This window comes from Podarcis pityusensis, assembly GCF_964106645.2.
Source record: "Podarcis pityusensis genome assembly, chromosome: 14".
NCBI classification, from domain to species: Eukaryota; Metazoa; Chordata; class Lepidosauria; order Squamata; family Lacertidae; genus Podarcis; species Podarcis pityusensis.
The window spans coordinates 52,844,888-52,989,066 of record NC_138039.1 but is presented as its reverse complement, the minus strand read 5'-3'; the positions used below and the strand labels follow the sequence as shown (position 1 = coordinate 52,989,066).

The following is a 144,179-nucleotide window of genomic DNA, read 5'->3' as shown; positions in this document are numbered from 1 at the left end:
AATGTAACACTGGAAAAGAAAGATATTGTAAACTGCCCTATGATCCTTGGATCCTTGGATAAATAAAATTAAAATTAAATATAAAATAAATAGGAAAATAAAATAAAAGTAACATACAAAACCATTTGCTTACCTTTAGTATAAAATGGTAGAATTTCGAAAGGACTTTGCCATATGTTAGTTGTAGGTGCATAGCTTGGTTCTAAAGTGGTGCATCCATTATTTTCAGGTCCCCCTTTAAAAATAAGATAGTTGAACTTTCCATCTTAAAAATCCCTTGACATAACTTTGTAGGATAGGATTGAAAACTCATCTGAGTCTTTCCCCCTTTTCCCCTTACAGGCTCCCCATATGCCGTTTCCAGCCGCAATGACATAGATGGGAATGAAGTTGTGTATTCACTCGCGATGAGTCCTGGTGTGAACCCAGATAGTCTCTATTCTTTACCAGAGAGCAAATCCGATCCTGGAATGCAACCTGGAGAGAATGTGCAAGCAATTTATGCAGTGCCAAAGAAAGAGAGATATTGAGTAGAGCCATGGATCGAATGTTAGCTACAGATGTGGAAATTCTGGCTTGATGTCTATGTCCACACTAACTATAAAGCCAGTGGCCATGGACGAGTGTCCTTGATCTCTCAGCTTCAGTCAGGAATAGGCCATAAACAGTCTTGGCTTCCCCCAGAGAATTCGGGTTGCTAGGAGATCCCTGTTTTGGCCCACAGAGCTACAGTTTCAGAGTTCCCTGTGAAGAGGAATTGATTGTTAAACCACTCTGGAAATTGTAGCTCCAGAGGCGTAATAGGGGGATCTCATAACAGGGTTGCCATAAATCGGACACAAAAGGTTTTTGAGCTTTTTCGGGGAAAGTTGTTGAGCTTTGGAAGATTGCCCACAGAAAGTTGGCAACCCTATCATAACAGCACTCAGTGCCCTTAATGAACTACAGCTCCCAGAATTCTTGGGGGTGAAGCCAAGACTGTTTAAAGTGGTATCATAGTGCTTTTAATGTATGGTGTGCATGCATGCCTCCCTCAAGAACCTGTGGCCTTCCAGATGTGGACCCACCCTTCCCTTACACCCTGCTTGGGGGCTGAATAGGATTTTTTTCGTAAGCCCCCAGTTGGCCTGGGGACTCACTCCTCTTTTTTTGCTGACGCCATTCTGCTGGGAGTCCTGTTTTTGGATTGGTGTTCTGGACTGGTTTAGTTGGCTTTCATTTTGGGCAGGAAAGACAAGTTAAGATCTGGTGGGGCAAATACCTGAGGCATGATTGGGTTAAGGGCACTCTTTGCCACCCTACACTGCCTTGACGTTGGGTCCTTTGGGATGTCCTTTGGCCTTGGCAAGTGCCTGGGCGTGAACTCCAGCCCGGTGGTGCCACAGTGCGCTTGTCAGGTTCACATGCCCATGGGGACAGCATCTTAGGGGTGGGCAGGGCCAGAGGTGGATGTGGTTGAGGCAATTGTTGTGACTCTTCCCTTTATAGAACAGGCTGCTTACCAGCCATGCAAAAGTCAGAGGTTTCTGCTTACACCCCCATCTAGGCAAGCAACAGGCGTTGTTCCAAGAAGTGTGTCAAAGAGAGATCTTTCCCAGTCTGCATCTGTATTGGAACTGTTTTAAATATGTTTTTATTATTTTTATTACTTTGTTGCTTGGTGTTTTCTACCTTGAATGCCTTCAGGAGGAAGGATGGGATATAAATTTAATGAACAAATAAAATTTAAATAAATAAATAAAGCAAGTAAGTTGAGTTTGATTACCATCAGCATCAGGGTTCTGGGACACATTTCAGCCTGGCAAAAGCACTCAAGGAGGGGATGGAGCAGAGCTGGAGAGGGTCTGGTCTGGGAGAGGAGGGGCAGCCTGGGAAGGGTTTGGGAGGCCACACAGGGCTCATCCACACACCTGCTGCTGCTGCTAGTCCCATGCCTGCAAAACATGGGCCCAAGCAGCAGTGTAGCTAGCTGGTCAGGTGCCCGGGGTGGCACACATGCGCTGCAGCCGGAGGTGGAATGAGCCGCCCACGGGGGCAGGGCGAGTCTCAGCCGTAGGGTGGCTGAGGCGGTGGGCAGGCGCAAGCCCCACGGTGTGGCACCCAGTGCCCCCCGCCTCACCTAGCTACCCCTGTGCCTTCATGATCACCTAAGTGTGGACCTCCAAACATTCCCAGAGCCCTCCCCGCATTGCTCTTGCTCCCTCCCATAGGAGCCAGGGAGAGGAATGCAGCCCGCTTATGGAGAGGGGAAGAAATGGGTGGGTTTCTGGCTTATTGCAGAGATTAAAAAGTCACTTTTTAGGGCAACGAGCCTCCAAAGGCGGCTTCCACCTTGCAGTCATAAAACCCAGAGCAACCCAGACCCACCAAACGTATTAACTCATTCCCACACCGCCCCCGACAATACCAGAAAAGCAGCCCTCATGGAAACCCGTCCCAAGCAGTCTCAGCCCATTTCAACCCAATCAAGCCTTGGAAGGTTTTCCAGGCGGCTGAAACCTGGCAGGAAGATCCCTGCCGCCCCTCCTGGCTCCGGGGGCAGCCTCGCTCTCTGCCCGGCTGGCCGCGCAGGGACTCTCCTGGTTCCTGCGGAGAGAAGCAGTTTTCCTCCGCAGAGACTTACTGTGCCAAAGTGAGCAGGCGAGGGAGACGGAGAGGAGGAGGCAGCTTAGGCAGATTCATGGAGGAGAGGGCAGTCAAAGGCTACTAGCCATAAAGGCTGTGCTCTGCCTGCAAAGTTGGAGACAGGAATGCTTCTGGTTTCTGGAAATCACGCGAGGGGAGAGTGCGCCTGCAGTGGCGTAGGAAGGGGCGTGCGGTGGGTGCCGGGGCTATTTTTTGTCACCCTCCTCACTGATGACACCTGGGGTGGCCTGCACCCCCCTTCCTAGCCACTGGGTCCAAGTGGTTTTCCGCTTGTCCCGCCACTTTCCCAGGGAAAACCCACTCTTCAGCCCCAAAGAGCAGGTTTCCCTGGGTGAAAGCGGTGGGACAAGCAGAGGTTTGGATCGGCCAATAGAGAGGCTGGAGGGGGGGGGGAGTGCATTTGGTCCCCAGGATTGAGGTTCCCTAGGTTTTGCCTTATATTTGCAGAAGTTCGTTATGCAATTATACAGAAGCATAATTTTTGCCTGAAGATTGCTATTTCCCCTCCCAGTAGTAGGAAAAGCTGTGAAAGCAAAGGGATAACAGTTCACCTCTAACAAGAACATCAGTGGCAAAATCCTCCTATAAGGCTCCATTTCACAGCTTCTGCTAGTTCTTTTTCACAAGCTGTATTCTGCCTGAAGGCTAAAGAACATTTTTCAGAGAAACAAACCCTGATTTCTTTATTACTCATTTGGATAATATACTGACATGATTTTTAAAAAAGGAATGCTTCTTCAAAGCAACTATCCAAAAGGCTACCTGGAGATGGCGAGGTGGATTTTATTTCTGGACCACTAGATGCCACCCTCACTCTTGCTAGAAAGCTAAGCTTTCCTTTCCCATAGGAATAATATTCTGATTTCTGCACATCTGGAAATCCCAGGTGCTCCTCTCCCCTGCCAAGGGGTATTGGACCATTTCCCTCCTGCTGCCCTTGCAATATTCCTGAGGTGTGCTCCTCCCTCTGGGGCTTCAGGGCAATAGTGGCCAGGAGGGGAAGGACTAAGCACCCACCTTGCTCACCGCGTCTCCCCTGCAAATCCTTCTTGTAATTTTGAAGTGAAATGCACCTGGCATAGATGTCAACTGGATGTCAAACATTTGATTCTGGCATTGGGGAAGCTTTGTAAAAGTGTTTAATCACCTCCCCGCAGGCCAATCCTGTGCATTTTTACCAGTCAGTGCACTGCCTCAGGTCTGCAAGCAATCCTGCGTTCCTCTGCTTGAGAGTGAGCAGTTCCTTCTGTCTAACCATGCATTTACCTTTATTGACATTGCAACCCTAACCATGTCTGCTCAGAAGTACAATATTATGGTAATTCAGTGGCACTTAATTCCAGTTAAGTGGGGTTAGGTAAGAGGGGCTCTTCAAGCTTACCTGGCAGTAAGTCCCCTTGGCTTACTTCTCAATAAATATGCATAGGATTGTGCTGTGAATGTGTTAAGAGTACAGTGGTACCTTGGGTTACAGATGCTTCAGGTTACAAAGGCTTCAGGTTACAGACTCCGCTAACCCAGAAATAGTACCTCAGGTTAAAAACTTTGCTTCAGGATGAGAACAGAAATTGTGCTCCGGCGGCGTGGCAGCAGCAGGAGGCCCCATTAGCTAAAGTGGTGCTTCAGGTTAAGAACAGTTTCAGGTTAAGAACAGACCTCCAGAACGAGGTACCACTGTAATAATATTCCACATTCATATAACTCTGAATATTCAGTGTTTCACATACATTATCTTATAGTAATGTATCTACTGCATAATGGATTTGTGTGTGCATTTATATATGCAGTTGTTTTATGGATATTTTTATTGTATTGTGAAATCATTTCAAGATGCTTCATTGGAAATGCTTCATAAATAAAATAAAATACTACCACAGCTGCTGCTACTACTAATTCTTTCAGCAGAGTATTACAGCCTCCTCATTGGGGGTGGGGGTGGGGTGGGGCTGAGAGTCTTCTGCTTGCATAAGATCAAGAGGTGAGTTAATGGAAGAGGCAGGATTTGAATGGATAACTTCTTGGTCTGCAGCTCTTTTTCTTAGCCACTGCTGCACCAGCTAGAGCAGGCCAGGCCTCTTTCATCAAGGTGGAGTACCCCTTAGGTGGCTTTGACAATAAGTACATTTTAAAAATGTAAAGGCTGTATCCAATGTAAAGCTCCCGTAAGTCACTTAGTGGCATTCTTCTTGCGGAACATTGTTGCATGTTGCAAAATGCAAGTACAGTGGTGGTTGTTGTTGTTTAGTCGTTTAGTCGTGTCCGACTCCTCGTGACCCCATGGACCAGAGCATGCCAGGCACTCCTGTCTTCCACTGCCTCCCGCAGTTTGGTCAGACTCATGTTTGTAGCTTTGAGAACGCTGTCTAACCATCTTGTCCTCTGTCGTCCCCTTCTTCTTGTGCCCTCAATCTTTCCCAACATCAGGGTCTTTTCCAGGGAGTCTTCTCTTCTCATGAGGTGGCCAAAGTATTGGAGCCTCAGCTTCACGATCTGTCCTTCCAGTGAGCACTCAGGGCTGATTTCCTCAAGAATGGATACGTTTGATCTTCTTTCAGTCCATGGGACTCTCAAGAGTCTCCTCCAGCACCACAGTTCAAAAGCATCAATTCTTCGGCGATCAGCCTTCTTTATGGTCCATACAGTGGTACCTCAGGTTAAGTACTTTATTCGTTCTGGAGGTCTGTACTTAACCTGAAACTGATCTTGACCTGAAGCACCACTTTAGCTAATAGGGCCTCCTGCTGCCGCTGCGCCACCGGAGCACGATTTCTGTTCTTATCCTGAAGCAAAGTTCTTAACCTGAAGCACTATTTCTGGGTTAGCGGTGTCTGTAACCTGAAGGGTATGTAACCTGAGGTACCACTGTACATTACCAAAAATGAGAATCAGCTGCTACGTGACAAGCTTTCACTAAGGCAGCTGTTGTGTTGGCTTCCCTTTTAGTTATTAAATATAACTTCTTATACATGCTTTTTTCTTGGCTTCCCTTTTAGAGCAACCTTTAAACTCTGCCAGGTGTTGGTGCAATGGGGCTCTTGGACTATCATAGAATCACAGAATCGTAGAGTTGGAAGGGACCCCAAGGGTCATCTAGTCCAACTCCCTGAAATGCAGGTATCTCAACTAAAGCATCCATGAGAGATGGCCACCCAAACTCTGCCTAAAAATCGCCCATGCAGAAGAGTAGCGGTCAGGGAATGCGCCATACAGTCTTAAGCAAAGTGAGGAAAGTTAAAAGGCCAGTGTGCTGTATGTGTCAAACAAGGAGCTGGCGGACCACAGTTCAATCCCCACTCGGCTATGAAGCCCATGGAGTGATGCTGTGCCAGTCACTGACATGAGGACACAGAACGCTGCTTTGTATGGCTCAGGCCACTGGTCCACATGGCTCAGTATTGACAACACTGGCTGGCAGCCGTTCTCCAGGTTTTCAGACAGGGAAGCCTCCTAGCCCTACCTGGAGATGTCCTTGGGGATGGAACCCAGGACTTGGTGTGGGCAAAGCAAGTGCTCTCCTGCTGAGAACCACGTGCACTTCTCTGAGCTCCTCAAGAGAAAGGCAAGATATGAAATGCAATGGAAATAAATATATAAAGCAAACTTTTGACTGGTTGACATAGCTAAGAAATCTGTCAATTTCAGTTTCTTTCTGTTTCACATTTTCCCATTTGCCTTATTTGCACATCATTGTATTTTTCTTTTTAAAAATCCTCATGACAATTTGCCAGCAGTTTCGTACACAATTAAAATATGCACATTTTTGTATCCAGTTGTGCCTAAGATACACATTTTTTTAGGCAAGAAATTCTCCTAATATAAGACACTCTTGTCTGTTTTGATTCAAATATACATATTTCTCCCTTATATATGCATCTTTGAACATATTGTTGGGTTGGAGAATTGCACTGCAAAATTAATAGAAGTACAGGCTCATGGAACCAAAGAATTATAGAGTTGGAAAGGGCCACAAGGGTCATCTAGCCCAACCCCCTGCAATGCAGGAATCTTTTGCCCAATGTGCGGATTAAACCTATGACCCTGAGATTTAGAGTTTCATGCTCTACCAACTGAGCTACCCCTCATAATATGCAAGTGTTTGTATGCAATTCCGCCTTTAAATGTGAACCGAATCAAATCTCTCCCTCATGCCCAGAGAAGGAAGGCTCAGAGCCAGGGGACTGGTGGTGGGACACCAGCGAGAGGGCAGAGGGAGAAGAGTGGAAGGAGCTGTTGGAGGCTGAAGGGGCAACAGGATTTGGTGAGCAAGGAGAGCCTGTGACAGAGAGCAGTTCTGACTCAGAGGCTGAAGCAGAGGTGGGGGTGGGGCAAAGGCTGCAGAAGAATACAGATTGTCCTACTGTGACAAGCTCCCCTCCCCACTTGTCTCCAAGGACGCACAGAGTGATGCACAGAGTGGAACAGAGATTGGAGATGCCCCGTTGCAGTTTGAGACTGCTTGGGAAACTTCTGGCAAAGTAGGCGGCTTGGAGGTGGGTGAAGGTGGGGAACCTCAGTCCTGACAACTGCTCTACTGGGGCAAAACTTGCTGGGATGTATTGCTGAGTTGTATGCCGTTTCTTTGAATAAAGAGTTAGCTTCTCTGAGAAACTCTTGTTTCTTGCTTGCTGACCTGCGTCTTATATATTTGCAGTTGTAAAAGCAGGACAATGGCTCAACCCCTGACATCTCCGATTAAATAGAAACAGGTAGGAGATGCCACTCGCAGTCAGAGCAGAGAAGCCGAGGCTGCAGAGGCCTTCTGGATGTTGCTGAACTACAACTCCCACCAGCCAAATGTTCCCCATGCCTGACATAGATAAATAGTTTGACCAAGTACAAAGCAGCTTGGAAATAATATCTTCTTGCACCTTGCAGCCAATTTGTTCAAAGTCTCTTTGGCCTTACAATGCAGCCATTTCTGAGGAACCAAGAACTCTCAGAGCTTGCATACAGTTCACTGCCAATGACTCAGACACATCAATATCAATGGCAAGAGGTGCTTCTGCTTCACAGGCAGCTGCTATCCACTCCTCCCCAAAGCAAGACGGAACTGTTAATTAAAAGAAAAAGAAACAAAATCAAACCTCCTTGATATTTCAAGTTGGTCTGCTGCATGCTGTAAGTGTTTCCTGTCCGCTACATTTTCCTCTTACAAGAGAGAGCAAACCTGCTGGCTGCTCCCTTTCTTCCTGACACCCTGAAGCCACAGCTGACACAGACAGCATCAAATGCAGGCACTCAGGGGTGCCAAGTATGAGATTGCTCTGTAACCATCACATCTTAAAGAAAAATGTATCCATGGTTTTTAGATCCGAAAGCTCTGATCCAGCGTGCATCATTAATTCAAGGAATCTATTCAAAACCATCCCTAGGAGCCAAAAAATAATCTCACTAGATGCTTTTAACACAACACTTTGTCTCCAGCAGTGGTCATTCAGATGCTTTCTGATGAATATGTATTTTCAGACCTGAAAATTGTGATTCAATGTGCATCAATGTTTCCATGAGTTAAAGAAAGTACCAGGGGCATCATCTCACTCTCAGGATTGTGGGTGCCCACCACCTGCATGTAGTGTGTGTGATGTCACACACACAGCGTGCAATGTTGCATCGCATTTTGGGAGGGGGCTCCTCTTCCTCCTCCTTCTGCAGTCAGTCAGGCACCTTTTCTGGCTGTGGAGGGCAGAGCTGAACTGCTTCTCTCTCGGAGGCAGCACCACAGAGGCTGGCTGGCTGCATCTCTCTGGCTTTCCTCATTGACTTTGTGGGTGCCCAGCTCCCACAATTATATTATTGTGAGTGCCCATGTACCCAGGGCCCCCTGGAGTTGGCTCCTATGGAATGTACCTTTCACACCAACAGTATCTCCAAGGGGAGGGTTTTATACAACCAGGGCACCACCCCAGTGACCAACCAGTGGTCAACCAGCTGCGTGCCAGCAAACAAGACCCAAGCATAAGAGAAGGTTCCCTTCCTGTGGTTTCCAGCAACTAGTGTTCAGAAGCATTGCTGCCTCCACCATTCGAACATAGCCAGTGTGGCTAGTTAGCATCCATAGCCTTATCCTCCATGAATTTGTCTAGTCCCCTTTTAAAGTTGTCTAGCTTGGTACCCACCACAGCCTCCTGCAGGAGGGAGTTCCATAGTTTAACTACGCACTGCATGATGCACTTCCCTTTAATCTGATATCGTGCCCTAGGTGGGGTGTCAGCTGGAAGTGAAGAGAGCTACATCTAAGCAAGGTGAGCTGACACCACCCACTGACGGGCAGGATATGCCCTGCAAGTGCTTAAAGTGACTTCTTGCCCTTCCTCCCGTTTCCCCCAAAAGGCTTCCACTGCCAGATATCAGAACAACAATGTTTCTATTTAAATCAATGGGACTGGAAAGTGCATCATTTTGGCTACAGCATGTGCAGTGAGATTAATTGACTGAATAGAATGGGCTCCTCAAAACCAAATGCATTGGAATCTGGAGCAAAAGAGCCACAGACAATCCACTTCCAAATTAAAGAATTGCAAATGCAGAATAATCAATAAAACATCATTGATGCATGAATTATAGGCTGGCCATGAACACTTTTTTGTTGTTGTTTAAAAATTAAAGTACTTATATGGATCACTATCCCTGCTGGCTGCAGTAGATTAATTCTCTTTAATGCATTTTGTTATCTTTCAGTTTTAATGGCTATTGAACTTAGATTGGCAAGGCTTTTAAGCAGCACGAGCCTTACATTTTTTATTCTGCAGAGCTCCAGAGTCTGGTTCAAGGGACAGGAGGACATGAAACCTGAGGCTGCTGGCTTGGAGAGCCATACAACAAAATTCAAGGAAGTGTGAATTTCAAAGGATGGCAGTATGTTGATTCTTACACTGTTTCAGAAAGTGTGAATTAGCTGGGCTCAACTTTAAATGCAAACTGAATTGAATTTCTCCCTCACTTCTACTCCCAGGATTGTCGTCCTGTGTCTGAGTGCATGAGAACCTAAGAAGAGCCTTTAGCTGGATCAGGCCAATGGCCCATCTAATCCAGCATCCTGTTCCCACAGTGGCCAACCAGATGCCCCCAAGGGAAACTGGCAAGGAAGGCCTGAGCACAAGAGCAGAGGCAGCCACTGAGGTCAGCAGCCATCCATAGCCCTCTCCTGCTTTGGCCCTGAGAACAGGAAACAAAAATGATGGAACCAAAGGTTATTCAACCAAGTAATGTCTAAAAAGGGAGGGACACATACTGGCGTAAAATGTGCATAGAAAAATGCACATTTTTTTGTCTGGAAAATCACAGACAAAAATGTGTTACATTAAGGAAATATATTAGACAAGATTGCATAGAAAAATGTGTATATTAGGAGAGCATCATACTAAAATGCTGATGAATTTTCATGATGATTTTTTTTAAAGAAAAAGAAATTGTAAACTGATGTGACAATGTGGAAAATGGAACTTCAGTTTGGCAAAAGGGGAAACTGAGAAAGAAACGAAATGGACAGGTTTACCATCCCTGCTCGAAAGGGAAGTTATGCTGAGAAACGGACGTGCTTCTAAAGAAGGATAACAACAGGAGGACTCAAAGAAGGAACTTTTGGAAACTCAAGGCAGTAGAAAAATAAGATGATTGGACCCCACTGAACTTGAAGCATGGGAAGCCCCAACAAAAATGTATAATTTGGCAAAATATTTGGACCTTATGATATATATTTGTATAATTTGGAATATTTAATGTGATTTGATTGGATTGTTAAAATGGAAAACTTAATAAAAATTATTATATAAAAAAGAGAGAAATGGACGTGCTTCTGGTCAACTCAGAGGAAGACCAGGCAGTTCTGAGGCCCCCAGGGCTTTGCTAGCAGAATGCTAATCTAATCAGCGGAAGAAAATATAACTACAGGTATCTGACAATGATACATTGGAAAAGCACGGACGTTGATGCACCTCCAAATGCTTGAATTATCTCTTGCTTCTAGACTAATTAAAAGTATCACACTGAGCCCTTGACTCCTGCTTGACAGAGGAGGCTGGCAGCGCTTTGTGACACGGCAAGGGGGAGAGTCTAGGAGGCAGATCGTGAGCTACCTTCATTCTCTGTTGCCTGTGCCTGCTGAGTCTGTGCCTACATTGTCTCTTGTATTTCTTGCCTTTTGAAGATCCCCAGTTAAAATGTTGATGGTCTAAGTTGCTACAGTTGGCACCGTCAGCAGGCGGCTTCTTGCCCCAGTCCTTGGAAAGCAGGAGTGGGAAATGGCTATATGTAAAAAGGAAAGAGTCACAGTCATTTTTCCTGCCCACTTTGTCTGTGGCTCCACTGGAATGTCACCCCCAAAGTGTTGTGCCAGGGATATGTGACCCTTGGGCTGAAAAACGACCTTCAGCTCTGCTTGCAGGTCTGCCAGCTGGAAGTGGAAGCATCATTCAAAAAGAGCAGCAGAGCTGTCTTGATTTTCTGGAAGCTGGACTCCACTGTTGGGTTTTTTAAAAACTGACTTTCAGTCTAAATATGGTGTTCAGCCTGTGGATGTTCGGCTTGGATGAACAACCGGTAAATAACAATAGATGCAAAGCTGGAAAGAACCAGGTGAACACAAAATGTCACACTAGGGGGCAGCACTGAACCATGGATTCTTCCTTCACCTCCTGCTGCTTGTTGAGCGTCTTGTAGTTTTGGTTTGCAGGATCACAGATGGAAATATTAGAAGTATATCTCACAGCTACGGCATAATAATCTTCAACATTGTGTGATGCAGATGATGAAAGCACCTGTGTGTCTCTAGGGGCTGGCTCAATCTTCCTCCTGATTCAGGTATTTTTCTTTCCCCAAACTGTGTTTATGTGCCCCTCTCTCCCTCCCTCCCTCTCCAGACACATATACAAGAGGAAATATGATATAATTCAACTCCAATCACACAGTTTCAGATGAAAGTATCTGAAAGGCTGTAGTCATGCCAAGGACAAATTTTCCTTTTCGGCCTTTTAAAGACTACATTGCAAAACACCCTTAGAAACTTAGGGAGCTGCCTTATAGTGAGTGAGACCAACGGTCATAGGAGCCAGCCCTGCCAGTGGCCTGCCTAGCTCATTACTGCACACAATGGCAGGCAGTGGCTCTGCAGGGTTGCAGACCAGGGGACTCTCTAAGCCTTACCTGCAGAGGCCAGTAACCAGGTCTGTCACCTTCTGCATGCCAAGAAGTTGCCCACCCCTGGGCTACAACCCTTTCCCTTAAAAAAAGTCAAATGTGACCAGAGTGATGGAGGTTACTTCTACCTTGTCCAAGTAGGCATCTTCCTTCCTTCCTTCCTTCCTTCCTTCCTTCCTTCCTTCCTTCCTTCCTTCCTTATGCAACTGAACAAAATGGGATCTGCTGTCTAGTTTGGGGCTGAATATGCAGCTTTCCCCCCTTCAAACCCACATGGGAGTTCAGTGCATAAAAAGCAGTCAATACAATCCTTCTTGGGAATTTTTTCGTTTATCCAGAAGGATTATATCCACAATGGTATGCTGAAAGTGAGCAAAAAACACGAGAGGAATTGTATTGTCATACTACAGGGCAGTTATTGGACTACAGCTCCCACCCCCCGACTCTTGGCAATAGGAACTTGGGCTGATGGAACTTTAGGGCTGCAAAGGTTGAAGGATGACATCCTATACAAACTTGCCTGGGGCCTAGAATCATAGAATCATAGAATCATAGAGTTGGAAGAGACCACAAGGGCTATCGAGTCCAACCCCCTGCCAAACACATTCATCGAGTCCAACCCCCGGCCAAACACATTCAGACGTTCTTCTGGCTTACACTGTGCATAGGCTTACAGTGGAGCCTCCTTTCTTCTCTTTGTGCATGCCTTTGAAGGGAAGAGTGGGTCAACAGTGACCTGTGTTTGCTGATGGGGTCAGATTCAGGGAGTTGGACGGCGCCTTGTAAGCCATCTACCCCAAAGACATGTTCAACACAGGAAATCCAGAATCAGGGCATTGGGGAAGTACAGATATGCTGGGTGGGATGCTTGCACTCTGAATGCTATACGTAGGGCTGCCTCTGAAGATGGTTTGGAAAATTCAGCTTGTGCAGAATTTGGCAGCCAGATTGCTCATTGGGGCAAGCCAGTTTGGGCATATTACACTGATCCTGGTCTGACTGCACTGGCTACCAATTAGTTTCTGGGCCCAATTCCAAGTGATGGTTTTAATGTATAAAGCTTTAAATGTCTCAGGACTGCAATACCTCAAGGACAGCCTCCCTGCATATGAACCCTGCAAGCATCTTCTGAGGCCATGCTTTGTGTGCCTCCTCATTGAAAGGTCCAGAGGCTGGCAACATGAGAACGGGGCCTTTTCTGCAGTGACTCCCCATCTGTGGAATGCTCTCTCTCTGGCAGCTTCTTTACATATCTTTACATGGCAGGCAAAAACGTTTCTCTATAACCAGGCCTTTGGTTGATTGACATTCCACAGCCTTTAAAAAAATATGTGTGTGTGTAGGGAGGTTATTTGTTTTTCGTTTTATTATGCATTTTGTGTTCTCATTTTGTATTTTTATGTTGTGAACACTGGGCATGCTGTCTGCGGCTAATGGGAATTGGGAGTCCAGCCACATCATCGAGCATCCTATGACTACTTGTTCCATAAAAGAACTCACCGTAATGCAATCTCAATTACACCATGAAAATTAACTCTCAGCTCTTGATCAACTGATTCTAAATTTTGGCAAACTCTGTACTAAGAAAGAAAAACCCAGGGAAGTTGCAGCCTCATTAAGGAGATGGGAATAGCAAAATGACCTAGCAGTCTCAATTATTTTGGTTAGTCTTTCAGACACCCAATTGGTTCACACTAACATATGTGACACAACTACTGAGATTATTACAAATTTACTAAAGGCTTTTGGATTGACAAGCAAGCTTTCATATTGTGCTTGGATGAGAGATTTGTTTAAATTAAAGTTTGAACGCAAGAAACTGTTAACAACCACATGACAGAGTTCCTAGCCATCACTGAGAAGCTGGAACTTGCAGATTTTAAACTGGATGGTGGACTGAAAGTTTGCTACTTTTTGGGGTCACTAGGATAAAAATGAGAGATATTTGCCACTCTCTTGGATGGTGAAGCACAGTTAAACCTAACGGATGTAATTGGCCATCTGGGAGAGGAGTGTGCAGAGAGAAGAGAAATCTCTCCAGCCAGGAATGGAAAACCCAGTGATTCCAGCTATGTGTTGTGATCTTAGAGGAGAACCAAGGCTCCATCCAAAAGAGTTGCTGTTTCTGAAGTAACAAAGAGGGACACATATTCAAGTTTTGTGAAGCCCCCAAACCAGCAAAATCCCTTTCATTTAAGCCCCAAATCAAAATAATGGGAACAACAACAAGAAGAGGAGTTTGGATTTGATATCCCGCTTTATCACTCAAAGCGGCTCACATTCTCCTTTCCCTTTCTCCCCCACAACAAACACTCTGTGAGGTGAGTGAGGCTGAGAGACTTCAGAGAAGTGTGACTGGCCCAAGGTCACCCAGCAGTTGCATGTGAAGGTGCAGAGACGCGAACCCGGTTCCCCAGATTACGAGTCTACCTCTCTTAACCACTACTCCACACTGGCTCTCAACAACGAACAAGAAAGCAATTTTCTTTTGCATGAGAAGAATCTAAATATAAACAATTGTGATGCAAAATCAAACAAATGCTTCAGTAATTCTGGATGTTCTTTGCATATGAGTTATGATGAAGATTTCTTTGGAGGCGTTGTCAGTATTACCCCATCAGTGGATGACAGTATTCAAATTGCAAATGGTGAAACCATAAAGAAATGTGGAATAGGTTCAGGAACCTAAACTGCAAACTTAGCCATCAGTCAAAAGAGAACCATGTGAAACAGGTCCTGTATGTCCCACAATTGAATTGCAACATGATCAGTGTGTCCACCTTGGACAGAAAAAGTATTCATATACAGTTTGGAAATGGTAAATGCCAAATAACCAAAGGTGGCAAATTGTATGCTGAAGCATATTTGATTAATGGTATCCATAGTCTTTCAGAACTCGAGACTGCAAACGTGGCACACATGTGCCATAAGCAAGGAGCAGACTTCCCTCAAACTCTGGCACAGAAAGTTTGGTCACATAGACATCAAAGCCATGGCGGAACTGCAATGCAATGAGCTTGCAACAGGAAGGTAAACCAAAATGCACCAGTCACAACCAAGTGTGTAAGTTGCTTCACTGAGAAGAGTGTTTAGCCTTTCCCCCGTTTGTGTACTGAACAGTGAAGCACCAGAGTGACACACGTAGCCTACCCTGCTGTACACTTAATGTTCCCTCCCTAGGGAAGAATAGAATCATAGAGTTGAAAGAGACCACAAGGGCCATCGAGTCCAACCCCCTGCCAAGCAGGAAACACCATCAGAGCACTCCTGACATGTGGTTGTCAAGCCTCTGCTTAAAGACCTCCAAAGAAGGAGACTCCACCACACTCCTTGGCAGCAAATTCCACTGTCGAACAGCTCTTACTGTCAGGAAGTTCTTCCTAATGTTTAGGTGGAATCTTCTTTCTTGTACTTTGGATCCATTGCTCCGTGTCCGCTTCTCTGGAGCAGCAGAAAACAACCTTTCTCCCTCCTCTATGTGACATCCTTTTATATATTTGAACATGGCTATCATATCACTCCTTAACCTCCTCTTCTCCAGGCTAAACATGCCCAGCTCCCTTAGCCATTCCTCATAAGGCATCGTTTCCAGGCCTTTGACCATTTTGGTTGCCCTCCTCTGGACACGTTCCAGTTTGTCAGTGTCCTTCTTGAACTGTGGTGCCCAGAACTGGACACAGTACTCCAGGTGAGGTCTGACCAGAGCAGAATACAGTGGCACTATTACTTCCCTTGATCTAGATGCTATACTCCATACTAATAAGTCCATACTAATTTTTCTGGATGCTTTCTCAAGGGACAGTGTTGTATACGTTCTAAAGGAGAAAAGTGAAACAGTACAGATGTTCGGAAATTACATGACCATGGTGAGCATCATCACCACCACCATCATCATCATCTTCAAATATTACGGTCATAGACCAGCATAAGTAGGGTTGGGTACAATTATTTAGAATCTGTAAAATGTTTTGGAAAGCTAAAAAGTATTTAAGACAGAAGGTACTGTATATATAAAAGACTATAAGAATCTAAAAAGAAACTAAAAGAATCTAAAAGAAGGGTTAGGAGCATTAAACGGATGTAGAAGAACATAAAAGATTAGTATATAAAAGACTATAACTATCAATTTAGAGAGCACTCTGATGTGAGTGTTCATTAAGTCTAGTTTGTGGCACAGGTCATCATCCGACAAATTTTGAGCACTGGCAACATGGTATGTTGTAGCAGGGTTGGTATCTGAAAGCAGCAGGGAGGTATAGAATTGTCCTGTGCGCCCTGGTTCCTTATGGAGCAGTGGGGAGAGGAGGCTGATACAAATGTCTCTATAATACAGGCACTGGAGAAGCACATGCTCTATTGTCCAGAGTCACAGAGGCATTGTCTCTCTGAGAAAGCAATCTTCCTATATCAACCTTCAATGACAGCCGAGGGGAGGGCGTGACCTCGTGCCAGGGTAAAAGTCCTCCGGCGCTAAGGGACTTCGAGTTTAGTTCGATATGCCATGGGGGAGGCAGAGTACCTGGTGGATTCATTGGCAATAAAAGTTGGGGTCCTAGCTAGATCCAATTGGCGCTCTGTGTCTGCTACATGCTGTTTAATGAATGCTTTGGTCTGATTGTATCCCACGCTGAGTAGAAGACCCAGGGATGAGATTTTAGTTGCCACTGCCTGTTTCCATGTGGGCTGAAAATCACCACTTGGCAAGGCCAAGGGGAAATAAAGATAGTTTGAGCCAGAAATAAAGATAGTTTGAGAGTATGGTCACCCACCCTCTAGCCAGTTGGGTTGAAATAAGCGACAGACGAATGGCAAGGTGTCATACGGGAGGCATCTCTCGAGCAAGTCTCGGAGAGTCCCTTTTATTGAATATTACAGCATTTGCCACTTATGTGCTTATTGCTGATTGGTTAACACAAGTACAAAGCAAAGGTTACATTAATCACAACAGAGTAAAGGTTGGGAAAGGGAGCACAGAACTAGACAGGCATGAGACCTCCTAATTAAATTATAACTAGTGATTGATTATCAAGACTTAAACGATTACTAATGATTTATTTTGCATGACATGAAAGAACATAACAATCGCGTTCCGTAGATGTGGTCAACTATGCATTAAGAACAGGTCAGAGTATAATGTTTTCATGAACTCAATATGAACTGAACATTCTAGGGTGATGAGGGAATGTAGAACGGTTTGTGCAGCATGTGCAGAAGAAAAGCTTAGAAGCAAGACTTCTCATCATGCCACAGTCATGTGCAGAAGCAAAGCTTCCCTTCACTAGCCTCCACTTTTGTGAAGCCTGTCTCTAGTCTCAGAGTGGCATTAGAGATACATTTTGGGACTTGAAGGGCTGATCTTAGAAATTTGGATTGTACAAGTTCTAGTGGTGCAAAATTGGAGAAGGGGCCCAACTGGGTACCATAGAGAAGTTGTGCTATTGGCTTGGCTTCAGATAGTTTGAGTGCTGCAGGTATATAGTGACCACCTCTTGTTTTTTAAAAAATTAAGGATTGCAGATGAGCTTCTCTGAGCAATTTCAGTAACATAGTCCCCATGGGCTTTCCTACTGTTGGCAGAATGAAGCACTACCCCCAGGTGTTTGAAACAGAAGACCTGCTCAATCTTGTGGCCATCTATGCTCCATGAGCGGCTCATAAGCCTTTTAGTAAATGCCATGATTTTAGTTTTCTGATAGTTGAGTTCTAGCTGGTCCTCCTTGCAATACTGTGTTAGTGCTCTCAATGCTCTTTTGAGGCCAATAGGTGTTCTTGAAAGTATTGCTGCATCATCTGCATAGAGCAGAACAGAGATGTGTCTTCCAGCAAGTTTTGGGGAGTGAAAGTTTGTGTTATGGGGGTGACCCACTATGGAGTTGATGTAGAAATTGAATCAGGTTGGGGCCAGTATGCAGCCTTCTTGACACCTTTCTCAGTTTCAACAGCATTGGTGAGATGGCTCCGGGGGTTACAGCTTACTTTGTGAGGTCCCTTCATTTAACATACAAATTAAATGGAATAGATGTTGATCTATTGAGGTGGCCTCCAGTTTTTTCCACAGTTTAGCTCTGGGTATGGAATCAAATGCTGCTTTGAAATCTATAAAAGCAGCACAAAGGAAGGTTGTATTACGAGAGGAGTACTTCTCAATGAGATGATGGAGTACTAGGCACTGGTCAATAGTGGATTGACCTTCCCTAAAGCCAGCTTGCTTCTCTGCAAGTATATTTCATTGTTCCATCCAGTCGTGGAATTTCCACTGAAGGTGTCTTGTGCAAAGTTTTCCAATTACGTTGAGGAGACTAATCGGTCTGTAGTTTGCAGGATCATCCTCCCCCCCCCCCTTTTTATATATTGGGGCAATGATTGCAAGCCCCCAGTCCTTGGGGACTCGGCCATGGGTGTCAATGTAGGTGAAGAGTGAGGCCAGAATAGAGGCCTATAAGTCCATATTGTTTTTAATGGCCTCTGGCAGGATTAGGTCTTCCCCTGGGACCTTCCCCAGTCTTAGCTAAGCTACCAGGTTCTTAATCTCTGTCACCGTCACTGGTGCCCACATAGGCAGATTCTCTATAGTTTGACTAGAGCCTCCATTTTTAGCAAAGGTGTCTGAGTAGAGTTCCTGAAAGGCATGGTGAGCATGTTTCAGAGGAAATGGATAACTTTTGTGTCAGGGACTGGATTGAGGAGGAATGATGGGAACCCACCCCCCTTTTCCTGAACCTTCCCAAGGACAGGAGGACTGTATTGATTTCAAACAGTGGTTTGCAGAAAGGCATAGTCCAGAGGGGAAAAGCTGGGATATACTGGGTGAGGAACAGCTAGAAGAGGAAACACCAGGTGAGAGACAGCTGGCAGATTCAGTGTCCTTGGACAGTATTCCTGACCCCCCTTCGTCTAAGACTAGACAGGCTTTGAGAGTGATCGAACAGAGAGCTCAGCGGCAACAAGTTCAGATTAACTGATGTAGGAGTGGTATAGATTAATATGGATGGAGGGGGTGAACCTTTACTGGGAGCAACACCATTTCTAGGGAGCTATGCATGTTGGGATTTCATTCCTCCATTGCTGGATGTGTGATTGTTTTCATCACATGTCTGTGTTGACATTCCATACCGTTGGAGTCATGAGAATGGAAGTTCAGTTACATTGTTCCATTATGTTGTACTATTGCTGGTCCCATCACCTCCTGGCAAATATAAGGGGAAGAAATGGAGGCAGTGAGAGATTTTACTTTCCTGGGCTCCATGATCACTGCAGATGGTGACAGCAGCCACGAAATTAAAAGACGCCTGCTCCTTGGGAGAAAGACAGCATCTTAAAAAGTAGAGACATCACCTTGCCAACAAAGGTCCGTATAGTTAAAGCCATGGTTTTCCCGGTAGTGATGTATGGAAGTGAGAGCTGGACCATAAAGAAGGCTGATCGCTGAAGAATTGATGCTTTTGAATTATGGTGCTGGAGGAGACTCTTGAGAGTCCCATGGACTGAAAGAAGATCAAACGCATCCATTCTTAAGGAAATTAGCCCTGAGTGCTCACTGGAAGGACAGATTGTGAAGCTGAGGCTCCAGTACTTTGGCCACCTCATGAGAAGAGAAGACTCCCTGGAAAAGACCCTGATGTTGGGAAAGATTGAGGGCACAAGGAGAAGGGGACGACAGAGGACGAGATGGTTGGACAGTGTTCTCGAAGCCACAAACATGAGTCTGACCAAACTGCGGGAGGCAGTGGAAGACAGAAGTGCCTGGCGTGCTCTAGTCCATGGGGTCACGAAGAGTCGGACATGACTAAACGACTAAACAACAACAACAACAACATTGCTTTTAGTCTGCTCTCTCTCAGAGAAAAGGAAGAGAGAAGATCCATGTTCTTTTGTTCTGTAACACTTGTATATAATAAAGTAGCTTAGATTCCACACCTCAAATGCCTAGTTTCTGCTTGGACTCTGCTATCAGATTGTGTGCCTATATCCTCGGGTATATGTTGCAGAAGCGCATCGGGAAAGAAGAGTGATGAATCATCCCGAAGGTTGCTTGTGGGGGAGAATGCAGCTGCCTGGCATTTTCCAAGTTGGTTCAGAAGCCCAGCGTGGCTTATACATACCAACAATGCATTCCTTTTTGTCTCGCTGTGATTATTAAAGAAACTAACTGGTAAGAACGTTCCTTTCATTTGATCTGCTTATTTACTGCCACCAGGGGAGGGATCCTATTCTCCGAAGACTGACGTTTAGTCAGTGACAATGGAGGTGAGTTTACATCAAGCCACATGAAAACCCTCCTGGAAGAGGAAGGGATGACATAGAATCATAGAATCATAGAAGATATAGAATCATAGACTTACACACATGAGTGTTAGTCACATCCCACAAGAAAACTCAATTGATGAGAGAAAGTTTAGAACCCTTCTGGAGATGCCCAGATGCATGCTGAATGTCTCTGATCTCTCCCCCCCCCCCCACACGTGTACATGTGTGTGTGTTTGTGTGTGTGTGTGTAATGGAGTAGACCCTGCAGCATATTTCCAGAACAGGCTGCTCACCAAGAGAACTACATGCACACCTTTTGAACTCTGGTATGGAAGAGGGGCACATATATGTATTTGGCACATGGGTGTTGCCAGGATTTTTGTGGGGGGCGGGGAGCCAAAGTTCTTGCCTTTTTTTTTTTTAAGAAAGAAATCAAAGTTGTTGAGCTTTGCCATGGAAGAGTGGCACATATGCGTATTTGACTTTGGCAGTGTTGCCAATCAACTTGAACTGCCAGCCAAGAGCAATCTAAAACTAACAAGTTACATGGATGCTGTCTGAGTCAGAGACTCTAAGGATTACAAATCAACAGTTGGGTTTCTCTTAGGAAATGGTCCTATTTCCTAGGCTAGTTATAAACAAGGATGACTAGTTTTTCTTCCATAAAGTGCTTACTAATGATATTGTTAGCATGAGCACTTTCAGCAAAACGATTAAAATGAAACTAACCCTCGGTGTACGAGGAAATTGGAACAATACTAAAGTGGAAGAGAAAAGACCAGCCCAGTTTACTGTTAGTCTAACATCCATCTGGATCCTGAGTTGGCAAATCTGTTGATGCAGCTTTCTATCTTAATAGGATGGTTTTCTGATTTTTCATTCCAAGAGATTCCTTTGCAGAACAATGCTGGTTGGCTGACTGAGCATCTTCACAGCAGGGGGAGGACAGCTTCTTCAGTCCAAGGACTGCATTCTCTCTTGGGAAAGCTCCCAGGGGCCACAAGCCAGTAGCAGGCAGGGCCAGAGGCAAAAGTGAGGGGAGGAGTGGGCTGCTGGACTGCATTTCAGCCATGCAAAAGCCAGATGTTTCTGTTGGACCTTCTTCGCCAACCGAGTTTGTGCAGTGACTGGGGCAAGGGAATAAAAACTTGCCTGCAATATCTTTGCTTATCTTTATTTTTAAATAATAATCAAACAGCTGGAAAACACCCCTTCTCACTACCTTTCCTCAACAGTATTCTATAACCGCACACTACACCACTTGATCAACAAATACAGTTTTCAAATCAATTACCCTATCACATCGCTGCTTGGTGCAGTAAGTAAACTCCCCCTGCTAATTAGTTAAATTGTTAAGATACCTCAGGTGTGCTGAACTGTCAAAAGCTCACAGATTTGCTGCCATGCAGGTTATACTTACAAACACAAACCTCTGAGTAGAACCATTGACCACATTAATATTAAAAAAATCCCCCAACAACCCCCTGCTGGTTAATGATGCGTAGCAGAGACATCTAGCATTTTCCTTGTGTTCAAACACAACTACTTTATCGTTAAACATTTATTTTCAAACTCCAAACGTATATTTTTAAGGTTTGGTCTACTAGTGAAGAACCATCTGCAGTCCTGTCAATTTTTTGACTTTCCCAAACTTTTCACATCAAAATGCTTTGGTATTCTTTCACATTCTTACAAGAAAATAACAACTCATCAAGGTAAACAGCCAATTTTACAATAGAATTAGCATTTTGTTTGGTAAGCACACAATTATCAGCTTTCCCTTGCGCAAACCCGAATTCATTCAAGGTTTGTTTCAAGGTTTTGTGCCAATTCCTGCTGCTTTGACGCAGGCCATAAAGAGACTTGTTTAACTTACAAACAAGATTTACACCCCCTCCCCTAGATTTTCAGGAGCCATTGATGAGGGGAGGGGTATATAAGACTAGCAGTTCCCTCTGGCTGTTTGCTACAGCAACACACTACCCACCTAACTGTGCTTCGGCTTCCTGACTCCTGGTTTCCTGATTCGTGGACTCTTGGCTTCCTGACCCCTGGATTGCTGCTTCCTGACCTCTACCCTGGTCCCGATGTACCAAGCTGGGACTCTGACTGCCTGTAACTCGGACCGTGACACACAGGTGCAGCTTTTACACCATCTGGAATCTTCATGTACATATTTTTATACAAAACGGTATTAGGATAAGCTGTAGAAATGTTACATGATACACATTACATTTATTCTTAACAACATCCAGTGTCATTAGCTTTATACTTTCATATTTCACACTCTAAGAAAACACATTTTTATAATCAATGCCTTCCACTTACTGGCATCCTCTCGCTACTAATCTAGCCTTATAACTCATTTTATTCTTATCATTAAGCTTTACTTTGAACACCCATCTTTATTCAATGACATGCATATCAGGTGTTGGTTTCACAAAAAAATATTTGGTATATTTTTACCACATATCTGGGTTTTCTGGTCCACAAGTGTTTGCCAGAATCGGGACCCTCAAGTGTTTCTGGTAATGATCCTACCAGATCACAATGAAACCTTTCAAAGGGCTCAGCAACCTCTCTTGACTTCATGAGGCTGTGGTTCTGCGAAGAATGCCTGTGGCTCGGGCCAATTTCCTTGCTGCTGTTGTTCCGACAGCTTCCACGCCTGAGTGGATCTGTGTCCCTTTTGCTACCTGGAGGAGGTCTCCTTACTTTTTGCTCTGCATTCAGAAGCAATATGTCCCACTCTGTCACAAGCAAAACATGTCTTATTGGTCCTTAAAGCAACAACATCCCCATAGTTTTCTGTACTGCCATTCTGCTCCCTTGGGACTGGCATTACCAAGGCGTCCCACCTGTCCATTTCCACCATCAACTTTGCAGTCACACCTTCTATATTCAGCTGATCAGGAGGGACCAAAGCAAGCTGGTTTGTGACTGCATCATACTCTTCATTTAACGAGCAGAGAATTATAAAGCAAAATTGATTAACAGGAATCACAATGTCTCTCCTTAAAAGTTCCATCCTGAGCTCTTGTAGATGCCTCAGATGAGCTGCAAGGTTGTCGCGGGGGTGCAGCTTTGCATGATAAAGCTGCTGGAAGAACGCCAAGGCAGATGCGGACTCCTTTCTTAAATGGACCCCAGCCAAACACTCCCACATGTCTTTAGTCGACGTTTTATCTCTTATATACACGACTTGTTGATCGGACACTGCTAGATTGGCACTGCCTTGGGTTTGTTATTTCCCCATGTCCATTCTGGGGTGACTGATTGAGGAGGTGAATCCTGGGTGTAACCAAAAAGGTCCTTGGAGTCAAGTAATACTCTCATTCTAAAGGACCAAAGGCTATAATTACCATCCATCAATTGGGGAAAGGTAAGCACTGTCTTTACACCATCAACCATTCTGGATATTTTTCCAGCTTCTCTCCGACCGGCAAACAGCTCAGCTCTGCAGCCCTTTCAGCAAGCAGTCCATATGCCCATGCGCTGCCTCTGGGCCCATAACCAGATGTTGGACCTTCTTTGCCAACTGAGTTTGTGTAGCAACTGGGGTGATGGAATAAAAACTTGCCCGCAATATCTTTGCTTATCTTTATTTTTAAATAATAATCAAACAGCTGGAAAACACCCCTTCTCACCACCTTTCCTCAACAGTATCCTATAACAGCACACACTACACCACTTGATCAACTTAAATACAGTTTTCAAATAATCAATTACCCTATCACATCGCTGCATTTGGTGCCGTAGGTAAACTCCCCCTGATAATTAGTTAAATTGTTAAGATACCTCAGGTGTGCTGAATTGCCAAAAGCTCACAGATGTCCTGCCATGCAGGTTATAATTACAAGCACAGACCTCTGAGTAGAACCATTGACCTCATTAATATCAAAAAAACACCCAACAGTTTCTACTCCTACACACACACCAGCAAGCTAGAGGCATCATCACATTCCAGGGATACATTGCTGCCAGAGAAAAGTCCTTGAAGGACTGGTGAGGAGCTGCCATGATAGAGGGCCTGATAGAGAGTCCCACTCCATGAGAACAAAGCTAGAGAGAAGAGGAAACAAGATGTACTGCTCAATGATAATAGTAAGACTTGAATTCTCTAACAACAAAGCCTCAGAAAGCTCCTCATTTACTATTTTTCTTAGAGTCTGGGGACTCAGGTCTAAATATATGCATTTTTAAAAGGTACACCATGACTCTTATTCAGAATTAGGTATGACAGTTGATAAATTGCAATGCTTAATTTATTGTATTATTCAATGCAGAACTATTTACTTCCTGCCACATACAGAAACACTATGTTTGTGTGCATATATACAGAGAGAGAGAAAGAAAGAAAGAAAGAAAGAAAGAGAAAGAAAGAAAGAAATCTGGATAGAGATACCCACGCTCACAAGGAAATCTAAAACCAAGGCTATGAAAAGTGCATTCATAATCTACTTGTCTGCAATTACTTAAGAAGCTACACTGGGGGAGAGGAAAATAGTCAGCAGCCCCAAACAGAAATCTCAAGTAATGCCACCAGTATTACAGTGAATGTGTGTGTTTACATTTCAATTTGTTTTCCGGCTAAAAGCATGTAAGAACCATTTGAATCCTTTTTCCCAATCCGTCTTCAGATTGTTTGCTCAGCAAGTTCCAAACTGCCTTCAAGTAGAACTGGACTCAAGTTGCCCAAATTCTGTAGCTTTTGTTTTAGCTTTTTAAAAGGGCAGTGGCAATTACATCAAAACATCTCATTATAACATTGCAAGGCAGTTTACAGAACAAAATCAATATCACACAGGCAGGAAGATCCTAAAAGAGTCAACATTAGAGATGGCCAAACTTTCCAGTAAGGCTAATGCTAAAAACCTGTGCTTGGGAAGCCCTCAGAATTAAGCATGCTTTAACCATATGGTGGAACCACTAGAAGATTCAGGACACATAAAAGGATGTCCTTCTTCATGCAATGTAGTTGAACAATGGAACTCACTCCCACAGGAGGTAGTGATGGCCACTAAAATGAATGGCTTTAAAAGAGGATTAGGCAAATTCATGGAGGAGGAGAGGGCTTTGGATGCTACAAGCCAGGATGGCTGCTCTCTGCCTTCACAACTGGAGGCTGCAAGGCTTCTGCATGCCAGTTGCTGGGAATCATGGGGCGGGGAAGAGCTCTTGCGCTCCAATCCTGCTTGCAGGTTTCCCACCAGCATTTGATTGGCCACTCTGAGAACAAGATGCTGGACTCGATGGGCCATGGGTCTGATCAGGCTCTTATGCTCCTGTAGATGCCTGATGCATCTCAGTGGGAACTGCTGTAGCAGCTTCCAAAGCATCAATTCTCTTTAATCTAAGGATTGTCTCACACAAGCATTTTGCAAGCACATCATTAAATAACACTCTAGAAACCATCCTCAGAGAAAGGTTGTGTTTATTCAAATATGACAACTTGGAGGGTTTGCAAACTGTAGATCAACCTGATTAACTAATCAAAATATAGTCTGGGCAGGGAAGTTCCCTAAGACAGAAAGGACCAACTCCTCACTGGGCAGATTTCCAGGCTCATCCTGTGGCCCCACAGCAAAGGTTTGGGAGGGCTTCTCCCTTCTCACAAAAAGCACCTTGACCAGTGCACCAGCTCCACCAGTTTGGCATTCACTCTCATGTGCTTGCTGAGCCCAAAGGGCACCCCAAGGCCCTGCAAACTGAAGCTGGCATTGGATGACCCAGGAGTGCCCTCAACCCAATATTGCCTCAGGTATTTACAGCAGATCTTAAAATTCTCTTTCTGGTCTGGCCAAAAGCCAATTAAATCAATCAGAATGCCACTCCAGGGGTCATGGACTGGCTGGGCACAGAAGAGTGGTAGGAGGCACCAGTTGGGGAGCCCCCTAGGGAACCTGCAGGGGAAGAAGGCTCAGAGTTGGTGATGGAACAATGAGTGGTCAGAGGGAGAAGAGGGAGCAGACTGGGAGGAGGAAGTGTCAGAAGCAGAAGAGGTGACAGGGTTTAGTGAACAGGAAGAGGCTCTGGCAGAGCACAGTTCAGGCTCCAAGGCAGAAGTAGGGGCTTTAGAGGGGTGGAGCCTGAAGACAGAGAGGCAGGTGGCTGAAGAAGCCAGGAAGTCTCTCCCTCCTGCTGAGAGCAGCTCCCCTCCCCCCTGGTCTCATACAACTCACCGAGAAATGAAACAGGCAGAGCAGAGGGCGTGTGTATGCAGACGCAGCCTGAGTGTGTGGGGGAGACCCTGGAGAGGGGGAGTCCTAGTGGGCACTGGGAAGGCAGGGATCTTCTGTTCTCACAACTGCTTCATCAGGGCAAGACCTCCTCAAAAGAGTTGCTGAGACCGCTAGGCTGGAGCTGTGGTTTGTTTCCTTGGATAAAGAGTTAATTTCACAGGCCTCAGTTGATTTATTGTTTTGTTGCTGACATGCCTGACTCCAGCCCTGACACCAGGATAGAAACTCCCCAAAGTATGAAGCAAGTGCAAAAGGGGAGTCCCAGGGTCAATCAGCTCCCCCCCAATTCCTACTCACCCCTGAAACAGTCAGTTGGAAAAAAACCCCCAAAACCCAGCCACAATGCTGGTAGATCTTGTTCTCTGGTGATCACTAGTAGCCGAGTGAGATTGAAAATGATGGCAGTTCTGCGTTCAGGATGCTCACTATCTGTGTTATCTGACAAAATCCGTATATTCCATGTTGCAAAGTTCAATTGTCTTTTATGACTGCTAGGTGGTGACCCCACTGGGCGCGGTAATCCAGTCAGGGAAAAAGGGAGGCAGACTATGTTTAGGGCACCTATTCTAGCTCCTCCCCTTTTTTGGGGTGAGCAGAGTTGATCCTAAAAAAGGTTGCTCAGTCGTGGATACAGCTGCTGAGCTGCTCAACTGCCTCGTTCTTTGAGTCGGAACGACTAAATCTGTATGCACCGCCCATGTGCTGGTTCATGACTAGGGCTTCCAGATTTCACAATCCTGCCCCCATTACCATTTGCCGAATGCCATGGGACTTTTTGGGTTTGGGATGGGTTTTTGGAAGATGCCTGTTTTGTTTATGTGTGTAGATCAGTGCACGCTTGTAGGGATGATTGCGGAGTGGGGAGTGGGGTCCGGAGGGAGCACACTTGCCACCCGCAGGCAGCCTCAGCCTGCCTGCATGCGTGACCTTGGGGTGTGGAGCACACACACCCCTCACAGACAAAGCCACGGCTGTCTGTACATCGTTGCCTCTGTCTAACCTTTTGCGGTCTCAGTAGTCTGTGGTGTCTTGTCTGTAACCTTTGTCTCTGAGACCTTTCGTGTCCTTTGTCATACACTGTGCAAGGGGAAAATGACGCAGTGGAAACAGGTGCCAAAATAACTTTGTACCACCCCACGATCTCGGGACCAGAAGATATGTAAAGGTCACAGCCCAAAATGTATCTGCCTGGTTTGCATATTTGTCTCAATAAAAGGAGGCTCCACAGGGCTGACTGGCAGCTCGCATGCAGCCCACCTGTGCGCAGTGTTCCAATGGCATGAGTAGTCACAACAAACAGGTAGATTCCTATCGGCTGCAGCCTTCATCCACCTTCACAGCCGTTGTAACATACTGCTTGTTATTATCTGCCTATTCTGCCATGGAGGACTTCTTGGATCATTCTTTGTCTAGTTCCTTCCCCTTGACCTTACCGCCTTGGGTGACCCTGCTGGGGGTGCGAGATTCCTGACGGCTTTGCTCACAAGGGTCATAGGAACGTGCAAGCCCACTCACCATGACATGGTGATGATCCAGTGACTGAGTATTAGATCTAAGGCCTTTCTTGCATAGGCACCCTGCCTGTGGAACTCCATTCCTTGGCCACCTCACTACTGAGTTGACCAATGTGCTTTTATGTAGAAATATGAGCTGGGGCTTCTGGAAGGAGATTGGGTTTTGGCTGCACTGTGTGTATGTGTGTGTTACTTTCATATTAAGTAGACAATAGTTGTATACAGGGAGCAGCTGTGTCCTTTTTGTGGAGGTTTATGAGTGCAGCTTGCAAAGAACTTTCTGATAGTAAGAGCTTTTCAACATGGAACAAACTACCTCCGAAGGTAGTCTGTTCTTTACTGAAAGTTTGCAGACAAACCAACAGAAGTTGGATTGTCATCTTCCAGGGATTCTCTAGCTGTGATTCCTGTATTGCAGGGGTTGGATGAGATGAGCTTTGAGGTCCCTTCCAAATCTACAATTCTATGGTTCTGTCTGTCAGGTTATGAGCATCCCCCAGCAGACTTTAGTTCTCACTTGCTTTCCAGTTCCCTTTAATGGACCCAGTTGTCAGAGAGCAGTTTTACTGGTTGGATCAATAAAATTATGCTTAATTTCTTTGTATGGATGGATGTAGAGCTAATGTCTACTATGACTTTGGACCAAGACTTCAAAACCACCCATAACAGCCAGAGAAGCTGTAGCAACTTTGCTCTGACATCACAGTAGAGCAGGGAACCCTCGGAATGCACATGTTTATATTGCCGCATTATGAAATTGCATCCATCTCCCTTTCCATAGGGTTTTTCATGGGAGGAATTCCAGTGCAGAAGGCTGAGTATATTAAAGAAAACAACTCCGTATGTTCAAGATTTCACATCTGCCTTTGGCGTGTGTGTGTGTGTGCACGCGCATTTAGCCAGCTCAATCCAAAGTAGCATATTCAGTCGATGTTCATATCTTTCTTTTCCCCCTGCACACTAATTACTTGGAATTTGTGATTGAAAGATGGCAGCCTAATTGTTTGTTTCCCTTGGAAATGTGGCTTTCCTGTATGTTGTGGTTTAGTGAACTGTGAAATATCCTGCTGATACTAATCTGTATAAATAAAAGATTCATAAGGCTCTTTGACAAATGGAACTCCCTGCTTGCAAGTCTGCTCTTGACAGACACTTTAAGTAAGATCTACGTTTTTGTATCTCTCTCTCTCTCTCGTGTGTGCGTGCGTGTGCTTGTGCACATATGTGTGTGTGAGATCCCACGCTTGAGGTCATTACCTATCAAACACTCATGAGAACTGACATTTCACAGACAAATGACACTATCCCATTGGGTTATTTGATATTAATATTAAATGAAAATGTTTCAGTGTCTCTTCAAAATGCTTGGAACAATAACAGTCATCCTCTGGTTACAACAGAACCATATGTGCTCCACAATTTTGCATGAAGACAGGTAAAAGACAGAAAATTGCTTTGGGAAATAGAAGGCAGTGTCCTGAGAATTTCAGCTCCCCTTTTTTTAAAAATAGGATTTTGGTCCCTGGTGCCTGAAAAAGCAGAGGCAGTAACAGGGGGCAACACAACAGAAGTTTATAAAACTGCATGTGGGGTAAAGAAATGTGTGTGTGTGTGTGTGTGTGTGTGTGTGTGTGTGTGTCTATCCCTTGCCTCCCATTAATGCTAGAAGCCCAGGTCATCCAATGGAATAAAATGGCAGTTGATTCAGGAAAGTCAAAAGTTCTTTCCTGAATTGAAGTCCTTCTTCACACAACTCAGTGAATTTATGGAATTATCTGACATGAGATATGAGGCATAGATGGCTTAAAAGAGGGATTTGACAGATTCGTGGATAATTAGGCTGCCCCTGGTTCCTAGCCATGTCAGAGGCAGCCTGTCTCTCTGAATACTGGTTGCTGAGGAACTACAGAGAGCAGGGGTAATCAGGAATACCCTTCTCACAGGTGCTCCTGAGCTGCCCCATCAATCTGCTATGAGCAGTGCTTGGGCAATGATCTTGGCTCAATCAGGAATCCTGGAAGGCTCTCAGTGTGCAAAAAAAAAAAATATCACTGTTAATTGGATACTGTCCAAATATTACCCAGTGAGCTTCATGGTGGACTGATGATTTACTAGAACCAGGTCCTAGTAAAACACTTAAACCGCTATACCACACAGTCTCTCTCTCTCTCTCTCTCTCTCTCTCTCTCCTAGGAGATTTTTAAAAGAAGTCTCTGGTGCTGAAAGGATAGCAAGGTTGACACCATGTAGGGTTCTCTGAGAAACTAATTCCACAAATGGGACACCATACCACAGCAAGAAGGTTACCTGATCATTACCTGCTTGCTCCACCTTGGGGGAGAGCCTCTAAAGATGATCTCAGTGCATGAGTGGGGTGGTTCAGATAACTTGTTTAAATAGCTTGCTTTTAAGAAACTCATAACTGAAGAAATGCTGACAAAATAAACTGGGCTTCATATGGTTCATTATTTAAGAGTAATTAAATGAACCGAGAAAGAAATGTTTGTGGAGTTCAAAAAGTTAGTATTACAGGGACTTCCGGGTTGGCGCCATCGCCGAATGGCGGACTCCCTCCGAGCTCCGGAGGGAGCCTGCTCGGCAGGGGCTGGGTCCTACCGCACCGGCGATGCGGGGACCCTTAAAAACCACGGCCACGAGGGTCGTGGACATGGAGACTCGGCTGGCACCGCTAGCGCCCTCCCGACTCGTGAAGGAGCCTTTTTAAAGGCTACGGATCGGGTGCCGGGGAGAAGCGTGGTGCTTTGAGTCCTCTGCTATCCCTGCCGAGCGCAGCCGCATGCCATCCGGCGGAGAGCGCTGACTTCTTCTATTGAAAATTCGGACTTTTAGACAACAACCCGTGAGTAATTTGGAAACTGGGTTTAAAAGGAGGAAAAAAAGAATTTCTTTTTGAATTGGATACGAGCGGGGGGGGATCCAAAAAGGAAGTCAGTCCCCCCCCCTATTGTAAACCTTTCAAGACAAGGACGGGGAAACCAAGGTCCAAAAAGATTTGTATTGCTGATAAAAACTAAGAATTCCACGATGGGGAATCATAAGAACTGTGCTGGAGGATGAACTGAGGGAGAAGAAACGTAACCCCCCCCCCCTGGGAACCGGGGTGATTGAAGAGAGAGCCTGGTGAAAAGAGTCGGAGATTTTGACAGCTGTCAAAGTAGCTGTCAAAGTCGGAAAGCAGAGAGGATTTTATTATGAGAACTTTGCTGGCTAAATTTGTTACAATTTGCTACAACTTGTTAAAACTTGGATACAAAATGGCGAAAACATGGATAACAATCGGACTTTTGGACTAGAGAAGACAAAGTTATAACAATCCCCCTAGAGGAGTTTCGGGACATTACAAAGATGGTCGTAAGTGAAAAAAACACCATTGGAATTTTACAGGACTGGTTATCTTCTGGGAAAGCTGCGAAACGGAAATAATATTTTGTCTACAGGGTGTTCAGCTAAAGGAGACAATAGAATTTTCTATTGAAGAAAGGAAGGGACTGAACGCAAGTTTTTGTTCCTGAATAACAATAATCCCTGCAGACTTACTAAGCTTCTGAATTAGAACGTTTCAGCAGCGGAACAAGAGGAAACTGGACTACAATTTGGAAAGAACAATGGGGGGAGCTTTATTAAAGATCTGAAGTTAAGTGTTCTAAAAATAATTATGAAAGGGAAAAAAAAAAAAAAAAAACCAGCAAGGAGTTGGGGGAAATAGGTGATTTATGGATTGTAAGAATCCCAGGCGGATAACATGGTTTGGTGGTCAGGGGGAAATTAAACCGGGGACAGGGGGGGAGAACTAAAATCCAAAGGCTTGTTAACTTCTTTTTTTGAACTGGCTTTGTCTCATCTATTATACTCTTTATTTCTTATTTCTGATACTTTTATTATGTGGGGTGTTTTTATTATTAAAAAAAGGGAAATTGTGGAATGAAAATGGGGTGGGCCCTGGGAAAGAAATTTTTTGTGTTTTATTAAGGGTATTGATGTGGAGTGTAGAAATTTTAAATTCGAATAATGGTTTAAACAAATTAAGTTTTTAATTAGAACTGAGAGCTTGTGGAGCCAACAATATGAAAAAGGAATATGGTAGGGGTGGGGGAAGGGGGGAGTCCCAGAAAGTGGATATATGAAAATAAGGCTATGAACGTATTTTAATTCTTGCTTTCTGTATTTTCTTTTTTTTTGAAAATCTTAATAAATATTATTTAAAAAAAAAAAACAAAAAGTTAGTATTACAACTGGGGAAGCAGCATGGAAATGAAGCCAATATTCGTATTGTCATAGCCCACAACTCAAATAATGCATTGTTAAAGTGACCTTTCTTAAGTGAGACATTACTAGCAAAGCTCACATATTAGAGAATATAGAGGTAGCACTAGGACTCATGGACATCCCATGATGCTGGATGTTGAAAGATTTATGGCACAGTAAAGAAAGTCCTTCACACAGCACATGGTTCCACTATGGAATTCACTCCCACAAGAGACAGTGAGGGCCACAAACCTGGGTGGTTTTGAAAGAGGATTAGACAGATTCATGGAGGAAAAGGCTAGCAGTGACCTGCTAACTCTGATGGCTAAGTTTGAACTGTACTGCTGGAGGCAGGATGCTTCTGCAGGCCAATTGGTGGATATAGCAGGGAGAAGAGATGGTTGTTTCACTCTGGTCCTGCTTGGGATTTTGCCATTGTGGCATCTGGTTGGCCCCTGTGAGAACAGGATGCCATTGGCCTCATCCAGTAGCCTCTTTGGATGTTCTTATGACCTTAAAGGTAAAGGTAAAGGTACCCCTGCCTGTACGGGCCAGTCGTGTCCGACTCTAGGGTTGTGCGCTCATCTCACTTAAGAGGCCGGGAGCCAGCGCCGTCCGCAGACACTTCCGGGTCACGTGGCCAGCGTGACGAAGCTGCTCTGGCAAGCCAGCACCAGCACAGCACACGGAACGCCGTTTACCTTCCCGCTATAAAGCGGTACCTATTTATCTTAAGGGTGCTTTCGAACTGCTAGGTGGGCAGGAGCTGGGACCGAATGATGGGAGCTCACCCCGCCGCAGGGATTCGAACCGCCGACCATACGATCAGCAAGTCCTAGGCACTGAGGTTTTACCCACAGCGCCACCCGCGTCCCTTCTTATGACCTTAGAGTTTGTTAAATGTAGTCATCAGGAGGCCTCTTAGCCAATCCACATCTTCTTGACTTCTTCCAGTCTCCTGTGGGAAATGTTTAGAAAGATAATCAATTGGGGAAGATCTTTGGGTTTTTTTTGTCAGAAAGCTCCTTAATAATTCATAGAAAACTTTTGACTTTTTTTTTTTTGCTTCCAACAGTTACCACTATTGTTTTTTAAAAACCTTGCATGCTATACCATGTTACCTTGTAAATATTGTTTGATCTTTCTAAGCAAGCAATATTTTTCTTAATACCTTTCAAAGTAATTTGAATAATGCTTAATGTCTGTGCAATACCTGTCATGACCCATAGGAAAATCCAGGTGTATATCACATTCTGATGAATTTTATTAATGAAATTTATACACTGCTTGATTGTAAAAAAGCAGTTTACAAAAACACAAAACAATAAAATTATCAGTTAAAACAACTCTTTAAAACACTCAAAAGAGAAAATCAGCAATAAACTTAAAACAAATTAGAACATACATCAGGGTTTTTTTTAGCAGGCACTGCAAAGGGTAGAGTGAAGATGCCTGTCTGGTGTTAAGAGACAGGGATGGTGGGATGTTTTAGAACATATGTGAGTAGTCTTTAGAGACATTTTTTTCCTGAAGAACTCAAGTAGCCTACAGACTGAATGCCCAGAAGCAGATTTTAATGAGGTGAATGGATCTTATTATTTGTATGTTTCAAACAGATGTTATACATGCATATAGTTTTATTGTCCCCCCCCCCAAGTTTTTAGCGAGTCTTGTTTTTAATCAGTAAGCCACCTTGAGTCCCATCAGAGGAAAAGGTTGGGCATAAATAAATAAATAATTATAACCTTACCACCAAGTAAGTGAGCATCTTGAGTAGCTACTCTAACAAAAACTTCACCTGTCTATTTGTGGAGCCTGCATGTCAAAGGACACAATAAACTCTTTCCTTTGAAGAAAAGAAAAGTTGCAGATTTATATTGTCAACATGGTTATAATGAAGTAGCCAGCGGGTGTTGAGTCCCAGATACGTACGTTCAGGATTGCAGCCTTAAAGTGTCCGTGTGAGTGACAATTTAATTTTGAATTTATTTTATAGCAGATCTTTACATCGTGCAGCACACCGCACCGAGAGCGCCTCCGAGGCTGTGAGAAGCTCCTCTCCATGGCTACGAAGCTGCCTCCGCGCAGCTCTGACAACCGGATCCTCGATGGCCATTTACGTTTACTCGGAAGCCGCTGTCACATTAACGGGACTCCAGATGGGCGTGCGATCGGATCTCAGGCTGAAAAGGAATGCGCCGAAGTTCTGCCAGTCTCCCTTGCACGCTGGCTCGGGAGGAAGCCCTAAACACATCCAACGGCTTCCTCCCCGCAGCCCCCCGCCCGGGAAGCGTGCGCCTGCCATGTGTGCCTGGCTCCGCTCTAGGTTGGGACCGACCGAGGTGGGCAGGCAGGCAGGCAGGCAAACGCCGCTGCGGAAGCGCCACCAACTCTCCCAGGCAGACTCTGGAGCGGGAAGGGACTGAGCCGGAGCCAAGCCAGAAGGGACCAGAGGTGGGTTGATGGCTGAGAAGGAGGGAGGGACGAGAGAGAAGGAGGCGGGGGCCAGCCTGGGCGCTCCCCCTATAAAGGCGGCTCTGCCCGGGCTGGGGTGCTGAATTCTTGCCTGTCGCTGCTGCAGGATCAGCCTCCTTCTGGCAACGGATGGTCCTCGCCGGTGGATCTACTCGCAAGGAGGGATACCCGTCACGTGGGGAGAGGAGGGGGTGGTCGCGGAGGAAAGAAAGCAGGGCCAGGCGATTGGCATTCCGGCGCCGCGGCTGAGCCGGCAGCTGGCGGAGGAGAGAAGCGGAGATCAGCCCCGAGAGGAGGAGCCTCCATCTAGCCCGGCGCCGCCAGCGCGGGGCTCCACGGCCCGCCGCCTGCCAGGCATCCCCGAGCTTCCCGCCGGCCGCCTGCCCTTCCTCGCGCGGAAGCGCCGCCGCTTCCAGACCGCGGGAGACCCAGCTTGGGCTGCCGGGGCTGCGAGAGACGAGACCCGCCGCCGCCGCCGCCGCCGCCGCCGCCGCCGCCCCGGATCCCGGGATGGGGACCCGGGAGCTGTCCGTGGTACTGATCCTCGCCGGGGGACTCGTGCACGGTGAGCCGCTGCCTCCGAGCGAGGAGCCGTCCTTGGTGCTGAAGGAGAGTTTGCTGGGGTGGCTTAGGAGTGTCCGACCAGGACTTTTGGTCTGGACCGCACACGTCTCACAGGCATTGCTCGCCTCCGCCCCCCCCCCCACATCGCCAAACACATGCATTCTGTCTTAGTTTGGATGATCTAGTCTGGATAGAGAGGAAGTTTCCTCTGAGCTTGTGGGAGCATTTCCACCTCCTGATATTTCCCCTGCATATTGGTATTTGTGTGGCTTCCAGAGAAGAGGGCGTACTTTGATGATATTTATGTTATTTATGTATGGTGTGTATTTTAAGACCCTTAGAGCCTGCCTTTTAATAGGGTTTTTGGTGTGGAGAACCCCTCCCTCCCTGAAAAACCTCCATAGTAATGATGTAAGTAATATGCTAAAGTAAAGAAAGAATCACAAAAAGAATATACTAGCCAAACAAGGAGAAAGTATGGATTGCTTTCAGCATGCATGATTTTGGACCTGCTCTGCATGTCTCTCTGGATAAAGCCTGGAATTGGCTCACCTGATCATTGCAGGGTATCAGGAAGGTGCTCAAGATAATGGGCACCAGCAGGTAAGGTGAAAGATTTGTATTATCAACTCCTAATTCAGCTTGAAGATCATTAGGAGCTTGAGAACATGAGAGCTTAAAAGGACAAGAGTCTTTTGGCACTTTAAAGAACAACACATTTATGATGCCATAAACTTCCATGGACGAGTCCACCTTGTCAGGCTATCTTTATTGCAATTATAGCATTTATATCCCAGCCTTTCCTCCAAGGAGCTCAATATGGTGTACATGGTTCTTCCTCCTCCTGAATCCCCACATCAACCCTGCAAGGTAGGTTAGGCTGAGAGGAGCAATGACTGACCAAGGCCCCTCAATGAACTTTTGACTGAATGGTTGGAACCCTGGTCTCCCAGGTCTTAGGCCAATACTTTAACTGCTTCACCACACATGGCATTAAGTGTATATAAGTGTACACAAGCCCAAGGTGTACAAATCTTGGCTTCATCAAATAGATACAAGGCCTGAATTCCAGTACTTGAGAGTAAAGTTCTGCTGAATTCAGTGGGACTTAGTTATTTCCACACAGGTTATAGTTGTACTGTGAAGCTGAAAAACTAACTTAAGAGGAAGCCTGATTGAACTTGATAGGCGTTACTTCTGAGTAGACATACAAAAGATTGCACTGTTAGTGCAACTGTGTGAAAATGAATTAGGAAGACTAATTCCCTTTTTAAAAAGTATCCTTCAAAAGTTGAATTTCCACAAAGATACAGTTGGTCCATTCTTAGCATTTCTGTGAAGTTTAACATAAATGATATGTATTATTAGAATAATAGATTCATAGAATTATAGAGCTGAAAGGAACCATGAGGTCATCTAGTCCAGCCCCCTGCAATGCAGGAATCTTTTTGTCCAATGTGGGGCTTGAACCCAGAACCCTGAGATTAGGAGTCTCATGCTCTATCAACTGAGCTATGTTCATTTATATGGTTGTGTGTATGTGTGTGTGTTTGGTGAAACTATATAAAGACACCAATACTTCAAGAGGAAACTTTGAAAATGTGGACATTAAAAAGAAAAAAGAAAAAAGAATGCTGAAAAGTTTGCCAGTTTTCAAATTTGTGTGAATCTTCATTTCAGTTCCTATCCTCACAGCAGCTTTTGATGCTCCTGCTTAAGTGTACAATTTTTTAAAAAGGTGAGCACATGAAGTGTTCTGGGAAAGGATTCTCCCGCCAGATAACCAGTGACCAAGCAGCGCACCCAACCCCCTAAATAACAGCAGGACGGTTGTGGGGAATCCTCACTCTCCCTGTCTAAATTATTCATACACCCATTTGGGACCAAATCAACCTTCCTCATTGAAATGTTTCAATTTTGACTCAAAGCCCTTGAATGAGGGTCTAATTCTGACATGATATTTCCACATATGCAGATCCTTATCAAAATGCATGCATTTGTGTGTACATGGTTATGCTAGTGTGCATTTGTGACATGTGCAGGTGAGTTGATGTGGGATTGATGTTGTTATTTTCTATAATAGCCCCATCAATGAATATGACATTTGGTGGAAGTCATAAAATCAAATACAATCTGAATTTCAGAAGCAGAGGGAAATAATTAAGGGAAGGAGGAAGGATGGGGAAGAGAAGGAGATGGAGATACAAGAACAGCAGCACTTTCTAACATATGCATTGGGATGACAAATAAAATGTGTGGTCCCTCATATTTTCCCTCCCCATCCCCTTTTCCTTTTGTGTCATGCCCTTAGAGTGTAAGCTTGTGGGCAAGAACAGTCTTACTTTAATTGATCATATCTAATCTGCTCTGAGAGGTTTTTCAGCAGAGGAGTACAAGGCTCTAAATAAATAAACAAACATTACAAAATGCATAAGTCAATGCATAAACAGGAACACAATGTGAGGAATGACACCAGTTTGCCAAAGCTATCTTCTTAAGTAGAGAAATGTCAAACTGGTGAAAAGGCTAGTATCCAATGGTAGCCAAAAACCCCGAGCAGAGAGAGATCCGTTGCATCATTGGCCTTCATTTAAGCTACCAGTGACAAGGAATGTTTGTACTTACAGCAAGCTGTGCTTTAGGGCTTCTTATAAATGCCAATCCCCCCAGTGGGCTTGCTCTAAGCGCAATTTTTTCTAACCAATCAGCTTTGAGCAGATATTGGTCATGCTATGGAGGTCCCAGTGAGAAACTCAATAGCAATCCCAGTGGGCTTGTTATCATAGTTGATCAGCTGATTGGCACTTCCAGCAAGCCTGCTTTGGGCAAGCATTAGCTGAGCTACAAAGTTTTCATTGGGAACTCTATAGCACAGCAGATCAAGTTTTTGGCTCTTCTAGCAAGGCTGCTTTGGGCAGGCATCAGCTGTGCTATGAAGTTCCCAGTTCCAGCCTGTTTGCAGTTGCCTCCAGCCAGCTGACTGGCACTGACTGCAAGCATTCCTTGCCAAGGAACAGTTGGGAACATTATAAGAAAATAGAAAGGGCCTGCTAGATCAGGCCAATGTCCCATCGAGTCCAGCATCCTCTTCTCACAGTGGCCAACCAGATGCCCCAGTGGGAAACCCACAAGCAGAACCTGAGCACAAGAGCAGCTCTCCTCTCCTGTGGTTGCCAGGAACAGCTATTCAGAAGCCTTGCTGCCTCCAGCTGTGGGGGTAGAGCAGGGCCATCATGGTGAGTATCCAATTCTCCTCTAAAGCCATCCAAGTTGGTGGCCATCACTGCCTCCTGTGGGAGAGAGTTCCATGGTTTAACTATGTACTGTGTGAATAAGTACTTGCTTTTATTTGTCCTGAACATTTTTCCTCAGAAGCCACATCACCACCTGATGCACACTTGATGACACATATGAAGTCAGGTGTGAGGGGCAAGTAGGTGTGCTTTTGGGGGAAATTGACTTATTGGCCAAATTTGGAGCCCCACCACGCCCAATTTAGCCTGTGGGGTGGATGTTCCCCACTTCTTCTGCAAGGGAAGTAATCAGGAGGAGTGTCTCCCACTGTTCAGAGGATGTACATGGAGAAAGCACTTGAGAAGAGATGGCTATGTTGTTTGGACACCGAAACTTCTTCTCACAACTGTAATCCTGTACAGACACAATGCATGCTAATAACCTTCACTTGGTCCAAATGCAGTGTCCAGGTTACTGGCAGCGGTTGCATTCAGAACTCTTATAACCCCCATTTAAAAACTGCTGCATTGGCTGCCAGTTGGTTTCCAGGCCCAATTTAAGGTGCTCATGCTAGTGCTTACAGCCCAAAGTCACTTGGGCCCCAAATACCTGAAAGGTTGCCTCCTTCCCTAGAGGTCTTCTTGGGTGCAGAGATCATCAGAGGGACCTCTTGGCAGAAGTGCTCTTTTTGCTGGTAATTCCCAAATTATCTCTGGCTGAAGGCATACTTTGTGTTCCCTGGTCATCCCCACTGGACCTCAGTGGTGTAGTTGAGCTTGTAATATATTCTTGGCTGCAGGAATAAGAAATCTCTCTCTCTCTCTCTCTCTCTCTCTCTCTCTCTGTGTGTGTGTGTGTCTACATCTATGGTTGGAGTCTTCTTCATCTTTTTAAAGCCACGGCATCTCATCCAACCCTCATCCTTGATACAACTCTCAATTAAATGAAGCTTTGCGCCTTTCCAAAGATGCCTGATTTAGAAGGGCCAAGGAAGTGATCTGGTCCTAGTCGAATCTCTCTCTCTCTCTCTCTCTCGCTCTCGCTCTCTCTCTGCTTTGAACTAAAGCAAAATTAAAAGTCCACATCCAGATTCTGCACCAAGAAAAGAAGAATTCTGCAATCAAGATGAATGATTAAAACTGAGCAAAGTTGCATATTTCTTTCATTTTTTTGATAATCAGATTTTTTACTACTTTGGGAAAACTGCCAAGATCAGGCGAAGAGACAGAGACGGGGCACTGCTCCAAAGATGACTAGTGAGCTTTGGAACTGAGCAGGGATTTGAATTCAAGTCTCCCTATTCATTTTAATCACTATACCACACTGTGTCTTATTACTCTCACAGGGTAGATGCCAGGCTAGACTGAGAAGCAGTGGATTGCCTAAGGCAGTCTTTGCCAACCCTGGCAGCCTCCATTTGTTTTGCCTGCACTGGGGCTGATGGGAATTGTGGTTCAAAACACCATGGTGGAAGCGCACCTGACATTACCTACAGAGTGCTTTGTGGAGTTGAAATTTAAATGGAGCCTTTCTGGCTCAAGGGTTGCACTCTGAGCTCTTGCCTGTCACCAGATCTCAGTAAGATTTTTCAGTAGCATGACAGTTTAGCTGTTTGGCTCTACCCACTGCTGATTTGAGCAGAGTTTTGAACCTGTCAATGACATTGAGTTGACAGTGAGATTTTTGTAAACTCTTCTCTATTTGCCTCTGTTTCTCCAGTGTCCCTGCAGGGAGAGTACCAGAGGAAACTCTACAAGGAACTCCTGAAGAATTACAACCCTTTGGAAAGGCCTGTGGCCAATGACTCCCAGCCGCTCACTGTCTCCTTCAGCCTCAGCCTCAGGCAAATCATGGATGTGGTAAGTCTTTTCATTTGTATAATCCAGATCTCAGTGACTGATAAGGTCTTATGTAGTAGCAGGTTCACTGGCAAACACTGGAACCAATTCCAGGGGGCCGCGGGTGCTTTGGCATCCACAATAATACATTTGTGGGACTGGGGCCACACAAAGTCAATGGGCAAAATTGAAGCCCTTCATTGCAGGGTTGAGATATTACCTGCAATGCAACTGGTCAGTTAGTTAAGTATTTTTATGTATTTACTTGATTTAGTTGCCCCCCGCCCACTGGCTACACCCATGCCATCTTATGAAATGCATTGGGCCGTAATAAATTGTCCATTGTACACCTTTAGAGTAAGATTACCAGATTTTTTTTCAAAGAATCCGGGGACACTTTTTAAAAAAAAAAAGAGAGGAAAAAAGTTATTTTAAATTACTTTTTTTAAAAAAAGAAGTAATATCTTATCTTCTGTGGTCTCCTCTGTCGCGTGGCCTTCCTCTGGGCCCCGGCCTGCTGTCTTGGAGTACTAGCCACCGTGGAGTAGGCTTGGGTCGGGCTTGGGCTCAGCCACATGTCCTTGCCCTCCCGGTGCTCTCCTATCTCTCCTCCTCAGCGGCGGAAGTGGTGCGGCGAGGTCTGGGCTCTCCTCTTTTTTCTCCTTCCTCTTTCTCTCTCTTCCTTCTCCTTCTCCTCTCCTCCTTCTCCCTGCATCAGCTCTGGGGTTTTCCTGACCCTGGAGCACCGCTTGGCAGTCGGCCGGGTGCTCTCGCTCCCGGCTTGATTTGGGTCGGGGGGGTCAGCGGTTCCCCTAGTTGACACCCCAGGCACCCCCAGTTTGCCCTCGGCAGTGGTGGCAGCAGCGGCAGTCTCAGCAGCCCAGAGCCAGCCTGGTAGTGCAGTTGGCTCTGGCTGGCTTCAGGGGCTGCTCACTGCCGTGGCGCCCACCATTTTGCCTCGCTGGAAGTCTCCATATGATGTGTCTTGTGCTGTTGAACCAATCACAACATTCATTCCCTACTAATAAATCTACAACACTTAAAATATAAATCCGGGTACATTAAATGAAATCTGGGGACGGATTTTGTCCGGGGACAGATTTGTAAATCTGGGGACTGTCCCCGGGAAACAGGGACATCTGGTAACCATACTTTAGAGGCCTCCTCTCTCCTCCATTTCTGGTTTATGACTTTAAAGAAGACTGTTAAAACGTTGCATTTCCGTCCTCTGGCTTCTGCTCTATATATTCCATAGCAAATACTCTTGTGCTTTAATAGCAAGGCAATAAATTTTCTTCCAGTAGCACCTTTAAGACCAACTAAGTTAGTTCTTGGTATGAGCTTTCGTGTGCAAGCACACTTCTTCAGATACACTGAAACAGAAGTTGCCAGATCCTTCTATATAGTGAGAAGGTGGGGAGGGGTATTACTCAGAAGGGTGGTGGGAATGGGAGATTGGCAGATAGCTGGGATGAGCCTGCTGACGACTCTTAACGACTGTAATGGGTCTTACAGGAAAAGGCAAGGGGTGAGAAGGTGAGAAATGGCTTAGTCATGTATAATGGGATAAGAATCCAATGTCTTTGTTCAAACCAGGTTTCTCCATGGTTTTAAGTTTGGTAATGAGTTGCAATTCAGCAGCTTCTCTTTCCAGTCTATTTCTGAAATTCCTTTGTAGTAAAACAGCTACTTTGAGATCTTGTATAGAATGTCCTGGGAGATTAAAGTGTTCTCCTACTGGTTTCTCTGTTTTGTGATTCTTGATGTCAGATTTATGTCCATTTATTCTTTGGCGTAAGGTTTGGCCTGTTTGTCCAATATAGAGAGCTGAAGGACACTGTTGGCATTTGATGCCATACACAATGTTAGATGATGAGCAATTGAATAGTCCCGAGATGGTATGTGTGATGTTGTTGGGGCCAGTAATGGTGTTGTCCGGGTGTATGTGGCAGCAAAGTTGGCATCTGGGTTTATTGCAGGCTCTGGTGCCAGTGTCCGTGTTAAGTCTGGTTGTAGTATTATTGTGGGTTAGGAGTTGTTTAAGATTGGGTGGCTGTCTGTAGGCAATGAAAGGTCTTCCTCCCAGAGCTTGAGAAAGAGAACTGTCATTGTCCAGGAGAGGTTGTAGATCTCTGATGATGCGTTGTACTGTTTTAACTTGGGAGCTGTATGTGATGACTAGAGGTGTTCTGTTATTTTCTTTTTTGGGTCTGTCTTGCAGCAAGTTCTCTCTGGGTATAAGTCTGGCTCTGTTGATCTGTTGTCTAACTTCATCTGCTGGGTATTTTAGTTCTGAAAAGGTTTGCTGTAGATCTCTTAGGTGAGAGTCTCTGTCTGTAGGATTGGAACAGATGCGGCTGTAACGTAGTGCCTGGCTATATACAATGGACTGTTTGGTATGTTTGGGATGGTAGCTAGAGGCATTTAGATATGTTTGTCGGTCAGTTGGTTTACGGTATAAGGTGGTGTCCATGCGCCCATCCTGTATTTTTATAGTAGTGTCCAAAAAATGTATTTCTTGCATGAATCAATCTATGCAAGAAATACATTTTTTGGACACTACTATAAAAACACAGGATGGGCGCATGGACACCACCTTATACCATAAACCAACTGACCGACAAACATATCTAAATGCCTCTAGCTACCATCCCAAACATACCAAACAGTCCATTGTATATAGCCAGGCACTACATTACAGCCGCATCTGTTCCAATCCTACAGACAGAGACTCTCACCTAAGAGATCTACAGCAAACCTTTTCAGAACTAAAATACCCAGCAGATGAAGTTAGACAACAGATCAACAGAGCCAGACTTATACCCAGAGAGAACTTGCTGCAAGACAGACCCAAAAAAGAAAATAACAGAACACCTCTAGTCATCACATACAGCTCCCAAGTTAAAACAGTACAACGCATCATCAGAGATCTACAACCTCTCCTGGACAATGACAGTTCTCTTTCTCAAGCTCTGGGAGGAAGACCTTTCATTGCCTACAGACAGCCACCCAATCTTAAACAACTCCTAACCCACAATAATACTACAACCAGACTTAACACGGACACTGGCACCAGAGCCTGCAATAAACCCAGATGCCAACTTTGCTGCCACATACACCCGGACAACACCATTACTGGCCCCAACAACATCACACATACCATCTCGGGACTATTCAATTGCTCATCATCTAACATTGTGTATGGCATCAAATGCCAACAGTGTCCTTCAGCTCTCTATATTGGACAAACAGGCCAAACCTTACGCCAAAGAATAAATGGACATAAATCTGACATCAAGAATCACAAAACAGAGAAACCAGTAGGAGAACACTTTAATCTCCCAGGACATTCTATACAAGATCTCAAAGTAGCTGTTTTACTACAAAGGAATTTCAGAAATAGACTGGAAAGAGAAGCTGCTGAATTGCAACTCATTACCAAACTTAAAACCATGGAGAAACCTGGTTTGAACAAAGACATTGGATTCTTATCCCATTATACATGACTAAGCCATTTCTCACCTTCTCACCCCTTGCCTTTTCCTGTAAGACCCATTACAGTCGTTAAGAGTCGTCAGCAGGCTCATCCCAGCTATCTGCCAATCTCCCATTCCCACCACCCTTCTGAGTAATACCCCTCCCCACCTTCTCACTATATAGAAGGATCTGGCAACTTCTGTTTCAGTGTATCTGAAGAAGTGTGCTTGCACACGAAAGCTCATACCAAGAACTAACTTAGTTGGTCTTAAAGGTGCTACTGGAAGGATTTTTTTTATTTTGACTACGGCAGACCAACACGGCTACCTATCTGTAAATAAATTTTCTGTTATTTATAGGATGGATTAAGCTATTTTGCTCCTTTAAGTAGAATATTTTGTGGGTGGGGGGAACAATCTAAGAAAAATGATTAGAGTTATGTAACTGTTTTTGTTGTCTAAAGCTGTGAAATTGTTTTTTCAGACACTTTGGGGAAAAACACTCCTGAAGTTTTTCCTCCCGGTGTGACACTAATAGAAATTCTGCAGTTGATCTGCTTGATATGTGAATGACCAACAGGCAAGGGCAACGTCTGGTGATTCCTTATTCCTGGGTATATCAGACATAGGATTGCAAAATTTAACAATAGCCACAGTAGATGGAAATCAAGGGCAGGTTGTCAGCTGATTAGGATAACACTCTGCACCCACATATTTATCTGGAGAATTTTTATTCAACCACCATTCCATTGTCAAAATAATGCTCAATTTGGCTCACATCATATTTAAACCCCCTGAAAGGCACCTAAGTTTCATGATGTACTTCATAAAATCCATTAACAATGGCATCTTTTGCATACTAAATTGAGCAGGTGGCGAAGCATCAGGGATGCAGGAAGCTGTGGTCCTCCAGATGTCAGACTCCAACTCCCATCAGCCCCACAAGCATGACCAATGACTAGGGATGATGGGACCAATAGTTCAACATCTTCCCCATCCCAGCCATGCACAGGGGTAGTAACAGATACATTTAAAAAAGTGCCACAGGGTTCTGTATTGGGCCCGTTGTTGTTTAACGTCTTTATAAACAACTTAGGTGAAGGGATTGAGGGAATGCTCATCAAATTTGCAGATGGCACCAAACTGGAAGGGGTAGCTAACGCCACAGAAGACAGAATAAGGATACAAAATGACCGTAACAGATTGGAGAACTAGGCACAAGCTAACAAAATGAATTTCAATAGGGACAAATGTAAGGTTCTGCACTTAGGCAGGAAGAACCAGATGCACAAATATAAGATGGGAGACAGTTGGCTTGCTAGCAGTACATGTGAAAAGGATCTAGGGGTCTTAGTGAACCACAAGCTGGAACATGAGTCAACAGTGTGGTGAAGCAGCAGCAGCAGCAAAACAAACAAACAAACAAACAAACAAACAAACAAACAAACAAGCAAGCAAGCACTAATGCTATTCTAGGCTGCATCAGATCAAGGGAAGTAATAGTCTCACTCTATTCTGCCTTGGTCAGACCACATCTGGAATACTGTGCCCAATTCTGTGCACCACAGTTTAAGAAGGATGTTAACAAGCTGTAATGTGTGCAGAGTAACGAAATCAAGAGGATCAATTGTCTGGAAACTAAGCCTTATGAGGAAAGGTTGAAGGAGCCGTGTATGTTTAGCCTGGAAGATATGATTGCTACCTTACAATATCTCAAGGGCTGTCACGTGGAAGATGGAGCAAGATTTTTTTTTTTTTAATGCTCTGGTGGGTGGGACTTGAACCAATGGCTTCAAGTTACCAGAAAGGAGATTCTGACTAAACATCAGGAAGAACTTTCTGGTGGTAAGAGCTGTTTGACAGTGGAATTCTCGCCCTTGGGAGGTTGTGGACTCTCTTTTCCTGGAGGTTTTTAAGCAGAGGTTGGCTGGCCATCTATCATGGATGCTTCAGTTGATATTCCTGCATTGCAAGGGGCAGGACTAGACGACCTTTAGGATCCTTTCAAAGTCTTCAATTCTATGATTCTAAAGACAAGTTTTAGGAATAAATTGAAGTGGAATGTAGCAGTCCCCAATAATTCAGCATTTAAGACCCCCCAAAGTAGAATCCACTGCTAGCCATAAGAGAGATCCTCCATTTGAGGATCTCTCCCTCATTACAGTCGATCAGGTATATGAAGACGAGCAGCAAAGTCAGTCCTCAGGGAATGTGCAGGTGACCTTGGAACGGACAGCTCACGGAAGAACCCCGACCAGACCTAAGAGGAGGCGTGTAGTGGTGATAGGGGATTCCCTACTGAGGGGAACAGAAGCAGTGATCTGTGGGCCTGACAAGATGTCTCGGGAAGTGTGCTGTCTCCCCGGGGCTAAGATCCAAGATGTAACTGAACGACTGCAAGGAATCATAAAACACCCTGACAAATACCCCTTCCTCTTGGTTCATGTGGGAACCAATGACACTGCAAGCAATAGCCTCCAGAAGATCAAAAGAGACTACGAGGCTCTGGGCAGGAAATTGAAGCAATTAAATGCACAAATTCTCATCTCATCTGTCCTCCCAGTTGAACGACGTGGCCCAGGGAGAGAGGGAAAAATAGTGGAAGTGAACAGCTGGCTTTGCAAATGGTGTAAACAGGAACGGTTTGGATTCTTAGATCACGGACTGCAGTTTCTTGAAGATGGACTTCTGGCAAGCGATGGGCTGCACCTCACAACGGTTGGGAGGAATGTTTTTGCCAAAAATCTCAGAAACCTCATCAGGAGGGCTTTAAACTGACTAATGTGGGGGAGGGAGACAGTGCTCCTGAAGGTAGGAGTCTATCAATTGATGAAGATGATCATCCAAATGTCATAGACCAAACGGAGCAAACAGCATGCAGACCTAGTGGTGGGAGGAAAAAATCCTTAAATAAGAGACACGGGGGAATGATTAATGGACTTCAGTGTCTGTACACTAATGCGCAAAGCATGGGAAATAAACAAGATGAGTTTGAGCTCTTGGTACAGCAAACTAAATATGACATAATAGGCATCACTGAAACCTGGTGGGATAAGTCCCACGATTGGAATGTAACAATGGAGGGATACAATCTATTTCAGAGAAACAGACCAGACAAGAAAGGAGGAGGAGTGGCGTTATATGTCAGGAATGTGTATACCTGTGAAGAGATCCAAGATTTAGAACCTCAAAGCCAAAGTGAGAGCATTTGGGTCAAAATTAAGGGAGAGAAGAATAACAGTGACCTCATTGTGGGAGTTTACTATAGAATCCCGAGCCAAACGGAGGACATAGATGATGCCTTCCTGGAACAGATGGCCAAGCATGCAAAAGGAAGGGAGATAGTAGTAATGGGGGACTTACCCGGATATTTGTTGGATGTCAAACTCAGCCAAGAGCATAAGGTCAAACAGATTCCTCACTGGCCTTGCAGACAACTTCATTGTCCAGAAAGTGGGAGAAGCAACAAGAGGAACAGCCATTTTAGATCTGGTCCTAACCAATGTTGATGACCTGGTTAGTGGGGTAGAAGTGGAAGGATCATTAGGCGCGAGTGATCATGCTCTTCTGAAGTTTACTATACAGCGGAAAGGAGCAGCCAAGCATACTAGGACTCAATTTCTTGACTTTAAGAAAGCCGACTTCATAAAACTTAGGGAAGTGCTGGGTGAGATCCCATGGACAGTAATACTAAAAGGAAAGGGAGTTCATGATGGCTGGGAGTTTGTTAAGAGGGAGATAGTAAAAGCACAACTTCAGGCAATACCACGGAAACATGGAAGGTGCCTAAAGAAGCCAGGGTGGCTATCTAAAGAACTTTTAACTGAGTTAAGATTAAAAAAGCATGTGTACAAAAAAATGGAAAAGGGGGGAAACCACCAAAGAGGAATTCAAACAAATAGCCAGCACGTGTAGACACAAAGTCAGAAAAGCTAAAGCACAGAATGAACTCAGGCTTGCTAGAGAGGTTAAAAGCAACAAAAAAGGCTTTTATGGGTATGTTCGTAGCAAAAGGAAGAACAAAGAAACAGTGGGGTCACTCAGAGGAGAAGATGGTGAAATGCACACAGGGAACACAGAAAGGGCTGAACTCCTCAATGCCTTCTTTGCCTCAGTCTTCTCCGATAAAGAAAACAATGCCTGACCTGAAGAATTTGGAGCAAATGATTCAGCAGAGGAAACACAGCCCAGAATAACTAAGGAGATAGTACAAGAATACTTGGCTAGTCTAGATGTATTGAAGTCTCCAGGGCCAGATGAACTGCATCCAAGAGTATTAAAAGAACTGGCAGATGTGATCTCAGAACCACTGGCAGTCATCTTTGAGAATTCCTGGAGAACAGGCGAAGTCCCGGCAGACTGGAGGAGGGCAAATGTTGTCCCTATTTTCAAAAAGGGGAAAAGAGAGGACCCAAATAATTACCGCCCAGTCAGTCTGACATCAATACCAGGGAAGATTCTGGAGCAGATCATTAAGCAAACAGTCTGTGAGCACCTAGAAAGGAATGCTGTGATCACCAATAGTCAGCATGGATTTCTGAAAAAAAGTCATGTCAGACTAACCTGATCTCGTTTTTTGACAGAATTACAAGCCTGGTAGATGAAGGGAACGCAGTGGATGTAGCCTACCTTGATTTCAGCAAGGCATTTGACAAGATGCCCCATGATATTCTTGTAAAGAAGCTGGTAAAATGCGGTCTTGACTATGCTACCACTCAGTGGATTTGTAACTGGCTGACTGACCGAACCCAAAGGGTGCTCATCAATGGTTCCTCTTCATTCTGGAGAAGAGTGACTAGTGGGGTGCCACAGGGTTCTGTCTTATTCAACATCTTTATCAACGACTTGGATGATGGACTCAAGGGCATCCTGATCAAATTTGCAGATGACACCAAACTGGGAGGGGTGGCTAACACCCCAGAGGACAGGATCACACTTCAAAACGACCTTGACAGATTAGAGAACTGGGCCAAAACAAACAAGATGAATTTTAACAGGGAGAAATGTAAAGTATTGCACTTGGGCAAAAAAAAATGAGAGGCACAAATACAAGATGGGTGACACCTGGCTTGAGAGCAGTACATGTGAAAAGGATCTAGGAGTCTTGGTTGACCACAAACTTGACATGAGCCAACAGTGTGACGCGGCAGCTAAAAAAGCCAATGCAATTCTGGGCCGCATCAATAGGAGTATAGCATCTAGATCAAGGGAAGTAATAGTGCCACTGTATTCTGCTCTGGTCAGACCTCACCTGGAGTACTGTGTCCAGTTCTGGGCACCACAGTTCAAGAAGGACACTGACAAACTGGAACGTGTTCAGAGGAGGGCAACCAAAATGGTCAAAGGCCTGGAAACGATGCCTTATGAGGAACGGCTAAGGGAGCTGGGCATGTTTAGCCTGGAGAAGAGGAGGTTAAGGGGTGATATGATAGCCATGTTCAAATATATAAAAGGATGTCACATAGAGGAGGGAGAAAGGTTGTTTTCTGCTGCTCCAGAGAAGCGGACACGGAGCAATGGATCCAAACTACAAGAAAGAAGATTCCACCTAAACATTAGGAAGAACTTCCTGACAGTAAGAGCTGTTCGACCGTGGAATTTGCTGCCAAGGAGTGTGGTGGAGTCTCCTTCTTTGGAGGTCTTTAAGCAGAGGCTTGACAACCATATGTCAGGAGTGCTCTGATGGTGTTTCCTGCTTGGCAGGGGGTTGGACTCGATGGCCCTTGTGGTCTCTTCCAACTCTATGATTCTATGATTCTATGATTCTATAAACTTCCCAATTACTTTTTCTCTCTGCTTTGCCTACTTAGAAGGAATCATTGACTAGATTACTTGAGGTATTGCATGCCTCCTCTGACATGGATCCTGCTCCATTGCTCATCTGGTTCTCTCATAGCAAATGCCCTTTGGCCTTCTCATTCCTTCATCCCCTTGCTTGTTAATTCACAGCTGGATGTGCCAGGCATTCACATGGATGAGAATGGCTTCTGTGGGGAAAATGCCCCTCTTCAAAAGGAGAAGAAAATATGGGGAAGCAAACCGTTGCTAAAGTAGCAGGCACATTTGGCAGTGGAACCCAGAAGATATATAAGCTGCTTATCAAAACTCTGCAGCCTCTCCTACTTACAGTAGCCTTAGGAGAAGCTCATCAAATCAACATTGTTCTTTTAATTGTTTGAGTTTTGTAAGCAGATTGGAGTGGGGGGGACCTATCCTTCCTATCCACCATTCTATTTTGAGATTTTTCCCTTGTGAAACCTCAAGCCTCCTCTTGCCACCACACCAGGATGACGACTCAAGACAATGAAATGTAGGTATTTTATTAAAATTTAACAACTTGAGGACCTGCAAAACAAAATTGATTAGCCAAATTCAATCAATGTAACCAAATCAAATTTGTGCAGGTAGTTTTTAATAGATGGGGGTAATTCAACCCACATCACCTGTGCAAGTTAAGAGCTACAGTTGGGGTATATGAGCCCACCAGGCACATCATGTCTCCCTTGGCCAACATTCACCCCATGTGTCCGCCTGGTCAGAGGGCACCCCTCCCCAGCACCTGGGGAGCAACAGCAACTAAGAGATACCCACACCCCAACACTACCTCAGGTAGGAGATTAATCTTTCCTAGTCTACATGGCAATTAGTTTGGAGGATGTAAACAAGAGAAGACCCAAAGCTGGTCAGGATCTCCCCTCCCTTAAATCCACTACTCAGCCCCTTGGAAACAGACAACTTGCCTTAAGGTCCACACTGCAAAATGGGTGTCAAATTAAGAAGAAGATAGAGTACAGGTGGAGCAGGCTTAAATCCCCTGCCCTGCCTCTCCCCATTCGGCAAAATTGCCATCAGGCAATAACTGTCTCCATCTTGTCTTGTCATCTTCCAGGAGAGGATGGGTGCGGAAAATTTGCACCCTCCAATGGTGGAATGGCATTCTTAGGAGGCAAGTTGAGATTTATCAGTTTTGTTGTTGTTTTTAAAATTCAAACATATTTCTAACTAATGGTCCATCCCAAGCAGTTAAATATTCTACAGGCACAGCTTTTTATAAAACATTATCAATACAATTTGGAATAAAGGCACTTTCCCCCTCATCCCTCATGGGAAGGATCACAGGGTTGTTTTATTCTGGAATGAAATTTATCAGGAGTTATCAAAGAATACTAAACACACACTCAAATTTATTCCCAGTTTTCCCTACTAAATATGTGGATGTGTACTTTGAAGGTATTTTGCCAAAAGGAACTTTTGACATGGATGCTGCCAGGAATTCTGTAGCACAGCAGTGTAAGCCATTTTATAAACTTGTCTATATCCTTATGCTATAAAAATACCTGGAATTTGGTTATTGCAGAAAAAAGTAACACATAAGTTACTGGCCTCTAAGGGACAGGAAGATCCTGTTCAATTGCATTCAGTATGGGGAGGTTTTTAGTTCATATAGTGTTCAGATTTGCAGGTATCTCTCTCCGTGCCACCTAGAGAAATATGGTTGTCATTATTTTAGGTTGGATGTTTAGGTTTTGCACACCCCGCCTTTAGTTGGATGTATTATTGAGTTTTTTTTATTGTTTACCTGCCCCTGAGGTTCTATAATAATTGGAAAACTTATAAATATATATATAAGAATAATAATACTAATACAAAAACTTGCATTCGAGATACAACTTAGACTTGATATAGCAGAAGACCCAAGACAAGGGTCACCCATGAGGTTTTTCCTTGGTTTTGCTAATTTGCAGCTCACGTGGCTAGGGCTGGCCCTGTCATTAGGCTGAGTGAGGCAGGGGCCTCAAGTGGCAGATGCTAGGGATTGTGGCAGGAGCCTAATTCAGCCTTACTTCACATGGACTAGCCTGCTCTGTGCTCCTTAAGGTGCCACACAGGGTGCTGTTGCTCACCTGCCCTCAGAAGGCCAAACATGTCCTGATGGTTCCTGAGAGGGGATCTCCGCGCAGTGTGGGTACAGTGGCAGTGCCAGTCCAATGCTCCTGCTGCCACACCTGCACCATGCTGAGGTTGCTGTACCTCCCCTTCTCCCTCTCCAGAACTGGCAGTGATGTTCAGCATTGGTACTCAGAAAGCCATTCATGTGAAGAGAACATATTTTGTGCCACCCAGCTGATGGAGAGGTTTCTGGGCACCATTGTCATTTGTTTACCCCACCCCCTTAATCCAGAATAAAAAGCACTGGGATATGAAAAAATAAGAATAATAAGAATAATTTTATTATTTATACCATGCCCATCTGGCTGGGTTGCTCCAGCCTCTCTGGGTAGCTTCCAACACATATAAAATCATAAAACCAAATCATGTTGCAATATTTGGGACTTTTTAGTTTAGAGGAAAAGGCAAGTAAGAGGCAATATGCTAGAAGTTTATAAAATTATGCAAGGCATAAAGAAAGTGGATATAGAAAAAGTTTCTCTCTCATGACACTAGAACTTGGGGATATCCAATGAGGCTAAAGGTTGGAAGATTCAGGATAGATGGAAGAAAGTATTTTTTCACGCAGTACATAGTTAAACTGTGGAACTCCCGTGGGAGGCAGTGCTGGCCACTAACCTGGGTGGCTACAGAAGTGGAAAGGGCAAATTCATGGCAGAGAGGGCTATCACAAGCTACGAACCACGACGTCAATGGCTCTGCCTCCAGGGTTGCAGGTAGTAATGCTTTGAATGCCACTTGTTGGAAAGCACGCAAGGGAAGGGTGCCTCTGTGCTCAAATCCTGCCTGCCCCCCGCCCCCCAGGGATCAGGCCACTGAGAGAACAGGAGGCTGAGCTAGATGGGCCACTGAGCTCTTTTTATTGAGAAATAACACAATAGTCTTAAATGGTCATCTTTGAAAAGCATTCGTAAATTGTATATGTCACTTTAATTGGAAATGTTTGAAGCAGAAACAAATGGAGCATTCCTTTTTAAAGAAAACACACACACCCTTTCAATCTGATTATAATTATTCCATGTATCAAGATTTCATCCTAACAGAAACACGTGACCTTTAAAACAGGTTACAACCACTCCATGTATCAAAGTTTCATCTCACTTCCTTCCTTAACAGCATAAAATTCTTGGTCAACAAATCACCTGTTTTATGCAAAATATTGATCCCTGAGAATTTTACAGCTTCTTGATCCATGTAAAAATAATAATTGCAAAACTTCACAGAGCTGGCTTCATCACCTGAATCATATTTCACCCATTATTACTGTATTTTCAGTATGTATCAGCTAAGCAGGTACTGCTGCATAATTCTTGGCTGGTAATTTTAAAACCCCATAAAGTAAGTAAACGTGTTGTAACCGAGGGGTTGGCATTTGCATATCTGATCCTTAAGCCTTTTATGCTCTGGCTCCTTTATTAGAACCACCTTTCATTCAGCATCATGTTTTGCACATCTGATTGACTCTTGTGGGAAACAGGACAGTAGATGGGATGCATTCCTGGCTGGATCCAGCAGGACTCCTTTTCTATCCTTCTTAGCCTTAAGACAGGAATGGGCCCTCCATGCATCAAGGAAGAATACCTTGAGCACTGCTTCTCTATCCCCTCCCACCCCCGTCTGTGAAAGACGAGGAAGCTGTGCAGTGCTTGGCTCTGGACAGGGGCAGGATATGTAGGACTCAGAGTGTTGTAGCCAATGTGAGGGAGTGGTCAGGCCAGGGTGTATAACTCCCACCCCAAATCACTTTGCTCTTTGCAATTTGAGCTCTGCTTCTGGCCTTCTGCCCAGGTTACAAGGCAAGGTTACTTGGTCCTGAAAAGGTCCAGGAGGGTGGCTGGCTTTGGGTGTCTCCCAAATTAGCCACTGGGGGTGGGGTGGATGGAGCTCTTTCTTGTTGCTGCTCACCTTACACCAGGGGCAGGGAACCCTTTTCAGCCCAAGGGCCACATTCCCTTCTGGACAACCTTCTGGGGGCCACAGGCCATTGGTGGGCAGCACCAGAGACAAAACTAGGCAGAGCAAGAGTGGCATATTTAGCCTCTGCCCACAGGCCTCTTACTGCATGTGCTTGCACACCTCTCTATGCTCGCCAGCATCCGAGGACTCTGCTTGAATGGAGTTTAAATGGTTGTCACTTGCTCTGGGACCTCATGGATTATTTTATTATTTCAAATAATAAAATAAAACAATAAGGATGCATTCCAGCCTATTAAAAACTCTCATCTGCAGTGCAAGGCAGGGCTGGGGAGTCGTGGGGCTTGGGAGGGAGCTTAGCTCAGGAAGTCTGAAGGGCTTGACTAAGAGGCCTGGAGGGCTGCCTTTGGCCAGTGGGCCGAGGTTCCACCTCCCTCTGCCTTCATACTGTATGTTTAAGGGGGATTAGAGATTAATGATGGGGGGGACTAAATAGACAAGGGCCTTGACCACAACTGGCAGGCATTTCTTGTTCACTGAGGCAAAGCAGTTTGAGCATCTCACACGGATCCTGGCTCAACAGCACTGCTGCCAATTAGTTTCTGGGCCCAATTCAAAGTGCTAGTTTTGACCTATAAAGCTTTAAATGGCTCAGGACTGCATACTTGAAGGACCACCTCTCCCCATATGAGCCAACCCAGCCCTGAGATCATCCTCCAAGGGCCTTCCTTGTGTTCCCCCTCCATGAGAGGTCTGGAGGGTGGCAACACGAGAGCAGGGCCTTTTCCTATGGTGGATCTATGTCCTTTTAAATGTGTTTGTGAAGGGGTGGTATTTATTGGTTTGTTTTGTGCTTGTTTTTATTATGTATTTTGGGTTTTTATTTTGTATTTTTATGCTGTGAACAACCCTGAGATCTTTTGGTAAAGGGCAGTATAAGTAAGTAAGTAAGGACGCGGGTGGCGCTGTGGTCTAAACCACTGAGCCTAAGGCTTGCCGATCAGAAGGTTGGTGGTTCAAATCCCCGCGATGTGGTGAGCTCCCGTTGCTTGGTTCCTACTCCTGCCAACCTAGCAGTTCAAAAGCACGTCAAAGTGCAAGTAGATAAATAGGTACCACTCCGGCAGGAAGGTAAACGGCGTTTCCGTGCTCTGCTCTGGTTTGCCAGAAGCGGCTTAGTCATGCTGGCCACATAACCTGGAAGCTGTACGCCACCTCCCTTGGCCAGTAAAGCGAGATGAGCGCCGCAACCCCAGAGTCAGCCACGACTGGGTCTAATGGTCAGGGGTCACCTTAACTTTAAGTAAGTAAGTCAATAAAAGAATAGATTGTGAGGAACTAAGTTGCAGTTAAGTCACTGATGAACACTCAAAAGCAGAATGGTGAGCAGGGAGTCCCCAAGTCTCTTATCTAGGGTTTGAGACTTGGAGGCAGGGAAAGGGACCCACAGCCAGAGTTTTGGGGCTAGTGTGTGTGAGCTCTGTGAGGCATCCTTCAACCCAGCCAGAAGAAGGGGAGCCAGATGGGACAGAAGCAGTTAGTATATTGCTTTCAGCTCAGAATGGCGTCAGACTTGCAGAGGTGACTCCTGTTTTGGGTAGGTTCCCACACAATGTTTGAACAGGAGTAGAGGAGCATAGAAAGATGCCTTAGACCAAATCAGATTCACGGCCTATCTAACTCAGTATTGTCAGTGCTGAGTGGCAGCAGATATCCAGAGTTTGAGACTGCAGACACATCAGAACCTACCTGGAAATGCCAGAGACTGAACCCAGGAGCTTTTTAATGCAAACCAGGTGCTCTGCCACTGACTGATTGCCTTTTCCAAATCATTGCATATCTCCATGCTTTGTAAATATAATTGTGTTCCTAGTTTGTCTTATAGCAAGTGCCTCACCTCTTTATTAAGAGTGTAGGTGCAAATACCAGATTCCAGGGGTAAAAACAAATTATTATTATTTATTAAATTTGTATACTGCCCCATACCTGCAGGTCTCAGGGAGGTTACAACATGAAATCACAATATAAAAACAGAAAATACATAATAAAAAAACAAACAATCCAATAACCTGCCCCCGCCCCAACATATTTTCAAATCAGCCAAAGACCTGGTTGCAGAGGTGTTTTTCCTGATACCCTAAAATATATAATGAAGGTGCCAGGTGAATCTCCCTGGAGAGAGCATTCCACAAATGAGGAGCCCCTGAAGAAAAGGCCTGTTCTCATGTTGCCACCCTGTGGACCTCTTGTGGAGGAGACACATGAAGAAGGGCCTCCGAGGATGATCTCAAGGTCCAGTACATATGAAAAAGAAAGGTTGGGCAAGTGCTTTCACACCCCACTCAAGCATTTTGAGAAACATCTGGCTGGTCAATGTAGCAAGTAGGATGTTGGAACAAGTGACTCTTCAGTTTTATCCTGCAAGCAACTTCCTGTGCCCTTGAAAAGGCCCACTTCTTCCTTTGTACTTAGGCCTGGGTTTCATTGACCCCTTATAAAATTGTCAGTGACCATTACGCAAAAACCTAGAAATGCAAAAGAAAAAAGTCAAGAAATATAAATATATAATAAACATTTATTAATAGTCAATTGCCATTATGACAAATCATAAAATGTAAATCCAACCAACCAACCAACCAACCAACCAACAAACAAACAAACAGGGATTTTGTTGTTTTGTGGAATCAACTTGTTAAACATAGATACATCAGTGACAAGGCTGATGTACCTGTAAATGTCCATGCCTTTCATTTCTGAGGCTCATAGTTTATTTTATTTTTTACATTTTTTACATTTACATTTTTTACATTTACATTTATTTTTTACAACCTAGTAAACTCCTTTCTCACTTCTTTTTGACACCTAGGATTTTATTCCCGCCCTGTGCGGTCCCATCAACCCCAGCAGGGTTAATGACGACCACTTTGGGAAATCCTGCCTGTACTGCAAATGAAGCCAACAGAAACTGGATCACTCTGGCAGGAGGATCTTAAATGTGGTCAGTGTAACTGAGGACACAATTCCCTCCAGTAGCTCATCAGAGCTATTCAAAATGTAAAAAATTAGGTGGACATTGTGAATCAATTACTTTGATTGTTTTTTTAATGTGATAAAGCTGACTTTGTTAGCAAAGGGGCTATTTTCACAATTTCTAAATAATTATTTCTGTTGCTAATAATCCTTAATGGTAAAGGTATGACCTGCAGCAAATCTGCAAATGATCAGGCTACAAAGTTCTCTAGTTGTACATTTCCTAAGCAGGTACAGAGGCACATTGTACAGATTGTACATGACTGATTGCCATAGGCTGCTGGGGCCAGATCATAAAACTTCCCCATTTAACACTAGAACTCTTACTAAAACAACAGAATCAGCAAATCCACATGCCATGGAATAGTTATGGTCACCATTAAGCAGCTAATGCTTAACAGAATTACTGCTCTGTGTGTAATTTTTATGCCTCGGGCATGCATGGTTCAAGTGTCCCTTGCTCATGTCAGTTCCGTTTTATATAAGTTTTTTGGGGGGATTAAATATATCCAATTGCAAAGGAATAGCAGAGTGGGCTACCACATCAGAAACTAAGTGGAGGGCAGCTGCTAATTAGCATGCAACATTTACACATTATTTCCATGTATGGGGTGAGTTGCAATCTGGACATTGCTGGGGAGTAAGACCTTTCCCAGTGACCTTCAACTGATAGTAATTGTGGCAAACAAGGCAGAGGAGGAGGAGAGCTGTCCCCTTGTAAACTGGGTAGGGGAAAAAAAACATTTATGACTGTTTTGATTTAGGAAAAAGACAGGGGGCTATAGACAGAAGCTTCTAAAATGGCACATGTGGTGGACGTGAGTGGGGATAAGTTTTGTTCTCTCTCTCAGCTCATGAGAACTCAAGGTCACCAGACGAAATTGGTCCTCCCTAGATTCAGTACAGAGAAAAAAAGGACTCCTTTGCACAACGTGCCATTAACTTGTGGAGCTTGTTTCCACAATTTGTAGCAATGATGGCCACTGGCTTAGATGGATTTAAAAGGGACTTGGACAACTTCACGGAGGAGAAGTCTTTTGGCGGCAGCCTGAGTTTCCATGTTCAGATGCAGTGTGTCATTGAATACTCATTTTTGGGAAGCAACAGTGGGCAGAGTTGGAGCCTTTGTGTCCCACTAGAAAATAAGTGGAACAGAAATCTAAAACAAAAGGGATCCCTTATGGTCCAGTGTCCAGACTCACAAATCTTAGCATTGGATTAAGAGGGATCTGTGGACCCTAAGACATAGACATACACGCATTCCCCCCACCTTAGGATGCAGCCACTGGGGAGCCTTTTGCATCAATGACAAGGGAGACAACCCCCACATTTAGTATTACTATGCTTCCTCTAGCTTCTGCCTCCTAAATGACTTCCTGCCTACATAATCCCCTTCATCCCCAATTGCACCACCATGACATTTCCAGATATGTCAGATCTATTTCCACAACCAAAGTGTTTCTCCCATAAATGGGGACACTACTGCAGGAATACTGTTAGCATTACAATTGTAATTTTAACTGTTTGAACTTTTGGTACGGTTCTGCTCAATGCTTAGCTCCCCCTGCTCTGGACACTCTGTTCTCTTGCATGCCAGCCTCTGTCCAGAGTCCTGAAGTTACCTGCGCCACTTGAAACTTCTGACTGATGCTGTAGACTCACTGCTAGTTCCTGACTGTTTTATAGGGATGGAGGAGAATTTCATTCAAGCCACATTTAAAATGAACTAAGCTAATTTGCAATTTCCAATCCTATTTGCAAATCAGAACACAGTATTGATCAGATTACTCATATAATACTCATATAATATAATTTGCAGTGCTGTTTCAGGTTTGTTTTCAAGTTTCTAAAATGCATATATAAATGTATATATTCTACAGTGTAAATGTATTTTAGGAGACTGCATAGAGAAACATGCACAATACATATTGTAGATGGAAATGACATGCGAAATGTGTCTATTCAGAAAAATTCATACAAAAATGTGACCTTTTAAAGGAAATATCAACAATTTAAATGTGAAAGTACAATGTTTTTCTAAAAAAACTGCAGAAAACGGGGTAGGTTGAGCTCTGCATTCCTATCATGAAACAGGAGTCTGGACAATTTCTAAAGTTCTGTCTTTGCCGCTGGGAAGTTTTTCTTCTGTGGGCTTTGACACTAAACAAGAAAAGATCTAACCTAAAGTGGGTTTTTTAAAACAACAACAACAACAGGATGGTGGTAATATTTTTCGAGGCAGGCATGTATGGAGGAGTTTCCTCTGTGAAAATGACTCTCAGTTCTTCTTTTCTTACTGCATTTTTAGTGGATGTTCCTTCTGACAAAGTGATCGATCAGCTTCCTTAACACTCTGGACAAATGCACTGCAGGACATGTTTATCTCCAGAGCAGCTTAACAATCTTTTTATAGGTTTGTTCTTTGCGTAGAACTGTTTTCTAGCGTTACTTAGCTCTGAAGCCTCAGGAAGATTCCCAGGGAATCTTCCATCATGCTGTCTGAGAACAAAATCCTTGTTCAGATTGATGAGATAATTGCGCTGCTAAAAGGCACCAGTTAAATGTAGCCCAAGCAGGTAATGGAAGGATGATGAATGGAGGGCAGGCAAACAATCACTGACTGACAGAACAGGGATGCTGCCTCCTGGATTTGCTTTTCTGGGCATGCAGCCACCTTTGGTTAGCTGTGCAAGATTTGATGGCTCTTGTCCAGGTACTTAAAAGATCTGAGGTCACAGATCCATGATACAAATTTGCATGAGATATACATGCAAATTTAGGCTGACTTTCAGAGGGGGAGAAGCCAAACTCTCAGGGGTTAATTAGACTCTGGGCAGTTTAAGTTGTCAGGTGGGTGGGATCTCACTGGCACTGTATTTTGCAGGGCACCCAGCTGCCCTGTAAGCAAATTAAATAAATACCTAAATAATAATAAAATAGTTAGGTTTAAAAAGGAAAGAAAGAAAATGGGGGAGAGGCAGGAGATCTGGGACCCAATACAAAGGTTTTGGAGTAGAGTCCCCTTGGGTTGTGTGCCCAGAAATGTCTTACCACTCTGAAAGCTAAAACTGTCGACAGAGCTGTGTGTATTATTATTGCTATTAAAAGTAAAAAGGTAAAAGGTAAAGGATGGTTTACCTTTTGGTTAAGTCCAGTCAGATTTGACTATGGGGTATGTTGCTCATCTCCACTTTCTGGCCAAGGAAGCCGGCGTTTGTCCACAGACAGCCTTCCGGGTCATGTGGTCAGCGTGACTAAACTGCTTCTGATGCAACAGGACACTGTGACGGAAACCAGAGTGCACAGAAATGGCATTTATCGTCCAGCCACAGCAGCATCTATTTATCTACTTGCACTGGTGTGCTTTTGAACTGCTAGGTTGGCAGAAGCTGGGACAGAGCAATGGGAGCTCACCCCATCGTGGGGATTCAAACTGCTGAGCATATGATTGGCAAGCCCAAGTGGTTTAGACCACAGCACCACCTGCCACCCTCAATTAGTGTTATAAAACATGTTTAAAGTCTATACAATTTTGTAAGCACTGTACAGGAATTATAAAGAAAGAGAGTCTGGAGGTTTGCAGTCTAATAAAATATGACACAAAAGGAAAAAGGGATGTGAAGAGAAAAGGAAAAAGAGCAAACTTAGCAGAGGACTCTTAGTTACACTTAGAACTCCATGAGAGGGGGGTCTTGTCCAACCCAGGACCTCCAGACACACTGCCCAGGCTTGTGCCTTCGGGAGGTCACTTTGCTGCTGCTAATGCAGCAGTTTGACTTCACCCCCCCCCAAGGTTCACTCCATTGTCTCTTGAGGCAGACAAATGCCAGCAATGGATGGCTCCCATTTTAAAACTTACCAGTATGTTTCTAAGCATCATTAAAAGTACTAGTTAAGACCTACCATATATCAGCAGTGGGGAACCTCCAACCCACAGACCTAATTCAGCCCACCAAGCCTCCTGCCAGGTCTATGGTTAAGCCACACCCACCTGCTGTAAACATGACATCACTCTTGATGTCACATTTTATGTTAGATGTGGAGCAGGTAAAGACACAACTGAGCCAAAAGTGAGGTTTGAAAGCAAAAAACAATCAGTGGATCCTTAGAGTTTCTGAGCACAGTGCTATGCAAGCCCTGACCATCAGCTGACCTTTCACTGGTGAAAATCTTTTCAATCAGGTCTTTGCCCCCAAAGCTGACATTACAGCCATTGTAAATATGTTGCCCATCCTGCTCCATAGTAGCAGGAGATCGCAGGAGGACACCGAGTTCCTTGAGGTCAATCAGCAGCTTGCAGGTGTATATAAGGACTCCATTTCAGCTAGCTGCTGACTGGAACAACTTTAGAGCTCTGTGTTCCTGGAGCGCTGTCTGAACCCCACCGAAACCACATCTTTCATTACACCCCTGTTGGACCTTGCCTTGCATTTCCACACCACAGAACAGGAAACAAATCATGCTTTGATATGCTCCGTGCTCACTCTGGATGCACACAAACACACAGATATATGTCATGTACACCATCCATCTTCACATCTGCAAGAGCAAGACTTATGTATGAAGCACACCATGCTCTTTACAGGAGTCTTCTCAACTTGGTACCCTCAAGATGTTGTAGACTGCAACTTCCACCATACCTGACCATTGACCATGATAAGTGCAGCTGATGGGAGTTGTAGTTAGCAGCATCTGGAAGGAACAAGGCTGTGAAGGGCTGCTTTATATAGTATTATACATGCACATCTGCTTTGCAAAACATTCTTTGCAACTTCTAAAAAATGTTATTAATACCCATACACTTATAGTTATTTGAAACTTCCTGACTTCAAAATGAAAATATGAGTTTAGCTTTCAATACTAACTTTCAATTTATGTGTGGAAGCGCAAATATAGTTTCCACAGATACTGCCTTACTATTTTTTTTACCTAATAAGCAAGATAATTTGCCTTGCAGCAGTAAAAAAGATACATTAGTATGTAGCAGATCAAACCTTTTTTATTTGTTTAAAATGTATAAACTATGGTCTTCGAGAGAATGTGGAAAATTTTCAAACACTGGAGATCTGTAGACGTTGACTATCTGAACTTCCTTAAAATCTTCTGAGCAGTGCTTGGCAGGGCGGTGGGGGGGGGAGGGGGATCAGCCATGACAATGTTGCTCTGCTTTGTGAGACAACAACATTGGCACAGATATTCATATTCAAATGCAGACATGAAATATGCAAATATGTCTAGGAGCCATTGTTGACCTGCTTTCATATGATTTTTTAAAACAATATTTTAGAGATGGCTATTGAAAACTTTTGTTTATTGTGCAAAAGCTGTTGTGTCTTTAGCAGCTTTTAAAATTCAGTTCATTTTGCAAAACCCTTCCAAGTTAAGGAAAGTCATTCGAGTTTCCTTGCAGAACTTGTAACAAGGGTTTCTGCCTGCTGCCTCCCACTCCTGACTAGTAGAAGAGCCTTATTTGCAGCCTGACACCTTCCAGATGTCTCCACTCTGGAATGAAAGTCTGACCTAGAAGGAGCAAAACCTGTCATTTTTTTTAAGGCAAGGAAGCAGCTTCAAAGCTTAGCTGATGCATTCTTGCAAACATGTAGATGGAAATGTTCCTGTTTGTTTCTGGTTGTGAGGAAGGGAGGGGTTTCAAGGTTTTGCCATAAGTCTCTATGCAGTCCCACTTCTCTTCCTTAGATGGTGTCATTTCCCCCTGCAGAATCACAGGTTTGACTCTGAAAAGAGGTTCTATTTGGCTGCCATCTTAATAGCCATTGATTAAACATCTCTTCCATGCTATACGTACATTGGGGGTGGGGGAGACAGATATGTCAGTTTCAAGTTCCTATTTTTTCCAGTCATGAGTTCAGTTTACCCCATTTCCACAATGGTCAGAGATTTGGGGTTTTAGGTGTGTATCAAAAATCATGGGGTGTATTGGGTGTTAGGGGAGGGGTAGCACCTCTGGTGGGGGACACATTGTGCACCTTCTGGGATAGTTTGCCCACCTTTGGTTGGCACCCTGCACTCATCTCTCACCTGTGGCTCCTGGAAGCTGCTAGCATGTGACAGCAGCCACACCTCGGAATGGCTTTGACTGGCTAGCTAAACCTGGTGAAGGTAGCCAATGGGTCTCAAACCCTCGGTGAGTTAGGGACTACCCCAGCATGTGAAGACAGGCTCCAGTGGATGGAGTGGATGAGACCAAGAGTGGGTCAAGAAGACAGTTTCTGCAGGTGCTACAGATGGACATGGGCAGATGGGGCTTGTCAACCTGGAAAGGTACCTCATCTAGGAGAAGGAAAATTCTGATCCTAAACCTCCAGTGCCTGCAAGATATCTTTGGGAAAAGAAAAGGCTAAGGAGTAAACCCTACACAAATCTGGAGTGGAGTCCCTAAGAGGTTTGGATAGCTCCTTGTATACATCCTTCTGGCAACTCTTGCAGCCAAGCTGGTGCCAAACATACTGCTCTGCTTTCCTTTAGACCACATCAGCAAGGCCAAGAGGGTGGTCTTATTGTCTGGGCAACCAAGGACCTCCAGACACACTGTCCAGACTTGCATCCTGAGGAAGTCACTTTGGTGCTGCTAACACAGCAATTTGACTTCATCTCCCTGAGGCATACTCTATTGTCTCTGAAGGCAGATGGATGTCAACAACAACAACAAAAATACATATTTTTGGGTGCATTTCTGCTAATATGCACATTTTTTTTTTAAAAAAGGGGGAACAGCACTGCAAAGGTCAGAAAAATGCAATGAAATAGAACTGCAGTTCAAGAAGTGCAAATTAGCTTGGGTGCAAATTAAAGCAGGGGACAAATATCTTCCCCCTCCTCAGTCATACCCTACCTCATGTGTGGAGAACCTATGCTGAACTACAACTCCCATCATCCTTGGCTACTGGGCATGCTTATTGAGACTGATGGGAGTTGCAGATCAGCAATATCTGTGAGTTTCCTAGATCTGCCCTAGTCAATACTTTTCAGTGGACTCCTGTGGCTTTTTAAAAACTTATCAGGGGATCATTGATAAGAAGACAAATAACAGTCAGCAAATAAAGGTTGTTCACTATCTTCCCCTTGAATAGCAGTAGCTTCTAAATAGAGGGTACATTCTAGGGCACACACAATTTTCAGCACATTTCCCAACAAACCTGGCTGGGATCCACTGAACTGATCCCACACTCTAGAACAGGACTGCCATTGTGATAAATCCCATATAGCTTTCTTCACCTCTTGGGTGGGCGCCATTGCCATTATAAGAGAAAAGGGGTGGTATTCATGGTGAGTTCCAGCACCTCTTTTTCTAGAAAAATAACACTGATTATAAGAAGAGCCTTCTGCGTCAGACCAAAGAGAAATCTTGTCCATCATTCTGCTCTCACAGTGACCAATCAGATGCCTAGAACTTGAGTACGATATTGCACTCCTCACTTACAGTTCCCCAGCCATTGGTATTCAGAGGCATACAGTGGTGGTATCATGGTTAATCCTATTTTAAATTCATCCAAATTGGTGGCCATCACTGCCTCATGTGGGAGCAGATTCCCACTAGAATTGGCTGCATGAAGTAACACTTTAATGCGTCTGTCCTGAATCTTCCAACATCTGCCAGATGTTGTTGGACTCCAGCTCAAATAATTTCTGACCATTGGCTCTGCTTGCCAGGGCTGATGGGAGTTGGACTCCAACTCAAAAGCATCATGTTGGCTACCTTTACTCTGGAGGATATCCCAAAATCCATTGTAATGCACAGAAGCATCCTCAAAGCAGAGGAATACCTTGAAGAAAAATGGATACAGAATGCATTCCTTAAGGGTATTCAGTAGCTGAGTAAACATCAGTCACCTCAGGTACAAGCCAGAACAGGATCAGCAAACTTTTTCAGCAGGGGACCAGTCCACTGTCCCTCAGACCTTGTGGGGGGGGTCAGACTATATTTTGGGGGGGGAAATGAACGAATCCCTATGCCCCACAAATAACCCAGAGATGCATTTTAAATAAAAGCACACATTCTACTCATGGAAAAGCTATTGGAGGGGGAGTTCCAGCCGGTGGCAGAGGACAGAGTGACTCCAGGAGACATAGGTGTAAAAACCCAAACTAAAGCGAAGACTTTATTACAAAACAATAAACACAAACTCTGGTGGGTGTTATTCCTGCAGGCAGGCTACAAAACTCAGCTTTTTTCTTTTATAGCAACGGCCAGCTGCAGCCAATTAATCCCAGAAACTTCTGTGTTTCTGTGCCGAATGTTTCTGTGCCGAATGTCCCCTAACAAAAACATGCTGATTCCCAGACCATCCGTGGGCTGGATTTAGAAGGCGATTGGGCCAGATCCAGCCCCTGGGCCTTAGTTTGCCTACTCATGAGCCAGAGGAACCTCCACCAGGAACCAATAAATGAACATTTTATATCTAAAGATGCTGAGAATAATTAAACTGAAAGTACACAGAAAAAGCAGATAAGAGATAATGAACTGATTAACCTCCTGGTTTTAAGCACGATAATGTTCAAGTAAGTAACAGTAGCTCTCTATATGAGGTGAGACAGAGCCACTGTACCATTGGCAGCCTGCCATTTTCTTAATACTCAAATGAAACATTTCACACTGCTCTCATTATGGGAGAAACCCCCCTGGGTTTCTCCATCCTCCACCAGTCGCGGACTGTGGGCCGGGGGGGGAGGGGTGGCATTATTAATCCGGGAAGATTGTTCTTTCAGGGCTCTACCATCGCCATCGATCCCCGGCATTGAATGTGTTGGCCTAGTGTGGGGCTCTGAGATGAGCTTGGCTGTCTGGCTGGTGTACCGGCCACCTAGCGCACCAGCAGCCACCCTGTCAGGCCTGCTGGAGGCGATGGCCGGCTGGGCCTTGGAGTTCCCTAACCTATTGGTATTGGGGGACTTCAACATCCATGCTGATGCCACTCCCTCCTCACAGGCTCTGGACCTGGTGTCTTCCATGGCGACACTAGGGCTCTCCCAGTTTGTTTCAGGCCCCACACATCAAGCAGGCCACACGCTGGATTTGATCTTTGGCGTAGGTATAGATGTGATCATGTCTCCTTCAATTAAGGTGCCATGGTCTGATCACTACGCTCTGAAAGCCAGGATTGATTTTCCACCCCCACCCTGCTTAGGTGGCGAGCCGATTTGGGCTCGCCCGCAGAGGCTGATGGATCCTGATAGATTCCGTCAAGCCTTGCGGGACCTTGCTCCCCCTGGCGACTCATTGACTGAGCTTGTTGAGGGCTGGAATATCCAGCTCCTGGCAGCCATAGATGAGATCGCACCTAAGCGCCCTCTGCGACTCCGCAGAAACCGGGCTCCCTGGTTTACCGAGGAGCTTCGGAAAATGAAGCGGGACCTCAGACGGCTAGAGCGAGTATGGCGGGGTGCCCGTGACGGAGCCTCAAGAACATCTTATAGGGTTTTTATGAAAACCTATGAGATGGCAGTGAAGGCCGCTAAGAAGTCTTACTTCTCGGCCTCCATTGCATCCGCTAGCTCTCGCCCGGCGCAATTATTTAGTATAATTAGGTCTTTAACGTCCCTTGAAGGACAGCCAAATTTAAATAACAATCTGACACACAGCTGTGAGGCATTTGCGAGCTTTTTTGCGGAGAAGGTCCTGTTGCTCCGCCATGACCTCCCTGCCAATTTGGATACAATAAAGGAACTGGAGGCCCCTCGACTGTCCTCGGGTCCAGTATTGGACCACTTCAACCGGATATCCCCAGCCGATGTGGACAGACTCCTCCGAGCTGGAAAGCCCACCACCTGTCCTCTTGACCCATGCCCGTCTTGGCTGATTAGAGCGTGTCCAGACGAGGTGCGGGCCCCCCTGGGGGATATCATCAATTTGTCCCTTGGCACCGGGATATTTCCAGGGGAATTGAAGGAGGCAGTGGTGCGCCCGCTCTTAAAGAAAACATCATTAGATCCCTTAGATCTATCCAATTACCGCCCGGTTTCGAATCTTCCATTCCTGGGTAAGGTGATTGAGAGAGCGGTTGCTGAACAGCTTGGTAGGTTTCTGGATGAAACATCGGCTCTCGATCCATTCCAGTCCGGCTTCCGCGCTGGTCATGGGACCGAGACGGCTCTGGTCGCCCTAACAGATGATCTCCGCAGGCAGCTGGATCGAGGCGGGTCGGGGCTGCTGATTCTTCTAGACCTGTCAGCAGCCTTCGACATGGTCGATCACGAACTCCTGGACCACCGCCTTGCCGACGTGGGGATCCAGGGCACAGTCCTTCAATGGCTGCGCTCGTTTCTCTCTGGTTGGGGACAGAGGGTGGCGCTTGGGGGGGAATTGTCATCGCGCCACTCCTTGGTGTGTGGAGTGCCTCAGGGTGCGATTCTCTCCCCGATGCTTTTTAACATCTTTATGCGCCCCCTCGCCCAGCTTGTCTGGAGTTTTGGGCTGGGTTGCCATCAGTATGCCGATGACACCCAACTCTATCTGTTGATGGATGGCCATCCTGACTCGGCCCCAGACACACTGACCAGGTGTTTGGAAGCTGTGGCTGGATGGTTACGTGGAAGCCGGTTGAAGTTAAATCCTTCGAAGACAGAGGTCCTCTGGCTGGGACGGGACGATATGGGATTGGGGGGGGGCAACTCCCATCTCTTGCGGGGGTGCAATTAGTGCCAGCACCGTCCGTTAAGAGTTTGGGTGTAATCTTCGATACCTCCCTCTCTATGGAGGCGCAGATTACAACTATAACAAAGGCGGCATTTTTTCATCTCCGCCAAGCTAAGCAGTTGGCCCCTTATCTCTCTCGCCCTGACCTAGCCACTGTGATCCACGCGACGGTCACCTCCAGACTGGATTATTGTAACTCGCTCTACGTGGGGCTGCCCTTGAGACTGACCCAGAAACTCCAGCGGGTGCAGAATGCCGCGGCGAGACTCCTTATGGGGTCTTCGCTGCGAGATCACATTCATCCGGTACTATACCAGCTGCACTGGCTCCCGGTGGAGTACAGGATCAGGTTTAAGGTGCTGGTTTTAACCTTTAAAGCCCTATACGGCCTAGGACCCTCGTACCTACAGGACCGCCTCTCCTGGTATGCCCCACAGAGGAACCTACGGTCTGCAAATAAAAACATCCTGACGGTCCCAGGCCTCAGAGAGGTTAGGCTGGCCTAAACTAGAGCCAGGGCTTTCTCGGCTGCGGCTCCAATCTGGTGGAACGCTCTGTCACAAGAGACTAGGGCCCTGCGGGACCTGACATCTTTCCGCAAGGCCTGCAAGACAGAGTTGTTCCACCAGGCCTTTGGTCAGGGCCCAGCCTGACTCCCTCCTCTGGCAACCTGCACAGAACTTTGCTTAACGGTTGCCATTAATTTGATTTTAATTAATTTTTATAATGAAATGTTTTAGAATGTTGGATTATTTGATTGTTTGATTATTTGATTGTGGTTAGCCGCCCTGAGCCCGGCTTTGGCTGGGGAGGGCGGGATATAAATAAAATTTATTATTATTATTATTATTATTATTATTATTATTATTATTATGTTGTTGTTGTTGTTGTTGTTGTTGTTGTTGTTGTTGTTGTTGTTTTGGAGGCTAGAAGGCTCCCTCTAAGAAGCCTGCATATGGTTATTTATTGGTGCATTTACATCTAACCCTACTGAGCTCAGAGTGGCATTTTATTTTCATTACACCCATCCAGGAAGCAGGTTTATATGATATAGGGTGGCTAAAGATGGACACTAACCAAGTCAGTGTGGTAGTGAGATGGGGAACCTTTGGCTCTCCAGATAGTGTTGGACTACAATTGCCATTACGTTGACCATTGGTCATACTGGGTGGGCACTGCAGGGCTACAGGTTCTCCATCCTTGTTATACTGAATCAAAATATGAACCTGAGCGGCTTGCCTTGCCCCCCACCCTCCACTAGGACTCAAAGAGCACAGAAACAAGTTGAGGAAGGACCTGGTTTTCCAGTCAGTGGAAGCTAAATTGGTACAGCGCTGATTGGTTGGCCCCTTGTGTCAATCATGAAGCTACCTTGCCTCATTCTCAGAGTTGGACTCTGCTCAGTGCTACTTGGCTAGTCCTTGTGTCAGTTATTATGTGGGCTGTTCACAGTGCTATCTGGCTGGTCCTTGTATCAACTGTGAAGCTACCTCTCCTTCTCAGAGCAGGGCTATGCATAACACTGATTGGTTAGCCTTTATGTCAGTGTTAAAGCCAACATCCATCCTTGTCAGAGCACTTTTCCAAGTGTTACAAAATAGAGAAGGGAAGGCTTCCTATTTCCTGTGCACCAGGGGATGGGTGCCTCTTCCAACACTGTGGAGAGAGACAGATGGAGATAATCAGAAAATGATGGGGGAATTGCATTTTCTGAATTCCTCTTCGGTTGGAAGAGGAACCTGGTTCTCACCTGTAGTTTGCCTGGTGGTCTGGCACTCGCTTGCTCCCCTATGGAATGTGAGGGCAGGCAAAGGCACTGAGTGCATGGAGCACTCTGGCTGCCGCGACCCCTCGATCCCGTTCTTGGAAGCACAGGTTGGGGAAGAGTGACTAGTGGGGTGCCACAGGGTTCTGTCTTGGACCCGGTCTTATTCAACATCTTTATCAACGACTTGGATGATGGACTCAAGGGCATCCTGATCAAATTTGCAGATGACACCAAACTGGGAGGGGTGGCTAACACCCCAGAGGACAGGATCACACTTCAAAACAACCTTGACAGATTAGAGAACTGGGCCAAAACAAACAAGATGAATTTTAACAGGGAGAAATGTAAAGTATTGCACTTGGGCAAAAAAAATGAGAGGCACAAATACAAGATGGGTGACACTTGGCTTGAGAGCAGTACATGTGAAAAGGATCTAGGAGTCTTGGTTGACCACAAACTGGACATGAGCCAACAGTGTGAGGCGGCAGCTAAAAAAGCCAATGCAATTCTGGGCTGCATCAATAGGAGTATAGCATCTAGATCAAGGGAAGTAATAGTGCCACTGTATTCTGCTCTGGTCAGACCTCACCTGGAGTACTGTGTCCAGTTCTGGGCACCACAGTTCAAGAAGGACACTGACAAACTGGAACGTGTCCAGAGGAGGGCAACCAAAATGGCCAAAGGCCTGGAAACGATGCCTTATGAGGAACGGCTAAGGGAGCTGGGCATGTTTAGCCTGGAGAAGAGGAGGTTAAGGGGTGATATGATAGCCACGTTCAAATATATAAAAGGATGTCACATAGAGGAGGGAGAAAGGTTGTTTTCTGCTGCTCCAGAAAAGCGGACACGGAGCAATGGATCCAAACTACAAGAAAGAAGATTCCACCTAAACATTAGGAAGAACTTCCTGACAGTAAGAGCTGTTCGACAGTGGAATTTGCTGCCAAGGAGTGTGGTGGAGTCTCCTTCTTTGGAGGTCTTTAAGCAGAGGCTTGACAACCATATGCCAGGAGTGCTCTGATGGTGTTTCCTGCTTGGCAGGGGGTTGGACTCGATGGCCCTTGTGGTCTCTTCCAACTCTATGATTCTATGATTCTAGGTTATTCTGATAATTGGGTTTTTTTAATTGGGCGCTGTGGTCTAAACCACAGAGCCTAGGGCTTGCCGATCAGAAGGTTGGCAGTTCAAATCCCTGCAACGGGGTGAGCTCCCATTATTCGGTCTCTGCTCCTGCCAACCTAGCAGTTTGAAAGCACGTCAAAGTGCAAGTTGATAAATAGGTACCGTTCTGGCGGGAAGGTAAATGGCGTTTCCGTGCGCTGCTCGGGTTTGCCAGAAGCGGCTTAGTCATGCTGGCCACATGACCCGGAAGCTGTACGCCGGCTCCCTTGGCCAATAAAGTGAGATGAGTGCTGCAACCGCTGAGTCGTCTGCGACTGGACTTAACAGTCAGGGGTCCCTTTACCTTTACTTTTACAGGTGTGTGCTAGAGACAGTGAGATAAGAAAATGCAAAAATGAACCAAGCCACAAGGATTAAAAAAGTTTGGATTGAGAGGGGTTTTCATTCAGTGAACGAGATGATGGGAGGAGGGGAGCCTACAGTTTGCTTAAATCAAAGATTTTCTCTACATTTATGATACAGCAACTCTCCCTGGAATACAAGTTCTTTTAAAAAATATCTATACAAGTGAGGAAGGAAGAAATTGGAATATAATATGGAATTTAACAAAACTGGAACTATGTGTGTGAGAGAAAGGAACTGAGAGGGAAGGGGGGGGACACTACGCTTTGAAAATATGGAGTAAGGTCCTCCCTAACCTCCATTATCCACAAAGGAATGTGTTTGAGATAAGGACAATTGGCCATAAATCAGCGGTAAGCAAGAAATGTGTCTATCAGCTGCAGGAATAGAAGCTTTTGGATTAACTATTTGCAATCTGAATTCAGACCATTCTTCCTATGCTGGAAATACGGCGAAGATGGCTTGTTTATTAGAAGCCAAATCATGGGACGAAGTGATGCAGTGACTTTTGGAAACTGCGAGATAACTGCTTTTCCCAAGGCATGACGGGAACCATCAACAGTTGTAGGAATGAAGAATATAACACAATGGACGGTAAAACATCAAGGGGGGGGGGGAACTGTCACACACAGAAAAGAATAAGGATTACATTTAGAGTTCCTCACCTGAAACTTTATAAATTACCTATTATACCAACATGAATGAAATCACAAGATTGCAGCTGTTATATAAAGGATTATTATATCTGAATGGAATGGAATGAAAATTATTAAGATTTTGGAACCCCACAAAAATGCATAATAAGTACAGTGGTACCTCAGGTTACATACGCTCCAGGTTACAGACTCTGCTAACCCAGAAATAGTACCTCAGGTTAAGAACTTTGCTTCAGGATGAGAACAGAAATCGTGCTCTGGCGGCACGGCAACAGCAGGAGGCCCCATTAGCTAAAGTGGTGCTTCAGGTTAAGAACAGTTTCAGGTTAAGAACGGACCTCCGGAACGAATTAAGTACTTAACCTGAGGTACCACTGTAATCAAATCTAGCATGCAGGGAGGCCAGTTTGATTAAATTATATAATTTGACATTGGACTAATTGGCATTAATAATTGCATCAATTGGATAAAATTGGTACTGTTATAATGAGGCTGATATTGGAACAATATTGGAAAATCAATAAAAACATATTTTAGAAAATGAAATAGAGAAGGGAAGCTTTCTTTAAATGTGCTAAACAAATGGAAAGTGATATGATACAGGTTTTTGGGGAAGAAAAACCTGAAACACAGGGACACCAGCACAGGCATGAACAGAGACCTCACGCCCAGCCTTCCAGAAGCAGCTCCTGTTTGCTTACCCATTTCAGAGAACAGCCACGCTTGCCACATGGAAGTTGTGCCCACCCCATTTCCTAAGGGCGTGCGTTGCTTGTTGGATCAACCACACCTGGAATACGGTGTCCAGTATTTAAGAAGGATATTGAGAAGCTGGAATGTGCCCAGAGCAAGACCACCAAGTTGATTAAGGGTCTGGAAACCAAGCCTTATGAAGAACAGTTGAAGGAGCTGGGTGTGTTTAGCCTAGAAAAGAGGAGACTGTGAGGAGATATGGTAAGTGGAGGTTGGGTGGCCATCTGTCATGTATAATCTAGTTGAGATTCCTGCACTACACAGGGTTGGACTAGATGATCCTTAGGGACCCCTTCCAAATATACAATTGTATGATACTGTGATTCTATGATTCTAATAATCTGCTTTTGATCAATTTAATTCCACTGATCCTTTTAAGCAGTGCTGTTGCCTTAATCATTTTATCTTCTGCTTGTAGCATTTTGGGTGTGACTGCAGCCTCATGTTGGCCATTCATTATCAGAGACCACCTTAAGGTGCTTTTTTTTAAAAAAAAAGCAATATATATATATATAAAATCTGACCAGATTGGGACACTTGATTCTGGAGGGAGAGAGTCAAAATGCAATACTACATAGGTCTACTGCGCTCAATAGGACTTGCTCCTGGGTAAGAGTGCATAGAACTGCAGCCTCAAACAAATGCACAGCTTCTCTCTCCCCCCACCATTGAAATCAGTGAGACTTAAGAACATAAGAATCTGCAAGATCAGGCCAATGACCTATCTGGACCAGCACCCTGTTCTCACAATGGCCAACCGGATGCCTGTGGGAAACCAGCAAGCAGGACTTGACCACAAGAGCACTTTCCCCTCCATGGATTCCAGACATTCAGACGCATTAGAGCTTCTGAACGAGGGAGAAAAACTTTTCTCCATCCACCTTCTCCATGCAATTAATAGTTTTATAACTTCTCTTATGTCAGCTCTCACTTGCCTTCTCTTTCAACTGAAAAGTTCCCAGTGCTGCAGCCTTTCCTCAATGGGAAGTTGCTCCATTGCCTCGATCACTGAGCTTGCCCTCTTCTGAAACTTTTTCAACTCTACACTATACCAATGTGTACCAATGATTTTTATAATGGCACTACCATATTTGCAGTTTTGTTTTCAATTCCAAACCTTGAATTTAATTACCCCTCAAAAAGCAAATATTAGCAAGATGCTTCTATTTATTGCTCAGAAATATAGAAACCCCTCCCCTGTTCATTTTATTCTGATTTAAGTGAAGGATGAAGTAGCAATGTATGAGAATTTCGCTGGAAAAGGCCACACTGTTTAATGCTTAAACACCTCTTTCCTGCCCAGAGTTCATTTTATTGTCCATGCAAGAATGCTGGCACTCAACTCTGTTAGACAGAATTTATGGCCTCCCATGCTTGACTGGCCACAATGAACATCCCTTCATTAATTATTTGGTCTTAACCTATTACTGCAATTAACTGTGCAACAATTTAACCTGCAAGTTGGAGGGTCATTACTTGGTCAATGACTGATGGAGGAGAAAGGGTTAGCATTGCTTCAGGAAGGGCTGGAAGAAAGCAGAAAATAAAAGTAGAGTAAATTAAAAGCTGCTCTCATCAGCTAAATGGGTTCACTGATAATTTCACAGCAGTTCCCTTGCATCCATAATTCTTCTTCCTTGATTTATGGCATGCATTAGCCAAAGACGACAGTTTTCATCCTATGGGCAAACAAACAAATAAGAGCAGGGAGCCAAGAAGTCATAAAGAAGCTTCCTCAAACTGAACCAGAGCACTGAATCCATCTTGCACACATTTGTCTGCTTTGAGAGCCAGGAATGTTCTTAGGCTCCAACTCCCATCAGCTCCAGACAGCATAGCCAATGGCCAGGCATGATGGGAGCTGGTGTCTAATAAAATCTGGAGGGCTACAAGTTCCCAAGTGTTTCCCCCTCAAATGACGGTTCTTCTCCAGAAATGCAGGGCCAAGATCACCCCCTTGCCCTGTGCATTACTATTTAAACTTTCAGTAGGGTTCTGATCAATTCTGGAGCTATACTCTAGGCCAGGGGTAGCCAATGGAGCATCTCCCAATGTTGTTGGACTAGAACTCTCATCATCCCCAACCAGCATGGCAAATGATCAGGTATTATGAGAGTTGTAGTTCAAAAACATCTGGACAGACCACATTAGCTCCCCCTGCTCTTGGCTCTTTGTTCAATTGCATGTTAGCCTCAGTCCATGGTCCTGAAATTATATTTGCCACTTGAGACTTCTGACTGATGATGTAGACTCATTGCTACTTCCTGTCTGTTTGATAGGGATGGAGGAAAATGTCATTCAATCCACTCTTGGCCAGGGGGAAGCAGCACGATGCCTTCCAAATTTCATACAATCATAGAGTTGGAAGGGATCCCTGCAATGCAGGAATCTTTTGCCTAACCTGGAGCTCAAACCCATGATCCTGAAAGATTAAGAGGCCTATGCTCTACCAACTGAGCTATTCAGGCATTTGGACTATAACCTCCATCAGGTCCAGGCAGCATAGCTGATCGTCTAGGATAATGGAAGCTGGAGTCCAGCTGGAGGCTACAGGTTCCCCACCCATGCGCTAAGGTTTCAGTATGAGGTCTTTGTCAGCTCGACCTGGTGATGATCAGTAGATGTGGCCTGGGACTGGGAGGGAGGAGAGTTAGAGTTGAAGTTATTGTGGTTGGGAATACAAAAACCTGTGAGTTTGTATTCAGGGCTTTTTTCTAGCTGGAACTCACCAGAACTCAGTTCCAGCACCTCTCAGGTGGGTGCCATTGCCATTCTAAGAGAATGAGGGAGGCATTCCACCACCTCTTTTTTTCTAGAAAAATAGTAATGTATATATTGAACTATGTACAGAATTTGTATATTGCACAACACACAAACAGTGCCCTATATGTATACATTGCATGTGCCTGATATGTGATCCAACAACTGCAATTGTTCATTTTAAGAAATGTAGATTTTAACATAACCAAACGAGTCCAGCTGATGTTGGAGGCTGCTTTTTATTGAGTTAGACCCCTTGGTCCATTATTATCTATATGGAGGCTCTCCACAATTTCACACAGAGATTATTTCCCCATCTGGAGATTCCAGGGATTGAACCTGGGACCTTCTGCATGCCAAGCAGATGTTCAACCACTGAGCTATAACACATCTCCAATGAAATGTGCAGATTAGCCCACATCAAGATGTTTAGAACATTCCATCCCTATCTGTACCATATACTTTTTTCTAATGGTGTCACCTGGGTATTTGCAACTCTGCCTTGCAGGTAGATTGGTGGGTGATACATGAAGTGAGACCTGTTCTTGAGCTTATAAATTCACTGTGTTATTCTGAATGAATACTTCTTTACACAAAGCAATTTATCCTACGTTTTTAGCTTCACCCACCTCCTTGTTTACTATGTGTGCCTGCAGGGAATTCTGAATAAAGCATCCACAATAGATTGCCAAACCACAGCAGAACAGCCATTTTGACACCAGCATGGTGTGTGTGCTGCAGTATGTGTTCACTACAGGCCATTTTTTATAGAAGTTGTATCTGTAGAATCTGTAGCATGAGGAGCTAGTCCTGTATAGCAGATCCCTCCCTTTCCCGTGTCACCTTGTATTGAACTCCACATTCTGTTTCCTCACAAAGTCTTTAATTGACTCATCTTGTTCTTCATCAGAACCTTTCCAAAGAAGATTATTTGAGCATTTATCTACCTTTGCGGGGAAGTATTTTTTGCACACATTATGTGGCAGGAGAATTGCAATTCAGAGAAATGCAAATTTCAAAGGATGGCTGCATTTCAGTTCACATGTTCTTTTGGTATTGAAACTGTTGCTGATGTTCTATGGCAAAGGGATAACACATGGTTTGGCCTTTGGAAGATGATTTCCTGAGGCACTGTGGTCTTTCTGCTCATTAAGATGTTGTATGCAGCTGTGGGCCTCCCTCCCGCTGGCAACAACAACAACAACCCATTGGAATTATTCACCCTTCAATAGTCATCTTATTTGTTGCCAATATGAAGACTGACATTTTTGCAAAAGGAGAATCCATCCTGTTCATTGTTTGGCAGGCAGCAGCATTACTGGTTGCACTTTGGCCTGCTGTGCTATTTTTATGTCTGGGTAACAAGGGGCTGGAAGATTCATTTTGAGGGAAGGAAATTTTGGTGCAGTAATCTGAGCGGGAGCTATTATGCCCAAGAATGCTCTTTTACACATCCCAAATTTTAAAAGTCATGAAATGCACAAGGGAGAGAGTGAGCAGCAACTGCCTGGAGTTGCTTCTTCGTCACTGATGCTCAGTTGTGAGCTCTGCCAAACTGTACAAATTAGTGATTCAGGAACAAGAGTAAGGTACATGGTTCTCCACTCCCATTTTTCTTGATGCCTTGTCATGACATTTGAGTCATGGGGCTCTTAAGAGCTCATGTAAACTCAGGATAACTCCCTGAGAGAAGAAAAAACAATAATCTAGGCACTTGAGTCTTCATTCTTTCAGTTAGGCAGAAAGACAGTCATTTGATTTATATCCCAGTCATTGGCTGGACCAGAGTCCCCAAAGCAATGTACAACAGTCATTTTTAAAATGCAGTGGTTAAGCTACAAATCTTTCATTTTAAAAATTAAAGCCATGTAAGGGATGGGCCCACAAGAAAATGCATTGGGGTGGGGAGAGACGAGAGCCTTTGAAAAACAGAATGATAAAAGGCAAAGAAGAAGAAGAAAGAAATGAAAGTTAATGGCTTTCCACACTTGTGTTATTTATTTTATTTGTCTCTCACCTTTTTCTCCAAGGAGCTTTTCATGGTTCTCTCCCTCATTTAATCCCCACAACAACCCTGTGAGGTAGGTTACACTGAGAGAGGCAGTGATGGGCCAAAGGTCACCGCAGTGAGCGTCGTGGCTGAGTGGGGATTTCAGTGGTGCATGTGGATTTGCCTCATGCCCCCTCCCACTTGGGTAAAGAGACCTCAAGGTGGTCTTTTTCTTTGGGACAGGGCCTGAAACCAGGTGGGCCTGAGAGACCAGTGGGAGTGTGCAGGCTAGTCTGGTATTTAAGGCTACTCCGCCCACTCTTCTACACTGCCCTCCCTCCTTCCCTTTATAGTGTGGACTTTGGCTAGCCGTCTTTTATGGTGCTGAGTAGAAACGGGGGTGGGGAGCTCCTAATTGGCATTTGGGACTTCCTGCTTTTGCCTGTTTCACACTGTTCAGTTTGTGCTGATTTGGCATTCTTTGCCTTTTTTGGCATTCAGTGCAGCAGGTGAGGAAAGGTGAGCCCTTAATTCACGGCTCCCCTGAGACATGATGGGGAGAGTAAGAGGTAGTCTTGTGTCATCACCCACAGGTGGAGGCTTGCAGGTACTTGGTCTGCACATCATGGTGAACCCTGGACAGCAGGGAGACACCTTCCCCACCCTTGGCTGAGGAGCAAATAACCAGCTGGCTTACAAACCCAGCTTCCCTCTTATGTCATCATTGATTCCTCCCGTACTTAGTTATTTGGCTGATTGATAGAGTCTCTGATTCATTATATTTCAACCTAATAAGTTGTCTTAAGTCTTCTTCCTGGGAAAATGGAGGACCTTTTAATTCTTTGGAACATGAATGGAGAAGGAAAAGAGCAGCAGGAGGGCCAGCTCTGAGTTGATCCACAGGCAGGTATGGGATGGTGTCCTCACCTCCTTGCCTGCCCTCCTCTCCTGTTTCCATCAGAGGGCAAGTAGTACGTGGGGGAAAAGGAAAAACAAAATGAATCCAATATAACACATTTTAAAACAAAGCAGCATTCTTGTAAATAAAAACACTACAGGCAGCCGGCAGACAGGTCAGACTAAGCACAAAACCTGGACAAATAAGTGAGTTTTGACCTGGCAGCAACATCACAAACATTATCCAGTGGATGAGAAGTCTCTCTCCATTGTGGCCACATCACAAACTTCACCCAGTGACGGGGCAAGACCCACATGGTGGATTTGAAGACATGGGCAGGCTAGCGTTGTGAGAGGTGCTCCTTCAGCTATTTGAGTCCCACTTCACTTACTTACCAGCCCTTCAAGCACAAGGCTCCAGGGCAGGGGACAACAATATAAAAATACACCCACCCTGCCCATCACTATATCTCTGCTTCTGCCAGGAGCTGGAGTCAGGTATAGGTCAGCAATGAAAAGCATGGTGTATGTGAATGTAGCTCTTTATTCAAAGGAACCAAAACAACGCAGGTCTAGTGACTTCAGCAGCTCTTCCCAGTAGGTCTTGCCTCAACAAAGCAGTGGTGAGGACTGAAGTCCCCACCTTCCCACCACTTTCTAAGGCTTCTGCTCTCCAGGGTCTTTCCCAAGCATTCACAACCAATCTCTGTTCTGGGAGAGCAGGGGGAAGGGGAGCTGGTTGTAGCATGAGGGGGAGAGTCCCTGGATTCTTCAGCAGGCTGTCTCAGCTCTGCTTCTTGGCCATTCTCCTCTCCAGCCTTAGAGTATGAACTGCTCTCTGTCACAGCCTCTTCCTGCTCCATAAACCCTGTTACCTCTTCTGCTTCAAACACCTTCTCCTCCCAGTCTGCTCCTTCTTCTCCCTCTGACCACTTATCATCATCCCACCACCACTTCTTCCCCTAGGGGTTCCCTACCTGGTGCCTCCCCCCACTCCTCTGCATCCAGCCAGTCCAGGACATCAGCTCTACTCTATCTCTCCTAGGTGTCAAAGGCCAGGTTAAAGAGGTATGTCTTCAATGTATGAGCAAAGCAATACAATGAAGTAGCCAGATGCACCTCAATGAGGAGGAGATTCCATAGTTTAGGGGCTGCCACAGAGAATGCCCTGTCCTTAACTGCCACCCACAGACTTTTGAGGGTGGTGAAATGACCAGGAGGGCCTTCTCAACTGATCTTGACACAGTCTCAAACCAAGATGTGCTCCCCTAAGCCCACATCCCCAGCACATTCACACTCCTGTCTCAGTGACATCTATGCTGGCTTGCTCATGTCCACAGAATGGAAGATGGCAGGATCCCCAAGAACATGCTCTATGGGGAGCTGGCTTTAGGCACCAAGCCCATTGACAGACCACCTCTGCATTATAAAAAAAAGTCTGGACTTCCGGGGTGGCGCCATTGGTAATGGCGGATTCCCTCTGATCTGGAGGGACCAGCTCCACGGGAAACGGGTCTTTCCCGCTACGGCGAAGTGGGGACCCTTTCAAAAATCACAGGCGGATGAAACCTGTGACCATGGGACTCGGCGGGCACCTTTAGCGCCCCCCCAACCTGCAAAGGAACCCACTAACGGGCTCCGGAGTGAAGAGGGGGAAGTGGCGTGGTGCTGAGAGTCAACTGCTTCTTCCATGGAGCGAAGCCGCACAGCCGTTGCCGGAGAGCGCTGCCTTTTTCCTGGGACAATTTGGCTTCTAAAACAATTACCCGTGAGTACTTAAATTTTGGACAATTGGACTCTAAATAAGGACTTGCGTGCAGAAAGGAAAATTGGACTTAAAAGTTTACTTCAATTTGGCACTGAAACGGGAAGGTCTAAACAGGAAGTCAGCCTTCCGTTTCTTTGTAGATAGATTAAAGCAAAGACATGGCAAACTAGAGCTCAGAAAATCGCTTGTAAAGGACTAACTTTCATCATTTAAGATTGTTGAACCCCCTTCGGAAGCAGGAGAAGAGGGGGGATTTTTTCTGAACTGTTTAAACCTGCAGAAGTGAGTGTAAAGTAAAGTAACTTTCCACCGTCTTGATCCTGGAGCGGGGTGTCAGGACTGACGTTTTTTGAAGCTCATTGACCAGAGACAAACGTTTTTGACAGATAGCTAAAAGAAGAGAAACATAGTGATTCCATTGTTCCCCTTCACATTTTAAAGGAACAAATATTGACAAAATATCTGAAAAAGGAAACTTTGTTGTTAGATTTGTCTTTAAAAGAAAAGAACAAATAGAAGTTTTTCCCCTAGAGGGAGCCTGTGAAACTGTAACTAATTCTGAATCGGGGAGCTTGCAGCTGTTACAGATTACGATCGTGGGAATAGACTTCTGACCTTGCAGGACAATGTATTCAGAAGCTCTGCTGTGTGCTCTCTGTAAAACAAGTGCCCTACTGGAACAGCTACATGAGAAGACGGACTTGATGACTGATGCAATCAAGAATTTTGAACAGGCAGTGGGAAATTATATGGAGCCCACTCAGGAATTAAATCAGGAGTGTGCCCTGACAGAACAGATGAGGCAAGAGGATGTTGCTGAATCTTGGGTGCCAGAGATGGAGGGAGCTGTGGCCCAGCAGGAACATGAGCTTTTGGATTTGACAAATGACCTTGGAAAAAGCCAGATTTGGAAAGATAAAGTTTGGTTTGGTTTGGAAATGGGGGGTTGGATAGACCCCCCTATGCAGGGATGTTTGGACTTTTCAAGTCTGGCAATGGGCCATGAGATGTTTGGGGTTGTGGGGGCTCTTAATTTTGGAGAGACTTTGAAACATGTTCTTAAATACCACATGGAGTTTAGTGTGGACTATGGAAAAGGGGCTGATTTGTCGAGAAGGGTCAAAAACATTGCTAAGCTGGAGTTCCCACGAGTGAAAGGAGCAGGAGACAAAGGAAAATACAGTTATAAATATGAAGAAGAGCCGCGGAAGGGACATGGAAGGGACTTAAGGGCCTCGGATATAAGATTACCAGGTTAATGCGCTAGATTGATGAGATAAAAAGGACTGACAAAACCCGGGACCAGGAGGAAGAGACGCTGGATGAAGATTGGATTTTTTTTTTCTTTTTTATTATTAGGATTGTTTTATAAAACTGATGAATGTTAGAAAAATGTTGGAACGAAATTATTTGGCTTTAGCAAAATTGTTTAAACAATTATGTAAGAATATTATGGTTATGAGAAGTTGGTAAAAATAAGATTTAAGTTTTAGGTTTTAAGGTTTTTTATAGTAAGATAAGATTAAAATAGATTAAGGTAATGTAATGACAGAATATTATGAAATATGGAAAGGATTTGCTGCGACAATTAACAACTAGGACACAAAAAAAGGGAGGAGGAGGAGGTCAAAGAAAGAAGGTAATGACAGTTAAGGATTTGAGAATAATGGATTTGTTTTTAAATGTTTGTGGTATATTTTTGTCTTTTGATTAATTTGTATTGTTTGATGTGATTTGTTTTTTCTTTTTCTTTTTCTACCTTGTTTTCTTTTGTAATTCTAAAAATTTTTCAATAAATATCATTTTAAAAATAAAAAATAAAAAATAAAAAAGTCTGCAAATGAGATATGACAGCTGGCAACATTAACACTGCCACGTGGGAATGCCTTGCAGAAGACGCAGTGCCTCAGTCAGGTCATGTATCTACAGCAGTGACCAGAGATGGAATGACTAGTGGGAGGAGCACACAGAAATGCCACAGCACAACTGCATCAGCCCAACCGGATGCCTTCACCTGCCCCAGCTGCCAGAAAACATCTCTCCCATATCAGTCTCTACAGCCCCAGCAGGTTCTGTAACTCTCCAATAGTTTGACTTCACCCCCAAAGCCACACTCTTCCATTGGCTCTCAAGACAGATCGATGCCAGCCAACTCCTCCCCCCCCAACCATTGGCAGATTGTCTGATGTTCATGGAAACTGGAGTCCAAGAACATCTGGAGGGCTGCTCACCCCCCTCCCATTCTGCTTTAAAGTTAGCACGGGCACCTTGAATTGGTTTCAGAAGCATCTGGGCAGCCAACGTGGAGCTTTTCTGAGGATGTCATTAACCAGGCAGGTGTTCAAGGCTTAATGGATTCATCCCCTTGGAAAGCAGGGTTTTCATTTATTCCATTTTTTTACTCCCTTCAATAGCCGTTTGCTTGTCTGATGAATTACACACATTTCTGTATGCATGGAAAGTAATAATGTTGCCATTAACATGGATGAGTTATGGTTGTGAATCGCTGTGGTAACAAGCCACACCTTTAGGAAGCCATTATGAACAAAGCCTTCAAGGAAACAGAACACAGATAAAGAGTGATGGATTGTTTTCCTCAGGCATCAATGGGAGTCCTGGTGGTAAAGAAAGTCTATTTTCACCAAGGTTCTTAAATAACCATTTGGCTGAAAGGCAGTGCTTATTTGTGACAGATGGACTGTGGGTACAGCTGCTGTTAACCTTCGTGGACAAAATATCCACCCAAGAGGACACCTGAGCTATGAGACACAGACGCCAAATTGACCTGCAAACCCAAATCCAGAGGCTAATTTGCTTGGTCTGGAGATATGAATGGGGTCGTATCAACTAACATGGACAAGTCACAAAGTCAAAATGTTACAAAAGACGGCAGACTACCTAAAACCTTTTTTGAAATGACTGACAATATGGATTTGATTGACATTTGGAGGACAAAGAACCCACTAGGAAGAGAGGGAACATTCTTTTCTGAAGCCCAACTGACCTGGACAAGAATCGACCAAATATGGATTTCTAGAGGCCTGGCACCTAAGGTCAGAAAAGTGGAAATCTGCCCAAAGACCTGTTCCGACCATAATGCAGTAAAGATGGATATGACACTACTACCAACTGGATCCTTTAGATGGAAGATGAATGACAATTTGTTCAGAGATCAGGAAATTACCAAGAAGGCCCAAAAAGTTTTGAAGGATTACTTTGAGATAAATATGAATACTACGGTGAAAAAAAGAATCGTCTGGGACGCAAGTAAAGCTGTAATGAGGGGATTCTTGATACAACAGAATGCAGTAAAGAAAAGAACACAAAATGAGAAAAAAGATAAGATCTTGGATAAAATAAAAGAATTAGAGAAGAAATTAAGAGTGAATCCGAAGTCACAGCCAACTCTGAGAGAAATTAAACTTTATCAAACACAATATTCTAAATTGATAAATCAGGAAATTGAATGGAAGGTTAAATTAATGAAACAAAAAACGTTTGAGTCGGCGAATAAATGTGGAAAACTGCTAGCTTGGCAGTTGAAGAGAAGACAAAGATTAAATACGGTTACAAACTTAGAGGTTGATGGAAAAAACATTCAGAATCCAGTGGACATTAGAAAGTGTTTCCAGAGATATTTCAAAAAACTATACACCCAAGGGCAGCAAGACGATGTTGAGATTAAACAATTTTTGGCAAAAAATGGACTATCTAAATTGTCACAAGAAAATAGGACAATCCTGAATTATAAAATAACACGACAGGAGATTGAACAAGCCATCCAGAACATGCAACTCGGCAAATCTCCAGGGCCAGATGGGCTGACCTCCAAGTACTATAAGACATTAAAAGACTATTTGATACAACCTTTGATGGAGGTCAGCAATGAAATTATGGAGGGGAAGAGGGCACCGGAGTCGTGGAAGGAAGCGTTCATCACATTAATACCAAAGTCGGAAGCTGAAAAGACACAACTTAAGAACTACCGTCCCATCTCCCTTTTAAATGTGGATTACAAAATATTTGCAGACATTTTGGCAAGTAGATTTAAAAAAGTTTTAAATGAAGTAATTCATAAGGACCAGGCCGGCTTTCTCCCAGGTAGACATTTGTTTGCTAATACAAGGAACATTATTGACATTTTGGAACTTTTGCAAACAGATATAAATACAAAAGCAGTTTTAATTTTTATAGACGCGGAGAAGGCCTTTGACAATATCTCCTGGAAATTTATGATGGGAAATTTAAAAGAGATGGGAGTGGGACGGGGTTTTGAGAATGGGATTGAGGCGATATATTCAGAACAGAAAGCTAAATTGATAGTTAATAATGTGGTTACAGAAGAGTTCAAAATTGAAAAAGGGACACGACAAGGTTGCCCTATCTCCCCTTTGTTATTCATTTCGGTTCTGGAAGTGCTATTGAACATGATTAGAGGGGATCGGTTGGTGGAAGGAATTCAGGTCGGTCAGAAACAATATAAATTAAAAGCTTTCGCAGATGACCTGGTTTTGACCCTGCAGAAGCCAGAGCCCAGTACGAAAAGAGTATTACAACTGATTAATGACTTTGGTCGGGTGGCTGGATTTAAATTAAATAAACAGAAAACTAAGGTTTTGGGGAAAAATTTGACTGATACAGAGTCAGAACGGTTTCAGAATGAGACGGAACTTAATGTGGTTAAAAAAGTAAAATACCTAGGGGTAAACATAACAGCAAAAAATCTAAGTCTATTTAAGGACAACTATGAAAAATGCTGGACAGAAATTAAGAGAGACTTAGATAGTTGGTCAAAATTGAAACTTTCTTTGTTAGGCCGAATTGCTGCTATTAAGATGAATGTATTGCCAAGGATGTTGTTTTTATTTCAAACACTTCAGGTTCTGGACAAAACGGAGTGCTTTCAGAAGTGGCAGAGAGACATTTCTAAGTTTGTCTGGCAGGGCAAAAAGCCCAGAATTAAGTTTAAGATATTAACTGATGCAAAACAAAGAGGGGGCTTTGCCCTGCCAGACTTAAAGTTGTATTATGAAGCCGCAGCGTTCTGCTGGCTAAAAGACTGGCTACTTCTTGAAGACACTGATGTGTTAGATCTGGAAGGGTTTAACAATGCTTTTGGATGGCATGCATATTTATGGTATGACAAGGTTAAAGCAAATAAGGCCTTTAAGAACCATATTGTCAGAAAATCACTGTTTAATGTCTGGACAAAATATAAAGACTTGCTGGAAAATAAAACACCAAGGTGGCTTTCACCTCTGGAAGCTAAGGCCCGAAAAAGACCCAATATGGAGGCTAAATGGCCAAAATATTGGGAAATACTAGAAAAGGATGGAGACAATTGGAAATTGCAGAGTTTGGAGAAAATGAAAGACAAAGTGCGAGATTGGTTACATTACGCTCAGATTAAAGAAGTTTTTAAAAATGATAAGAAACTAGGGTTCCAGGTGGAGAAATCGAAACTAGAAACAGAATTGTTAGAACCAAAGATTAAGGTACTTTCAAGGATGTATAACTTGCTGTTGAAATGGAATACACAAGATGAAACGGTTAAATCGGCTATGATAAGGTGGGCACAGGACATTGGGTATAATATCATGTTTGAGGACTGGGAGAGGTTGTGGAGTAATGGATTGAAATTTACTGCATGTAACGCTCTGAAAGAAAATGTAATGAAAATGATTTATAGATGGTATATGACCCCAGTCAAACTTGCAAAAATTTACCACCTGTCTGATAATAAGTGTTGGAAATGTAAAGAGTGTGAGGGAACGTTCTTCCACCTCTGGTGGACTTGCCCTAAAGTGAAGGCGTTCTGGGAAATGATTTATAATGAATTGAAAAAGGTATTTAAATATACCTTCACTAAGAAACCAGAGGCTTTCCTTTTGGGTATTGTCGGCCAAGGGGTGGCAAAGAAGGACCAGACATTTTTTATGTATGCAACAACAGCAGCAAGGATACTTCTCGCAAAACACTGGAAAACTCAAGATCTACCCACACTGGAAGAATGGCAGATGCAACTGATAGACTACATGGAACTGGCTGAAATGACCGGCAGAATTCGTGACCTGGGAGAAGAGAGGATTGAGGAGGATTGGAAGAAATTTAAGAATTATTTACAAAAGCATTGTAATTTGAGTGAATGCTAAATAAGATGCTAGACTAAAATAACTGAGCACCACTAAATTTAGAAGTTTTTAAGAAAATAAGTAAGACTGTGAAAATTTAACTCCTTTCGAGAATTATAAGATTATGAAATATAGAAGGGATATAAGAATTTAAATAAGATGATAAATTGCTGACAAAATGTTATAACGAGGAAAGTGGGAGCGGGAGATGTGAGGAAGTCCAAAGAAAATGTGAAACTATGTTAAGACAAATGTTATATTGTTTATTATGTTTACTTCTATTGTAAAACCCAATAAATTGCTTTAAAAAAAAAAATAATTTGCTTGGTCTGTTGCCCATATGGAACCTCTGTATTTTTATTCATTGTTAAGTGGGGCGGGGTGGGTGGGTGAGATCCAGCTATACATAGGTATGCATGGGCAGATGCTGGACCCAGCTGTGGATGGGTCAGTCGGTATTCACTTGTTGCCATCACTCCTCTGTAACATAGATTTCTCCGTCTTAATTATGATGGGTCTAGATCAGCTCTTCTTTTTGTCAGGCCTCTGTCTTCACTTGGTCTCCCCACATGTAGGCCTGGTGACAGCAAAAGCCTCAGAGGATGACCTGTTTGAATCATAGAATCATAGAATCATAGAGTTGGAAGAGACCACAAGGGCCATCGAGTCCAACCCCCTGCCAAGCAGGAAACACCATCAGAGCACTCCTGACATATGGTTGTCAAGCCTCTGCTTAAAGACCTCCAAAGAAGGAGACTCCACCACACTCCTTGGCAGCAAATTCCACGGTCGAACAGCTCTTACTGTCAGGAAGTTCTTCCTAATGTTTAGGTGGAATCTTCTTTCTTGTAGTTTGGATCCATTGCTCCGTGTTCGCTTCTCTGGAGCAGCAGAAAACAACCTTTCTCCCTCCTCTATGTGACATCCTTTTATATATTTGAACATGGCTATCATATCACCCCGTAACCTCCTCTTCTCCAGGCTAAACATGCCCAGCTCCCTTAGCCGTTCCTCATAAGGCATCGTTTCCAGGCCTTTGACCATTTTGGTTGCCCTCCTCTGGACACGTTCCAGTTTGTCAGTGTCCTTCTTGAACTGTGGTGCCCAGAACTGGACACAGTACTCCAGGTGAGGTCTGACCAGAGCAGAATACAGTGGCACTATTACTTCCCTTGATCTAGATGCTATACTCCTATTGATGCGGCCCAGAATTGCATTGGCTTTTTTAGCTGCCGCGTCACACTGTTGGCTCATGTCCAGTTTGTGGTCAACCAAGACTCCTAGATCCTTTTCCCATGTACTGCTCTCAAGCCAGGTGTCACCCATCTTGTATTTGTGCCTCTCATTTTTTTTGCCCAAGTGCAATACTTTACATTTCTCCCTGTTAAAATTCATCTTGTTTGTTTTGGCCCAGTTCTCTAATCTGTCAAGGTCGTTTTGAAGTGTGATCCTGTCCTCTGGGGTGTTAGCCACCCCTCCCAGTTTGGTGTCATCTGCAAATTTGATCAGGATGCCCTTGAGTCCATCATCCAATTCGTTGATAAAGATGTTGAATAAGACCGGGCCCAAGACAGAACCCTGTGGCACCCCACTAGTCACTCTTCTAATTTGGGGCTAGTTTGCTCTCATTCTAGTTTGGGGCTAGTCCTGAGAGGCAGGTGGTAAGACTGGAGTTGAACCAAAAGTTCTCCTATGAGATTTTTTGTATCTCATGGGATGAGATACATCAACATATCTTTCAGCCTCTCCCTCCCACCATCTAAAACCACCCCCCCTTTTTATAAAGAGTTCTTGAGGATTTTGATCTTCTGATTCTGCTATGAACTGACTCTTTCCACACCTTCTGGACTAGAGTAGAACTGATTCAGCTTTTCTGATGCAGTGAAGAAGCAAAGAAAATGAAAACTGCATTTTTTTTTAAATAATGTGCAGTTTAAGAGAAAACGTATTTAGAAATTTACCTATTTAAATAAATTGTGCAGTTGTTTTTTATAAATCTTATTAATACAGAAATGTAGTGGAATGGAATTATAAGTGGACACATGTGGAAGTGATCCTTATTTCTTAGCAATGTCAAGTGTATACCTGGCAAGGGTGTGTGGCCAGTAGACACAGCAGCATTAGAGTACAGGATGGGTGAGCACCACCAGTCCCTCTCATGTCTTCACTTAACACATGTAAACATCCCTAATTTCTCCTGGGCTTTGTGGATTCAGCTGGTGGGGAGCTAATTTGTTCAATGTCTGAAAGCAACTCTCAGCCTAGGATAGGGGTAGCCAACATGGCACTCTCCAGATGTTTTTGGACTCCAACTTGCAGCAGCCTCAGCCAACATGGCTAACAGTCAAGGATGATGGGAACTGTACTCCAGTAACAGCCGGAGCGCACCCTGCTGGCTGCTTCTGGTCTCCAAGTTCACCTGATGACTTCTCCAGAGAAGGGTTGGGCAGGAGGCAGAGTGGAATCTCTGGGTGCTTCACAGTTGATCAAGGAGAGTTTCTGGACTTCCAAATTGTTTAAGAATGATATGACTTTTGCCACTGCAATTAAGCAGCTGAAATGAAAAATGCTAACCAGGAATGGGCTTTCTGTGCACAAGGACTGTGGCCCCAGTTAAGGTCTGGCATGGCAGACAATAACTTAGGTTCAGAATGTGCACAAAGGAACCCAGTTCATTCATTCTAGCTGTGTGCTTTTTGCACCTCCAGTAGATCTATTGAAAAACCTCAGAGTTGATCTGAAAAGCCTGAACCCATCGCTGATCTGGTTGAGCTGTCACACAGGATAACCCATAAGCAATAAATAAGCCTGATGCCCTGTATCAACTGTATCAACTAGAATGATAATTCACATTAGTCAGTGACCTATTTCTGAAAGTGCTTGATGCAAGGTATTATGAAGGAACTAGATGCCTTTCAAGCAGGATCCTTTGGTTTTGAGCAGGCAGCTATTTGAGATTCATAGCAGAGGAAAGCTATTTCAATAACTCTTCATAACAGCTTTTTAAAAATAAAAATAAAAAGAACAACAACCAACATTGATTTGTTCCTTTCCTTTCCTTTGGCAGGATGAAAAGAACCAAGTTTTAACCACCAACATTTGGCTACACATGGTGAGTGTTAAAGTTTAGAAGTTTCTTTTAAGAGGGTGATTTTATCAGTAGCTTAGGAAGTTCTCATATGCCAAGATCTAGCTCCAGATTGTCTACACTGGCTAGCAGCTGCTCTCTGGGACTTCAAGCAGGGGACACCCCAGCCCTTCCCAGAGATGCTGGGGATTGAACCTGGGACCTTCTGCATGCAAAGCAGAGGCTCTATCATGGAGCTACAGCTCCTCCCTTTAAAAGAAACATGTGGGCACCATGGAAAGTGAAACTGCAGAGACCCAGAAGGCTGCTATATATCAAGCCAGACCAATGGTCCATCTAGTTCAGTATCATCCACACTGACCTGCAGCAGCTCTCCAGTTTTCCAGACAGGAGTGTTTCCTCAGTCCTACATAGAGATGCTGGGGATTGAACCTGGGACCTTCTGCATGCAAAGCAGATGTTCTACAGTAAAAACAGCAAAAAGACCTTAAAGGCTAACAGAATATGACAAGCCCAATATTTGCTCCTTGTGATTGGTTTAGTGAATGAATTCATTTAATGAAATATTGATTCTTTTCCATTGTAAGATATATATCAGAGAGTGTCAGACATTAACTGCTACTGCATGCCAGCTGTCAAATATGGTCAGACATGCTGAGTGTGTCAGTAAGTCATCTGTCCACTCTTGTGAAATCCCGACTACCATGGTAGGCCAGCTATCAGATGTTGTCCCAAATGGACAGCATTGACTTTCACCTTCCTCTGGTGGCACCACAACTACGATGTGTAATGGAAGGTGAGAGGCGTGGGGGGGGGGCGTGCCAAATGTTGGTGTTGTACAGAGCACCACTGAAATTTGAAACCCCAAGGTCTGCCACCGACATGGATAGTACACACATCAAATGAGCAAACATCCCTTAATCAAAAGCGAGGAGTGCTCACAAGGACTCCTGAAGTCGTCTGAATCTGGAAGTTAACTTCATAAATTTCTACTCTCTTTTCCCATCCCTCCACTTTTTTCACTGCATTCATTTCCTTCTGAAATATACTTGGAGTTGAGTGTTGATTTCATGCTCTTTATTTCAGCTCATGGTCATCAGTGAGTGAATGAGTTTCCCCCCAAAACCTCTGGCTATATATACATTATTTACACAATGGGTCCCGCATGATTGGCTGATTCAATTCCCCTCCTGGAGCCTGATTGGGCTGCTCCTGCAGCCCAGTCAGGTTGCTGATTGACTTCCTCCTGGACCCGGATTCGGCAGCTCCTGCAGACCAATCAAGTTGCTGCCTTCTAGGATCTTACCTGCCTATTGTTCTAGGATCCAAGCTCAGTACATAACACCTTCAGTATCAACCATCAGTTACATCAAAGAGCTCTTTGCTCACAACTGACTGTATTTCAGAAGTTGCACGGTGCTTTGAGCAGCAGGACACAGTGACATAACGGTGTTACTATAAATTGACATGAAGTGTATTTACACAACTCCATTTTAAACAATTTGAGGGGAGAGTTACAGGATGCAGAACAAGGGACACTGCGGAAGATAAAGAACTATTCAACTGGAAATGCCAAAAAATGGGAATTATTTTCATATGTGGTGGAAACACCAGTATATTTTAAAAATGGGAAAAAGTTGATAGTTTAATAAGAAACCAGCTACATATATGCAAGGTTCCTCCCCTTTCTTTTTACAGTCCTCCCCAGTACCAAGTACTGTTTTTGCTGCCCATTGCATCCATTTTGTGCTGGCACTCACAGCACTTTTATCAACGTATGATTTTAAAAAACACTGCATTGTAAGGAATGGACACAAGGAACTTGTCTCTTATATGTTGAAAGCATCAAGGTTACTGTATGCAAGCAAGTGAAGATTACAAACCAACCAATCAATAGAATGGATTGATAAACACTGGGAATTTGTGTCAATGACAACATTAACACATTTTATAAAAATAAACCAGAAAAAGACAGTGGCAAGATATTTTTGAAACAAACTAGGAAGCATTTATTGAATAATGAAGACAAGGCTTTTGCACTACTTTGAATTAGATTATTTGAAATACGAGTATACAAGCTGGATTTTTTAAAAACATTTTTTTATTAAAGATTTCTTGGTTTACAAAAGTATGTGCAATGTCAAGTTACATTTTCTACATATCAGTTTCATTTGTTGAGACATTAGTGTTACATTAGGAAGAAAATGGGGAAAGCATGATGTGAAGACAAGGGCTCTCTGCCCCTCTTGTTTTCCAGCAACTGGCGTTCAGAAGCATTTCTGCCTCTGCTGTGGAGGCAGAGCAGAGCCATCCTGGAGAGGAGCCTTTGACAGCCATCTCCTCCATGAATTTCTCTAATCCTCTTTTTTATAGTTTTTATTAAAGATTTTCCTTTGTAACAAATAAACAAAAAGGGGTACTGTCAGGGAACTGACATCGGAGCTAGAGGCGGAGGGAAGGCTCTCAAATGATGCTGGAGAAGGGCCCAGCAGGGAGAGAGGCAGCTCAGCAGATGGGGAAGCAATTTAGCGCAACACCAGGAATAAAGGGGGGCAGATGGGGGAATCGGCGAGAGGGCTCCAGGACGCTTCACCGGACACCAGCGGGGAGAGCACGGGTCCTCCGCTACCCACGCCCTCCCTGCTCAGAAGGCTTCCGCGCAGGGAGAGTAGGAGGAGACTTGGCGTCAAACAACTTTTATGTTGGAAAAGGTTTAAGAAATGCCCACTGACGGATTCTGCTAGCGACTGAGGCAGCCACGAAGTGAAGGGCTGTCCAGACAGAAAGGTTTAACAAGGCAACATAGCCAGGAGAGGCGGCAACTTACGCACGAGCAACCCATACTCATTACAGGTACCTATAGTGTTTCCACTTTCAATTCATAGTCTTTTTCACAGTTCATTTGCATTCAGTATGAGACACTGTTATATACTGTACGTTATTTGGGGGGAAAGTGAGAGGAGGGGGAATAATGATCTTTCGTTCTGTTGCATAGTGCTTGTGCAGGGTTTTTATGCCAGCCTCACATGGTTAAGTCCTTTATTCATATATTTATTTTTGTTACAAAGCCATCTAGCTTGGTAGCCATTACTGCCTCCCACGGCAGTGAGTTCCATGGTTTAACCATGTGTTGCATAGTTAAACATATTGGCTGATTGATACTGATGAGACAAAAAAAGAAGTTTGTCTTTTGCTGCCATTGCATTTTAAAAGAAGATGTGGAAAAGGCACAAGTTATTTATAAAAGTAAGAAAACTTTTCATCAGCTTTAAAAACTGGTCCCAGAAGAACCCAGGCAGTTTAATCAAGGACAGATTTATCAGTGTCACAAGCACTGGGAGAGACAAGAGCTAATCACTGGGCATCCTGACTGGAGACGACCTCCAGCAGTTGACATCTGTAGAGCTGGAGGGCACACAGGAGCACCGCTTTGGTCATTTGCTGCTTTGACAGGGTTGTAAACAGCATACTGAGTTGCAAAAGAACTGCCCAATACAAACAAAAGGAAAAAAACATAGTGCAGATTGGAGCTAAACAAGAGGTCAAATTTCCCTGGAATGAGGCTTTCATGCATTGCGTGGAGCAAAACAATCATCTGGGGGAAATGTGTGACTTTCTGAAGCTAAAACTAATGATTGGAGCACTGGTGTGAAATTATAGGAACCTGCCTTAGGTGATCTCCACTTAACCTTGCGCAGAAGCTGGCTGGGTAGTGCAAATCAGTACAGGATCTTCAGCCCACCATGTTTCTTTGTCCCCTGTTGTTTGAGGTTGGTAGCTCACAAGGCTGCAGTCAAGACAAACACAATGCAAAGGAGGAGGAGCCTTGCAAACGTTTAGGGCGGGAATGTGGCCTGCCAGGCTCCTCTTCTGGCCCACAGGATTCTCTCCAAGCCCTGCCCCTTATGAGCCCCACACCATGCTCTGTTCAAGTACTCTTGCCTGGCTGGAAGGTGGCCTCTTGCTTGCCTTTGTTTATGTAACTGCTAAGAAAAGCCTGCCTTTCAGGGATCAAATCGTGAACCGAAATGTGAGTAAACTTTTTGTTATTTTACTCAGGAAGACTCTTGTGTCTTTATTCTTTTAAGAGGGATCAAAGGGGACACCAGGAAATAATCTTAACTAAGAGATTCAAACAAATCTGCAAACTAGCTTCCAGGTAATTTAAGGGAAATTTGCTTTGCTACATCACTCACTAGTGTGAGTGAAGGAAGGATAATATTTATTCAATATATCCTTTCCCTGTAATGAGGGAGAGATCCTCAAATGGAGTCTGCTCTTTGTCTTCCATGCTAGGGGAGAGGACCTCAAAGCGATTGTGTATTTCTAAACAATCAGAGCGAACCCTGGGCCTCCTACTTCTTTGAGACACGTTTCTCCATATATCTGGCTCCTGTGTTGGTGAACTAGCCTCCTTCTCAGGGGAGTCCCCTGTCTCCTCCTTGGTGGAGACGGTGTGCTCTGTTGCTTCCAAGAAGAGCTCCAGCTCTCTAATTCTTTGGAGCGTAGCTACACATTCCTCCAGTTGCTGGACTTTGTCTTCTAAGAGGGCAATCAACATGCAATTGCTGCAGGTAAAGCTGCCTGCAACCTTTGGCAAGATGGCAAACATTGCGCAGGAACCGCAGGCGACTGCAGCTGTTCCCTCACCCTCCATCTTGAGAACGTGTCATTGGGGGTGGCTACAGCGGTCTTCCATCATAAAAAGCGTGAAGACAGGACAAATAACTCCCCCCCAAAAAACCCCTAGGTCTCCCCCAACAAACGTTTGAGACTAGCTCCCCTAAATCTAAAAGATGGATCAAACTGTGCACGCCTAGCGGTGCGCGCCGCTGCCCTGCAAGCTCTGATAAGTTCCTCCCACAGCTAATCACCTACCTCAACAGAAACCCTGCCCCCCTCTGACCTTTGCACAGGGAGAGCAGCTAATCAGCCACAAAGAAACACACACACACACACACACACGAAAACCCTTTTTGCTCCTTCTTCAGCTGCTGCCCTGCAGTCGTACTGGGGCTGATAGGAACTGTAACTGAGCAACACCTGGATGACACTTGTTGGGGAAGGCTGCAGGAGAGAAGCTAGATGAACCATCTGAGGCAGCTTCCTATTTCCTCTGTGGGACCTTTAATATATATATTCCAATTTCATGCTTGAGATGGCACAAACTGTAAGTCACAAGCAGAGTGGCATTTCTTTTACAGGCTGCTGTGTGCAACTGGGTGACCTAAAAATGAAATTTTAATGCCTTCAGTTGTTCTCCCAACCCTCTACCCCCGCCTCAGTTGCTAAATGCACAATTTGTAGAATCTGGGGCTTTTTTGCAAGTAAAATGCCACTTCTTGAGAGTTCCAGGCAAGACATTCATCTGAGTCCTAACTCTGTCATACTCTGGAAGGAACAAGCTACTGCTAGTAGAAAATTAAATTAACCTGTGTGTGTTTGCTTATTATTCTTAATTTTCCAGTACTGGACAGACTACTATTTACAGTGGAATATGTCAGAATATCCTGGAGTGAAGAACGTCCGTTTTCCTGATGGCCAGATATGGAAGCCGGATATCCTTCTATATAACAGGTAGGCTTAGATGGTGCAAAAGGTGGGAATTGTTGTTGTTGTTGTTGTTGTTGTTGTTGTTGTTGTTATTGTTATACATAGTTTTCATACCCTGCCCTTACTCCAAGATAGGAACACAGGATAGCTGATGACATAGAATATGCAACAGAGTACAAAAAATATACAATAAAATCAGTCTCAAATCCATGATCAAAGACACTTTAAGCACAAATCTGCAGCATCAAGTAATAAGTACCATCTCTTTATGTTCTACTGAGCTGAATACAGCTTCTGGGAGCTCACAAACAGGACTTGTAAGAAGGGCATTCGCAAGGGCGTTTTGAGAAGGAGGCCTCACTGTGTGTACAGGGCCAAGAAACATGGATGGTGAGGGAGCTGTTGCAGTGACCTACCACACCTGTGCCATGTTTCTATTTCTGCTGGCGAAAGTGCAAAACTATACCTGCAGCAAGTGCAAGCTGGTTGCCTTGCTGGAAGAGAAAGTACAGCAACCTGAGGTCTGCCTATCCACACTTCGAGCTACTGGGCAAGATGAAGAAATTATCACGATACCAGAGTGGACTCTCTTGGGACAGAGATGCAGGGGGGATGCCTCTAGGGAGGAGGGCGTTCACTCCATGCAGGAGACAAATCCCTGGAAGAATGTGACACACAGAAGCGGGACTGTCAGGAGCCATGCTGTGTCACTGTAGTTTCAAAACTGATTTCACCTCAGACACCTTGCTGAGGAACAAGGACAGCAGTTAGTTCGGTATTTTTATTTATTTACTTGATGGGGGGGGCAGCTGCCTCTTGGCTTTATCCATGCTTCCAGGTGATGTTGTCAGAAAAGATTTGGCTTCTTGGACCATGGTCCCAATTCCATGAGGAACAACTTCTGGCAAGATATAGGTTGTATCTCACAATGGTTGGCAAGAATGTGTTTGCTAAGACTCTTGTGAACCTGATCAGGAGAGTGTTAAACTAAATCCTGAGGAGGAGAGAGACAGTATTACAGATAAAAGGGGAATACCTGGTACCGGGAATAATAGCTTCTTTGATGCACAGGAAAGTGAGGTGGTGCTGCTGAAACCTGCTAAAGGGGAGGAAACTGCAAGAAGGAGGCAGCTGGAGGGAACAACTCATGGTTTCAGTTGTCTCTACACAAATGCACATAGTATGGGAAACAAGCATTTGCGCTCTTATTACAGGATGGCAAATATGACCTGGAGGCATTGCTGAAACCTGGTGGGATGAGACTCGTGACTGAAATGTAGGAATTGAGGGGTATAATCTGTTCAAAAGAAATCAACCAAACAGGAAGGGAGAAGCAGCAGCATTATATGTAAGGGATGTGTATGCTTGTGAAGAAATCCAATACCTGCAGCATGGAAGGCAGATAGAGAGTGTATGGGTAAAAATTCTGTTATATCATGTTGTTATTATTTATTCTTTGTAAGCCATTTAGGGATTCACTTGAATGAAAAATGGCATAGAAATCTAATAAATAAAATAAAATAAAATCAAAATGGTGTGCTTGGGGGGGGGGTCTGCTGTAGACCTCCAAGCCAGACTGAAGCGCTATGTCCAAGCAATTTTTTATCCCTGTGATTTCCCTAGGAAAACCCTCATTTTCTCACTTAATTGGTGGAAACAGCAATCTATGGAAAACCTGGTTGCCATTTGCTCTGATTCAGTGGTAAAACAGGGGCTTTCCCAGGGACAGCACCAGGATAAAAAGCAACAATGCTTGGACAGGGAGTTTTAAAGCCAAGACCTGTGTGGAAGTCTGGAAGAGTCCTAAGTGTGCTCTTTCAACCTAGCACAGCAAATCCACTTTGGTTTTGAAAGTGATGAGTAAATGCATTGAAAAGTGTGGGATGAATGAATGATGATCAGGAACCCAGATAAATACCTGCAAGCAAATCAGGATGTATAAGTTCCTTACAAACAAATGACAATGAATTCTCAAGAACAACCAGACAAAGCCTACCCACCATGCAAACAGCAGTTCTGGATGAAAGCCGAATAAACAGGTTGTCCAGAGAAACTGGAACTGCTGTTCAAAATTCTTACTTTTTTGAATTTTCTGATGCAGTTTGACAACCAAAAATGTGTAGTTCAGGAGAAAGAATGCACAAAATGTATACTAGTGCCACTGGTGTGCAAAAGTGAATAATATTGGGGGAAATGGATTGCAAAAATGCATCTGTTGGACAAAAATGTGTGTGTTCAGAGAAATGTACATGAAATTTCATACGGATTCTCATGTAGCTTTTTTGTTTTTTTGTAAATGCTTTTTATTAACTTATTATTACAGCACATACACACACGGCATGTGGAAAACAAACTACAAAACTACAAAAGAAAACACAAAATAAATGAAAAACATATAGTGGTACCTCTGGTTACATACTTAATTCGTTCTGGAGGTCCATTCTTAACCTGAAACTGTTCTTAACCTGAAGCACCACTTTAGCTAATGGGGCCTCCTGCTGCTGCCGCGCCACCGGAGCACGATTTCTGTTCTCATCCTGAAGCAAAGTTCTTAACCCGAGGTACTATTTCTGGGTTAACAGAGTCTGTAACCTGAAGCGTATGTAACCTGAAGCGTATGTAACCCAAGGTACCACTGTATACCCATATATCTGCAAGTATCTGCATGCGGACTTATGTTAGCCAATCTTTAATTCTTATTCTAATTCTAGTAGATTTCATTCCTCCTCAATGCAGGTCTGATTTTAAACTCGATAAACTGTTTCTTTCTCATTTCGTCTTTTCTACCCTTCTCCATATGTTGTATTTGTAAACCATATTTTGTTTTGCAATAATTATTCCAAGCAAGTCCAGGTTTTAATTTGAGGGCACTGTTTTTGGTTTTTTAAAAAAATCTCTGTACTTTCCCTGCTCTTTTTGAAATTTTTGTTTAGACTGTTCCCTAATTGCATCCGTCAGTTTTGCCAACTTAAGGTAATCAAATAATCTCTCTGGCCACTCTTTTGTGTATCACTCTTGTGTATCAGAGTGATAAAAGCTTCTTCCCATGATTTTGGTCTTTCCCCCTTTTTCAAAATTCCATTCATGACTTTTTTTCATCGGATCTGACAATATTTCTTCTAATTTTTTGTAATACACTGCAGATAAACTGTCTGTACCTGGTGACTTTCTTGTCTTTGCTTTGGAAATCGATTGTTGCACCTCCATCATGGTTACTGGGGAGTGAGAATATATTAGGAAAAGTGAGGGTGATTTCAATAGAAAGGTTTCAGCTTAAGAATGGACCCCTGGAACAAATTAAGTTCGTAACCAGAGGTACCACTGTATTCCTTTCTCTCTCTCTTCTTTGGGTTATATTTTGTTGGATGTAGAAGCCTTGAATCACCGCTTTGCTTGCATCCCATACGGTATTTATATCAGTTCCCCGGTTTAAGTTGTTATCAAAGTATTCTATTGAAATCACCCTCACTTTTCCTAATATATTGTCATTGTTTAGGATGTTTTCATTAATTTTCCATCTTCTTCTTGTTTTTCTTCCTTCTCTTATTTCCAGCATAGTTGGATTGTGATCTGATAGTGTTTTTGATTGAATTTCTGCTTTTTTATCTTTAGTAATAAGTTTTTTGAGACCCAAATTTTATCAGTTCTCCTTGCAGAATGTTTTGCTTCTGAACAGTGTGTGAATTGTTTCTCATTTGGGTGTTTAACTCTCCATGCATCTTGAAGATTGAAGTTTTCTACCAGTTGGAAGAAGGTTAACGGTAATCTCTCTTCTATACTTTCTCTCTCTCGCATTGTGCTATCCATATCGAGTGAGGTAACACAGTTTAAATCTCCTAATAATATGATCTTTTTGTCACAATAGTCCAGCAGCTTATCCTCCAGTTTTTTTTGTAAAATTCCACCTTCTTATCATTTGGTGCATAGATTCCAATGATAATTATTTTTTCTTTTTGATATGCCACTTTTATTGCCATCATTCTCCCTTCTTCATCCTTAAATAAAGGCTCTAGGTTGAATCTTGAGTTTGCATATATAACTACCCCTCTTTTCTTAACAACATCTGAGGAAATAAATTCATCAACTAGTTTTTTTATTAATCAACACTCTATTATATTATATTATATTATATTATATTATATTATATTATATTATATTATATTATATTATATCCCATTTATTTTTTCAAAGTAGATGGCGATGAAGAAGAAGAGTTTGGATTTGACATCCCACTTTATCCCTACCTCTCTAGGTTCCCCTTTCCCCCACAATTCCGCCCTCCTAATGTCTTACAATACTTCCTCCAAAATTTCTCTACCTCACTTTCTGTTGTAAATCTTTTTCTACTTTGCTTAAAGGTAAAGGAAATATCTTCTGGAATTCCCATCTGAAGGGGGTGTCATTCTTTTTCAATGCCTCAGCTAAGTATTTATATTTTACCCTATTCTTTAGCAATCTTGCAGGAATTTCTCTTAGTATTATAATATCTTTATCATCAATTCTCAGCCCCCTTTTCCTGTTAGTTTGTAGGATTTTATCTTTTAGAATTCTTGAATTCAAGAACACAAGACAATCTCCTGGCCATTTATTGGACCTCACAAACCTTGATTTGACCCTGAACACTTTGTCCATACAAATAGAGAAATATTCTTCTTGGATTTCTAGCCATTTTGCCAGCTCCTTTATTATCAGTTCCTCGATACGCTCTTCTTGTCTCTCTCTTATTCCTCAAAATCTCAGCATCTGTTCTCTCTGTTGCATCTCCTGTGTCACAACTGCATCCAGCATTGTTTCTTGCATCTTTTTTTAATTCCACAAGATCTTCCTTCATTTTCTCTTGGCTTTTCTTCATCTCTTTACACTCATTCTGGTTCTTTTTCAATGCTTTGTCCGACTTATTGGATTTCATTTTTAATTCTTCCCTATCTGTGTCTAATTCCTTACTTTTGTCAGAGAATTTTTCAATCTGTACAGAGAGGTCCAGAACTATTTTTGAGTTCTGCTCTATCTTATTTCCCATTAAATCTAATTTTACATCTAACGCTTTCATATTTTCATTCATCTCTTTTTTCATACCCAGTATCAGTTCTTTAATATCTAAATTGGGCTCGATCTCTATTGTGGAAGGGCTTCTTGATTGTGTTCCAGGTGTTGCCGAGATTACACCTGTTGCCAAGGTTACACCTGTTACCTGTTTTTTCTTTGTTGTCATGTTGCTATTTATGTATTATCTATATGTTCCCCTTGTGAATTGGTTCTTTAATACCTTATTCTTTCCGTGGTAGTTTTATAATTAAGAGTAAGAAAGTGAAAAGTTTCTTCAAGTTCTCATCCTGTCTAATCTAGTTTTCTATGTTCTTTATGGTTTCTCCCTATTTTCCTCCTCCTCCTCTTGCTGTCTTCCCTCTATTTTTATTATTTTAGTCTCGAATTATGGAGAGAGCTGCAGCTGAATCGCTCAGGCTTTCGAGGCATCTCATAGAAAGGGAAGGCTGGGGTTCTCCCTCTCTCTTGCCACTTTACTAAGTGCAGGAGCCATTGAGAAACCCCTTTTTGTGCCACTTGGCTCGGTCAAAGCTCAGGATCCTTTTCTGAGCCCTTTTAGGGGTATTGTGTTGCCTTCACTCCCCCTTTCACTCTTTTCTATGACTGAGTCATCCCGACAAGTTCGCTGGATGAACTCACGACCTTTATGTGATCGCGACTGATCCGGAAGTCTCTTTAAGCCTCACATGCAGCTTTTTAAAAAACTGCAAAGTGATGCGGGAATGAGATTAAGTGAATTGAAGATTGAAAAAAAATGAGGGATTGGGAGAAACTGAAATTAACACATCTTTCTATCTCTACCAGTGGATAATCAAGTTATGGTTTGGCAAACTGCACAGAATTGTCACTTAATTGTGCAATATGGTTGCTGTTATTATGATTCTTTCATTTCAGCCTTAATCACAGTCACATTGCATTATGAGAAAGAGCACTTAATTTTGATTCAATGTAATTCACGTCTATACCAAGAATGTCATTTCCTTAATATAACGCAAACAATCTCGCCAGAAGAGGTTTTTACACTGAATAATAAACATGTACCTCATTTTTGAACTAGAAAATCTCATTAGAACTTCATAAGATTTCCTGCAAAACATTTTACACAAGTGGCCCTGGGTTCAGATAACAGCTCCAAGACAAATAGAAGTAATTCATGTCAATTTTTCTTTTTTTGAAAGTTAAAGTATGGCCCACAGCTCAGATGCAGAGCACACACTTTGCATACAGAAAGTCCCAAGTTCAACCCCTGGCATCTTCAACTGACCAAAAAAATAAATGGTCTGGAAACCAAGCCTTATGAGGAAAGGGTGAGAAAGTTGGGTCTGTTTAGCCTGGAGAAAAGAAGACTAAGAGGTGATTTGATGGCCACCTTTAAATATCTGAAGGAATTTCATGTCACAGATGGAGCAAGCATGTTTTTGCTGCTCCAGAGGGTAGGACCCAAAGCAATCAATTCGAATTACAAGAAAGGAGGTTCCAACTCACCGTTAGGAACAACTTTCTGATGGTAAGAGTCGTTTGACAGTGGAAAGGACTCCCTCAGAAGGTGGTGGACTCTCCTTCATTGGAGGTTGCTAAGCAGAAGTTGGATGGCCATCTGTCAGGGATTCTTTACCTGTGTTGTGGTTCTGGACAGCCAAGAGTTAACACTCCAGAAGTGTTCACTGGGTGCATTGCCCACATGACCATTTTCCTTTGATCTGTGCTCTGTGGGGGCTGAGCTCTCTCTGGAGAGCAGTCTGTCTGAGAATGTGAGCAAGGTAGTTTCGTTTTTGTTAGAGACAGTGTGCTGCGAACATGCAGCTAGATTCTGTGGGTTTTCTTTTCCGTTTGTTATGCTTCTAAATAAAGAGTGTTAGAATAGAAGCACTGGTGTCGAGCTGCGTTATGGAAGACACCACGTTGACACAAAGAAGCCATTTTACTCTGTGTGTGAACTCTGCTATTATCCGGCAACTGAGAAGAGTGGCAGCGCGCGAGTGGAAGCGTGTGGGCGCCATTGGAGTTTGTCGGAGTGGCAGTAAATAAAATTTATTGCAGGGCTGTTGCAGCAGACTCAGTGGGTCAAAGGATTTACGACCCACAAACTTTAACAACCTGGGATTCCTGCACTGCAGGGGGTTGGACTAGATGAACCTTGGGGTACCTTCCTACTCTACAATTCTATGTAGCAGGCTGTGTTGAGATCTGGGGTGGACCCTTCTCTGCCTGAGACCTTGGAGACCTGCCACAAACCAGAGAAAACATATGGATTACCCACACTTGTTTTTTGCCCCGCTCTTTCTAGGCACATGTTCAGTATCAATACACCAAGCTCTCCCCGTGAAAACTTGCTCTTTAGCACTCAATTGGAGCACATTTGAGTTTTCCATGGATTGCCGTTTGCTCCCATTGAGTTTAAGGAACGTGTTTTCCTTGGGAAAGCTCCAGAGGGGGGAAAGGCTGCTTGGACATGGACCTTTAAAGTGTGGAGCATGCCTGGAAAGAGCAGAGGAAAGGTAAGTGTGGATAAGCCCTCAGTACAAGACTGGTTTATATGTCAATATGTTTGGTGAGGCTGATGATAACCATAATCACAAATAATGCATAGTTTTTGTTTTATTTTGTTTATAAATTATAAACTGGGGATTCCATAGCAGTGCACAAAGATATTAAGCCAAGCCTACATTTGTGTGCCCCATTCTTAACCCTACTTATCTGGGAGTGAGCCCCATCAAATCCCGAAGGACTTAGTTCTGAGCATTGCACTGCTTGTTCTTTGGGGTTATTAACTGTGCTCTTGTGTGTTTAGCTTAATGATCAGCATCTATCACAGAAGGCTTAACTGAATGAAGAGGGAGGGAAAATTCATTGCTGAAGTGCCCCACTTTTTAGCCTCCCTGTTGCTCCAGCTCAGTCTGGGTGAGCCTTTCTGTTAGGCAGAGTGAGGCAGCAGCCCCAGGGAGCAGGAACTCAGTGGCAACTTGGCAAGGTTTGCAGTCTAGATATAAATTATTCCAAAATGGAGGGGATGGTCTTGTCCAAGAGATAAGCCCACATAAGTAGTGCTTAGATCAGGGGTCAGCAAACTTTTTCAGCAGGGGGCCAGTCCACTGTCCTTCAGACCTTGTGGGGGGCCGGACTATATATTTTTTGGGGGGGGGGATGAACGAATTCCTATGCCCCACAAATAACCCAGAGATGCATTTTAAATAAAAGGACACATTCTACTCATGTAAAAACACGCTGATTCCTGGACCACCCGTGGGCCAGATTTAGAAGGTGATTGGGCCGGACCTGGCCCCCGGGCCTTAGTTTGCCTACCCATGGCTTAGATGGACACATGATCAAACAACGCTCCAGCTTTAGATATCTGGGTATGTGACCCCCCCCCTTGGCAGTTGGAAATCCCTTATAGAGGCAGTAAACCTCCAGCTTGGAGGACAGCTACAGCAGTTCTAAGCCTAGCAGATCTATACTGATCACTCCTGTGACATGTACAGGCACTGGTGGAGGAAGAGGGGATGGGGGGAGCACACTGCCCTGGGCAGCGCGTTCCCGGTGGGGTTCCATAGTGGCTGCCCCCCCGCGCTGGGCGCCCTGCCCCCACAGGTGGCACACACCACCCCTTTGGGTGGCGCCCCCGCCCCCAGGATGTGCGCCAGCCCCGCCCCCACCTGCTCTCCGCCACTGTGTACAGGCTGTGCTTCTGCAAATACTGGTAGAGGGGAAGTGCAGTTATTGGGATGCAAGAGTTGGGTGCTCAGCATGGAACCCCTGTGCTCTTTCAAACTTCCTTGCTGAATGCTGAGAAACGGCAAAGCTCTCTCCCTCCCTCTGTGTGTGCACATATATAAAAACATCTGAGGCACATCGTTAAAAAACTTATGCCATAGCTTCCCCAAAGCTGCTTTCTCATCTCCTGCTGTTTAGCTGGCAAATTGCCCTTTGGAAATGATGTTCTGCATTCATGGCTGTCCATGCTCATTTATCTTGCCAAGCTGGACACTGTATCCATGCACAGTGACTGATATTTATGCGCTGGAGAGAAGTGCCTGCCTTGTGACTGCATGTCTGAGAGTGGGATTAAGCTTGACAGGGTGCTTAAATATTCCCAGGTCGCTTGTCTTCTTGCTTTTCACTCTTTTGTTCCTTTGTACTCTCCAGGGACTTTTTGCATGCAAAGCAAATGCTCCACCACTGAGCTACAGCTACAGTCTGCTCAGGAAGGGAGGTCCCTGAAGACAAGGACCACCCTAAACCTGGAGCAGACACTGCCTGGCTAACATCCTTAAGGGTGAACTACCAGAACTGCATTATAATTTGGAGCCTGCCTTTGTGAGGATACAGAAAATTTGCTTTCTTTGGTCCTGCCTTGGCTAGAGTAAAAACATAGAATAATATAAGCTTTTTGGGGATGTTAGTTCTTCTTGGGTAGCCTTTGCAGGATCAAAGGGATCCCTGCTTCTCTTTAGCAATTCAACACATTTCCATAGCAGCATAGCCCTTGATTCATCTGGAGTCTGTGTTCTGCACTGAACCGTTTTTTAATTTATTACTGGCTTTGAATAGCTGAAGATCAAAAGCCCCTGTTAGTTTTCATATGATTTTACATGCTACCTTTGGTGAAAGCGAAAGTGCCACAGTGCAAGTGGGGGTGAGGCTGCTTTAAGATTCCCATTCATCCTTCATCTTAGGCTGTGAGTGGATTGGACAGCAATCCCTTGCCCTCTAACAGAGAAAGAAGTCCCTTTCAGCTTGGTAGGGTGCACAAAAATACCTCAGCTGCAGTCAGGCAACAAGCTACTTAGTGCAAATTTGAATGTGGGGGCCCTGGGAACAAGGTGGGACCTTGAGCTGGTCACTGTCTCTCCTCCTAACTTACCTCACAGTGTTGTTGTGGGGATTAAATGAGGACTGGGAGAACCATGTATAGCACCTTGAGTCCTGCAACATCTGGAGAGCCACAGGTTCCCCAGGCCATGTTAATACCGAGGCTAAGGAACCAGTGACACTCCAGATGCTCCAACATCCTGTCATTCCCAGCCAGCATGGCCATTGTCAAGGCAGATGGTCAGGGATGATGTTCATAAGCTATCCCTGTTTTAGATAGAGGAAGATGGATTCCTTATTCCTTCCTGCCTCTGCTAAAACTTTTCAAATTGGTACTGGGCATTTCTACCTATCCCCTTCTCCCATCGAAGCCCAACCCTCTAGCATTGGCACCGCGTTGGCTCAACAGGGCTTTGAAGCAGATGCTGCACATCTTATCTAGGATCTGTGTCCAAGACTAGAAGCACTGTTGATCGGACACTGCAGTTGAGGAACCACGCCAAAGGCTCTGAGCAACTGACACTATCTTCCCATCTCCTGCCATGTCCCAGGTCCAAGACTGAAAGGATAAAACAATCAAGACATCTGTTTTTGCACCACATCAAAAGTATGCTTTTCTTCCACCGTTTTTCATCCATTGTGGTGCAACACAACTCTGTGGTCACCCTGCTGCCTTGTGGAGGTTTCAATTCTCTTTGCCATATGTCTGTTGATTGAATGCATCCCTGCTGGGTACAAAGAAACCACATTGCTTCTCTCCATCTCAAAGAGCATCTTTCTTTGGGTTTCCCATCTACTTAGAATAGCCAATATGTCAGCTGCAGCTGTGCCTGCCTCCTCCTTCCATCCACCCACTTGATTAATGTTGCTCTTCCAGGTGGTGTTGACTCGTAATATTGCTTTCACTGTGTGTGGAGAAGATGGGTCTTCTGTCACCCTCCTGAATGCTCCTTCTCTCAAAGCTGACAAACCCACTTTGCTTTTGATATACTCTGAGAACCTCTCCCTGCAGTGTGCTTTATGTTAAATGATTTGGGATGAACCCTGCTCTAAGGTTCACTGTGCCTACCACGTCCATCTATCAAGTCCAATGGCTGTTTTAAGCTTAAGCATTTGGGTCATGGCTTGGGTTCTGCATAGATAAGTTTCGGAGGAGAGGAAATCAGAGTCCTCTGAAACCTTTCAGGTGTGAGATGGGTTAGCAGATGTTCAGAGCAGGTGTTCTGTTCTAGATTAATCTTGTTGAAATCATTTTCCCCCCTTGTAAATTTGGTTTCTCTCCAAGTTAAAGAAAACTGAAGGAATACCATAGGGGCTTTGTGCATTGGTCAACCTCTACAGTGATACTGAGACAGTGAAACACAGTAGAATCATAGAATCATAGAATCATAGAATCATAGAATTGGAAGAGACCACAAGGGCCATCGAGTCCAACCCCCTGCCAAGCAGGAAACACCATCAGAGCACTCCTGACATATGGTTGTCAAGCAGAAAACAACCTTTCTCCCTCCTCTATGTGACATCCTTTTATATATTTGAACATGGCTATCATATCACCCCTTAACCTCCTCTTCTCCAGGCTAAACATGCCCAGCTCCCTTAGCCGTTCCTCATAAGGCATCGTTTCCAGGCCTTTGACCATTTTGGTTGCCCTCCTCTGGACACGTTCCAGTTTGTCAGTGTCCTTCTTGAATTGTGGTGCCCAGAACTGGACACAGTACTCCAGGTGAGGTCTGACCAGAGCAGAATACAGTGGCACTATTACTTCCCTTGATCTAGATGCTATACTCCTATTGATGCAGCCCAGAATTGCATTGGCTTTTTTAGCTGCCGCGTCACACTGTTGGCTCATGTCAAGTTTGTGGTCAACCAAGACTCCTAGATCCTTTTCCCATGTACTGCTCTCAAGCCAGGTGTCACCCATCTTGTATTTGTGCCTCTCATTTTTTTCCCCCCAAGTGCAATACTTTACATTTCTCCCTGTTAAAATTCATCTTGTTTGTTTTGGCCCAGTTCTCTAATCTGTCAAGGTCATTTTGAAGTGTGATCCTGTCCTCTGGGGTGTTAGCCACCCCTCCCAGTTTGGTGTCATCTGCAAATTTGATCAGGATGCCCACAGACTTCCGGGTTAGCGCCTCCAGCAATGGAGGAACTCCTCTGATCGGGAGGAATCCGCTCCGTGGAAATCAGGGTCTGTCCGCCACGGCGAAGGCGGAGACCCACTAAAAACCACAGGTGGGAGAAGCTTGTGGACGTGGGATTCGGCTGGCACCTTCTGCGCCTCCTCTACTCGTGGGGAAACCCGGTTTCAGGGATCTGGAGCGACGTGGGGTGAGTGGCACGGTGCTTCGCATCGACTGCTTCTTTCACGGAGTGAAGCCGCATTGCTGTTGCAGGCGAGCGCTGACTTTTTCCTGTAGACAATTTGATCTTAAAACAACTACCCGTGAGTAGAACGGAAAATTGGATTTTTAAACGTCTTAATTTGGCACCAAAACGGGGAGGTTTCAAACAGGAAGTCCGCCTCCCCCTTTTGTAAATAGATTGAAGCAAAGAGGCTGCAAGCTAAAGCCTTGGAAAGTCTCACATAAAAGATTAAACTTCCATCGGTTAAACCATCAAACCCCCCTTGGAAGCAGGAGAAGAGGGGGGAAATTTAAGATCGCGTAAGCCTGCAGGAGAGAGTGAAGAAAGTCAATTTACCACCGCTCTGAACCTGGAAATGGGCTGCTAGTAAAGATTGAAGTTTCGGATATGCTCATTGACTGTGAATAGATCGTCTTCTGACAGTAAGTTAAAGAAGAGAAATACATTGTTTCCATTGTCCCCTTCTGCGTTTAAAAAGGAGTAAAAGTAACTGAAAATTGAAACTAACTTTATTGTTTGAACTGTGCTTAAAAGGATTGATATAAATAGAAATTGTTTCCCCCTAGAGGAAGCCTTTGAAATTGTTACAAGAGCTGAGCTGGGGGAATTATCCACCTGCAAGATAAAACTGTGAGAATCTGGGATTGACCTTGAATCGTTAAGAATGTTGACAGAAGAAGCCTTAGTGGTTGCGTTTTGTAAGATTAATGATTCACTGGAACAGCTTTATAAGAAGACGGATGCGAGGACTATAAAAATTGATAACTTGGAACAAAAAGTGACTAATTTGGCACAAAAAGTCAATATTAATACAGAAATTATTCAGGAATCGATACAGGGATCTATTTTGACATGTGGCAAATTGAGGAGAAGGCGGGGGAGAAAGTTTTTGCTGTGGAACCTAAAGCGACACAAGTGGTGAGGAAGAGAGCTCCAGCCTTACAGTTGCAATTTGATGATTATAAGTTGATGCCTTCCAAGACTGAATTTAGAGAAAGTCAGATTTTTAGGATTGGAGCCCCTCTTGGACTGGAGATTGACCTTTGGGACCTGGACTTGGGTCAGAAGGAGACTGGAGTTGTGGGGACTGCCAGACTTGGAGGAACTCTGAAACACGACTGGAAATATCTTTTGAATTTCAATTCTAACTATGGAGATTTGGCTGACTTGTCGAGAAGGAACAAAAACATTGCTAGATGGGAATTTCCCGGAGATCTACTTTTCAGCATCAAAGGAAGGAAAATAAGAACAAGATCAGGAGAAGACAAAGTAAAGTGCATGTATAAACATGAAGAAGACTTGCAGAAGGGACCAGGAAAAGAGTTAAGAGCCTCGGACAGAAGATCACCAGGTTGATGGGCTATTTGGAATTGACGGAAATGACTGGCAGAACCCGAGACCAGGGAGAAGAGACGGTGGAAGAATATTGGAAAAAGTTTAAAATCTATATATGGAAATAATGTAAAATTAATGAGTGTTAGAAAAATGTTGGAAGGGAATTATACGGCTTTAGTAGAAATATTTTAAGGAATTAAGTATAAATAAGTATTATAGTATTAATGTAAAATAAGGTTAAAATATGTTAAGATAATTACATGACAGAAAATAGAGAAAGATGGAAAGGATTTGTTGAAATAATTAATAGAAATGGAATACAAAAGGGGAGGTGAGAGGAGGTCAATGAAACAAGGGAATGAAAGAGAGGATATTGAGATGGTATGATGTGTGGTTTTTTTGAATTGTTTTTGCTTTTGTTTTGTTTAATGTGTTAATGTTAATGTTGCGTTCTGTATTGTTTATATATTGCATTGTATTGTTTTCTCTTTTGCTTTTTCCCCCTTCTTTTCTTTTTTCTTTTCTCTTTTTTTCTTTTTGTAAGGTATAAAAGCAATAAATATTATTTTTTTAAAAAAAATTGATCAGGATGCCCTTGAGTCCATCATCCAAGTCGTTGATAAAGATGTTGAATAAGACCGGGCCCAAGACAGAACCCTGTGGCACCCCACTAGTCACTCTTCTCCAGGATGAAGAGGAACCATTGATGAGCACCCTTTGGGTTCGGTCAGTCAGCCAGTTACAAATCCACTGAGTGGTAGCATAGTCAAGACCGCATTTTACCAGCTTCTTTACAAGAATATCATGGGGCATCTTGTCAAATGCCTTGCTGAAATCAAGGTAGGCTACATCCACTGCGTTCCCTTCATCTACCAGGCTTGTAATTCTGTCAAAAAACGAGATCAGGTTAGTCTGACATGACTTTTTTTCAGAAATCCATGCTGACTATTGGTGATCACAGCATTCCTTTCTAGGTGCTCACAGACTGTTTGCTTAATGATCTGCTCCAGAATCTTCCCTGGTATTGATGTCAGACTGACTGGGCGGTAATTATTTGGGTCCTCTCTTTTCCCCTTTTTGAAAATAGGGACAACATTTGCCCTCCTCCAGTCTGCCGGGACTTCGCCTGTTCTCCAGGAATTCTCAAAGATGACTGCCAGTGGTTCTGAGATCACATCTGCCAGTTCTTTTAATACTCTTGGATGTAGTTCATCTGGCCCTGGAGACTTGAATACATCTAAACTAGCCAAGTATTCTTGTATATCTCCTTAGTTACTCTGGGCTGTGTTTCCTCTGCTGAATCATTTGCTCCAAATTCTTCAGGTCGGGCATTGTTTTCTTTATCGGAGAAGACTGAGGCAAAGAAGGCATTGAGGAGTTCAGCCCTTTCTGTGTCCCCTGTTTGCATTTCACCATCTTCTCCTCTGAGTGACCCCACTGTTTCTTTGTTCTTCCTTTTGCTACAAACATACCCATAAAAGCCTTTTTTTGTTGCTTTTAACCTCTCTAGCAAGCCTGAGTTCATTTTGTGCTTTAGCTTTCCTGACTGTGTCTACATGTGCTGGCTATTTGTTTGAATTCCTCTTTGGTGGTTTCCCCCCTTTTCCATTTTTTGTACACATCCTTTTTTAATCTTAACTCAGTTAAAAGTTCTTTAGATAGCCACCCTGGCTTCTTTAGGCACCTTCCATGTTTCCGTCTCATTGGTATTGCCTGAAGTTGTGCTTTTACTATCTCCCTCTTAACAAACTCCTAGCCGTCATGAACTCCCTTTCCTTTTAGTATTACTGTCAGTGATACTAAAAGGTCAGAGAGGAATCTGTTTGACCTTATGCTCTTGGCTGAGTTTGACATCCAACAAACATCCGGGTAATTGAAGTCCCCCATTACTACTATCTCCCTTCCTTTTGCATGCTTGGCCATCTGTTCCAGGAAGGCATCATCTATGTCCTCCGTTTGGCTTGGGGATCTATAGTAAACTCCCACAATGAGGTCACTGTTATTCTTCTCTCCCTTAATTTTGACCCAAATGCTCTCACTTTGGCTTTGAGGTTCTAAATCTTGGATCTCTTCACAGGTATACACATCCCTGACATATAACGCCACTCCTCCTCCTTTCTTGTCTGGTCTGTTTCTCTGAAATAGATTGTATCCCTCCATTATTATATTCCAATGGTGGGACTTATCCCACCACGTTTCAGTGATGCCTATTATGTCATATTTAGTTTGCTGTACCAAGAGCTCAAGCTCATCTTGTTTATTTCCCATGCTTTGTGCATTAGTGTACAGACATTGAAGTCCATTAATCCTTCCCCCGTGTCTCTTATTTAAGGATTTTTTCCTCCCACCACTAGGTCTGCGTGCTGTTTGCTCCATTTGGTCTATGACATTTGGATGATCATCTTCATCAATTGATAGACTCCTACCTTCAGGAGCACTGTCTCCCTCCCCCACATTAGTCAGTTTAAAGCCCTCCTGATGAGGTTTCTGAGATTTTTGGCAAAAACATTTCTCCCAACTGTTGTGAGGTGCAGCCCATCGCTTGCCAGAAGTCCATCTTCAAGAAACTGCAGTCCGTGATCTAAGAATCCAAACCGTTCCTGTTTACACCATTTGTGAAGCCAGCTGTTCACTTCCACTATTTTTCCCTCTCTCCCTGGGCCACGTCGTTCAACTGGGAGGACAGATGAGATGACAATTTGTGCATTTAATTGCTTCAATTTCCTGCCCAGAGCCTCGTAGTCTCTTTTGATCTTCTGGAGTCTATTGCTTGCAGTGTCATTGGTTCCCACATGAACCAAGAGGAGGGCGTATTTGTCAGTGGGTTTTATGATTCCTTGCAGTCGTTCAGTTACATCTTGGATCTTAGCCCCGGGGAGACAGCACACTTCCCGAGACATCTTGTTAGGCCCACAGATCACTGCTTCTGTTCCCCTCAGTAGGGAATCCCCTATCACCACTACATGCCTCCTCTTAGGTTTGGTCGGGGTTCTTCCGTGAGCTGTCTGTTCCAAGGTCGCCTGCACATTCCCTGAGGACTGACTTTGCTGCTCGTCTTCATATACCTGATCGACTGTAATGAGGGAGAGATCCTCAAATGGAGTCTGCTCTTTGTCTTCCATGCTAGGGGAGAGGACCTCAAAGCGATTGTGTATTTCTAAACAATCAGAGCGAACCCTGGGCCCCCTCTTCTTTGAGTCACGTTTCTCCATATATCTGGCTCCTGTGTTGGTGAACTAGCCTCCTTCTCAGGGGAGTCTCCTGTCTCCTCCTTGGTGGAGACGGTGTGCTCTGTTGCTTCCAAGAAGAGCTCCAGCTCTCTAATTCTTTGGAGCGTAGCTACACATTCCTCCAGTTGCTGGACTTTGTCTTCTAAGAGGGCAATCAACATGCAATTGCTGCAGGTAAAGCTGCCTGCAACCTTTGGCAAGATGGCAAACATTGCGCAGTAAAGTACACAACTTTTGAACACAGTAAGAAGATACAGTTTTGACTGAAAGGCAGAAGACAGTGTAGAGTCATAGAACTGTAGAGTTGGAATCTACCCAAGGGTCATCTAGTCCAACCCCCTGCAATACAGGAATCACAGCTAAAGAATTTCTGACAGCTGGCCATCCAACCTCTGTTAAAAAACTTCCAAAGAAGGAAAGTCTATTATCTTCTGAGGTAGTCTGCTCCACTATCAAAGATCTCTTACCAGCAGAAAGTCCTTCCTAATGTTTGGTTGGGATCTCTTTTATTGTCATTTGAATCCATTGGTTTGGATTTTATGCTCTGGAGCAGCAGAAAAGAATCCTGGTCTATTTTCCATGTAAAATCCCTTCAGCTGTTTGAAGATGGTCTCATAACTCATAATTTATCCTGAGTGTCTGGTACTCAAACCTCCCTGTATGTGGAGGTTCTGTTTTCGGTTTACTATGGTTAATTGCATTGATAGACCCATCCTATATAAGAATTGCATTTGCTGGATCTGACAAGCACTCTGCTTCTCTTTGTGACCAAGCTGATGCTTCTAAGAAGCCCACAAAGAAGGAGGGGGAAAGATTTTCTCTGGCTGTTAGTCTTCAGCCACTGCAGTTCAGTGACATAAAGCCTCTGATTATCATGCCTAAGGCCCCATTCACATCATACATTTAAAGCACAATGATTCCTCTTTAAACTCTTATGCCTTCCCCCAAAGAATTATTGGTGCTGTTGTTTGTAAAAGGTGCTGAGAGTCGTTAGGAGACCCCTTGTTCCCCTCACTGAGCTGCAATTCCCAGGGGTTTAACAGTCAACCCCTCTTCACAGGGATCTCTGGGACTTATAGCACAGGGAAGGAAATAAGGGTCTTTAACAACTCCCACCACACTTTACAAACTAGAGCTCCCAGAATTCTTTGAGGGAGGCCATGGCTGTAGGGGATGATATTAACTTTGTTGCAAAAATGGATTGTTGCTTCAATCAGCCCTGGTAAGTCTATCCTACAGGAGGATTTTAAAAGGAACAATGGTGGTTCCAAGCTAAACGCATGCCTATGCTAAAGGCATTTTGGCAGGCTCCCTTCATTTCTCTCCAGTAATTGTTAACATGCACATTTGCCAATTTGTCAACTTCCACAAGGGTCATTTCTGAAGGGTTGACACTCTGATTTTTTGGAGTCCCCTCCATGTGGCTCTCAATCCCATTAGTGGAGCAGACACCCAACTGATGAGCCCTATGGCATTTGCATAGAGTGGATGGAAACTGAATTCACCAAGTCACCTCTGTGGTTAGGAGTGTCTTATGCCAGCTTTGTCACTCCCTGCCAGAACTGAGCCACTTTCTTACATGTCCACCACGTATCTTGATTAGAAGCTAACATTCCACACCCTCTTCAACAGTTGGATGAGTAGGAGGAGCTAATATGCACTAAGTAGAGGCATGAGGTGCCATTTTTGCACTATTCATAAATCAGTCCAGATTTTCAGTGAAATGTTTGCGTGCACAAGCTAGGGCACCTATGTGTGTGAGTGTGTTAAATCTGCTCCACTTCCATAAGAGTCTTTTTGGGAAATGATACCCAGAAACACAGAGCGACCAATTTCTTCTTAACAGAGCTTCTCAAAGAGTCCTGTGCTTCTCCAGCTGTGAAATCAGAAGAGGGCAAAAGAAATGTAGGGGGCGACCACACTTGAAACACACTGTGTACTGTTCTCTGGCCACAACACCTCGTGTGTGTGTGTGTGTCAGAGAGAGAGAGAGAGAGAGAGAGACAGCTGGAAAAGTTGCATAAAATGCAAAAGAAATAATCAGGATGCTGGAGCAACTACATCAACAATAATTCTTTTATTTGGAGCTTTTTAATTTAGAAAAAAAGGCAAGAAAGTGGGAACATGATAGAAGTGTCCATGCATGGTGTGGAGAAAGTAGGCAGAAATAAATTTTTATCTTTCCAAAGGGGGGTGGATGTCATCCAATGAAACAGACAAAAGGAAGCACTTTCTTTGCATAGTGCATAGTTGGACCATGGAATTTTCCACCACAGTATGTACTAGTGGATATCAACAACTTGGCTTTAAAAGGGGATTAGACAAATTCATGGATGATAAAGGCACTTGATGGGATGGCAGCACATGAATCTTTTGTGCAATATGGGGTTTGTACCCACAACACTGAGAGTAAGAGTCTCATGCTCTACTGACTGAGCTCAAGTGCAATACCGTCATACCTTGGATCCCAAACGCCTTGGTACTTGTCCGTTTTGGCTCCCAAACGCCAAGCGAGTGTTTCGAACGTTCTTTGGAACCTGAACATCCGACAGGGCTTCTTTGGCTTCTGATTGACTGTAGGAGCTTCCTGCAGCCAATTGGAAGCTGTGCCTTGATTTCTGAATGTTTTGGAAGTCGAATGGACTTCCGGAACGAATTCTGTTCAACTTCCGCATGTACCACTGTACATGCTTTCCCCATCCTCATTTAATCCCCCCAACAACCCTGTGAGGTAGGTTATAATGAGTGGCACCAGGAAGAATTTTCTGACTGTACTTCCAGGAGGAAAAGATCCCTGACTAGTTGTTGGCAGAGATACGGTAATTATGTGGTGATTAATGACAACCAAGACAGAAAGGGAGATAGGGAGATAAAGGGTTAACCTCACATGCTCTGAAGAAGACTGTTCTTCAAACTGAGGACAATAGGTTTGTGCCCATACACCAATAGTCTTGAAGGTTAGCATCAGGTCAACTAAGCCTCCCCTGTTTTAACTACTTCTGGAATTGGCACTAGCTGTGATTTGGGTAATCTGTCTGCCAATTAAACTTCACCTAGAAAGCGAATTGAATGCTGGCATAAACATGCATTAACATTAGTTAACCAGCAGGCTGAAAAATAATACGAAAGTGTATCTAATTATTTGAGATTAAGAAAGATTACAAATGGATAAGGTTTCTCTGCTTATTAAGAATGGTTATTTTATATTACTTTGAAAACCATCCTTTCTTTGGGATGCTGGCTACAGAAGTCAAGCTACATTCCTGAGCATGGGAAGCCACTTCTGTCTTAAAGAGACAGACACAAGTTTTCAAGGCAGAGACGGTTAAGGTGGAGACCAATATGGCAAAGATATTGCCCAATATCCCACTGTTGGTATCATGTGACAATTATAGGATGAGCAACTGAAAGAGCTCAGAGCTAAGATGTGTAAAATGCTCAGACCAAATAATAAACCGGGCCTTTGGGGGAAAATATTGATCAAGATTGCCTGGGCAGGAGAGTGAAATGGTAGCAGAGGATGGAATGGAGAAGACCTCCACTTGCCTGGAGGAGTGAAACAGACAAATAACAGAGTTGTGATGCCAGAGGAGTGAGATGAAACTATTGACAGAGATAGTAAGAAACATCTTGAGATGGCAGAGATCGAGCCAAGAGAGAAAGGATCCTGTGTACAAGTTGGAATGACTTCAGAGGAAAAACCTGGCAAGCCTCTGGCAATTATTCTGGAAAAATAATGGAAGAACAGGAAATGGGAGGAACTTTTTTCTAAATAAGGATGGGAAATCATGACCAACAGGAAATGGGATTGGAAGATATGGCATGAATGAATGAATATACAACAAATAAATAACTATTGGTTATTATCCTAATAATGGGTGTTGGAATTCCTTGAAGATAAAGCCATTATATTGGACTGGAAAAAGACTATTCTCAACATTTAGCAACAATAACAATTGAAGAGCCCCCTTTGGACTTTTTGTGTGGAAAAGAAAATGAATGGGGTTGAAGATTAGGAAAATACTGTCTAGCAGATTGAGGAACAGCTGGATATTACCTTGGAATATAGCTGGATGCTATTCTGGAGTGAAAACTTTGAATAACTTACACACATAATTGACAGATGGTGAATCGGAAGTTCTCTTTATTTATTTTCCTTCTCTCTTGCTTTCCTTTTCTATTCCCTTTTCTTTATTTCTTGTGCCTTTTCTTTCTCCTATGCATTCTATTTGCCTATGTTTTGTTTTTTGAGGTCCTCTATTCTGGGTTAAGGAGAGTACACACAGGAAGGTGATGAATGTTGGGTGAAAGACCCTGCGTGAGAGGCAGGGAAGGGAAGATTTCCCAGGGTGGGAGAAGAAAGGGAAGCTCCCAGGTGAGAGGTGGGAGGGGCCACACCCTTTGTGTGAGACAAGGGTTAAGATGTACCTCTGACAGAGGGCTTTGTATTTTTTCTTTTTTGTTATTTCTTTTTTTCATTTTTATTTAGACTAGTCTGTTTTTTATTGTAATATATGCTGAAAAGTTTCAATAAAAAATAAATTAAAAAGGAAAAACTTTATGGCTGTAAGCTGTTTGACAGTGGAATGGACTCCCTTGGAATGTGATGGACTCTCCTTCCTTAGAGGTTTTTAAGCAGAGGTTGGATGGCCACAAGTCAGGGATGGTTTAATTGAAATTCCTCCATTGCCTGCATTGGACTAGATGACTCCTGAGATCCCTTCCAACTCTACAATCCTATGATTCTATGACTGCCCAAAGGTGAGAGGCATTGAGCTTCCTGGCCAAGTGGGAGGATCTGATCCCTGGTTTCCAAGTTCCTAGTCTGAGACTCAAACTGCTATACCACCCAGGCTTCACACCTTGCAGTAAACCATGTTTTATTTTTAAACTGAAGGACTAAATTTGCTTTTCTTCATTATTCATTTTAGTGCTGATGAGCGCTTTGATGCTACATTTCATACCAATGTTTTGGTGAACTCGTCAGGATACTGCCAGTATCTCCCCCCAGGTAAGAATGGTATTTTGCCATGTGAAAATTCTGCTTTGCAGGGAACCTGGTGTGTTTTCATAGATGAGGAGAGGAGATCAGGAATCAGTCAGACAATAGGCAGACAGAAGTCCCTTATACAACCATAACAGCTTTTGCCACCACCTCAGTAATGTCAGGATGGAAGAAGAAAGAAATGCAACCCAAGATAGAGAAAACTCAAAGCATCAGTGGTTGCCTTTTTATTGAAGGTAGTGCTGTGCTGAACGCCCCCTTTCCTACCCAACCATTCCCCATCATTTAATGAAAAATGAAATTGCATTCAAAAATTATGCAAGGAGAGAGAAAATTTAGTTGATTGGGTTGGTGGAATATTTTGTTTGTGTGTGTCATGTTTTTCTTTTTCTTTTGAGGTGGCCAAGGGGTGTTTGTGACTGTCCTTCCTTTCATTCTTCAAATCATTTTGCCAGCTCTATGCAGCCTTCCTGGTGCCCATGTGTCAGTCAAATCATGAAGTGCCTCCTTTTTCAGATCAGGAAGTCTAGACAGCCAGGGAGGCTGCAAAGTGCTGGGGAAAGACCACTCCCACTCCTGGGGTGAATTTATAAGCCAGTTCTTCCCCAAACTTCTCCCTCTTCTTCACTGTGGCACCCTCCCTCCCTATGCAGTGTGGGTTTTGCTAGTCACCCGTAAAAGGGACTGAGTAGGATTTTCTTTTTTATAGCTCCTCATTGGCCTTGGAATTCCTCTTTTTGCCTGCTTCATACAGTTGGGAGTAATGTATTCAGAATGGCATCTAATTTCTTTCCATCTGGTGTCTGGTTTGGGTAGGAAAGAGAAATTAAAGATCTAGTGGGCTGAAATCCTGAGGCATTTATGCAGTGAGGGCACTATTTGGCCACCCTGCACAGCATTTGCTTGGCAGGTTATTGGGGATGCCCTGTGGGCTTTGCATGTGCACCAGGATGAATGATAAGCCAGCAGAGCCATGATGCGCTTGTCAGGTTAACAGACCCAAGGTCTTGGCAGCAGGGAGGAAGAATTCACTTGAGCCCTTGCTGCGTGGCCACATGAGACACCTGGAAACATGCCCAGGAGTTGGGAGGGAGATGATTCCTCCCTCCTTAGGGAACTTTTCTGCTTGGACTACGTTCAATTTTGGTGAATGGGTTTTTTCTGCAGATCCTCTATATTGCTATGTTTTAAATGGATATAACCTTTCCCCACTTTAGTCATTGTGCCTTGGGTCTCCTTTATGGGTGTGATGGAAATGCTTCCTGGAAATAGACACACATGCAAATACCTTGGTCACAGAATTCACCTGCAATGAGCAGATGAATTCAACATTATCCCCAATACAGTATTCAAAAGAAGCTAGAAAGAATATTCTGTTCTTTAATAATGAAAATGGAAGCCTCTTTCTCAGGGGAATACATTTTTGAGAAATTGGAGGACAGATTTCAGCACAAGTGAGAATGCTTTCTTGGTGGTGGTGGCCCCCAGATTGTGGAACGCCCTCCCTTCTGAGGTGCGCCATCATGGAACCGTTTTTGGCATCATGTCAAAGTGTTTTTCTTTACCCAGGGCTTTGGGTGAGTGGATGTTTACCCTGTTGGTGTGCTTGGGTTGCCCTCCAGTTTTGCTGCTCTTGCAATGGTATCAAGCTTTGTAGTTTCAATGAAATAGTTTGAACAGTTTGTATGTTGTTTTAAATTGTGATATTCCATGAGCCATTCAGTGATGGACAGGCAATAAACATACATAAATAAATCTTATGAGAGTTCATTTTCTAACCATATGAATTTTTCTGGCGTCTCAATTCACACAAGATCATTTCAGTGTGTTGAATTCACTGAAGGTGTGAATCAGTCACAACTGCAAATAATCATGTGAAGCGATGCCTTTGTTCCTGCAGCTGCAATGGATCTGTGAGGTTCACATTTTTGCTGGGAATAATGGGTAAGGAAATAAAAAATGAAGACAAAAAAATATTTCTCTATGCCACCACAGCCGCAAGAATTATGCTGGCACAAAACTGGAAAATAGAAACTATTCCTAATATAAGTGACTGGCAGGTCAAAATGATCAACTATGCCGAGCTAGATAGATTAACAGGCAGAATACGAGACCAAGACGACCAGAAATTTCAAAAAAATTGGAGTAAATTTTGGAAATATATTGGAACGGATATATAGGAGGAACTGGCGGTATTAGAAAAACTTTATCAGCTAATAACTATAAACTTTAATAAACTAATTACGCAACCCGAGATTTATTTGATACTTACCAAAAGGGTGAAGGGAAGTCAAAGGCTAAGGAGAGCCTAATGGTTATATTATTATTTTTTGTATGATTGTATGCTTTCTTTTTGTACAGTATGAAAATAGGATGAATAATTTATGTTAAAATGTTTATTTTTGTATTTGTTAGTTCTTTTTTCTTTTTTTTTCGTACAAATTCTGAATAAAAATTTACTTGCCAAAAAAAAAAAAAAACATACATAAATAAATCTTATGAGAGTTCATTTTCTAACCATATGAATTTTTCTGGCGTCTCAATTCACACAAGATCATTTCAGTGTGTTGAATTCACTGAAGGTGTGAATCAGTCACAACTGCAAATAATCATGTGAAGCGATGCCTTTGTTCCTGCAGCTGCAATGGATCTGTGAGGTTCACATTTGGAAATACCTGAGGTTGAGCATTTATGTGCGTATGAAATAATTCAGTGGTGGGTGGGTGTAAGTGGAAATGTTGTTTTGTGAAATAAAAGTGAAATGAACAACAATCCTCAAATGACAGAGTACAGAATGTCACTGTTTTGATAACGACGGTGCTGACCTTGATACTCTTATTTTCATTCAGCTTTGGGGGAAAACACTTTCAAGCAGATCAGTTGTTTTAAATGTCAGAGGGTGGGGGCATTTTCCTGCGAGCAGCTATACAAAAGGGAGAGAGAGAATTGCTGAGAAATGTCTGCTCATATATATACATATATTCCCTTCATCCGAAACATCCATCTAGGAATATTCAAGAGTTCTTGCTCCATAGATGTGCGCTGGTTTCCTTTTGATGTCCAGAAATGTAAATTGAAGTTTGGATCCTGGACTTACGGTGGATGGTCTTTGGATTTGCAAATGCAAGAAGCAGAAATATCTGGATACATTTCAAATGGCGAGTGGGATTTAGTCGGTAAGCTGTATGGATATTCCTAAATGCAGTTGCCTTCAGTTCAGTCAGGGAGATTCGCTTCCAGAGATGGAACTGATGTGCCTTAGAATGAACCTTGTCAGTGGCATCGGGATACTCTCTTGGGTCCTGTTTAAATGTTTAGCTGAGCCTTTTTATGTCAATCTTCAATTCCATCTGAAACACAAGTAGTGTTAGATCATTGTCATCATGTTCACACACATTTCTGTTCCTTGGATTTTCAGATTGCGGGAAAGTGCTCCAAGGATTAGGGAAGGATCATAATATTCCTTGAACAATACGAGGGTGGGCCAGTCCTCTCTCCTACATGTTTAATTTAAAAATAAAATAGGATGCTAGCCCTCAGTGGTCCAGTGCTTTGGTGGAAGAACCTTAGAAGAGCCTGCTGGATCAGGTCAATGGCCCATCTCACCCAGTATCATGTCAACATGTTTTTCTTTGCCCAGGCTCTTCTTTACTTAGATGTCTGTCGGAAACCCTCAAGCAGCACTTGACCACAAGAGCCCTCTCTCCTCCTGTGATTTCCAGCAACTGATATGCAGAAGCATTGCTGCCCTTGACAGGAGGCAGAGCATAACCATCCCTGCTAGTAGCTGCTGATAGCCCTCTTCTGTGTATTGATCTAATCCTCTTTTAAAGTCATCCAAGTTGGTGGCCATCACTGCCTCCTGGGGGAAGAAGGTCCAGAGTGCTGCATGATGAAGAAGTACTTTTTCTTCCAACATTCAGCTTCATGGCATGTCCATGAGTCTGGCAGAGTAGAAACTTTATTAATTGTTTTATTACTCTCCCTTCACCATAAGTTCCCAGAATGTATCGTAGCAATTTATAATGAAATATTCAGAACAGTTTAAAGGAAAGTAAACTAAAACACAGTAAGCTATTTTATACTGAGTTGGTCCTTTAGTTCATCTATCTCAGTGTTTCCCAAACTGACTGGCAGCTGCTCTCCAGGGTTTCAGGTGAGGGGATTTCCCAGTCCTACCTGGAGATGCCACTGGGAATTGAACCTGTGACCTTCTTCGTGCAAAGCAGATGCTCTACTGCAGAGCATCTGTTTGAATGAAAGGGCTTGGGGGTAAGACTTGCAAAAATTGGCTAAGGGATTTGGGCCTTTCTTCTCTAAAGCACCTAAAGGATAAGCAGAATCTCAGTTAATGCTCTTATACATTGCCTGCATTATCAGTGTTTAATTCTCATAAGCCTGAAGATGAATTTAGCCCCTTGCATTATACAAGTCTTCAAAACAGGCTAAACAGTTTGAACATGCTGCTCTGCACCACACACTTATCTGGAGTTTGCATTGCCAAGGTAGATGCAAACTGCAGCCCAGTGAGAGTGATGTAATAACTGAGAAAGGGCACAGGTGTTGGGTGAAATCAGGCCCGATCTTTTTTGAATACAGAAGGTAAGCAGAGTTGGCATGGCAGTAGGGTAAGGATCACTTCCTCCTTCCCCTCAGCCCCTGCCATTGCAAAGGCACCTTACTGGGTTGGGGAAGTGCCAGCCTCGCTCAATGGGAATCACACAGCATTGAACCCTGTTGAGGTGTAAGCCAAGCATCCAGGTTCTCACTGGGCATCCAGAGACAGAGATTCCAGTCAGGCAGAGGCCCCAGCACGAGCTTAGGGCATCCCTCAGCCAGCACTCCCCTCAGGCCCCTTATGGGGGCCCACCTTTCCAATGCTATTCTTGCCCAATGTCATTTCTGCCAAATTATACAATGCTAAACATAAGTCCACTTGGGGAAAGGTGGCCCCCATCCCAACCAGGGGAGCAATTGAGATTGGGAGGGGGAAATCCTTTCCAGCCCTGTCAATCCCTTCTAGCCCGGTGGCCTAGAAGACCCAGTGAAATTGTAATTCTCATGGCAAAACGGCCTTCCCTTTCCTCATGAGATCTCACAGGGGGATCCCTATTCTGCAAGACCTTAGAAGTGTACTGCCAAGGAGATGTAATTCTACCTCCCTCCTGTTTTCTTGGCTTCTGGTCACTTTGTGTGCAGGTCACACCCAGAATGAGGCTAACAGACCATGGCCTTCCCCCAAGGAAACCTGGGAACTGTAAACTGGTGCGGGTGCTGAGAAGTCTCTTGTAGAAGTACATCTCCCAGGTGTTTCTAACTCTGAGGAAAGAGAGTGAGTTACCAGGGTGAGGAAGAGGAGCCCACTGTTCATACTGATGCCCTGTCTCATAAGCCATTGAGGCTACAAGTCGGAGTAACATCTGGGTGATCACCCTCCACTGATGGCCACAAAAGTTTGCCTTCCCCAATACGTCTCAGGACAAATCTTGGTCATTTGGGGGTTAACAATATGGTGGTTAGGACAGCGAAAGTGGAATTGTTCCATTACAAGCAGCACTGCCTGTAGTATTAGCAAAACAAATTAAAACAGAACAAAGAAGCCTCTTCTACCAAGGGATGGCCTACACATAGCGGCAGCAAAGCTTGACAAAATCCAGGCAGTTTCCTCCACCAACCATTGACCAGAGCTAGATTTGCTTAGCTTCAGCAAGGTGGATACCTCAAGAGTATTTTGACCAGGAAGGAGTAACATTTTTTTGCTACTAGGTAGTGGCTGAGTGATCAGGGGTGCTATGATTGGAGTCAGCAGTGAGTGGGACCTGGGTTCACACACACACACACACACACACACACACACACACACACGAAGGAGATATGCAGGGAGGAGAGTGTTGGTTAAGCCCTGCTACCTCTGCATCATCCTAAGAACATATGAAGAACCCTGCTGAATGGCCCATCTAGTGCAGCATCCTGTTCTCACAGTGGCCAACTAGATGCCAGACAAGCAGGGCATGAAGGCAAAGGCATTCTTCCTACTTGTGATTTACAGTTACTGGTGTTCAGAGGCCTGCCACCGACAATAGTGGAAGCAGAACATAGTCATCATGGCTAGTAGTCACTGCTAGCCTTATCTTCCCCCTTACAGATATGCTCCCTCAGCTGCTAAACTTCTGCTTGGTGGGGTGATGGGAGGCAGAGCAGTTTTACATGTGGGGGGAAGCACATGGGATGACTCTCCTGACACACACTGTCATCCCCATCACAATCATACGGCTACTCTGACTTGTAGCCTCAACGGCTTACCAGACAGGGTGCCAGTATCACACAACCAAAGCAGTATTTGGTAGGCTGGAGAACGATAATTTCTGATGACAGATAATCCTTTGCTAAGCTCCCTGAATGGGGAGGCAGCAACCTTTGGAAGCAGGTAGTGATGTTGGTGGTAACAGTGGGGTGGCTGGAGGATCCATGTTGGCTTCAGTGAAGTTCTGCCAGGGCCACAGATGGCCTGGGAGCCATGAGGTGCCCACATCTGCTCTCAGCAATAACCCTGGGAGACTTTTCTTAGTAATTGCTTTGGTGAAATTCACAGGAGACCTTTTGTCCCACCCCCACAGGTGTTCCCGGGAAAAGAACCGAATCTTTCTATGACTGTTGCAAAGAGCCTTATCCAGATGTGACCTTTACAGTGACGATGCGACGGAGGACTCTGTATTATGGGCTCAATCTTCTCATCCCCTGTGTGCTGATCTCAGCTCTTGCCCTTCTCGTTTTCCTGCTTCCAGCCGACTCTGGGGAGAAGATTTCACTCGGTAAACATATTATTCTATTTGTTTATAAGCAAAGCTATTTTGCATGCATTTTCAGCTTAAATGTCACAGTCAGTTTCTGGCAAGGAGAAAGTAGTTACAAGTGGAAACTCTCAAGAAGTCACAGAATGCATGGCCCAGGGATAGAGAGAGAAGGAAGATGAATGAAAAGGGGACAGAACCTGTTATGTAGTGTAGTTTCACCCTGGGCCAACAGGGGGATACTGTATATAGTTTTCACTCAGGTCTGTAGATAGTTTTCACTCAGGTCCGCGGCAGTTATTTTAGGCGGGAACTCTGGGCTGTTGTGGTTACAATGTTGACAGCCGGCTGCCTATAAATACAGGCCGGCTGAGCTGTTCGCAGTTAGTTCTATTCCAGCTTACCATAATAAAGAGCTACTTGAAGAAATCGCTGTGCCGGCTGCTATGTCAACCCACCACCTAACTCTGGCGACGAAGGTGGGATTGATGGACATCAGAGCACAGCCAGATGCGGCCAGCCTCTGAACTGAGCTGAATCACTGAGCTGAATCACAGAGCGAAATCACTGAGCGAAATCACTGGGCAGAACCAATTCAGAGCTGACTGTTCTGGCTAGAGCACTGTGTTCCATCCATCGCCCTTCACGCCGGCATCGGAATCATGGCTTCACTTGTGCCTCTACCGCCGTTTGCGCCAGCCTCTGAATCATGGGACTCCTACCTCGCTCGGTTCGACTGCTACCTCCAAGCCAACGAGCTGACAGAAGTATCACAGGAGCGGAAGCGGGGCCTATTCCTCAGCCTCTGTGGGCCTGAGGTGTTTGAGACGGCCCGAGCGTTGGTTGCGCCTGAAGCAGTCCAGGCAACACCATGGGACACGATCCAAGAGAAGCTCCGCAACCACTACGCACCAAAGCCGTCCAAGATTGCTGCCCGCCATGCGTTCTACCACCGGAACCAGGCAGAGGGGGAGTCAATCAACAACTACACCACCGCCCTGCGACAGGCTGCAATGCACTGTGAGTTCCGAGACTTAGACGATGCCCTGATGGATCGAATCGTCTGCGGGGTCCGGGACATCCATCTGCAACGGCGCCTCCTAGCCAAGCCAGACCTCACGCTACAGAAAGCCATTGAGGAGGCTGTGGCCTCAGAAGCTGCTGAACGCTCCGCCCAGGAGATCCGCAAGTCCAGCAGCCCGCGTCTTGCTAGGGAGCCAGTTCCGGTGCATCATGAAAAGGCCAGCAGTGAGGAGGGATCCTCCAGTGAAGACGATGACGTGCACCAGACAAAGCGGGAGCGCAGGAAGTTCCAACAGAAGTCCAAGGGCCAACCGGAATGTGCTGGCTGCGGAGGCAACCATTCCCGTGCCAAGTGTCGATTCAGAGACGCCATCTGTAGGAAGTGTTCCAGAAGGGGCCACATCGCTAAGGTCTGCCGATCGGCTCCGTCTGACACCCCCCCTTCATCGATTCGCAAGTCCAAGTCTTCACTCCAGTCTGCCAAGGAAAGTTGTTTCGCTCTCACCAACTGCCGCTGCCCGTCTGGAACCACGATTGGCCAAACCGACTCGCCTACGCGACGCAAGCTGAACGTCACGGTGCTCATTGAAGGAGCTCCATGTGACATGGAGATCGACACCGGGTCTGCCCTGTCCATCGTGTCATGGAGCACCATCAAAAGACTGGTACCCAGAGTGTCCAAAAGGCAACTCGACTCTCACCGCGTACACCTGAGAGACTACCAGGGAAACGACATTCCCGTGGTAGGCGTTGGCCGGTTCCGGATCGCCTTCAAGGATTTTTCGGGCCTGCTCCGGTTGGTGGTGGTCGAAGGTCAGCGGCCAAGCCTCCTAGGGCTAGACTGGTTTGATGCCCTCGGCCTGGAAGTCACCGGCATCAACTGCATCTCTAACGCAGAGACTGAGGGTCTGGTCAAAGACTTTGCCGAGGTTTTTGACGGCACCTTGGGCCAATATACAGGTACGCCCATCTCCTTTAGCCTTGATCCACAAGTCGCCCCCATCAAGCTAAAGCCACGCCGGGTTCCCTTTGCTCTCAAGGCTAAGGTGGATGAACAACTGGACAAACTGATCGCCCAAGGAGTTTTGGAGCCGGTTGACCACGCAAAGTGGGAAACCCCCATCGTCACGCCTGTCAAGCCAGATGGGTCGGTGAGAATCTGCGCTGACTACAAGTGCACGATCAACAAGGCACTTCAGCAGCACGCTTATCCGGTTCCTGTTGTCCAACACCTGCTGCATTCCCTGGGTGAGGGTAAGGTCTTCGCTAAGCTGGACCTTGCCCAAGCCTATCAACAACTGCCAGTCGATGATGCCACTGCTGAAGCCCAGACGATCGTCACCCAGGGGGGGGCTTTCCGTTGCCGCCGGTTGCAGTTCGGGGTGAGTGTGGCTCCTGGCATCTTCCAAAGCCTTATGGAGCGTCTCCTGCAAGGGCTTCCGGGCGTGGTACCATATTTTGATGACGTCTTGGTGTCTGCAGACTCACACCAGCAGCTGTTCGAGCGCCTCCGTGCCGTCCTGACCAGGTTCCAGGAGGCCGGGCTCAAGGTAAAGAGGGAGAAGTGCCAGATCGCCGTTCCACAGGTAGAGTTCCTGGGCTATCTTATCGATGCCTCCGGTCTTCATCCAACCACATCCAAGATCCGCGCTATCCAGCAGGCCCCCACCCCAAAGAACAAAACGGAGTTGCAGGCATTCCTGGGGCTGCTGAACTTTTATAACATGTTCCTGCCCCACAAAGCCACAGTGGCTGAGCCTCTTCACCGACTCCTTAGCACTAAGACGCCTTGGGCCTGGGGTCATCGGGAGACGGCGGCCTTCAACGCGGTCAAGGCTCTCCTTTCTTCAGACAGTGTGCTGGTACAGTACAGTGAATCCAGGCCGCTGGTCCTTGCCTGCGACGCCTCACCTTTTGGCATCGGTGCTGTCCTTAGTCACCGTTTTCCAGATGGAAGAGAAGCACCGCTCGCCTACTTTTCCAGGACATTATCTCCGACGGAACGGAATTACAGCCAGCTCGACAAGGAGGCATTGGCACTTGTGGCTGGAGTGAAGAGGTTCCATGAATACCTCTATGGCAGGACTTTTGACCTCATCACTGACCACAAGCCACTCCTGGGCCTCCTCGCCGGTGATCGTCCAACTCCACCGGTCCTCTCACCACGCATGCTGCGAAGGACTGTTTTCCTGGCTGCCTACCACTACCGGCTCATCCATCGCCCGGGGAAATCGATGGGCCATGCCGACGCCCTCAGCCGTTGCCCTCTTACAGCATTTGTGGAAGACCCGGCTCCAGCTTCATCGCTCCTTCTGATTGAGGATCTTCCGGCAGCGCCTGTATCGGCTGCCACTGTGGCCTCCGCATCTGCCCAGGATCGCACCATCAGCCGGGTGCTCAACTGGGTGTGGAGGGGGTGGCCACAAGGGCCTTTTGCATCGGAGTTCCAGCCCTTCGCAACCAGACAACATGAACTCTCAGCTCATCGTGGCTGCCTGCTGTGGGGAGACCGCGTCGTGATTCCCCAGGGACTCCGTCAGCGCGTCCTGGAGGCTCTGCACGTTGGCCACCCGGGAATTGTCAAAATGAAGGCGTTGGCTCGGTGTTACGTCTGGTGGCCTAATATGGACGATGCCATCACTGCCTGGGTGTCCGCCTGTCAAGCGTGCCAGGAGTCGAGGCCTGCACCACCGGCAGCTAAGGGACACACCTGGGAGACGCCAAAGACACCCTGGTCGAGGGTGCACATCGATCTGGCTGGCCCCTTTCACGGCCGGACCTTTATGGTAGTGGTGGACGCCTATTCCAAATGGCTGGAGGTCGCCCTGATGCCCTCCACCACTACCGAAGCTGTCATCCGGGTGCTGCGAGGCCTGTTTGCAACGCCTGGGTGTCCTGATGTCCTTGTCTCTGACAACGGACCGCAGTTCACGTCAGGCACGTTTGAGCGGTATCTTTTGGGACTGGGCATCCGCCATGCCCTAACGGCACCTTTTCATCCATCCAGCAACGGGCAAGCGGAAAGAATGGTGCGCTCGACAAAAGAGGCACTGGCGCGCCTGGACCGGGGAGACTGGCATGAGCGGGTCGCCGAATACTTGTTCGTGCAACACATCACCCCTCATGCGGCCACAGGGAGGAGTCCTGCTGAACTGCTTATGGGCCGCCGCCTCAGGTCACCGCTCGACCGGCTACACCCAGACTTTGCCGTGGCTGAACCCCCAGGCTGTGCCAACGCACCACGGTCATTTGTCCCAGGAAACCAGGTCTTTGCCCGGAACTATGTGGGGGACATCCCTTGGGTGCCAGCCACAGTAGTGGGAGTCACTGGACCTCGCTCGTACCAGGTGGCACTCGAAGACGGACGCTTGTGGCGACGGCACATAGACCAGCTTAGGCGCAGGGTTGGGGACTTGGACACTACCGAGGTGCCCCCAACTGCGCTTGCGGCTCCAGAAGAGACACGTACAGATGGCGAGGCCCCACCTACACCTCCCTCACAAACTGCCAGCGTGGAGCCGAACCAAGCCGTTTCAGAACAGACTCAGACCACTCCACTTGCGGAGGCTCCACCCACAGCAGCGGATCCAGGGGAGTTGGTTCCAACGCCACCTAGGGTCGCACCACAGCCTCAGCGAGAACTGTGTGGCCCTCCGGACTTGGCTACCAGTCCCCGGCGGTCTGGCAGAGTTTCCAAGCGCCCAACTTATTTAAAGGACTATGTTGTTGGACAGGTATCACTGTTGGTCTAAGTATGGGAAATGTAACCGATATGCTTTTGTGCTTAATTGAACCATTACGCGTAGTGCTGTATATAAGGAAACCATTACGATTGTAACTAACGCCTTATCTCGGTGGGGAGGGGTGTTATGTAGTGTAGTTTCACCCTGGGCCAACAGGGGGATACTGTATATAGTTTTCACTCAGGTCTGTAGATAGTTTTCACTCAGGTCCGCGGCAGTTATTTTAGGCGGGAACTCTGGGCTGTTGTGGTTACAATGTTGACAGCCGGCTGCCTATAAATACAGGCCGGCTGAGCTGTTCGCAGTTAGTTCTATTCCAGCTTACCATAATAAAGAGCTACTTGAAGAAATCGCTGTGCCGGCTGCTATGTCAACCCACCACCTATTACAAGTGGAAACTCTCAAGAAGTCACAGAATGCATGGCCCAGGGATAGAGAGAGAAGGAAGATGAATGAAAAGGGGACAGAACCTATTCATGGCACAATCACAGAAGGAGGGATACTGCAGTGCAGACTGTATATGTACCCTGGAAATGGGATGGATGAATCTGTCAAATGCAATTTCTTTCACTTTCATCCCCCCCCCCCCCATTCTGAAGTTCACTACATTTCTGCACCAGTTTGCATCTTTTAAAAAGAAGGAAATGTGTCTGTAGTTCTAATGCAGATTTTAAATTCATCCATTTGTTGCATGAATTTTGGCTAGACATTTTTCAAGTATCCCCACCCTCATGAGGGATATTGTACTATTTTTCTGCTAATGTATTGGGATGTGTGGCTGAGTAGGGACAACAGACATAAAGTGTCTCCCCTCCCTCTCCTAGGATGATGTTGGCTGCACCCCATTCCATGCCTCGTTAACCCTAAACCCAGGCAATAGCAGCACCCCGTACCTCCACCACCTGCCCCCTCTGACCCAGAAACATGGTGCTGCTGTTTGTTCTTTGCACAGCCACTCAGTCCCACCACAGGAGAAGTCAAGATACTCCAACCACCTTCAATTAGGGGAAGGTGTGAGAGGGCTGTGTGGGTGTGGGCAGGTGTGCCATTGGGCCCCCCAATTTTTTTCAAGGAAGGGACCTCCTCAAAATTCCCTGGCGGCTGTGCGTGCACAGTTTAAGAAAGGTATTGACAGGCTGGAAGGTGTGCAGAGCACGATGACCAAGATGACCAAGGGTCTGGAAACCAAACCTTATGAGAAATGATTAAGGGAGCGGGGTATGTTTAGCATGAAGAAGAGAAGACTGAGAGGTGAACTATCTTGAAATATCTGAAAGGCTGCCATATGGAAGATGTAGCAAGCTTCTTTTTTGCTGCTTCAAAGGGCAAAACCTGAACCAATGGATTACAAGAAAGGAGGTTTGGGCTCAACAATAGGAATAACTTTCAGATGGGAAGAGATTTGGTTCTTTGGTTATAATTATTTCTGCATTGCAGGGGGTTGAAGTGCATTACCCTTGGGATACCTTCCCACTCTACATCTCTATGATGGATTGTAGAGGCCTTGTAATTGTCCTCCTTGTGGAGTTCACAAGAGCTCTTTGTGTGGATTTTTTATCACGATCATCACCACCACCATCATTATAGCAGAGCAAAGGAAGATATCTATATCTATATCTATATCTATATCTATATCTATATCTATATCTATATCTATATATCTATATCTATATCTATATCTATATTTATATCTATATCTATATCTATATCATCTATATCTATATCTATATCTATATCTATATCTATATCTATATCTATATCTATATCTATATCTATATCTATATCTATATCTATATCTATATCTATATCTATCTATCTATATCTATATCATCTATATCTATATCTCTATATTCTCTCTCTATATATAACTTAAATGAAGCTTTAATTCTTTTTTTAAAAGTCTACTGTGGCTGAATTTAAGAAAAAAGCAAACAAATAAACAATCCCAGGCTCTCAGTGCCCCACAGGTACTTCTTGCAACGGCCATGAACCCAGGGAAATATAGATGTAGGAAAAGAACAGCAGCCTCCCCGCCCCCTCAAAAATTGCAGGTTTTGAAAGGATCAAACTGTGTACATACCATGAAAGCACATGACATCCCCAAAAGAATCCTGGGAGCTGTAGTCTGGGATTTCAAGCTCTGTGAGGGGTAAACTATTTCCAGGGATTTTTTTTTGGGGGGGGGGGGGAGGAGTCGTGCTTAAAATGTATGGTGTATACACAGCCCCAGTCCATCATCTTGGTTCAAAATGGCATCCAACCGTATCCCAACATAGAAGAAAGCCTGCTTCTTAATCTCAAATCTTAATCTTAATCTCGAGTTGGTCCTTCATCCCCATGCCATCCCGACCCAGCCATAGGACCTCTGTCTTTGAAGGATTTAGTTTCAGTCGGCTCCCACGAAACCATCTAGCCACAGCTTCCAAGCATCTGGTCAGTGTGTTCGGGGCTGAGTCGGTGTGGCCATCCATCAGCAGATAGAGCTGAGTGTCATCAGCATATTGGTGACAGCCCAGCCCAAAGCTCCGGATAATCTGGGCAAGGGGGCGCATAAAGATGTTAAAAAGCATCGGGGAGAGAATTGCGCCCTGTGGCACTCCACACACCAAGGAATGGCACGACGACATTTCCCTCCCTAGCTCCACCCTGAGTCCCCGACCAGAGATAAAAGAGCACAGCCATTTACGGGCTTTGCCCTGTATCCCCACGTCTGCGAGGCGGTGGTCCAGAAGATCATGATCGACCATGTCAAAGGCCGCTGACAAATCTAAAAGGATCAGCCTTCCTGACCCGCCCCGATCCAGTTGTCTACGGAGATCATCTGTTAGGGCAACCAGAGCCGTCTCGGTCCCAAAACCAGGACGGAACCCGGACTGAAATGGATCTAAAGCCGATGTTTCCTCCAGAAACCTACCAAACTGTTCAGCAACCACTCTCTCAATTACCTTACCCAGATATGGAAGATTTGAAACTGGGCGGTAATTGGATAGGTCTAAAGGATCTAATGAAGTTTTCTTTAAGAGTGGTAGTAGTAGTAGTAGTAGTAGTAGTAGTAGTAATGCAATTAAGGCTGCACATATAGGAAACAAAGGAAGCCTGCTGTCAGGACTGGAGTCAGATGCAGGTCAGCAAGCAAGAAACAAGAGTTTCTCCGAGAAGCTAACTCGTTATTCAAAGAAACGGCATACAACTCAGCAATACATCCCAGCAAGTTTTGCCCCAGTAGAGCAGTTCTCAGGACTGAGGTTCCCCACCTTCACCCACCTCCAAGCCTCCTACTTTGCCAGAAGTTTCCCAAGCAGTCTCAAACTGCAACGGGGCATCTCCAATCTCTGTTCCACTCTGTGCATCACTCTGTGTGTCCTTGGAGACAAGTGGGGAGGGGAGCTTGTCACAGTAGGACAATCTGTATTCTTCTGCAGCCTTTGCCCCACCCCCACCTCTGCTTCAGCCTCTGAGTCAGAACTGCTCTCTGTCACAGGCTCTCCTTGCTCACCAAATCCTGTTGCCCCTTCAGCCTCCAACAACTCATAGAATCATAAAATCGTAGAGTTGGAAGGAACCTCAAGGGTCATCCAATCCAACCCCTGCAATGCAGGAATCTCAGCTAAAGCATCCATGACAGATGATCATCCAACCTCTGCTTAAAAACCTCCAAGAAAGGAGTCCACCACCACTTGTGGGAGTCTGTTCCACTGCTGAACAACTCTTACTGTCAGAAAGTCCTGCCCTCCAGAGCAGGAGAAAACAGCTTGTTCCCTCTTCCATGTGACAGCCCTTGAAATATTGGAAGATGGCTGTCATATCTCTCTTATTCTCCTCTTTTCCAGGCTAAACATACCCAGCTCCTTCAAGCACTCCTCGTAAGGCTTGGTTTGTAGACCCTTGATCATTTTGGTTGCCCTCCTCTGCACACATTTCAGCTTGTCAACATCCTTCTTAAATTGTGGTGCATGCCCAGAATTGGACACAGTATTCCAGATGTGGTCTGACCAAGTTAGAAGAGAGTGGTACTATTACTTCCCTTGATCTGGACACTAGGCTTTTGTTGATGCAGCCTAGAATAGCATTGGATTTTTTTTGCTGCTGCATCACACCGTTGACTCATGTTCAGCTTGTGGTCCACTAAGACCCCTAGATCCTTTTCAAATGTACCCAGTTTGGTGTCATCTGCAAATTTCATGAGCATTCCCTTAATTCCTTTGTCCAAGTCTTTTTAATAAACACATTGAACAACAACGTGCCCAGGACACCACCATGCAGCACCCCACTTGTCACTTTTCCCCAGGATGGTGAGGAACCATTAATGAGTACTCTTTGGGTTCAGTCAGTCATCCAGCTACAAATCCACCTAAATGTTACCTCATTCAACCTACATTTTACTAGCTTCCTCAGGGGGGACTTTGTCAAAAGCCTTACTGAAGTTAAGATACACTATGTCTACAGCATTCCCCATATCCACCCAATTTGTAACTCTATCAAAAAAAGGAATGAGATTCATCTGACATGACTTGTTTTTGAGAAACCCATGCTGGGTCTTAGTCATCACAGCATCATTTTCTAAGTGCTTACAGATTGACTGTTGAATTATGTGTTCTAGGACATTTTATGGTATTGATGTCAAGCTCACCGGTCAGTAGTTACCTGGTTTTTCTGCCTCCCGCCTTTTGAAGTTGGGGACATTTGTCCGCCTCCAGTCTGCAGGGACCTCCCCTGTTCTCTAAGAATTCTCAAAGGTCATAGACAAAGGGTCTGAGATTACACCTGCAAGCTCCTTCATCAGGTTGATCAAGTTCATCAGGTCCTGGAGATCTGAATTTATTTAAAGTAGCTGAGTGCTCTCTTACCACCTCTTTTCCTATATTGCGCTGCAGCTCCCTCCTTACATCAATTATTCTGTTATCACCAGGTTGGGCATCACTTTCCTTTTGGGTGAAGACAGAGGCAAAGTAGGTGCTGAGCAGTTCCGCTTTCGCTCTGTCACCCAATAGCGTTTCTCCATCTTCTCCATACAGAGGACCTATAACTTGCTTGTTCTTCCTCTTGGTTCAAACATAGCCACAGAAACCTTTTAAATTATTTTAAACCTCTCTTGCAAGCTCATTCTGAGCTTTAGCCAGCCTGACCTTCACCTTGCAACTGTTGGCTAGTTGTGTCTACTCCTCTTTTGTGATTTCCCCTTTCTTCCTTTTCTTACACATTCTTGTTGGAATTGTCTGCCTTTGGAATTGTCTGCCTTCAATATTTCTCCTTATAGAATCTCCCATCCTTCTTGGATTCCCTTCTCTTTGACTATTTCTGACCACAGGATCTCACCCACATGTCCTAGTGTTATATGAGAGGGTGAGGCTTTTCTTTATCTTCTCTCTATATATCATGAATAATTTTATAAACTTCTATCATGTCACCTCTTACTTGCCTTTTTTTCTAAATAAAAAAGCCCCAAGCTCTGCAACCTTTCCTTGTAGGGGAAGAAATACATATTTTCATTAGTATGTGAGCCTCTTAATAATTTCATTCCTCTTTTCCTCAACCCCGAGAGTGCCTTTATGTCCTGATTCCGTATCAATACTTTCATAGAATCATAGAATCATAGAGTTGGAAGAGACCACAAGGGCCATCGAGTCCAACCCCCTGCCAAGCAGGAAACACCATCAGAGCACTCCTGACATATGGTTGTCAAGCCTCTGCTTAAAGACCTCCAAAGAAGGAGACTCCACCACACTCCTTGGCAGCAAATTCCACTGTCGAACAGCTCTTACTGTCAGGAAGTTCTTCCTAATGTTTAGGTGGAATCTTCTTTCTTGTAGTTTGGATCCATTGCTCCGTGTTCGCTTCTCTGGAGCAGCAGAAAACAACCTTTCTCCCTCCTCTATGTGACATCCTTTTATATATTTGAACATGGCTATCATATCACCCCTTAACCTCCTCTTCTCCAGGCTAAACATGCCCAGCTCCCTTAGCCGTTCCTCATAAGGCATCGTTTCCAGGCCTTTGACCATTTTGGTTGCCCTCCTCTGGACACGTTCCAGTTTGTCAGTGTCCTTCTTGAATTGTGGTGCCCAGAACTGGACACAGTACTCCAGGTGAGGTCTGACCAGAGCAGAATACAGTGGCACTATTACTTCCCTTGATCTAGATGCTATACTCCTATTGATGCAGCCCAGAATTGCATTGGCTTTTTTAGCTGCCGCGTCACACTGTTGGCTCATGTCAAGTTTGTGGTCAACCAAGACTCCTAGATCCTTTTCACATGTACTGCTCTCAAGCCAGGTGTCACCCATCTTGTATTTGTGCCTCTCATTTTTTTTTGCCCAAGTGCAATACTTTACATTTCTCCCTGTTAAAATTCATCTTGTTTGTTTTGGCCCAGTTCTCTAATCTGTCACTTTGCCTTTCAGGAATCACCGTTTTACTCTCCCTCACAGTATTTATGCTCCTGGTGGCTGAAATTATGCCAGCGACATCTGATTCAGTGCCATTAATAGGTGAGTAACAGCAGTATTAATGTTCAGTGAGCAATTTTATATTCAAACTTGCAACAAGGCCACAATAATATAGATCAGGAATTGTGTGTGTTCAGTAGATTTACTGGTTTAGAAGTCTTGGCTTATGGTTTGGGGGTAGGAAATTGCACAGTTGGCAAATATTCGGTGAGGAAAGAAATTACAATGCTTAAAAGTAAAAGGTTTATGCTGTGATGCTGGTAGTCAATTAAGTGGTTAATTCTACTGCCATGACCCATAGCCTCCAACATGTAGGGGCTTCTAATCTCTTCATTCATTCTATAAAAAGAGAGTCAGTGTGGTTACACCAGGGTTCAAATCCGCATTGGGTGACCTTGGGTCACTGCCTCTCAGTCTAACCCAACTCACAGATTTGTTGTGAGGATAAAATGGAGAAGTGGAGAACCAGAGACACCACCTTGGGCTCCTTGGAGGAGAGGTGAGGTATAAATGCAATGAATAAATAAAAGGAATTAAATACTGCACATGTGCAGAAGTATTTCCTGTCTTGCACTCATCCCGTGCTTACTTTCTGGCAGGATAGAATAAAATGCCCATATCCACAGGGGGCTCTGTGCACTTCATCCTTTGGATCCAGGATGTAGGGCTATCCAATATTTGTGGAGTTGGAAGGGACTACAAGGGTCATCTAGTTCAACTCCCTGCCATGCAGGAATCTCCCCAATGTAGGGCTCAAACCCATGATCCTGAGATTAAGTCTCATGCTGTACCAACTGCACTGTCCTCTCTCCCATGGCTTTCCAGACTGTCCTTAGACTCAAGCTTCCATCAGTCCCCAGCCAGCATGGCCAATGGCCAGGAATGGTGGGAGTTGTAATCCAACAGCGTTTGGACTACAATGTTAGACTATTAGGTGAATGACAGCTATTTGAAGTGGCATTGCAGCCTAAATTCCCCCCATAACCTGGTCATTATTTCCTCCTCCTCCTCTTCATCTTCTTCTTCTCTCCATTTGCAGCACAGTATTTTGCAAGCACCATGATTATTGTCGGACTTTCAGTTGTGGTTACCGTGATCGTTTTGCAGTATCACCACCATGATCCAGATGGGGGGAAAATGCCCAAGTGGGTAAGAGCCCAGATGATGCATATTTTCCCCTCCCTGTCTATATATAACTGAAACCCTGCAGATCACAGTCCTGCTACAGGAGCAGGCAAGTCATTCTTGTTCCCCAGATATTAGTTGGATGAGGCAGCAAACGGAAATGGTTTGATAACACGTATGTCTTTGCAAGCATAGTTCAGCCATACATCAGAGATGGGGGACCTGTGGCCCTTCAGCCACCATGGCCAATGGTCAAGGATGATGGGAGGTGGAGTTCTGGAGGCAACAGGTCAGGAGCATTGCTAGTGAGTGGCTCAGGGGACCTGAACCTTGGATTTTTCTGCCTGGTCCCTGGTCTCCTATCCTTCTAACTTCAAAAAACATTTCTAAAAATCTTTACTTATGAAGTGGCTGGACGTGCTTCAAACTGCAGTCAGATCTCAGCCATTGGAGCAGATTCTACTCATCCCAAACAAACATATGTATGCATTTGTGTCTTCAGACTTCACTATGTTTAAATACATACTCCTTCTATGTTGTCAAATGAAAGGCAGTATGTTAGGCTGTATGGAATAAGGCATCAAGGTCCATCATGATGCCCTCCCATAAAAATGATCTCAGGACTTCTGCTTGAGACCTTTGTGAGCTATTACCAGTCAGGGCTGAGTGTGCTAGGCAAGATGGACCATTGATTTCGCTAATCACCAGGTAGTTTCTTAACAAACAGTAGAGAGGATGGAGACAGGATATTCAAAAGTGGTTTATGAGTTTCTGTGAGATCTTTTTTTTTTTTTTTTGCATTAGGTGATATATATATCCCCAACATCTGGTTTAAGAATAGCTCTTAAACATTCCTGCACCGAGAGAGTTTGAACTGTCAATAAAAAATGCAAAACTGAAGATGATTAAAAATAGTGTGTTAAATTTGATTGAAAACAGTATTTTGATTTTGGAGAGTTTGAGATGAAAACAGGAGGAAACTGGGCAAATTGCAAAGCCTAGACATTATTGTCTTAAGAGAGAGAGATTGAGATCTGAACAAAAAGGTTTTTGTAAAGTAGTTTATCTGGAAGACACTTTGCACATGTGTGGCTCAGAAGCCAATGGGGAGGTTTGATTTCACAAGACCCTGGCTCATACACAACAGCCAAAAACATTTCGGCCCCTGAGGTGGACCCCAAAATGGAGCCCCTCTCCTCACTAGGGAAGAAAGGGTGAGGGAAGAACTACATCAGGAACGGGGCGGGGAGGGGAGAGAAAGATCTAAATTGGAATCTGCTGCCCCCGTGGATCCTGCTGCCTGAGGCGGTTGCCTCATCTTGCCTCATGGGTGGGCCAGCCCTGCTCATACATTCAGCTAGGACAGTTTGGCAGTAGAAGAAGTAGAGAAGCAACAGGAGCCTTTTTGTAGCATCCAGTACAACCTGGGCCATCCAAGTGTGTACCTAAGTAATATGATCTTTCCCTCACTCTTTTGAGGGGAGAATTGTGTAAGCTGGCCTTCATGTGACTGGCTAGTCATGTAACTAGCACATGTGGCCCTCCAGATGTTGCTGAACTAAAACTCCCATCATCCCTTACCATTGGCCATGTTGGCTGATGGAAGCAGGAGTCAAATAACATCTGGAGGGTCACAGGTAGGGACGGAAAGAATCATAGAACTGTAGAGTTGGTAGGGACCCCAGGGGTCATCCAGCCCAGTCCTGCAATGAAGAATCACTGCTAAAGAATCCCTGGCAGATGGCCATACAACCTCCATTTAAAAACTTCCAGTGAAGGAGGGTCCACCACCTTCTACAGTAGTCCATTTCATAGTCCAACAGCACTTACTTTCTTCCTAAAGTTATCTAGCAACATCTGGAGAGCCACAGGCGCCCATCCCTGTTGCGGCTGGATATTCTAGGCATTGAACCTGGCACCTCCTGCATGCTAAGAATGTGCTCTTCCACTGTGCTTTGGGCTCCCCTTTAAAGACTGCTCCTCCTCCACACTCTTGTAGTGCTAGCCCCCAACTGAATGTATGAACCAGAGTGGAGTGCAGGCACAGGGCTCATTGGCCATTGCTAGACAAGCAAGTAACATGGAAGGGGCCAGATATCTTCCAAGATATAATAGCTACGGTGTGTTTTTATACATGTTTCCCAGACCAGAATCATCCTTCTCAACTGGTGTGCCTGGTTCCTGAGAATGAAAAGACCAGGGGAGGACAAAGTGCGACCAGCATGCCAGCATAAACAGCGTCGATGCAGTATGTCCAGCATAGATGTAAACACTGTGAGTGGGCAGCAATCCAGTAATGGGAATATGCTCTACATAGGCTTCAGAGGCCTGGAAGGTGTCCATTGCACCCCTACCACTGATTCCGGTGTGATTTGTGGGAGAATGACTTGCTCCCCGACTGACGAAGACAACCTCCTTCACAGTGGACATCCATCTGAAACTGACCCAGAACTGGCAAAGATCCTAGAGGAGGTCCGATATATCGCCAACCGGTTCCGAGACCAGGATGAGGCAGAAGCCATTTGCAATGAATGGAAGTTTGCTGCTTCTGTTGTGGACCGCCTCTGTTTGATGGCTTTTTCGGTCTTCACAATAATTTGTACCATTGGCATCTTAATGTCGGCCCCCAATTTTGTAGAGGCTGTTTCTAAAGATTTTGCTTGACCTGCACTTGTGAACTTGCAAAAAAAGTTTTTTTTTATGTTGGCAATCTATTAAAATATGTTAAGTAGCAATAGCATATTCAGTGCACTTGGCTTATATAGGATGACTGGATGCAAACTTCTTTTGGGAGGTACAGTCTAAGAAATGGACAGTATCAGTGTTAATAGCCTTGGCAACTGCTGGGGCCTTCTGTATACTGCACCATCTCCCCAATTTACCAAATCTGGTGCCCAGAATAAATTATTTAAGTCTATTTGCATCTTCTTTGCATTGTTTATTTTTATGTTCCTATATGCCTTAACACTTTCCCACCCCACATGTTAGACACTGTCTTTATTTCAAAAGAGATGAGAACCAGAGGCCATTGGGATGACAAATTGAGCACCAGGTCCTCATTTCCATACATGGAAAGCTAGCATACCTGGAGTACAGACAGAATATAGGCAACTCTGATCATTTGTGTTCCTGCCAAATGGTTACCAGATTTGGTCTTGATGACTACTGATAGGAACAGTGGAGGCTGGCCCACTGGGGGGCAGGGGGAACTGCCCCACCAACCTCAGCCTGCCCTCAGCCAGCCCCACCTGCCTTCCTTCCTACTTACAAGTAGTCAAGGGGCTTGCCTTGTCTGCCAGCTCCATCCTCCTTGATCTCAGTATTGCTCCTTTTACATCTCAGCAGTAGGGAGGAAGACTGGGACAAAACTATTAATTGGTTCTGCCTGTCATTGGCTCTGGCTCCACATCCTGTTGGCCTCTCCTCCTTCCACCCCACAAATCCCAATGGACAGCAATCTCCAGTGCATAGGAAGGACTCCTGCGTGAGTGCCTAAGGGCCCTGCTCCTGCCACTCACTACTTGGCCCAGCGTGGGGCCTGACAGGCCTCATAAGGACGGTTGCTGCTACTGCTGCTGCTGTCCAGGAGGACTCGGAGGGGTGCAGAGTTCTTTTTAAAATGTTTTGAAATTTTCTTTTTCCCTTTTGAATTTTTTTTGGGGGTGGGGGGTGGGATGGATGTTTGGTTGGGCTTGGGAATTTGTTTGATTTTGATGTGTTTGTAATTTTTACAGTTTTTTGTTAGTATTGTTTTATTGTGGTTTTTTTTAAAAGAGTTTTATTTTGTTCTTAAGGGGAGGGCTGCCGGGGAGTGGGTCCCAGCCAACAAAATGGCTGGGGCATGTTCCACAGGGGGGATGCACTGGGACAACCGATCTCAGTGATCACAGGTAGGAGGAGGAGTTATGCTAAGACCAGACCGTGTCATTACAGAGGAGGCAGGATTAGTCGTTGTTTGAGGACTATCCCTGCCTCCGGGTCTGGTCCTGACCGGACGGATACTAGAATCAGCAAGGGATACCCACATGACTTGAAGGTGCTGCTGTGCAATGCCAGGTCAATGATTCATAAGACCACTGCCATCCACTGCCATCATGGATGGAGGACTTGACCTGTCATGTGTAACAGAGACTTGGTTGGGTGAAGCAGATGGGCCTGTCCTTGCCGCTGCTTGTCTACCAGGTTTCTCTTATGCACAGCAACCCAGGCCTTGTGGGCGGGGGGGGGGGGTTGCAGTGATTTTTAGGAAGTCACCAGGCATCCTATTGGGAACACCCAGTTCTCTGAGTGCATGTTCTGGAAGTTGGGCAATAGGGGCAGTACAGGATTCCTTTTGGTGTACCGACCTCCCCGCTGCACCAAGGATTCCCTGCCCAAGCTGCTTCAGGTTGTGGCGGATGTTCTCCTGGAGACACCTAGTTTGGTTGTCCTAGGGGATTTTAACATCCATGCCGACACAACCTTACAAGGGACTGATTGGGACTTTGTGGAAAGCATGGCCTCCATGGGGCTGTCCCTGAATAAGTTTGGCCCAACCCATAGCTGCGGACATGCCTTAGACCTGGTGTTCACCTCTATGGATGTTGGTGATCTGACATTAAGTAAAAGCAAAACGAAAGAAGTGCCATGGTCAGATCACTTCCTGGTGCAAATGGACTTCTCCACGACCCTTCCCCTCTGCAGGGAGGTGGGACCAATTCAGATGGTCCACCCCCCCCACTTACTGGATCCAAATGGTTTCCAGAGAGTTGTAAAGGTAAAGGTACCCCTGCCCGTATGGGCCAGTCTTGCCAGAGTCTAGGGTTGTGCGCTCATCTCACTCTATAGGCTGGGAGCCAGCGCTGTCCGCAGACACTTCCGGGTCACGTGGCCAGCGTGACAAGCTGCATCTGGAGAGCCAGCGCAGCACACGGAACGCCGTTTACCTTCCCGCTGGTAAGCGGTCCCTATTTATCTACTTGCACCCGGGGGTGCTTTCGAACTGCTAGGTTGGCAGGCGCTGGGACCGAACGACGGGAGAGCACCCCGCCGCGGGGATTCGAACTGCCGATCATGCGATCGGCAAGTCCTAGGCGCTGAGGTTTTACCCACAGCGCCACCCGCGTCCAGAGAGTTGTAGGGGATGCTTTATCCCATGTTGATGGCCTTTCAGCTGATTCCCTGGTGGCCTGTTGGAATGTGGAGTTAACCAGGGCTATCGACTGTCTGGCTCCGAAGCGCCCTCTCGGATTGCATGGAGCCCAGACAGCCCCGTGGTTTTCCACGGATTTGAGGGCGATGAAACAATCGATGAGACGGCTAAAGTGCCGGTGGCGGATAACTCATTCTGAAGCTGACACGGGTTAGAGCTCAATGTCAAGCCTACCAAGTGGCGGTAGCGATGGCGAAGAAGACTTTCTTCACCGCCTCTATTGCATCTGCAGAAAACAGCAGCAGGAGACTCTTTCAGGTGGTTCGCAATTTAGTGGAACCACCTGCTACATTGGGGCCTAGTACGGGCCACATGATCTCCTACAATGATTTTGCAAAGTTTTTTTCCAGATAAAGTTACTCCGATTCGGGAAGAGGTAGACTCCACCGTGGGAGCAGGGCTGGGGAGGGAGAGTGCTGGAGTCCTGTCTAGTCAAGTTGCGTGGGATCAATTCCAATCTGTTACCTCCGAGGATGTGGACAGGCTGCTTGTACGAGTGAAACCAACCACCTGTCTCCTTGATCCTTGCCCATCCTGGCTTATAAAAGCTAGCTGGGAAGGGCTGGGCGTGGGTGGTGAATGCTTCTCTCTGTGAGGGAGCCTTCCCAGACCTGCTGAAAGAGGTGACTATCAAACCGCTTCTTAAAAAACCATCTTTAGATGCTGCCAATTTGGCCAACTATCGCCCAGTCTCAAATCTTCCATTCTTGGGCAAGGTGACTGAGTGAGTGGTTGCTGAACAACTCCAGGCACGCCTGGAAGAAGCGGACCATTTGGATCCCTTCCAGTCGGGATTCAGGCCTCATCATGGGACTGAAACTGCCTTGGTTGCACTGGTCGATAATCTCCGGCGGGCTAGGGACAAAGGTGAGAGCTGTTTCCTAGTTCTGCTGGATCTCTCAGCGGCTTTTAACACCATTGACCATAACATCCTTCTGGACCATCTAGAGGGGCTGGGAGCTGGGGGCACTGTTATACAGTGGTTCCGCTCCTTCCTCCTGGGCCGTGTTCAGAAAGTGGTGGTGGGGGATGAGTGTTCAGACCCCATGGCTCTCACTTGTGGGGTGCCTCAGGGTTCTGTCCTCTCCCCCATGCTTTTCAACATCTACATGCAGCCGCTGGGAGAGATCATCAGGGGGTTTGGGCTGGGTGTTCATCAGTATGCGGATGATACCCAGCTCTACCTCTCTTTCAAATCGAAACCAGTGAAGGCGGTGAAGGTCCTGTGTGAGTGTCTGAAGGTGGTTGGAGGATGGTTGGCGGCTAACAGATTGAGGTTGAATCCTGACAAGACAGAAGTACTGTTTTGGGGGGACAGGAGGCGGGCAGGTGTGGAGGATTCCCTGGTCATGAATGGGGTAACTGTGCCCCTGAAGGACCAGGTGCACAGCCTGGGAGTCATTTTGGACTCACAGTTGTCCATGGAGGCACAGGTCAATTCTGTGTCCAGGGCAGCTGTTTATCAGCTCCATCTGGTATGCAGGCTGAGACCTTACCTGCCCGCGGACTGTCTCGCCAGAGTGGTGCATGCTCTGGTTATCTCTTGCTTGGACTACTGCAATGCGCTCTACATGGGGCAACCTTTGAAGGTGACCTACAAAGGTGAAACTACAACTAATCCAGAATGCGGCAGCTAGACTGGTGACTGGGAGCGGCTGCCGAGATCATATAACATCAGTCTTGAAAGACCTACACTGGCTCCCAGTACGTTTCCGAGCACAATTCAAAGTGCTGGTGCCTTTAAAGCCCTAAACGGCCTCGGCCCAGTATACCTGAAGGAGTGTATCCACCTCCATCGTTCTGCCTGGACACTGAGGTCCAGCGCTGAGGGCCTTCTCCCTTGCTGTGAGAAGGCAAGTTACAGGGAATCAGGCAGAGGGCCTTCTTGGTGGTGGCGCCCGCCCTGTGGAACGCCCTCCTGTCAGATGTCAAGGAAATAAACAACTATCTGACTTTTAGAAGGCATCTGAAGGCAGCCCTGTTTAGGGAAGTTTTTAATGTTTAATAGGTTATTGTATTTTAGTGTTTTGTTGGAAGACACCCAGAGTGTCTGGGGAAATCCAGCCAGATGGGCGGGGTATAAATAATAATAATAATAATAATAATAATAATAATAATAGTAATGTTCAGTACTGAGATATTCTTTGCCTTCCCCCTCCCAGGAACTATGCTACATCATGACAAAGTAATGATCTGGTGGGGACTCTTGTAACAAAATGGCTGCACCCCTTTTTGCCCCCAGAAGCCTCCATCACAGTGACACTACATCACCAAGTAATGTAACATCAGAGGGGTTTTGAGGTGAGAAAAGTGTGGTCACCAATGGGGCTTCTGAGAGAAGCTCAATAGTAATGTGAAGTAATGGTTCCCCCAATTTTACCCCCTTGAAAATTGCCAGGTAGCATTCAGCCCCGCTTTTCCATGTCTCCTGTGCTCAAATTTAGGTGTGAAGCTTTTTGTGGATAACCTTTGGTTCAGCCTTCTTAAAAACCACATTTTAACAGCTCTTTTTGGCTCAATAATGCTATTTGGCTCTGTCAAAACACCTTCATGTTGAACCAGATGCTAATGGGCCTACATTAGGTCAGACCCATTACATTTATTTATTATTTGATAGTTGACATTATAGTTTATAAACCACCCCAGAAAGGCCTCTGGAAGCTGTGTAGAGAACATAAAAGGGAAAGTACAATAACTATAAAACAACCAAATAAAAACAATGTTTGAACAGCAGGTGGAAAAATGTACACAGGCTCAACAGCAAAAGCAAACAGCTCCCTTAAACCAAGCAATTTGAGGAGGGACAGACTAGTACTGAAGGCTCAGCAAACGAAACTAAAGCAAAGCTCAGGGCAAAGCAATGCAAAGTTTAGTTCAGGTTCTAGCTAGCGCCCTGGAGAGCACTCCCATGCAGGCTCTCAAGTTGGAAAATTGTATGAGCAGGTTCAAATGTTGCTTCAGCTAGAGTCCCAGAGTGATACCTGTCTGGATGGTTAGCTCTTTTAGTTAAAGGGGCTTTGCCTGCTTAAGCAACCATCAGCTTCACTGGGATGGTGGCCCCTGTGGCTTCATTGGGACTTCTGGGCAAAAAGCCTTGGAGGATGGGAGTACAACCTCCTCACACTGGGAGATGGTAGAGAGATGGGCTCTTGGTGCAAAGGGGCGTCACTTGGGCTCATCACTGAAGCTGGTTCTTCCTCCTCCTCTGACACCTCACTCATGTACATGGCTTCATATCCTGAATTTTGTCCTGGTTCATGATAAAAATCTTATTGATGACAAAGGATAGCTATGGTCTGAAGGCATATCTAACCACACTTTCTGAAGCAAAGCATGTCTGTTTCAAGTCAATGCCTGGGAAGTCAAGTCAAGGACCACGTGGGAAGGAACCTCATGTCCATTGCCCTGAGTTCTAATATATAAGAAGGTCAGGATATAAACGCATCATGAATAAATAACTGATGTGGCATTTGAAATCTTACTGAAAAAATATTCCTACTCTCAATAATCTTTTGGCTTTCCTCAATATTTGTTAAAGATTTTGCTCAAAGAGATGCTTCCAAGTCTGATTTGAAATTCCACTGACAACTGTGGGAACTAGACCGCCCTAGGTAAAGGTAAACAAGGTAAAGGACCCCTGGACGATTAAGTCCAGTCAAAGGTGACTATGGGGTTGTGGCGCTCATCTCGCTTCAGGCCGAGGGAGCCACCGTTTGTCCACAGACAGCTTTCCGGGTCATATGGCCAGCAGGACTAAACCGCTTCTGGTGCACAGAGGACCATGACAAGTGCCAGAGCTCACAGAAATGCCGTTCACCTTCCTGCCAAAGTGGTACCTATTTATCTTTGACATGCTTTTGAACTGCTAGGTTGGCAGAAGCTGGCACAGAGCAACATGAGCTCACCCCATTGTGGGGATTCGAACCGCCAACCTTCCGATCGGCAAGCCCAAGAGACTAGACCACCCTATCCCCACCCAAAGTTATGTTAAG

At 44.8% G+C, this 144,179-nt stretch overlaps 2 protein-coding genes and 1 long non-coding RNA gene across 9 annotated transcripts in view; all 3 read left to right on the top strand.

Moving 5' to 3' along the window:
* The window catches only part of LOC308462846 (uncharacterized protein), a 15,690-nt gene extending 13,940 nt beyond the window's left edge, over window positions 1-1,750 (top strand). For all 4 annotated transcript variants that reach the window (XM_080980811.1, XM_080980810.1, XM_080980809.1 and 1 more), the window contains one exon: window positions 343-1,750. In XM_080980811.1, the coding sequence (XP_080836937.1) occupies window positions 343-530 (188 nt within the window). In that variant the 3' untranslated portion in view covers window positions 531-1,750. The remainder of the gene's footprint in view (window positions 1-342) is intronic.
* Window positions 1,751-11,320: 9,570 nt separating this feature from the next.
* LOC308463571 lies at window positions 11,321-14,836 on the top strand. Its single transcript, XR_013979621.1, has 2 exons — window positions 11,321-11,445; window positions 14,675-14,836. It is a non-coding gene; the product is annotated as an uncharacterized lncRNA (long non-coding RNA).
* Window positions 14,837-33,445: 18,609 nt separating this feature from the next.
* On the top strand, window positions 33,446-137,913 carry LOC308462843 (neuronal acetylcholine receptor subunit alpha-7). 4 transcript variants are annotated; one of them, XM_080980793.1, is made up of 10 exons: window positions 33,446-34,504; window positions 40,043-40,182; window positions 88,500-88,544; window positions 93,988-94,097; window positions 115,795-115,874; window positions 118,877-119,044; window positions 122,486-122,680; window positions 133,827-133,913; window positions 134,911-135,020; window positions 137,142-137,913. In XM_080980793.1, the coding sequence occupies exons 2-10, from the start codon at window positions 40,174-40,176 to the stop codon at window positions 137,658-137,660; spliced, it is 1,323 nt and encodes a 440-aa protein (XP_080836919.1). In that variant the 5' UTR covers window positions 33,446-34,504; window positions 40,043-40,173; the 3' UTR covers window positions 137,661-137,913. The 4 variants fall into 4 exon arrangements, with proteins under 4 accessions (XP_080836919.1, XP_080836920.1, XP_080836918.1 ...); XM_080980794.1 differs by lacking the exon at window positions 33,446-34,504 and adding an exon at window positions 34,782-35,090; XM_080980792.1 differs by lacking the exons at window positions 33,446-34,504; window positions 40,043-40,182 and adding an exon at window positions 81,905-82,119.
* Window positions 137,914-144,179: the final 6,266 nt, after the last annotated feature.

What these genes read in the sequence shown, in the direction of transcription:
- LOC308462843 (XM_080980794.1), top strand. Translation starts at nt 35,036, where the DNA reads ATGGGGACCCGGGAGCTGTCCGTGGTACTGATCCTCGCCGGGGGACTC. An exon ending in TCAGGCAAATCATGGATGTG is followed by an intron (nt 40,183 to 88,499) that starts GTAAGTCTTTTC and finishes TTCCTTTGGCAG; the next exon opens with GATGAAAAGAACCAAGTTTT. An exon ending in CCAACATTTGGCTACACATG is followed by an intron (nt 88,545 to 93,987) that starts GTGAGTGTTAAA and finishes TTAATTTTCCAG; the next exon opens with TACTGGACAGACTACTATTT.